Consider the following 139,169-nt stretch of genomic DNA (forward strand, 5'->3'; position numbering starts at 1 on the left):
ACTGCTTCTTTTGAAAAGACATGGGAACACGTCCTATAGATATCTAATTTAAGTGTCTCAAACACATTAGTGACTGTAAGGAGAGCCAGCATTTTCCATCACTGAATATTGTCTATTCTGACTCACGTTTTTGTTTTCCTGAGCTTATAAATTACATTCATCTCAAAACCTAAATTAAATATCCATATACACAAGCTAAGCATTGGTTCCAGCATACTGAGCTTTCATCACATCTAGTTTTCACTCCTCACCCTTTCCAATTAACCTGAACATAGGATTTATTGAGGATTCCAAATTTTATCTTTTTATCTCAAGAAATAATTCCCCCACCATGACCAGTGCACACAGAGGAAACAATATGCAGTGGAAAAACAGGAAAATGGAAATAATGTAAGATGAAGAGTATCAGCTATGGGGAATCAGGGCAAAAGAAGATGTTTTCTGTTAGAATTCAGGCTGCTTTTAATGAGGGTCTTGTGAAATAGCTCATTCAAAGATCAGCATGGACAAGGCTACTGCAGCTTTCAGCTACTTGCAGGGTGTTCAGAGGCACATTGTCTCTTTTCAACCTTTAGTAACAAAATTCAAGTGATCTAAAACTGATAGTCTAATTCTGCATTTAAATGTAATTGTAATTTTATTTTATTTGTTTTTATCTTTTCTAAAGCACTCTAAGAGGTCCTAAAGAAAGGTGTTACATAATTGTAAGTGCTGGAGTGATTGACAGAGTATTTTACAACTGGCACTTATTATTCCTTTTATTAAGAATAAAGTGGCTTTTAGACTAAAAACAATAGGGTGAAAAGGGGTCTTTTATGCACTCATTATAAGTAGAAAATTGGAAGGAAAAAGTTGTAATAAAAAACTAAATTATTTTGGCATGATATATGTTTCTTTCTTTATATGTTCAGTAGTATATACGTTGAAACCCCTGGACATACAATAGCCCTCTAGATGTGGAAAGGAAAATGGAAAGTGTAGTTTAAAATTGCCAAAGTGCTGCATGTAATAGCCATCTTTTCTTATTTTTGTTATGAGTAAAAAGAAGTCTTTATGCATCAAAAAGGAAAAACGTTATATTTTACCTTTGAATTTAAATCCAGAGAAAGTGACAGAGGACTTGAGGCAGATTGTCTATTATATGCCCTGTTCTAAGATGACAGGTGATTGTTCCCCAAGTTGCTGTAAGGTTTTCCCTTCTGTTTTACACAGAACATCCTCTTTTACCTTAAAATCAGTCTGTGCCAAATGCCTATGAACCTTTGGTCATTTTTGTAAATGGGATGCAGTTGCAGAGACAGTTTCAAGTTACCCAGGACAGCAGACCCTGGAATCTCCTGGATTAAACCTGCACTGGGTGGTGTTGCTTTAATTCTGGATTACACTGCATATTAATAAAAGCAATTTAATGCCCACTTTGAATCCCCATCTTGCAAAAGGCTTATTTACAGCTTTCTACTTTGTCCATAAGAAAGAGTTTCACTAGGGTTTTGTGGGTCTGGCTCAGGTGCAATTTCCCTGGTTAGCTCTTTCTGGAGTCACTGTCCCTACAGCACCAGAGGGTATTTCACACCCCAAGTCAGAGTCTTATAGTCCCTGGTTCTGGTGCAATTTGACCAATTCAAGAACTGCAAGGCCTTTCAAATCAAAAGAACCAAGTACGGATAAAGATGCTGGTGATAACGTAGTCCCTTCTCCTAAGCCATATGTATGCTGAGATATGAAGATTGAACTGTAATCAACTGGTGTCTTAGTATTTTGTGTGTGTGAAGTGAGTATACTCATCAAGCAGAGATGAAGGACCTTTGGTGTCTGATCAAGAGCATAAACCAACTTAAAATAACTTCCTGTTTTATCTTGGAAAATATATTTGTCATGACAAAGAAGTGTAGTGGTCAGCCAGACCTCAAACCTGTCCACCACCAGAGTTGTTTGGACACAGAGAGTTAAGTTTTACTGATGATCCCTATAATGCAGCATTAGGTAGGGCACCATGGCACAGGGTTCAGGTCTGGACTCTGCTTTCTCAGCAACTGATTGGTTTCATCCTCCATCAAAATCCAGGGACAAGGAGGGAAAGGCTGCTAACACATTAAGTGTAACAAACAGTCAAAACCTGAGATCAGTGCTTAGACGACTTGGCTTGACTTAAATTTGGTAAGCAGTTAAATGTACCCAAGGACCTAATTTTTAGTGACATAAGTATGATGATTCTTCCACCTCTCACATTGCTTGCGTCTTTTTAGAGCATAATGTTATAAGAATGTGGATTTTGTGACACATATATGCACCATGACCAAGCATTATTGTAATTTGGACTTGATGATCTAGGAAATCTTTTCCAACCTAATTCCAACCTGATATAAATAGCATATAATGTAAATAGTAAAATAATTCTCAAATCAAAATTTAGTTCTTGTTACCCATTAAGTTACTTTGATACAATAATACAAATATGGGGGTGGTAGAAGAAGATTTCAGTGTAAATTCTAGATCTTAAGGCACAGTGAAAAAGGTTTTTCCCCAAAATTTCTTTAAGAGAGTTTGGGTGTTTTTTTAATACTTTCAATAGGGAACATAAAGGAGAACTACATTATATCTGAAATATATTCTGTGTGAAGGAGAAAAAAAGAACGAGGAGAGCAATATTGAGAAAGAGCCAGAGAGAAGGAGAGAAACGGAGATAAGTGAGGAAGAAAGAGTGAAAGAATAAAGCATTGAAAAGAGAGAGAGACAGAAGGCAAACAGAAAATGAAAACAATAAGCAAAAGTTAAAAAGTCAGCCCAGTCCATCTTTCTGCCTACCAGGAGTGTCAGGAATCGTAATTTATAAGAAGAATGGATGACTATTGTGTATATAAGCCCTTTCACCTTGAAAGTGTAATATTTATATTTCTCACATTCAGGAATCTTAATTATTTGAACTTAAACACTTTAGAATTTCTTTTGACTGTATGAATCTAAGATGATTTCCATCCTCTGACAACAGAAAAACAGGCACAGTATATTCATTCAAAAGAATAAAAATAAAAACAGTCCTTTTGACCAAATATGTTGTTTAAATACTCCAAGGTGCTCTTGGACAAGTTGCATAGAGGAGAAATTACTCTCCAATAAATAGTACAGAAATAGGACAATAAATAGTACAGAAAGCAAATCATTTTCCACAAGGTTTTATAGTTCTTATTTTTTATGTCAAAATCTTCATTGTTCAGGAGCATCTCTAGCAACATAAATTTATTTGAATAAGGTGTTTTGTTGTAGCAGCATATACAAGATAGTCTATATTTAAAAGGCTGCAGATACCCCAGTAATATCTGATACATTCGTCTACTTCTATTTGTATATTGTGTGTATTTCCTAGGTGCTGACAGGCTAAGAGTCTGACACTGTCATTCTCTGAGATTTCGTATCACTTCTCACCAACATTCCAGTTACTTTTGACAACGTTTCATGGTTTAGTCTCAGGCACGTATCACAGAATGAGAAATGCACTGAAGGGATAAAAGACATTCCCTTGATGTAACGTGCCACAATAAATAAAAACAATTAATAGCAATTTCTAATCTGAAAAAAATACTATAAGGCAGTTCAGTTTTACTGCGACATAACTGAACCATTTAAATTGTAATAAAAATAATTGCAAATTCTAAACACTTTGCTAAAATTTGAACAAGTAAATTGACATTTGATTCTTGAAAGCCTTGGGATAAAATGTCTGATAAGATTCAGTAAAGAAACTTGATAACCACAGGGTTAGAAATGCAGTACTGCTGCTTTAAAAATTGAGAGGTAAGAATGGAAATAAATGTTGAGATTTTAGTGAAATTAGGCTATTTATTAGAGTTACTTCTAAGATCAGAACTAAAACCTGCACTGTTCATTAGAGCTGTGAATAATCTAGGGGAGGATATGAATGCTGACACTTATTGACCATCCCTGTAACCATCAATTTTACACAGCAAAATATGGCCTTTTTATTCTGGAAGTTGTATTTCTTCTCTTTCCTCCTCCACCAAGCCTTTCTTTGGTGGGCAGGGATTACCACCTTCCATCAGGAGCCACAACTGGGTTCATCCTTATTGAGGCCTCAGCACAATTCCATTGTGGAGCACTAATAGTTTGTATTAACTTATTAGCATTTGCAACTCAGTACCAAGCTGAAACATCTCTCAGTACTGGCAACAGTAATTATTTACAGTTTTGGCAAGAATATGATAGAACCAACTAATGAAAAACATACAGCAGGAAAATACTAGTGTACCATGCACAATTTAATGGTGAAATATATATTCCTTATAGAATTACTCTAGGAACTGTCAGGTCTGGGTTTTTTTGGTTTGTTTTTTTTTGGTTGTTTTTGTTTGTTTGTTTGTTTGTTTGTTTTTGTTTTTGTTTTTGTTTTTGTGGGTTTTTTTTTTTTTTTTTTTTTTTTTTTTTTTTTTTTTTTTTTTTTTTTTGTCAAAAGAGAAAACAGTTATAGGAGAAAAATATTACATTAAGGACATTTAAAAAGCCTTAGGCTGGGGGAGGAAATTTTCACAGAACAGATATTCCCTCCTAGATCGATCCTGTGAAGTACAGGGAAAGGGCACTAAAGTTTAAATATCTCAACAAATAGAAATTTTCATAGGTTTGAGTAGACCTACCATATTGAAGTTTCTGCATTCCAATCTATGGGGAATATGAGAATATCACCTTTGGAAACAGTAATATAAGAACTGTTTCTGTATTGCAGATGAGTGTGAACAGAAGCCAGTAATTCCTCCTATTTGCACATGTATCTTAACAACACATCTTCACACACTGCTATGATGCTATGCTAACCACTGCTTGAGGTCTTCCAAGTAATTCAGAAGAAAGGCTTCTAATGGATAAAATTGTCATTTTATATTAGCATTGTCATATATCAGAAAAGCTGTTCGTAGAAGTGATGATTTATGTCAGCACAGGATCCTAGGGGAAAAAAGAAGCTTGTCCAACTTTAGAAATTTCAAAATTCAGATAAATAAAATAAAAGGAATTATTAACAAATCTCATAATTTAATTTCTCCCTCTTGGTCCTGATCATGATTTCCAGCAGTTTCCTCTCAACAGGATTTCATAGGGAGTGTAGTTGACTTTGAGTTGCTCATGAAAGTGCACAGGATTGAAACTTTCTTTTTTTCCTTCATTGTGAAGTTTCATAGACAGGTTATTTCTGTATCTGAGCATTCTCAAACTGGGCTGTGCATCCACCAAAGAGCTTCACCTGTAAATGGACAGTGTGTCTTTCTTTTTGTATATTGTGCCAATCACTCCAAGTTTCAGTATTCTAAAGAATGTTGGTCAATAACGGGACTTGAAAAATAAGTATTTCATTTTGTTTTGTAGAAAATAGTAATTAGTAAAGATGTTTGAGAAAGGTTTAAACAATTTTGACTTAGGAAAAAAGTGTGAATGGGCATATTTGAAACGTATCTCATACTTTGGGACAGCATTGTAGTATGTGTGGTCAGTTAAAGCACAATGTTCGTATTTATATTCAGCAAATAAGAAACATAATTATGCCACTCTGCTGTATAAAAGTTTCAGCCTCTGTCACAAATAGCATATACTCAGTGGGGTAAAATAAGCACGGCTGTGAGCAAGTCTAAGTCTCACAGATAAAGAGATAAGGAAAAATGTGCTTACTTGTAAAACTGGTGCTTGTACTTACTATGAGCAAGGTGTGTGAGCCAGTGCAGTGATTATAGGTTTGAGCACAAGTATTTTTCTTTATACCTAAGTTGAAAGTACAGATAGTGTCAAGCTCTGGAAGTGTGCTCTTTCCAAGATTTTGTAATTGGGGAGCTTTTTTTAAATTTTCATTACTAGAACTACTTTTTTGAGTCTTTGACCCTAGGAGGGTAGGAAGGACATAAGAGCCCTTAGTCAAGTGCAATTGGTTCATAACTCTTTGTTTTCCAATTTTTCCTTCCTCTTCCTTGTTATGACTTTATAACAGAAAAGTGTTCCTCCTCTTTTAATTTTCCTGTTATACACAGCAAATAATTTTAAATAATTTTTCATTCCATTATGTAAATGAATTGGAATTTGAACAGTGATGCTAGAGGAACTTCCATCTAAATCAAGAGAATCAGAATTATTTTTATTTAAGAACAATTTTTACCTTTCAGATCCTTACCTTGAGTAATTTATACAGTGCTGGCCTCTATATCTTTGTAAAGGTTTAATTGCTCTTCAGGGGAGCTGTGTAGAGCAATTATACAAATGATACCAGATATCAATGATTTAACTATAAGGAAAGACTGAGAAAGCTGAGCATATTCTCAGTGGAAATGAAAAGACTTCATGTAACCCAACTGAAGTTTTAAAAATTATGAAGACTGATAAAATTGATCCAAGCAGGCTCTTTACACTTGCAAGACAGAAGTTAGAAGACATGGTCTAAAAATTAGAAAGTTGAGAACATGAAAAGAAATGCTAAGGCATAACTACTTTACACAGAAGGATTAGAAGTGTATGGAATAAATTACTATAAAGGGCCCCTGAAGCAAGAAGCATCATGGAATTCAAGAGGGAATGAGATGAATTTCTAAACAAAAGGAGCAGATAGAGGGGTGGCAGAGGAACTATTCAAATGAAAATAAGGGAGACAATAAGAAAGAAGTAGGGAGAGCATAAGACCCTTTTCCTCTTATTTCTCTGATTCTTATTGCTCATACTACTCTTTGGAAATTCATTTACTGTTACCTAAAATAATGCAGGAACCCTGTAGTACATGTCAGTCAGTCTTTTTTCAGAGATTATTTTAAACATTTTTACGTAATTAGGGGGTTCCTGGATTTTGGACCCTGTCACCTTTGATCATAACTTGAAAATGAACCAGTTACTGGCCATAGCCTCCTCAGTCACATTGGCCAATGATGTATCAAGGAACCACCTGTCAATGAGACACGGTTGTACAAACTCATCAGGACATCTTTCCCCTCCCAGAATTCCAGCTGGCAAGTGCAAGTTATTGAAATATCCAGCACTCTTCTCCTGGGATATTGGTCTGCTTAGGAGCTGGAGTTCTCAGAGCTGTGTTTTACTAATAGACACAGTGAATGCAGCAACAAGATTTTATCTAGTGAGAAGGCCAATTTATGAATTTCCAGTTTCCAATCATGGCTACACATTTCAGACCCCACATGATAATTCACTGTGTTTTCGGGAAGCAGCAGCAGAAATTTGAGGTTATTTTACAGATTCTGATTATATATGTTGTTTTAATTGTCCTGTGACTGTGTGAACCACTAAGAAATAGCAAAAAGCTCTGAAGCTGTACATACTCAGGAAGACATGATTCCATTGATTTACTTTCAGACAGGTGTATTCAGAATGACAGCTTTAATTACACAGGAATGAATGGCTGGAAAGCCCACATGCACCTCAGAAAGCTTCTTGGGTTTCATTGTTGACTGATACCTATGTCCACTTTTGAATCCTAATTATTTCTCAGCAATATTAAATATTTAAAACCTAATTATTGCTCAGTTACTCCATTCACTTCTAGTCTCCTCTACCTGTTTATAATTTTTACATATCATGCACGTTATCATGTCAGAAAATCCTAGCATGTGAACAATAGCACATTGAAATCCTAGAGTTTGCCTAATTAATTGCCTTATAGCTTTCAGAAATGCACCAAAAATGACAAAAAGCTTGGTATACATGGTAAATTGTAATAATATAATCTTTTTTGTTTTCTTGGAAAGTGGGGAATGTTTGAAAGGATTAGGCACTTTCAACTCACAGCCTGAATATTTTTTCTTGAAGAAAATGTACATTTTTTTCCCTCTGCATTTTAAACATTAATTTCCAAGGTATCAACGGCTAATTATTCAGCAGTTACTTTAATGTTTCAGATAGGGAATAAGTAGCCTTGGGGAGAACAGATCCTGCTTTTAAAGTCTAGCTATAGTAAAGGATTATTACTAGAAGATATCCTCTGCATATAGTCATTACTATTTCTTTCTCTGTTCAATGATGGAAAGCAGAGTGGTAAAATTAAATTTCATTAGAAAAAATAAAAACAACCAACCAAATCTAGATGTTGCCTAAAAGCCCTGTGACTGTAGTTGTGGTTCTGGAGTGCAGAAGGGTTTACTACCATCAGCTGCAGACCCCACCTCATGCTGGGTGCAGTGGAAAGGGAAATTCATTTGCTCTTTCCTGTGTCATGTTTCAGAGTCTTTCTTGACTCACCTTCTCTGGTCTTTGGTGCAATTATGAACTATTATCTGGACAGCTGCAGCAGCATAGCTTAGTGCCCTCAGGGAAGGCCTTGGAACACCGTCAGTCACACCCCAATGGCAAACTCTCTGGGGCCAGGAGTACCAGAGTGACTGCAAGTAAAGAAGAGAACTGAAATGATATTTCAAAGAAAAACTAACACTTTCACGTGCTTATATCACTGATTACAGCCTCCCACAAAAGCAAGCCAGGACCATACAGATGGTCCTTTGTAACATGTGCCTGTTACAAAACTGTTAAATGAGAAGTAACCCACATCTAAATTCTGTCCGACAACAATACTCTTGGATTGTTTCCATATGAGAAAAGGAATGTGCAATGACAGTGACAGCAGTCCTCACTAGGAAATGGAATCATTTTTCACAATCCTTGTAATGGACAACTTATATCTTTTCCTCTCCATTGCTCTGTCAGACAGAGAAAGTAGTGGGGACCATGACCCAGCTGCAGGTCCTTGGTAAAGCTGTGCCCCCTGATTCCATTTCCACTACACATCTTCTGGGTCTCCTCTGGGGTCACTGAATGTCACAGCCATAGAACATGCTGATTACCTGGGGAGTGCTTTCCTCATTTCAAAGCCCATGAAATAATGTGAATACTTCTCTGCAGCCTGGACAACTGGCAGGTTTTTAGTCCAGAACAGGTCACATATTTTCACACCTTCCTGTGTGGTATTAGAACAATCTTTGGAGATTACAAAGACATTTGGGCTGCATTGGAGGACTCTAGCATGGGGAAGAAACTAGTCATGTTGTAAAGTTTTTCATACTCCCTTTTTGGGGTAGCTTCTGACCTGTGCTTGTTCTAAGTGAGTATCTGGAGATGCTTGGGAAAGTGCTAGGTGGTCAAAGTCGAAAGTGTACAATGCCATGAGTGACTGCAGGCCACAATTTAAGTCTGTGAACTGGACCTACTACAGCAGGAACTACCATAAAACCAAGATTACTTAAATATTTGCCTGGAATACTTCTGTGTATTCCATTTTGATATATGGTTTCCAACTTATGTCAGCATTCATTATTGTGTCACCACAAACTTGCTTGAGGTATTTTGATTAAATATTTGTGAAAGAAATCAAGCATTATAAGTTTTACTAATCAAATATGTTGGTAAAATCATTTCTATATCTGGTTTATAGCAACTGTGTTCCTAACATTTAGCTTACTAATACAGCTATAGCCTCTGAGTTTGGGATGGGGGTTCCAACAGAAGAAAAATCTCTGTTCAGATGTCTTTCCAAATTTGGACAAGGGGACAAGTATTTTCAGGTCAGGGCTGAAGGCTGTTTTTCCCTTCTGCTAGACCTTATATTTTGATCATAGAACCATAGAATTATTTAGCTTGGACAAGACCTTTAAGACCAAGAAGTCCAACCATAAATCTAATATTGCCAAGTCCACCACTAAACTATGTCCCTAAATGCCACATCTACCTGGTGTTTAAATGCCCCTGGGGATGATGACTCTATCACTTCCCTGGGCAGCTTATTCCAATGCTTGGCAACTCTTTCTCTGAAGGTTTTTTTCCTAATATCCAACCTAAATCTCCCTGCTGCAACTTGAGGCAATCTTCTCTTGCCCTATCACTTATTACTTGGGAGAGGAGAACTGACCCCCAGCTTGCTCCAACTCCCTCTCAGGCAGTTGTAGAGAGAGGTCATCCTGTTATTCAGGTTAAACAACATCTTTCTAGTAGTCAGGTCCCCAAAACTTAACACGGAATTCCAGGTGCAGCCTCACTAGTACTGAATACAGAGTGACAATCATTTCCCTAGTCCTGCTGTCCACACAATTTCTGACATGATCTACAGTGCCACTGATCTTCTTCGCCACCTTGTCACACTCTGGCTCGTGTTCAGCTGGCTTGTGGTCAGCACCCCAGGTCCTTTTCCAACAGGCAGATTTCCACTTACTCATCTCCCAGCTTGTAGCACTGCATGTGATTGTTGTGACCCAAGTGCAGGACCCTGTACTTTGCCTTGAACCTCATGCACCTGACCTCAAACCATCAATCCAGTCATTCCAGTTCCCTCTGGAGAGCCTTCCTGCCCTTCAGAAGATCAGCATACCCATCAGCTTGGTGTCATTTACAAACTGATGGAGCATCCATTTGATCCCCATGTCCAGGTCATTAATGAAAATCCTAAACAGGACTGGCCCCAATATGGAGTCGTGGAGAACAGCACTGGTAACCAGCCATCAGCTGTACTTAACTGCATTCATCACCATTCTCTGCACATTTTAATACATATGTACCCTGAACTCATCTTGGGTTTCAGATTGTGGGGCTAGTAAAGACTCTCTTCGTTGGGGCAGATGTTGCAGAGGAATACAGGAGGGCAGCTGGATGTCTGTAACCCTCCTGTAATCCCCAGATAGTGGAAGCAGCCTGCAAGGGGTCACCAAAGGACAAACAAAACCAGCAGGAAGGATCTTAGACATGATGCCAGGAAACAGGGCAAGACTGTTCCCCTTGCTGCTCCTCAGTCCACAACTAGTTAGATTCATGGATCTAAAAGTTGAATAGAAATTTTGTTTTGCATTTTTTTTCCTATGTTTTCACATCCATTCCCCCTCCCATTATAACCACTTATTAAATAGTGTAACTGTCCAAATTACCATAATTTAACCAGCAGAGTACCTCTCTAGTCTGAGAATCGGCACATTGATACATGTTGGTCTCTTTCTCTTTAATTACCTGAGAAAGAGGAAAGTAATGATACTATAAACATAGAAGAAGCTGAATTTTTAGGAGTACTGGTTCTTCAATCTATTGTTAAGCAGCACATGCAAGTGTTTAGTGTATGCTGAGACTAATTTTCAATACGCAGTTTCCCTTGGGATATTTATATTCTTCCAATAAGCATAGAACTGTCCATCAAAAATAACTTTATATACCTGCACAGCACGCACACACACACACAAGCGTTGCCACAAACTTTTTGGGGTTTCTTCTCGAAAGACCTGCAAATATGAGTGACATTTTCTCTGCACAATGTCCTGTTAAAGTAGGTGGGTGCTCATTTCAAACAGGTAATTTTAACAGAAGTACTAATTTTTTCATTTTCTTTTTTTTCCCTGCCTTTCTCTATAGCTAAGTTAAAAATCTTTTCTGAGAGATAGAAGCTATTAATCTAAAAGGCAAAAAATCATTTCATAAGAGAGGCTTTAGAGTCCAGCCTATTTTGGTTTTCTTACTCAAATCATTTACTTCTAATTAGACAAGAGAACAAAAAAAAATTCCAAAGGGGAAAATACTTTTTTTTTCCCCACAAATTGCTTCCATTATTTCTGAACTCTGCTAAGCATTTTTAATAGATATGTGCCCTTAGCTCATCTTTTGCATGCTAACAATTTAATCTGAATACCAATATAGACACAAAATAAACGATTGTTTCCTGCCAGAGGTATCTGCAGAAGAAATCTTGGAGTAAAACATTGTCTTTGCAGCTCATTGTGTCTCTAATTAGACTGGAAGGAGGCAGAAGCTTGCTGGTGTCAGTCTGTGTTTAGCATGCCCTGGAGCTTCAAGCTCCTGTGGGTATCAAAGTGCACTAATTAAATGAGGGGTCCACAATACCGCACTAAACATCAGAGTGAGAGAAAGAGTCCAGTGTCCTCAGTGCCTTTGAGAATCCATGGCCCACGCTAATTACCCATTGTTGAATTGACTTCCCATTCTACAAGGAATGAATGGTGCCTCTCTCCCCCCCTTTCCCCGTCCTCCCCCTGCCTCCCCCACCCCCCGCCCTTAGATTTTACCATCTTTGCTTTGGCCGCCTAATTAATCTTATGGAAATCTCCCGAAGCCAGATTCCAGCAAGGTTGCCCCGATGTTTATAATTTGATTTGTGATGATAAAAGTGAAGACACCCGGTGATGGAACAGTGTCATTTCCAACACTCTTGAGAATCGAAGAGGCTATCAATCTTTCCCACGTGCATGGCAAACTGATATCCTAGAAAATTAACTTCAATTAATAACAGAAATCCCCAGACGCTCAGGGAAGTAGAGATGCTTTGAAAGAGAACCTTCAAAGATGTCTCTGGATTGTCTTTTATATGCAGACTCTTCTTTTTATATAGAAGAGATTCTCAATAAGGGAACGTGTGGTGAAGGGGGGAGTTCCCCCTCTCCCCTTTTAATCTGAGCAAGATGAGGTAACATTTTATATTTAGTTTAGGAAGAAGTTAACCAAAGGTCTGTAGGTTAAATCTGTTTTTATTTCCTCTCTGTAGATAGGATTGGATAGAATGGGTTATGCTACACACATCACTGAAGAAAAGAAATGTAAAATAAAAATGCTTTTAGCATTATGCTCCACCCCTTCCCCCCCACCCCCCCCAGAAAAAAAAAAAAGGCTGGAAAGTCAGGGGTTGGACTGCTTGTCATTGCCAGTTGTCTTTGCCTTGAAAGGTTTTGTGATCTAATGTGGAATGTTCTATCAGGAAAAAAAGACTTGTTAAGATTTTACATGTTCTAATAACTGCAATGACACAGATAGTAAAGACTCCTATAAAAGCCAGTCTCATTTCTGTGAAACTGTGCAACACATGAATTTTACTCTACAAATAACCTGTCATGTCTACATTTGTGACTGGATTTCTATATTGCTATTTTTTGGAATAGTTGATTAGACAACACAACTTCCATTTAATACTAGATAGAAAAAGATGGAACACTTCCCCACCTGTGATATCGAGAAACTCCTTGCTAAACAAACAAACAAACAAACAAACAAACTTTAAAACATCATCCAATAATAATTTGTGGTTTGGTTTGCAGCTTTTTGTGCATAGGTCATAGACAACAAATTAAAATTTCTGATTAATAATTACTTTGAGGTGATGCATAAGCAAAAGATACCCAGTATCTTACCTAAAGTTTATCATCCAAGTAATTTTCAAGGTACCTTGAAACAAAGCTAAGCTACAATCTTAGCTTAGCAGCAAGAATGGGTTAAGTTTATTGCATTTCAGGTTCTTGTTATAATCGCAGTCATGTGAACGAATTCATGTTGTGCCATTTCTTGCTCTCATTACAACCTTTGTTACGAGAATGAGGTATTAGGGTTTTAATGCCTCATATATTCTGTGAATTATGTTAGTGTGCTGTACTGCTTTGACCTTTTAAGTATTCTGTAATTTGATTGGCTGGTAATTCTAGTCCTTTTCCTGTTGACAGCCTCAATAACCTTTCAGACAAAAGTGGAATGGCAATCCAATCAAAATACAGAATATTTGAGAGTACAAAATATGTGGTATAAAGGATAGTTATAATTCTTTGGGAAAAGACAAAATTTTAATTCTCCTGGTGTTTAAAACTGGGAAATAAGTAGAAAACAGAACCTATAATGCACTCCAAGAATAAATCTTAGAATAACACATGAAAGTGATAGGAAGGGGGATTTTAAATTTACTTTGTGATAACTTTTGATATTTTCTTGGCTAACTCTACTTGATAGATACATTATAATTTTTATGATATTTTTAATATTGCCATAATAATTTCATAAGAAATTTTATTAAAGTTTTAGTTTATGTCTTCAATATTTAGATCTATTTTTTAATTTTTTTATCAAATTTTGAAATCACTAAATAAGTATACTCTAAGATGGAGTACCTGAACACCTTTTTAAAGTTAGTAGTGTTAAAACTGATCCATATATCTTATGCTTGGTGCACAAAGTACCATGAAAACATAAAAAGTAGATGTCTTTTATTATTTGGTACTATCATCTGCACATTCATATTTGATGATTGGAGAAGGTTACCTATTTGTCAGAAACTGCCATTTAGGTCTGGGGGTTTTTTGAATAATACATTTTGTGTAAAAATAGCCCTCAATGAAAAACATTACTAATTAGAATGAATACACAGTTACTACATTTCCACTGTATGAAAAAGAGAAAGCAAACTAATTTCACACAACCTAGTAAGTTTTAAATCAAAAAAAAAAAAAAAAACCAGGTCTTTGCTCCAAATGAATTCTTACTCTGAATGTCAAATTAATTTTTTCCTGAAATCCTTGTTTATAAAAAGAGACAGGGTTTTTTTTAATAATCTGTAATTACATTTTTCCTTTTCTTTTAACTTGAGGTTTTTGGGTGTTTTAATTTTTTGGTTTTGCATATTTTTTGGTTTAGTTTCTTTTTTTTTTTTTTTCTTTTTAGGGGTTTTTCGGTCAGTTAGTTAGTTGGTCAGTTGGTTGGTTGGTTGATTTTGGGGGGATTCTTTTTTGGTTTTTTTAACACACACGAACAGTAAAAAACCTTCAGGAAGGTTTCTGATTTAACGTCTTTCAAAATCTGCCAAACCCAACTTGATATAACTTGACGCTGACTTCCTGTAACTATAGCTATAGGTAGATAGAGTTTACTTTTTTTGTTGTTTTGCTATTTCAAGTACAGGGATTTTTTTTGATAAGCAGTTGCAGTTAGCTTTCAGTAGTTAGTTTTGTCCATCAAGGGTTAAAGTGGCATACAGTTTTAAAACCAGGAAATTTTTTTCTTTCACTATGAAGAAAATAATAGAATGGATTCTTCTCTTTTTCATGAGGCCATCTACCACACATATTTAAAGAAGGAAGGATCCTTTCACAATTTGCACATGAGTGAGATACAAATTTCCAGCCAGCTGAATTTTTATATTCTTCTACTTGGCAAAGAAGAACCTAGGTCAGCTCCAGGGACCACAGGTTAAAAATTTTAGGAACATTAAAGGGTATACCTTTGATTTCTACAGTGCACTTCTATGAAAAGAAAGACTTCAAATATATACCACTTTCAGCATATCTCCTTAGTATGATGTGGCAGATTTCACACAGCATAATATAAAGACAATCATCACACAAAATGACACATACACAAGTTGTTCAGTAAACTTTTGGCCCTAGTTTTGTGGCGTTGTTGAGAAGCCTCTGAATAATAAGCAGAAATGTCAGTAACAGAAAATATTATTAGTCTGTAAATTTTGGAATTTTAAAAGCCTGATCAATATTTTCTGCCATGCTAATGTGACTAAAAAGTGGCAGAGAAATTATATTCTCTCTACTACTGTGTGATGCAAACACAAGGTCCAAAGTACACCTGGGCCTAGAGTGAGCCTGAAAACCACCTGTAAACAACCAGGTGAAAAGTGTTTTGTGATTTCCAATTGAAGCTGCATTTACACAAGTGAAACTTTTTTTCTGCATAATTCTGTAAGTCTGTCTTGGGTTATGTAACCAAAAAAAAAGTGTATTCTGTTTCATCTGTTGAAACCAGTTGGGGAGATTTTTTTTTTCCTTTATCTCCAGTAACTCCAGGAGGGAGGGAGGTGGATGCCTTCTGATAATGGGCCAGCTGTTAAAACCAGGTGGGGCAGTGTTTGTTATCTCTTCCACCACTGTCCACCCTCCAGGGGGGATAGCTTCTGTTAATGGGCCATTAAGGCTCACCAGTGACATGACACATTACACCATCCCATTGTGAGATGCTCCACCCAGTGGGGAGGAGCCAAACATTCTTACCATGATAAAAACTGAGATGTAGGAACACCAGACATCCTCTTTTCCATTGGATTCTCAGAAAAAGACCGGATTCATCTCACTGCCACTACAGGATCATCTCCACTCCACAGAACAACATCTGTCACTCCAGGAGGACTTATTTGGACTGCTTCCAACACCCTGGCTGACAGGGTGTCAGGTTGTACCTCTGACTCTGTCAGGGTTTTCTAGGACTTTTGTTTGTTTGTTTGCTTTTTTGTACTACTGCATTTGTATTTTTTTTAAATATTCCTAGTAAACAACTCTTATTCCTATTCCCGTATTTTTGCCTGAAAGCTCCTAATTGCAAAACTGTAGTAATTTGGAGAGAAGAGTTTTTACATTCTCCATTCCAAGGGAAACTCCAGTTTTCCCTGACAGATACCTATCTTTCCAAACCAAGACAGAGTTTTTCTCTGAATTTTAACAGCAGGGTGGGATTCCTTGCCTCGAAGATACTGAATTGTGGTCTTCACAGAAAGATGATCTTGTGTGAGCTTGATAGATATCTGCTATTGCAGTCAATGGATTCAGGACAACCGTTCAGCTCCCCAATGAGGTTGAAGGGTGAGTAGAGTGTCTAATAGGCTTTACTGATTATTTTGGCCAGGAGCTCAACTCAGGTTCCAGCACATAGGTATCACAAACTGTTTCAGATGCTTAATTTGGGCCTGACATTGACAATGGTTTTATATTTACACCTAGGACCAGTTTTGTGAGAATGGAAGAGGTAATTGAGGTTCCATCAGTTTTTCTTATCATTGCTGCTTTTCTATAGTGATTACACTTTGACTTCCTTTCATTGATGAATTAGGCTGTTGTTTATCAGTATACAAACCTTCATACCGGGACAATTTATACTTATCTGAATATGTTTGTTATTACATAATTTAATACAGAGATTTTAAAGAGAATTCTATGAAGATGGATGTCAAATTATTTCCCTCAAAAAAGTATAAGACATGAATTTTTTTTGACAATACCAACATATTCTATGGCTCTAAAAACAATGACTATGTTTTTTAGTATTGATGGAATTGATTTTTTTTTCTAATCTAAAACATGAATTTTCATGTCCAAATGCAATGGTTTCACCATTTTGCCAGCAGCAGGTCACCTCCACTGGAATTAAGGCCATTTAATAAACGGAAAATTAAAGAAAAAGGAATAATGTGTTGTAGTAAAAAGCTTTATATTCAGCAAGATAACCACTGTACTGTATGTACTCCTTAAATTGCTTGTTCCTGTCCTCCAGAGGTCACCTGTAAGTAGTGTAGCAATAATATTCTAAACTTCATGCTTTATTCCCTTAATAACTACCAATTTACATATTTTTTTTGTGCCGGTATGTGATAATGCAAATCAATTCCATGTAATAGTGGGAACCTGGCAAGAAAGTCTCGACTGATCTTTCTTCTCAAAACTGAGAATTGAAAGAACTTAGAGTCAAGTCTAAAACTTCAGAAGTCAGTGAAGGCAGAAGACTAAGAATGGAGAACTTGACCAACAAAACCAGATGATTCAAGCCTATTTCCTTTGACAGAACTGTTTGCTTCATTCCTTTCTCATTTAAATTAGGAACCAATCCACTAGTGTAATTGAAGTTATACTAATAAAAACCACAACAACAAAACCCACCAAAAAACAAATTTGACCTTTCAATTAGCTTCAAATTGGACCCTAAATTACTATTTTGGGTCCAGTAATTTCTTGGTCCAGGGAAATGATCACCTGTCTTTTCACTGACCCATCTAAAGGATAAGTAATACCTCATATTACAGTTCAAGGAAAGAGGAAAGAAAACAAAACCAAAAACATTCTGCATTTATTAGGAATCAGGACCTCAGCTCTGATCTTAGTTTCAGATAATAATATGGAGGTCAGAGACTTTATACTCAAGATAGTTCAGATGAAAGATGGAAGTTCCTAAATATATAAACAATCTAACTAAGGGTAATTTAGTCCTGTGTACCCACTTGGTAACTACAAAAGTTCATACCACTGGTCTATTCATGCATCCTTACTCCCTTTGACTCACTTTCTGGAGGTCTGATTTGTTAAAGTGCATCATTCATAGCTGTGCTGAGGTGCACAAGTGGGTTCCACAACACAGTCAGGAAGATCTCCTTTTGTAAGCTTGCTGCTTTTCAGAGTATTTTTCCCATGTACAGAGAGCACCTTTGTATTTAAACCCACGATGTATCCAGAGAAGTTACCCAGCAGCTCCGTACTTAACATATTCTTCACTGCCTTTCAGCAGTGAGAGAAAGACCCGAGCCTCTGGGATTAGAAACACTTGCCCCAGCCTCTTCCACCACTCTCCCCCTAAGAATATCTGTGCACACAGGAACTACTCCATGAGGAACAGCTGTGATTCATTATGTTGTGGGACTATGGACAACTGAAAACCGATCAATATTTCTCATTTGTCCCTGCATTCACAATGCAAGAGGGAAAAAAAGTCTCATCAAAAGTTAACAGGTAAAATCCAGTAAAGGTGGATAAATTTCTCTTCCATCTACCCACACATAGCAGCACAGAAGTGCCATAATGTCAGAAGTCACACACCACTTTAAAAATAAAGAAGTACGTGAGTCATGACAGCTGTGACAGACATTTTCACTTGTACTGATGAAGAATTAAAAGGTTGAAAATGTGGGGGTTTGAGTGTTTAATTCATATCTTCTTTTCTTTTTTAAGAGAGTTTTTTCAAACTGTTTAATACTCTAGAAAATATATTGCCCAGAGAGTGTTCAAACTAGAGTACACAGCACCCACAGACAATTTACAAATAACTGCATTCTTGAGAGGACACATAAGAATATAACCAGAAGTAAAGTCTAGAGGAGGAGAAATAAACTGAATTTTATTAAAGAAAAAATCATTTTGGTTAGAACTTCTGATGCCAATCCTTGAAGTATCACTTTCAGGAGAAGTATTCCAAAATCAAAGATCACAAGAGCTACAAGTTCAGGTGTTTATAATGGTCTCCAGGCATACTCATTCCTGCTTATATCTTAATATCTATGATCCTTAAGCTTTAGTGCATGCAAATGCAATTCTTTTCAAAATCAGACAGTTCAGTGACCTTATTTTGATAGTTACTTTCATAGACTTCTATATTTGAAACAGCTTGATATTTTTTACTGCTTATCCAATTTCTGCTTCTCCATAGCAGTCCCAAATGAATCACGTTGATTTAGTTTTTCTTCTGTCAGGAAAAATCTCATGTGATTTCAGCTGTAAATGAGATCAGATCTGGCAAAAATCGGCTGGCAAGACCATTTTACCTGTTAGGATAAAAAAAAAAAAAAAAGGTAAATCCAGACCATAAAGTCATCTCTAAGGTTTGCTGGGTACTATAGAGAGACTATAGATAAATCATGCTGGGCCAGACATGTTTCATGTTACATTCAGAACAGCCAGATATTAAAGTTAAAACAGTCGGGTTAATCCTGTTTCAGGCTGGACTTTAGAAAGTGGTAAACTACAACTTTTATCTTCAGGCAATCTTTGATAAAACCTTTATTACATAAGCAAACAAAGCAGTCGAATCTTCCCAAAAGAGCTTTAGCCATACAAGCTGGCAGGAAGAACAATTATACATGTTTTATTCCTTTTCTTATGTAGAATACTAAAAAGTTACTCTTTTGTGGAAACTCTGAGGTTTTAATTGGGATAGAATAAAATACTTAAAAGAAACAGTTACTTTGTATTAAAATATTCTGGAGGTGCAAAAGGGCAAAAAGGATTCTTTTGCTATCAAAATCAGATTCACTGAAACAACTACTCTTTGGAATCTTTTTTCCATTGTACCATATTGTAAGTTCTACAGGTATACTGTAATATTTCAGAATGGAACTTGTGACCCATTTGGTTTTCAGGTATTACCTTCCCATATGAAATGAATACTTCCATTTCATATTCTCTTCATCTCATAATGAGCTACTTTGTGTTTTTCTGCTTTGTCTCTCACCTATGTGAACTCTTTTTACTGCATTTTACCAAGTTTTGTAGATCCTAGATTATTTTTCTGTCCTTACATTTATTTGCAACATATTTCAATTTTGTATAATTTTTAAATATGAAATCTTATTAATGTTGTTTAGAAGAATAAAAGAATTAAACAGAAATAAATAACCTCTGTCTGTAAATAAAGCTCCATGTCTATCAAATTACTCCATTCTACTGCTAATGCGATTTAAGAGCGATATCAAACCTCCTGCATTTTAATTCCAAAATGGAGGAGCTGACAGGTCCAGAAAAAGCAAAGCAAATTCAGTACCAGGAGAATAAGCAATGAACTCAGAATATCCACTATTACTATTTCTTCAATACATCTTGGCGAAATACAGTCATTCCCTACCCAAGCACCAACCCATAAAGATTTTTGCCTCCAGCCTAGCTAAGAAGAAAGAGCCATGAGGCTCTGAAGGACAAGGGGCCAGTTTCAGAGAGCTGGTTGTGCACAGACGCGGCAGTCGGCCCCCATCCATGTTCTAGACAAAGCAGCCCACAACAGAAGAAAGAATTAAACATGTGCCTGGTTTTGAGATTAGTTACATTAATAATACATTATCACACTAGCAATTGTTGGCAAATGCTTTTCAGAAAACAAGGTTATTACACATGGCTTTACAAAGAATTGAAAAGAGAAAAAAGTTTCCTTCTGAGACTGTAAATTGATTGCAAAATATTCAACCAGTAATCTGCCTTTATACATTATGGCTGTTTTACTTAACATACTGAGATAATAAATATCTTCAGCTCAACTGGATACAAACACGACTTTACCTTTGGAAACAAAAATTAACAAAGTATATGAAAACTATCCCACAGAAGCACAGTGGTGTTTGTACATCAATTTGACAGGTACCATAATTTCCCTATTTAGGGGTTCTGAATATCATACAGGAGTATACTGCTACAACACTATAAGAATTCTCACAGAAGTAATCTGAAAAAGAAAAGTTTTAACACAAAGCAAAGATGGTATCGGAAGATGGACACAGTCTGATGAATTTGAATGATGCTCCAAAACCTTGACCTTGACTTATTTCTGTTTAACACCTATGTATTATTACTAAACCAGTAACAAACAGGAAAGTTAACTCTGTAATAGATTCACTCTAAGCAGTGCTGTGTCATCAACACACATTTGTATGTGAGTGAGTAGAATCAAAACATATTTAGTTCTAATCTATGCCTTCCTTACTATTTTATGTCTAGGGAAAAGATGACAAGTGTGCACTACAGTCTTTGCAGATTCCTCTGTAATAGAAGCCATGACTGCAGAAGATGACACACATTTTATTAATCTTTTCTCAACACCTTCTTTTATAATGTATTCAGATTTTTGCTTTTCCATATTTAAATAGTAAAAAATGATTCGGGCAGTGAAGAAGGGCGGGGGGGGGGGGGGCGGTGGCTGCAAGCTTTTTATTCTTTCCACAGAGATTTTTCCTTCTCATTGTACTTGATGGTATGCCAAGAGAGAAACTCATATAAAGACACACGCTTCTGCATTTGCTTCTTCTGCAGTATCTCTCAGTACTTAGGGAATGTGCCTTTGACTAAAATAATCTTCATCCCCAGAATACTCACCACAGATAGCTATCAAAAGTTTTAGTCTGGTATATACATATATATATATATATATATATGCATCACATTTATTATTTCCAGAAATTTGTGCCTCATGTTAAGCCTCATGTCTGAACTTGCCACAGAGAGCACAGTAACTCCACAAGCTTTGTGATTCCATAAGAGCCCGGGAAAAGATGAGAGCTGCTCTCCATCAAAGATCTCTTGCAGCAGAAGGCAGCAGGCCATTTTTAAACAACACAGTTCCCTGTGAACACAACTGGTGATCTACTTTGGAAGCTGGCGTTCTCCATCCTAACACAAAATCCAAAGACAAAATTCCATCCTGATACTTACAGTCTCCTCCAGGAATGTGGAAAGTTATCTGAGAGATTCTGCTTTCCCCTTCAGAAATAAATGCCTCATTCTACAAGCAAAGGTCTGCAAGCCCTGAAAAATGAGGTCTTAAGGATCATGAGAGACCCTGTGAATTCATTCACAACAAGCATGTAAATGAAAGGGGGTTTTATAAATGAGGTGTGCATACTTTTTCAATTCAGCTGCATTAAATGAACCCATCATTTTACACAAGTACACATCCACAGCTGACTAATGTACACAAGCATACACAAACTTATCAACTACTTCAACACTGAGAAAAAAAGGATAACAGAAATTTAGGATTTTTACATCGTTTTAAAAAGCTAAAAGGGATCCTTGGAGACATATGAGCCACATGCACCTAGATAGACCAATAGACTTGTTGTCTTGTTACATAATATTCCTAATGCTTTCTTTTTTTCTTGCAGGACTGGGACAAAAGCACTGTTTAAAACAATACCAAACTTTGTTGAAAACAGAACATGATGGCAGTTGCAACTGTTAATGCCTCTGCATTTTTAAAATTCAGGTCTTATTGGCTCAGATTAAAAGTAACAGTTTGGGATTTTCCCATGGAAATTGTCTTTCTGAAATTGGCTAAACATTGCTAAGGATTGAAATATTTTTAAAAATCAATTTTTGAATGACTTGTGGAAATAAATTATGATTCCCTAACACATTTCTTTATAAAGTAGGCATATGGTAAAATAATATGATGAAAATGAAACCTGGCAAGATTAAGATTAAATTCTAAGAGACACAAAAAGTGAACAAACATGGAAATCAGCTTCTAGTGTTTCAATCACTTGTAGATTAAGAATGAAACAGATATTTGGAAGATTATTTACCAAGCATGCTCTTCTGTATGAACTTCCCTTAAAATCAAGTGTCTCTGTAGAGCACCTTCCAAACTCCTTAGCCATGGACATGAAGGGACTATCCTTTTAAGAGAGTGCAGTACTGCTCAAAGAGAAAAGAATGCAACATCTCTGAGTGAGGACTTGGTCATTGATAGTAATATTAATTTTTAGACCAACAATGCCAGAAGAGAATCTTCTAAATCTGTTCAAACTTGCCCAAGTAGCTCAAAAAGCAAAAGTGTTGTGAAATGTTCTTTTTCTTTCCCTCCTTCTCTCTCCCTCTTCACTCCCCTGCCTCTTCATATTCTTTTTCTGTTCCTTCCTTCCTTCCTTCCTTCTTTGCTTTGAATGTACAGAAAGATGCTGTGACCTTTAAATAAAATATGGCAGGACTCAAGGGAGAATTCTGGCTTCATTTTAAAAGGTACATTTACATCAGTCTGGTGCACTTTGCTCTGACACCACTTCAAGTCCTGAATGAGACAAGAGATGACCTTGAAATGTGGTTTAGAAATCTTTTTCTACATTTTCAAGAATCAGGAAAGACTAGAACACAAAGCTGATCACATATCCTATAGATATATGAAAAATATATTTATACTCTTATTTTTCCTACTGTAATTTTATTTTAGGACACTAAATTCAGAAAAAAACTCCCCTGGAGCATTCAAGTGTTGGTACAGCTTATGTGCACACTGTTACTGAGCCACAATGCTCCTCCCAGAAGAAAGATCATGCCAACTTTCTTGCAGATACTCTCCCGATTCTTGGACTGGTCAGAGAGAAAAATTAGGCTTTAGAGTCCTGTCATATCAGCAATAGGTTTGTAAGACTTTTCCTAAAATAATAATTTCTCTGCCATAACAACAAGCCACTACACAGACATATCCCAATAGATTAATGGAGATTTTTGGGCCACAAATCATAAGACTTGCATCATATCAGGTTCATCTAATGACTCACTATTTAGAAGTGGAACAGAGCAAGACTAATTGCCTTATAATATTTAACAGTTAATACAAATAATATTCTACTACATCAAAGGTGAATTCAGACAGTAGTTAAGTATACAAATGTCTTCTAATAAAGTGGTAATTTTTCTGTACTGTATAAATGCAATCATATTAAACTCAAATCAGTGAAATGCTAATTCACTTTTTAATGAGTCCCTTTCCTATTTCATATTTTTAAGCAACTTTCAACTGGTTTGGTTAAGCATAGTTAATAAGATGAAAAGAGTGGTTTTTAATTAACTCTGACAAAATATTCCATTGTATATATGTGAGTTTTTAAGGCAATGTAAAGTATTATTAGAATTCAGGTTTTATTCTATTTCATCTTCTTGTGAGCTCTGGAATTTGCATACAGCTATCTCAGGCTGTGGAGGAGAGGTATCTTATTCTCCTCTCCAAAATTTGTGTTTCTGAAGCAAGCTCTTAGCTTTCCTTTTGGCCATGACTGCATTGTTATTGGCCAGGGCATATTCTTCTTTCTAATCCATGAGGAAGCAAAATGACTGCAACTCTTAGGTCTGGTTATTCCACAAAACCTAAATGGGTCATTATGAACTTCTGCCATGACTCTCTCATTGTACAAAGGGGCAGAAGAAAATTTTTGAGGTCCCTTTAAGGCATATGTCCTAATTCATGCATACTCTGAACAAAAACTGATTTTCCCAAAGCTTAGGAAAAGTAACTTATACCCTTACATACCTCTGCCTGTTTGTTATCCGCAAGCTTGACTGAAAATTGACCAGAATCAGCTAAAATCTTGAAGCTGATTTCAGTGGAATGTGTGATTATATGACCATTATCAATCTAGGGATGAGAAAAATATGCTCATTAATTCCCATTCCATAAACACAAAGATTCCTTTTTTCATATACCATGCAGATCAGGCACCAGGAAATTATCTGCTCTTGATTTGCTCTGAACTCCGGTCCTGGTCCACTACAGGAATTGCATTGTGCAAGGGAGCAGTCGCTCACACTTTTTTGTTAGCAGGTTACTTCTTGTTGCCAACTATCAGAGGATTCTCTAGAGAGAATAAAGTTGGGGTATCAGAGAGACCTGACAGGGTGCAGAGTCCTCCTGTGTTTTCTCCAGCACAGCTGAGTTTAAGAACTATTCCAAACAAAATTTAATACTTTAGAGAGAAAACTTATTTTTCCACATTCCTGATTTTCCCGTGCCATTTGTGTATTAAGGTTTAGAATTACTGATTCAATTAAACTATAGGTCTTATTCATATTTTCGCTGCTGTTGGACCTGAATCTGAAGTCCTCCCTGGTCACCAGTTAAAGAGTTTTAATGATTTGGAGTTTGAATGAAGGTCATTATATCATATCCCACATTACATGCAGATAATAAAATTCCTTTCCTGCTTTGATTTTAGTTGAATACAATCTTTTAAGTGAAATACAATATCAGAGAGCCTTGCTTTGTCTAAATAGTAAACGTGATCTATTATTTGCCAATTTTATTGTCATTAATTGATTCTTTGCTACATAAACTCAACATTGTTTCATTTTCATGCTCTCAAGCAATTGATCAAAATATTTTGGAATATCTTCAAAACTTAGAATATTTCTCCTGCAAGATGAGAGTCAGGATTCATGGTTTCTTTACACAGCAACTTAACTTTGCAAGCCAGGAAACCTCAATATTTTCCCTGATTTTCAGCTTCCCTCCTTCCTTCAATCCTCATAAAACACTTGGTTTAAAAAACTTCTTCAGGCTTCAAAATATTAGTATTTACTTTTAGATTATCATCTAATTCTAAAAAGACAGATGTCTTGAACTACTTGAACACTGCTGGCATAATGTCACCACCATTTGTAGAGTCCCTAAAAATCTTCATGAGAAGCTCTTTGGAAGTGGCTCTTTCTCCTCCCACAGCCAGTTGGCCCCCAGCATCTGTCTCCCAGGAGGGCCCTGGCTGAGTGTTTGGGTGGCACTCTGGAGTCAGCAGGCAGGTGAGATCATGTGCTCCAGAGCATCTGCAAAGTATTTGTCAATCAGATATTCTGTTACCTAATACTTTTCACTAAACCTGAAGGATTGACAGCTGTGAACCTAAGCCTGCAACTTCTGTTATTCCACATCCACTAGATAGATGAATAATGATGCAAAGCTCCTTGTTTATTTGCTTATTCTGAAATCAGATCTTGTTTATTCTGTGCCCCTTTCTAGTCCTGATATATAACTAATTGTTGGCAGATGTGGCAAGTATCTAGGGCCAAGATATATTTGTTTGCACAGTCTGATTTTTGAGTCTCAACCAGTATCAGGCCATTGCAGCTGTTTTTTATCAAGACTCTGAGCACTGCAGACAGTCCACCTGGCAAAACATGATTTGGCCATATGACCTTCATATGAAAGCTTTAAATACAGGACTTCTGCACAAACAATATTTAAAATATCTGAAAAAAACCCTAATTAAATTAACAAATTCAAGTGAAATGCTAATCAGTGTTTGTGCATGTAAAAATTGCCCTGTGGTTCATAGACAATAGGGTGACAGACTTATTTCTAATTTTATTTTAAAATCTGAACCATTTAATAAGGGTGCTAATTGTCTGAGACAATCTTTCCTTTAGCAAGCTAGCTGCTGTCTACATTTAATCATCTTGCTTGAAACAAAACAGAAAACTAGCATTTGTCTAACACTTGGAAGCAAAGGAAAAAAAACCCAGCAGCAGAAAAATAAATCAGCATTAATCCAGTTTAGCTGGCTAATAGCAACACTTCTTTCTTTATTGATGAGGATCTCACTCCTTCCCTTTGCCCAGATGCCAAATTCCTCTTTGTGAATTGTTTTTATGACTTTCTTCAATTTTTAAAAACAAATAAAAGATTAACATCGGAGTAAGCTTGTTTACTTTTAGCCAGAAGCTCTCTGAGCCACAGTAGTATTCAAGTTTTCAACTTCTCATGTTTTTATATCTGTGGGTAAATGACTTGTTACATCCAACCAAAATATTTTAGGAAAGTAACATTGTGGAAGATTGTTTATTTGAAGTGGTAGTGAATAATCTGCAACTCTGTGTCTACGTGATTGTTTTCACTAATAAAATAGAAAACCTGTACTTATTTTTGTTCTGTATTTCTTTTGCCACTGTCAAAAACAATTCTGAGAGGAGGTACAGGCTGTTTAGGATTATGTCAGCTTGTAGAGTGGAAATCCTCCTATATGACTGAAAACTATTCCGTTTATTCTGATTTAAATAGCACCTATAATTTCACTTATCATTGCCAAATCTACAAATTAATTAAAATACCACAAGTGGGGGTTACAGAATCACAGGAGAAAATAATAATGTGGAATCAATAAAAGATTTTCCCTTTTATCTTGTACCTTAAACTCAGACAACAGTCAATATTTCTAAATTCATTCTAAGAAGTTTCCCCTTCCCTTCCCTTCCCTTCCCTTCCCTTCCCTTCCCTTCCCTTCCCTTCCCTTCCCTTCCCTTCCCTTCCCTTCCCTTCCCTTCCCTTCCCTTCCCTTCCCTTCCCTTCCCTTCCCTTCCCTTCCCTTCCCTTCCCTTCCCTTCCCTTCCCTTCCCTTCCCTCCCCTTCCCTTCCCTTCCCTGTTCAGAAGGGACAAATAATTGAATACTCATGCAAAAGTAAGAAAGCAAATCTTTTGCCACTGTATGCCATACATTTTACAACAACATAGTGCGAAAGAAATGTACAGAAATATCATAAGATCAGACAGAAAAATAATTAGAAACAGGCTAAGAATTTAGACTCTCGGTTCATTCCTTCTTCACTGAGTGTAGTACCTGCATTGTTTTCCTCAAGATTAGAGCACTACAAAAAAGATTTTATTACTTTAGACTCGAGTAACTTCCTAAAGATCCCAGGTGAATCTGGAGTTCCTCAGGGAATTATGATTATCAGAGATGAGCTATGTCCCCGTAGACTGGTACCTTTATTAGTGTCACAAAAGAAGGAAGAGTTACCATCTCCTGGTCTAGTAATACAGCGTAACCTGTGGGAGTTTGCCCCCTGAAACTCCCAGGGTGCAAGTGCAGACGATCAGAGCCCTTTGAGTTTCCTCAGGACTCTGCCCTGATGGCAACTTGATAGAGAGATGCAGCCTTGATCCAATTGTCCAGAAACAGAATTTAGCAATGCAAAAATAGCAAACAATAAGGTGTATACTGTATTTGTAGCGAACTGGAACACAGGAGTAACAAGGGGCAAAAGGCACAATGCCAGAGTCAGACAGGGGTATTTATACAACCCAGTGTGGGGAGGAGTTAAGGCGGGGTCTGAGGGAAGGGTCCAGTAGGGGAGAAGATAGGAATATTAAAATTCCTGCATCAAAAATCAACCTATGGTAACACAAAGAACTAGGAACTTTCTAGCAGCGATTTGCATACTTGAACTGAGGAGCATGTGAGTAAGCCTCCTGCTTACTATGCTTAGAATGGGGTTTCCCAAGGCATTAAGCCCGAGGATTTCCTCTTCCCCAGGGAAACCACTCCCTACAGCCACCTGTGTACCAGAAAGAACAACTAAGACAGACAAAAAGTCATAGTTCCAAAACAGTATGGAACTTGGGAGTTTCCATCAGATCCCTCTCCTGGTACATGAGCTCACTCCTCCATCCTCCCCCTTCAGTACAGAGCAAGCAGTGTGCTTTCCCCGTGGCTGCCCAGAGCCAGCTGGCAGCACGGGTGCCTCTGTCTGCAGACACGGAGGGTGTCTGTCTCCGCTGTGCCTCTAGGATGTCTGCAGCTCCTCTGCTTGCCAACGCATTTCCCCTGCCCCTGGGTTGCTCTGTGCTTCTGCAGAGCAGCTCTTCACAACGTACTTTGTCCTTCACATCCATTTCCCTTCCTTAAACTGCAGGAAAGGCCGTTGATATGTGGACTAAATCCTTCTTCTATTGCACATTTACAGCAGAAAAAGTAATCTGCCATGGTCTGCTAGTCCACCTCAGTGTTAAGCTCAGAGCAGGGGAAGAAAAGTCTGAAAAATGTGCTTGCAGGTAAGCATGCTTGTTATTATTATTCCAATATGTTACACTTTTTAAATTAGGTGTACTTTTTAAATACGAATACTTTACTTCTAACTTCACATGAGGTAAAGGGCCTGTGTTCTGGAGGACACAACTGGGATGTTTATGTGCGTAAGCTGTTCATCCCTGGCTGGTTTAGCATGTCTGCCTAGGAGTATTTATTATGATATGATACACCCGTCTGTTTGTAAACCACTGTGTATAAGCTTAATACCACAGCATGTATCTTCACATTTAATGGATATGCCCTCATGTATTCCAGCATGGCTTAGAGAATTTCCTCCTTCTCTGTGACTGAATAAAATGAACTTAGTTCACTCTTATGCTAGGAAAAAATAATACAAGACTTCAGTAATTAAGTGTGTGACCCACAGAATTCCTTGTTTTTTCATGCTTTGTCTATAGTCCATGAAAAATTGATGCTCTCAGGAAACATGCTTCTTTTTATCTACACGCAACACATTGATCTCCTTTCAGTTTGGAGTTAGCTTGTTCCTTCTACTATCATTCCAGAAGTAACAAATGATATTTTCATAGGCGGAGTTAGTAATCAATATACACAAGTAACTGTCATTGATCTGAGTACAACCCTTGATCTAGAAAATCACCAATTATAGCTGTTTAAAATTAGATTAGGATATTGCCAGGGCAATTTACCTAATCATGTTAAAACTAAGGTGAAATCATTTAATTAGATAGCATTTATAGAGGGAAATTTGGGCTTTTACCAACTTTAAAAAAGAGCTCTCTGAAGAGTATATATCTTGAATTTTACATATAAATGTCCAATTACTGTTGACAGGCGTAGAAACCAACATAGAATGAGGTCTAAATTTCTTATTAACATTTTTAATTTGTAGCTAATGAAAAAAAAATTACATGTAAATAGCAATATAATTTAGTATATTGCAAAATTCTATACTGAGAAGTTTGTGGTTTTGTTTTAAGGTTGAGGCCCCCCCACAGCATGCCTCATTCTGTGTGTTCCAGCTGCAGCCATCCTGCAAACATGTGAGTTCCTTAGACCTGCACAACTCAGGAAAACAGGACTAGAAAATATATATTTCATAACCCTATACAGCAATACAAGGTACGATAAATCACCTGCAAGTATTTAACCATATAATTCACACTCACTTTAAAGCCCCTTTGCCCTGCCAAAGATGTTTAAAGGGACTTTAATATAGCAGTGAGTCAAGCCCAGTGACCAGCTGTAGTTTGGTATTTCCAAGCTTTTATCAGTTTTCACCACAGCTTTCATGTTATTTTTAGAAACTGGCTGGAATCAGAACTCAAGACAGAAGTTGTCTGGGTTTGCAGTGATTGATTTTGGCTCCATTTTCATAATGACTGCAACTAAATAAATGCCACTGATTTTTCTCAGCCATCCTTTCTGTCTTTCTCATCTCCATCAGGCTGCACACATTCTGCAGCCGTGGACTTGGTTCCAGGAAGGTTAATAGTCTTCATTTCATTCACCATTTACAGGGGCCATTTTCTCCTGCTTAGCCAGTAAACGACTGCACGTTTGGATGACACCTCTGTGATCTGTATAGAGTTACACAGCTGAAACATCCACACACAGTATCCCTCACATGTCCTTCAGTACAAAAGAAGTATGATTTTAGATTTCAGGGATACCAGGGGACCACACAAATACATAGAACCTTGCAAGACAAAGAAGGATCTTTCTGCAAAGAGACAGGGAAGTTCAGGGGAATGACCAAGTAGTTTTGCAGACTTACCACAGGAAAGGAAATGTTTTCCTTTCTCAACATTGCAAAAAGAAAAATTCCTACACAAAGCCCAGCAACAGGGGCATATTGCCAGTTGGGGAATTTACAAATTCTCTCTTGAGTATTGTAGTAATTCATTACTAGGGAGAGGCCACTGTTGACCATGAGACAAGTAGTCTAAAAGTAAACCATAAGAAAGGGAAGAAAGAGGGTGTAAGAATCTAAGAACTGTCATTTCCATGAGGCTCTCTAAATATGAAAGAGATTGATATTGCTCAAAACAAACATTTGTTTTCACCTGAAAAACTAGAAATACTATTTCAGGTAAAAAAGGTCAAAATACTTCAGTCAAAAAGCTGATAATTTAGGCAAATATTTCCTTCTCATTTTTGAGATATATTTTTCCATTGGGGGTTGGGGTTTCTTTTTGTTTGCTTTGAAAGATATAAAGTAAAAGTAGCAGAAACTATTCTACATCTTCTATATCTTTCAACTATCTTTGATTGTCTAATAACAGATGCAACCTCTCCCATTTACTTTGCCTCTCTTACAGTCTTAAACTATTACAGACACTACAGTCCAACAGAGAAGGCTAAACTCAAGTTCTTTACTTAGGCAGAGGCATAAAAGCAAACTTGGCTGAACAAGGCCTACAAGTTTCAATGCCAAAGCATAGTATAGGAGATGAGAGGAGAACAAGATATACTTGGACTCCTTTTGGAAATGACAGGCACATCATGGAGATGATGCTCAATGTTTATACAGTGCAAAAAGTCTTCCTAGGAAAGAATACTTGAACATTAGTAATTTTACTAATGCTACCCCAGTAATTTTACTAATTTAGTCTCATCATATCTGAATGAATTAAACGTAACCACCAATTAATCCAAAACTCATGAGTTAACCTACCTCCAGAGATTTTCTGCAGCTTGTCAGACTTAATTGTTTAGGGACATTACTACCCAAACAGCCCAGTCTCTGAGGTGTTGACTTCTACTTTCTTCATTTCCAAGCTGTTGATAGGTGAGTTTGTTCTACTAAAAATCACCATCACATGTTTGACCTGCCTTTACTGCTAGTGAGTTTAATAACATTTCTTGTTTCGTGGCCACCAGTGCATTTCCATTAGCAGTGGGCAGGAGGTGTGAGTGGGCAGCTGGAAAAACGGCATCCTTCCATCCTTCCCTACAAGGTCTGGATCAGGCTGAGGCTGTCACATGAACCTGAAATATGTTCGTACTCCCAACAGCTAGTTATGTTAGCTGTGGTTTCACTGGTGTAAGTGGGATATTGAAAGAAATTTTAGAAGGCATTTTTAAGAAGAATGCTGGTCCTAAAAAAGGCCTTGGCCTCTGGCTCTGTGGGAGGGTATTAACATTAGCTATCAAGATCTCCAAAGTATTACTAAGTTGCAGCCTACTTAGGCAGAAGATCTAATCTCTGAGTTTCCTTGACCTTGTCATCTTTTACCTCAAGTGAAAGTCTGCATTCCATTTTAGAAATGTAAACACTATTAGTGCATATATGAAAGACCACCACTGCTCTACAATGGAAGATAAATCCAGAAGAAATGCCCAAGGCCTAGACTGAACTACCTGTATGCATCATTAGCAAACATGTTACCAGAAAGCAAAAATATTGTCTTTATTAGGTTATATGAAAACAAAGAATGGAGAGAGTTAAACTGAGAATACTGAAAAGTAAAAATTATTTGGAAAATTTAACCTAGATACTGCTTTCAGAAACCTCAGCTGCTCACTCCATATGCACAAGTTTTTATACACAGATGAATATGTGGATATTTAATCCCATGTTTGGTCTGCCCAACATTTAATGATATTCCATACTTCTTCATTGTCCACCAATATATTGCTACCAATGTGGGTGAGTATATACGTAAGTGCATCTGTCCAGCTGTCTTTGGTATAAATCTGATCACTGATCTAGATTTTCAACAGCTCTTGTTTCTTTACTCCTAAATCCATAACAGTATACAAATTCTGCTCTCAAGAAATCACCAACAATCAAACAAACAAAAAATAAGAATATTTCACCCCCCAAAGAATGGGAAAACCAGTAAACCAGTCTCAGTGGAGCTGCACCATAAAGAGACTGGGTCCTCACAGAGGCCACTCAGAAAGAGAAGTGTGCCTTAGCATCCTACACCTGGAAGGAGGTGTTTGAGGAGAAAAGCAAAAGTATCTCATCCCCCTTCACTTCTCTGCAGGCAGCAGTTCCATCAGTGCAGTGCTGATGTCAGCATTTCATTGCTGCTTTCTTCTCATCCACATGCCATTCCCATCTCCAGAGGTCTGGAGGGCTTGACAAGAGGTAGTGAAACAGGCCCTCGGCCAGAGAGCCTGCTGTGCTAGCCATGCCCTTCCCATCACAGTGAGGAGCCCTCACTGTGCACTGCAGCCCTTTTGCTGTGTGTGGCCTGGCGCTACTCAGCTCAGCTCAGCTCTGCTGGCCAGAAAGAGAGCAGTGACAGAAGTACCCCCGATTTTTTCAAGTGTAACAACTCTTCCTAAGGCCTCTTTAGTTCTTATTTTACTTATAGTCTTCTCCAGTTGCACTGCACTTGCAAAGCCCATTGAACTTGGAGTATGCTGCAAAGACTCACAGGCATTAAATTAAAGAATGGCTGCATTTGTGTTCCGTGCTCGCCACCATCGCCGCATGGTGCTGTTATCCCAGATCACAGTCTGCTCTGCCAGTTTGGCCAGGCATCTCCCCATTGGTTTATGGCACCAGTAGAGGATCCTTTTTTCAGTTTTGCTGGGAAACCCAGGGAATCATGAAGAATGCTCTAAATACTAAGTACACACACTAAATCACCTAGGGGGACCCACCCACTCCAGATGCTATATGTAGCGTCCAAACCTTGTACATTGCCACTTAATACATTTCTAAAGGTATCATTCTGCTGTTACCTCAGTCTCTGTAAGAACTCTTTAGGTTCAAGTAGCATTTGTATATTTAATTATGTCACATATCCTTGGTGCTTTTAGATTCAAAACTAGTTAGACAATATATTTCACCAGGGTATCTTTCCTCTAACATACAAAGCTCTGCTAATAAAACGCATCAGCTTGGGAACCTGGGAATGGAAAAATTGTTTTGGATTGAGTTTCTAGCTTTTTTCACTTGAGAAATGTTAGCAAAATACCAGGTTAAGGATGGATTTGAGGCACAGAAAAACTGACACGGTGACCATCCTAATTTATTTACTATTTTCAGCTCTGTTGTGGAGGAGTCAAAAATAACAGTGCTGCTGTGTAAATGCAAAGTGTTACAAGCCAGGTGAAGACAGATCATTTTTGTTTCCAAAAAGCTTAATTTCATAAGACATTTTGCTCTTCCAAGTATTCTGTGGTCACTGGCAAGAAACAAAAATGCTGCATCTCTTGCATATCATATTAATGAAGCCAAAAGCTTTGTGTGTAGGACAGTGTGCCCTGAAATAGTTTGAAAGTTTAGCCCTGATACCCCCTGGAGTCACTTGAATCTGGGGGAGGAAAGGCAGGGCACTCTCAAGTTTTCAAACCTGGATTTTTTCTGAAGTAGTGTTTAGAATGAACGGCTTACAGTAATGACTGTAGTACTGGGGGAGTTTTCACTGATAGAGGAATGTGTTTAAGACACTCTGACATAAAAATAAATCAGCTTTGATTTCAATTATTAAGTGCTAAAAGAGAGAAAAAGGGGTGGGCTTCCTGATTTTGAGGATAAATATGTACATAAAAGAAAAACGTCACCATGGAAACCAAGGTATTGCCATACTTTTTCGTACAGAAAAATGTTACAACAGAAACTTGTGTTCATTGCAAAAACAAACAGCTTGAAACTAAGTTGAAGGTACAATTACAGCATTGTCAACCTCGTCAGCTTGGGCTCCTTTGCAGTTCATTTTCTTTTATCCGTCTTCTTGTGTTCCCCATCTGGATTACAATTACAGTGTCATACTTCAACCTGCTGTTTAAGGTGAAAAGTTTAATATTTTTCCAGTTCAATAGAAGAAAAACTTTAATAAAGATGAAAGGAAGATAAGTATCCAAAAATGGTTCTCTTCACCTGTGTTCAATCATAATGACAAAAACTATTTAAATCAATTTCAAATATTAAACAAACAACAAAAAATTAAATTAGGGCACTAATCCTACAGGCACCATTCTTCATGGGTTTAAGCTTATAAATAACTTTACTGTTGTGACTAGTGTCTTTGAGACACCAGTGAGATGTCTATGTGACTTTATTAGCAAGCTCAGGACTTCAATGGATGAGAACAGAAAATACACAGAAGCTCAGAGATGCCATTTAATCATGTAATACATCAAGAAGGAGAAAATAGGAGGAAATGGGATATTAATCTAGGAAAAATGCATCCCCAAATGCTGTCAAAGACTATAACCTTCTGTTTGGTATATTTGCCCCACTGAAGACAGTCTCTTTGGTAAACAGAGATGATCGAGCATGTGCTAATTTGGAAACAGTGTAAATGCCTTTCAGCATGTCTCATTTGCCAAGACTATAAGTCAATTTGCCAAAACACTTTACCACAGCTGGGCAGCACAATGTTGCTAAATCTTACTTTCTTGGAGTCAAATCAAGAACCCATTACCCACAGGCAAGTAATGCTATTCTCCCAAGGAGTCCCTTTGGTTTTAATAGGACTCATTTTGTGAATGAATAATCACAGAGGAATGTGAGCAGGAGGTTAAAAATCTGGCTGTTGAATCTCCACTTTGCAAGCTAAGTGGACAGCCCAGGCAGGAGCGAGCTGTGGTTTGCCATGGCATTGTCCCTCATTCTATGAGCCCACATGCCATGGGGCTTTTCAAATACCTTTATGATAACTTAGCTGACTTCCTATTAGTAACTATTCTATTTCTTCTGTACAGCATAGGAGTTCTTTGAATTACTATGGGCTATTATTTAAATGCATATTTAAATTGCTGTAGACAGGAGATTTTTAACCCCAATAGACTACAACTGCTCCATTAAATCAGTTTTGGAATTTCATGTCTATTTGGCCGCTGCACATACAGAACAATCTGTGAGCAGTTACAAAATACATAATTTTTAAAATAAAGTTGTGGGTGTATCTGTGTGTAGATGACCAGCTGAAAAAATTACTAGTTATCTGGTATTTTTACAATAGCTTTTAAACTTCTCTGCATTTAAAAGTCCTGCAAAAATTAATTTTAATTGTTTTTGTTTGTTTCATAAACTAAAAAGGCATCTAATATAACACAGTTCACATATTTCATTTATGCAAGATCATAACAACTGAAACAATTTGCTTCCATTATTTTCTTTAGGTCAGCATTTGAACTTTAGATCCTATAGTTTCATCCCAAAGAAAATTCCAGCTTTGGACTTAGACAATACACCTAACCTTAATTCCATGAACTGAATTGTCCCATTGCAGTTAGCCTGTCTAACAAAACAGAGAAGGTCATAGTATTGAATTCATGTTTAACTGTACTATAAGAACAATGCTGAGCACTCAAGTTAAGCACATGTATACATTTTTTCCCAGTACTTGGGTCTAAGTCTTTTTTACAGGACTGGACTCCTAATGGTTTAATCATAAAAATCTGAAACAAGGAGTTATAAATGAGAAATATGACATAAATGTACCCAGAGTGGCACAAATGGCATCATCATAGTAATCACACTAGATATTTTCAGGGAGCAAAACAATATAAAATAATTCAAATCTTTCTACTGAGGAAAGAAAAAGAGTTAACTGAATAAAGTACTTCAGAGGATTGTAACCCACTTATGTTTTCATTTAAATACACATTAAGATTTTTCTAAAAAGGCCAAAGACAGTTTTTGTAACACCACATATGGATGTCAGCAGTGTATGCAAAATGGAGAGAGAACAGTTCATTCCCATTATGTTTAGTGCCATATTTTTCTAGGCAAGATCAGCTGTAATAGTGGTATTTCATTGTGATTTTGAACCATTAATTTTCTCAATAAAAAAGTGCTAGATTTTTAATAAATGGAAACCTCAGAATGCACGCATGTTCATGGTGAAGTGCCAAGCGTTATTTAAAGAAGGCTATTGTAAGTCTACTTTTATTGTTCTTCATAGACCACCAGGATCAGATAGTGTGTGGCCTACAGAGCAATTAGAGATTTACAAAGGATTCTCTGTTGCAACAGCATGATCAGAAACAAAAGAAAATCTGATTTGTAAACAGTGAATACTCAAGGCAGGAATCTTTGCTAAAGTTCTGTCTCTTTATAGTACATGAAAATACAGTGAGAATTATCATATGAAAATGAGAGTGGTTATTGAAAGTTTCTTCAGGTCACATAGCAGTGGAAATTGTATTCTTGATCATAGTATTTTGTGTAGTGATGAATGCCTGGTCCTTGTGCAGCAGACAACTGCAGGGAAGTTTCATCTCATTTCCTCACGCTTCTCTCCAAGCTCCAATACCAGAAAAACCAATCTGAAGCATGAATGCTGCTTTCCTCTGGTTGACCTGGATGGCTGTGCAGAGGAACACATGTTGCTTCTCCAAAGGCTGAACTAGGACATATCATTGACCCTGCCATCCCTAAAGGAGATGATATTGGCTCTCCCTCTTCAGCAGCTGATGCACAGCCTGAATATGCGGGATGGATGTCTCTTGTCCATTTTTATCTGCACAGCTTTACCAGTGACAGGCCTGCTCCATAGCCTGGCTGCAGCATTGCTACATCTCCTGGGAAAACAACCCCTACCTGAAACAAGGGCCATATGATTCTGGCAGCAAATTAAGCCTTTAACAGATTCTGAAGGCCATCAGAATCTCTGTAGACACACTTTGTCTCATGCATTGCTGCTAATAGCCCACTTAGTCCTTATCTTCATCCCCCAGCAATGCTAAAGACACAATCTTATGTCACTGGAGGTATTTCCCTATTAAGGGGTCCCATCACCAGCAACACAAGGGTCTCCAGGTAAATCCATATACCAATGCCTAATCAGGGACAGTGTTCAAGGTGACATCAGGCTGGACAGAGAGGAACATGGGCAGCTCATGCTTCCTATTACTCTCAGTTAAATAAAAGGATTTTAGTGTTTCTTGTAAACAAAGACTTGGGAATACAAACTAAAGTAACAGCAATTCAGATCAAACATCCAGTCTATAGAGCTGAGAATCTGCTCCAGTGTACATATTCTTTAAAGGCTAGACCTACCCACAGGTTAAAGGACTGTTGGGGTCAGAATATATATCATTAAGGCATTACAGTCTGATGAGTGGAATCAAGCTGAAAATACATGTGGCTTTTAACTATTTGTTTATATTCCTCTTAATTTAAGTGAAAGTAAAAACTTAATAGGTAGAATTATGGTTGGTATATACAGCTTCACTGACTCTTCTGATTTACATAACTGGGATAGTGTATTGTCAAGGAAAACATTTTGTGTTTGCTTTATTACTATAACTAATGTAATTTTTATAATACCAAAACAAATTCCTCTCCTCTCCTCTCCTCTCCTCTCCTCTCCTCTCCTCTCCTCTCCTCTCCTCTCCTCTCCTCTCCTCTCCTCTCCTCTCCTCTCCTCTCCTCTCCTCTCCTCTCCTCTCCTCTCCTCTCCTCTCCTCTCCTCTCCTCTCCTCTCCTCTCCTCTCCTCTCCTCTCCTCTCCTCTCCTCTCCTCTCCTCTCCTCTCCTCTCCTCTCCTCTCCTCTCCTCTCCTCTCCTCTCCTCTCCTCTCCTCTGTTAAAAATTTTCACAAACACAAAATGCAACTTGTAAATAATTTCTGTCTTGGCAAGCTCTCATGCACTAACGGTTTACATATTGTTCTGATTAAGCAAGCTAAACATGGTACTAAGTATGCAGACGTGTTTCAACTCATGATGACAGCTTGTGTATGATTTACAGCACTGGCTGCTAAAGGCAATTGTTCTGGTTCAATATTCCTATTTATTTATGCCAGCATTTTGCTGTAAACAAAGCCATTTATGTATCAGATGGCTACTGACAATGAGTTTTTTGAAAGCTCAGTGCCAAGAAATGTGCAGACATATATCCACAGTTTAAATAAGTATTCTGGCATTCTTTACACATTTTTCAATTGAATTGAAACTGAAGAGATGTTTCTATAGCAATTCAGCAGTTCATTTTGTCTGATTCTCTTTCCTTCTTAAATTTATCTTTAAATATAAACTTAATGCCAACCCAACAGGCTGATAATATCCCAAACATGAAAACAATACAAATGTGATGGGTGAGGAGTCTCCATATTACAATTCATACAGGGAAATAAACCATCTCCAAATGCTTCTTTTAAGTCAGAATTAATATCATAAGAATTTTGTTTTCCTTATACAGTGGATCTCAGCTGTAATATTATTCTCTTACTACCTCTTCAGACCTGTACATAAACGGACTGATAGTTGGTGTTAACACCCTTGTGAAGCAGAGTTACAAAGTTCAAAATCCTTCTAATCTGCTGCAAAATCCTAACTGTGTGACCAGAAGGCAATATTCTGCTTTGCAGAGGCAGAATGGCAGCTTCCACTAAGAATGAATGTCAATGACAAAATCTACTCTTTTTTAGTGCGAAAATTTGTAACAATTTCAGCTAATGGGAAGAAGGTGGACTCTGTCTCAAGCTCTCCATAGGTATTGGATTCTGGACCTTTGGTGGTTACACATGGCCTATTACATCTAGTATTTCCCAGGCAAAGAAGTTTCTAGACACATTTTCTCTTTTCTAGGCTGGTAGTTGTAGAGCTTAGCCCATATCTCAATAAGAAAGTCACTGAAGAATACCTGACCTGATCCTGCCAAACCAATGCCAAAAGAAGAAATTCCATACAGCAGTGAGTAGACCACCAGCTTGCATCTGAAAGCACCACGATTTCCTAAAGAACATTAAGCCTCTGGAACTGATTCCTGTGCATCAAAATACAAGTATGTTTTTCCCTACCCAGTACCATTCTCATCTGAGGATTTTAGTTTGCAAACATCTCTCTCCTTTTTTTTTTTTTGTTTTAGAAAATGCAGACATGTCTGCAGTCAACACATGTTCTCCACAGCAACTGGAGAGAAGGCCTACCTTCTACTGTGGATAAAGTAACTTAGTGTAGCTCACGAGGGTCTTCTCAGAAGCCCTCCTTGACCACTGACAGTTACAGTCTTTCCCAGAAATCTCCACCAAAGCCATTGTGGGGCCTAATATTCCAAGAAACATCCAACTGAAAAGCAGCATAGAAACCCTAGTGGGGACCAATATGTAGAGAAATATCTTCCCAAAAAAGGTAACGTAGGATAACAGTTTGGTCAGCACTGTTAACATTCTTTGCTGTTAAAGAACATCATCTATAAACCCACCATGCTGACCAGGTATATTTTGCCCTATGTGAATATAGAAAAAAACCTAAACCCCCAAAAAACCCTAAACCCAAAACATTGGAAATCACAGAATCAGGCTCATTCAAAGCTGTAGCTACTGCTGATAGCAGGTGAGGGGTCTGTAGAACAAGGACACTTCCAGAGCAAATACAATGCTTTCTTATTCTCTTAATTTATAGTAATAGCCAAGCCAGAGTCCAGGAAAAGATGAACTAAAAATATTAAGGTCATGAGTCTATTTAATGCAGCAGTTAACAGCAATGGATTTATGAGACAAAATAAGGGGCAATACTGTGGGTCATGAGCTGAAGAAAATGCTGCTCTCTCTGTGTCAGCATGGCAGCTGTGTCCAGCTCTGGCTGAAGACGTGGACGCCCTTCCCCATCATTTCTAGGCTGGGAGCTTGCCCCGACAGGAAAGCATTGGGCTCTCAGCCTCTGCCATCACTCTGCAGTCCCTGCTCCGAAACAGTAGTGGGTGTGCTCTGCCCCAGGAGATGGGCTGGAGCTGCACAGCCTATTGGGCAGACACTTGTACTTAATGTATTTCTTATCCCTGATGCATGCCAAAGGCAGGATAGCCCGGTGGACACACTGTGAATGGGGAAAACAGGATTCTGTGTGTGACCACTCGGTCTCTCTGGATTCATTCCCTCTCCCCTTCAGTACAAATGAATAATGAATCTGGTCTTTCTTTCCCCTTCTGTAAGCCCTAGCAGTAATGATAGCCCTCAGGCTACAATGATCCGTGTGGAACTACTGTAAATGATGGTGAAATTAACTGCATCAAATGTCTACCAGGATTTCAAAACAAAAATGACCTCCTCATGCAGAAGGAGAAGATGAAGAAGGTTTCTTAAAACCACTTCCCTCCTACGTAATGGAGGCACTAGGCTCAGAGAACTATGCAAACTTCTCAGTCTCACAGGATTTCCATTAGTCAGGGAAGGAGGGATTTACCTCTCCACACTGAGTCAAGATGCTCACTTCAGGAAAGCTCCAAGTTTAGTGATCATGCTCTTCTGCAAGGTAGTGATTTTACTCTCTGTGTTGTCTTCTCTGATTTCAAAAATATACTTCTTTTTTCACTTGAAATTTAAGCACACAAGTTGGCAGCTGCGTAATTCAGTTCCGTTCTGCAGTAATGAAGCAACAGTGTCCCACCAGGAGCCAGCAGCTTCAATAAAGTAGGTCACCAGCCTCACAATGTGTATCAGTCTACCAGAGCCTGGTCAGGGTGTCTGCCTCTGCAAAAGCTTTGCAGTAGGAGTATCACAGTGCAGGTTTTGGTCTTTTGGTCTATTAAAGATTTGAACACCACAAGTATACTAAGAATTATGAGTGCATGATTTTCTACTGCTTAGTACCTGCCCAGTTTTATGTGCTTAGACAAACAGAGTAACACAAGACAAAACTGGGCAGATAGTATTCTACATGCACTCTGGAAATTTGGGAACAGTGAGGGAGATGAAGCTGGAAATTGAAAATAAGGCCCTTTAAAATCTTTAAGAGAAAGATTTTTTTGTCACTGAACAAGCAATTGAGAATCATAAAAGGAATACTGAGAACCTCTTTGCTTTTTAAAATTCTGAGTGGGATCTCACACGACTGTAAATAAGTAGTAACTCCAGTGAGATTTCCAGCTGCACTACAGTGAAAGTAGCATAAGTGAAATCAGAATCCAGACCTACACTAACATTTTAACAATCCCAATAAGACATTGTGGGAGTATGTACTCTCACTGTAACTCTACTTATCATTTGTTAGTAGGAAATGGACCTCACCTTGAATTCTTCCAGCATAGCCTGAATGGTATGATTATGGCCCCATAACATTTTCTTACCTGTTTTCTTGCTCAGTTCACAGTACTTTTTGATACAGTATTCTGGCTTCTTTTTGTGTCCCAGTTTCAGCCAGGTTGAATCAACCTACTACTGGTAATTCAAATCCCTTTTTCTTTTCCCCACTGTTGCAGTGTTTCTTTCTCTGTTTAACAGGAATCACCTCCCTTATTCTGACTTCCTTCAGCATGTTACTGTCAGTGATTTGTTGCAGTCTGTTCTTCTTTACCTCCCACATTCTCCACCCTATGCTAAGAAGATTCTCTCCACCTGTCTTCCTCTATTGGCCTTGGAAATCAGAAAATTCTTTGTATCCCATGGATCTTTATATCCCCTTATAGCTGACATCAATTTGCTTTGCTGTGCTTTCTTCAAATATAATTTGCCTTTATCATGGGGATGGGGTTGTGTTTGCATTTTGTTCAGTTTGCTTCATGGCCTTTGCTTTCATTAACATAACATTATGTGAGTTGGATAGTGTTTTGCCTTATCTGTGTAGGAAGTGTAAGGAAAGCAACATCATACAAGCACTGAAAACAGTAAGAACATGGTAAACAAAGAAGTTTGATAGGGCTTTTTTCATAATAATTTTACAATTTAAAAAATTACTACTATAGTTAATATCCCACTTTTATTTAAAGAAAAATGTATGAGAAAGTGGAAGTAATTATACACAGAATTACTGCCAACTTATAAGGAAAAATATGCTTTTATTCCCTCCACACCCCCCCCCCCCAAAAAAAAAAAAAAAAAAAAATTACTGTAAAAGGGTTCACATTTGCAATTATGGAATGTAAGTTTATACCACATTCTAGGTGTCCTCATGGGAGTCTCAAGTTTCATGCTGCCTTTCTCTCAATAGTAAGGCCCGTTTTTACCAGGGCATATTGTCTTATCTGGTCAAACTATCAACCTTTCCAAAGCCAAGGTGAAAGCTCAAACACCTCTGCCAAAGTATATTCATTGTGTATTAAAATATCCAGGATGATTCATTCAGTCAACCCAACTTGTACTCATCCGCAGGAGAACAAGCTAAGGAGGCACTCTATCTTTCTCTAGCACACCGCTTAAAATGAGGCATTCCCATCGAAAAGGCAGAATTGTTCCTCTGAGTAAAACAATTACCGGGCTCGGGAGCCGCAAAGCTGGGACGGGAGCGACCTCTAGCGCCGGGAGCGCCGCGCCGGGCAGCGCCGGCTCCGGCTGTCCCGCACGGCCCCGCACGGCCCGCTGCGAACCGCACCGGACCGGACCGGACCGGACCGGACCGGACCGGACCGGACCGGACCGGACCGAACGGCGCGAATGCACCGCTCCGCCTCGCTGCGAGCAGAACCGAACCGGCCCGGCCCGGCCCGGCCCGCACTCCGCAGCCCCCGTGCAATCCCCGCCGTGCCCCAGCCGGAGCCGCGCCGCTCCGCGACCCGCCCCGCGCCTGCCGCAGCCGCGGAGCTCTCCCGTGCCGAGGGAAGGCTGCCGGGAAAGGGTTGCGGTCCTGTGCGGGAATGCCCACCGGCATCCCGCTGCTGCCACAGGGTAGAGGGACAAAAGTGCCTTTCTCTCCGTTCCAGGCCTTAATTTACCGCCTCGTGTAGCAGTGCACCGAGGGATGTGGCGTTAGAAATTAAAGTTGCTATAAATCCCGTGTGACTTTTTTAAATAGAAAATATTTCAAGTCAGAGAAAATTTGGGTTGTTTATTGCTCCTGTTTATTGGGACCTCTGACCCACTTCAGTGAGGAATTTGGAAAAATTCTTAGTGACGCAACTTAGGTTCTTACTAATAAGAATGTGCTGTCACACAATAATTCCATGTATTTATATCCTGTTCCTTTACTTGTTTATGGGAGGCATCTTGTTTATTTTTTTCAGTTTTTTTTTCATCTTAGCAGCCCAAATGACAACTATTTGTCTCAAGGCATTTGCAGCTATGGTTACTGTTGAAAGTCTCGTCTCACGAAGTCTTCTTTCTTTCTGGGTGTACTGATCCTGCTGCTGACATGTCTGTGAGCATGGCGTATCCATGGCACAGCTCAGCTGCCACCCACTGCAAAGAGTTGGCACAATTAGGCCCAAAGTGTGTGAAATCTACCAAAATGCTAATAATAATAATAATAATCAGAGCTATTTTTTGTTTTAATAAGCAGATTCAAAATAATGCAAGGGCAGAGACAGAGAGGGGACATGCACTGTGTATTAAGTGCAGGTTATCAAAAAGAAACTTGTCTCTGGATTATGTACAGTTTCACTTGACTGAAGCTTCATGGAAGATTAAGCTTCTTTTGTTCTCTGTGCTGTTTCACATAGATCATTGATGATGTGCAGAATAATTTTAACCACATATTAAACAGTGGTTAATCTAAGATAAGGAGATGAGCAAATATGAATAGTGAATAGTGTTTTTAGTGTTAATGCTAATTAGAGAAGGAGCAAGCAGTTAATCAGAAATTTAAACTCTTTGTGCAGGGCTCTCAAAAATACAGGTATAAAGAGAAGGCCTGTTTACTATCACAATGTTTACCAGCCAGTCTGCCATGAGGTACACATAATTTACAAAGGAATCAATCACTCCTCTCTGATTTATGGATAACAATTACACTGAAGGACTGATTTCTGGAACTGCTGCAGACATGGAAAATACCATGTGTATTTCTGTAATGCAGAAAGTGTTAAAATCCAGGACATTCTGTCAAAGAGTTTTGAGTATTAAGCTACTTGGGTAGCATTTTTAAGAGGAAAAGGAGGTGGAGCTGTGGAGTTCTGCAGCATATAAAAATAACACATTGTATTCTTCTTAATTTATGGTGTTTCCAAAATATTACACTTCAGATTTTTGCTGGCTTCACAGGAGACCTCTTCAGTGCCTTTTCTCTTGTAAAGATTTAATTGATCTCTTTTGAGGCTAGGAGAGATCTAACATTTTGCAGATCTATTTTTATTTTCAGCTTTTGCCTTAATCCCCTTCATATACCTTTAATTTCTTCATTTGAATTAATTAAGCTGTCCTCAGATACATGAAGATGATGAGATTTCTCGACCCCGTTCATCACAAAGGTTATTCACAGTTCTTTCAGGAATTTTACCAACAGTTCTCAGCAATTTGCCAAGATGACCCACTTCTTACTTGTGTGTGGGTATTTCAGCAAGCCCATGAATCAGACAACTGGCACCTTGGAATTTGCAATGAGAGCATTTATCTTTTCCAATAGATTCCATTTTAATAGCATAAAGTTTATTCATATAGCTTTGTTTTCTAGGTGACAATAGTACATCACTGAGTAAACAAGTACTTAGTGGTTTGAGTTAGCAAGGACACTAAAAAGGGAGTAAAACATTGTTTTTCTTTTTTTTTACTTTGTTTCTCTTTCCTTTTGGAAGACAAAAGACAAGTTAATGGTATAGTTCATATGCTGTATTATCTCCTCTCAACCACCTGTTTTTGTGTTCTGATCACATTTACTCTTACATGGTGTATCTTCAATTTTCTTTTTTAATCCTTCAAATGTTTATTGCATGAAAACAAGTCTTATCAATCAGTTCCTTGAATATATTGCTTATGGCACAAGAACTACAGAGTCTACTTTAGTGAATAACTTCATCATCATTGCCTCATCATCTCTGATCAGATAGGTGTTGGGGCTACTTTTCCTCTGTAGGTGGACTCCTCTCTAAATATTATTTAGACTATTGCTGGAGGTGGTCTACTGCAGAAATTTATTTGGCTCTGCAATCTTTGTGCATAAAATATGTGCTGATCTTTTAAACATGAAAAGATTCATTGCTAGTCCTGAAAAAATGTTTAAAAATTGAGGAAAGACCATATTGGGGATGAGCAGGAAGAAAATGGTTAATCGAGTGCAATTTATCAATCATTTCAACAAAGAGGCACATGGTTTCAATTTTCTAACTGAAATTGAATTATAGGTTTAGAACAGGTTGGCAGAGTAAAACTATTTCATATGTAGCTATCCAATACTCCCTCCCTTTCTTTTTAATCTCCAAGTACATGTGGCAAGTTCAGAGATTGTTTTCCGGAATTAAGGAATCCCAAACCAAAGCATTCATTCATTGTGGTATTTTTTCATACTTTTATTTTTCATTTTCTGACAATACAAACAGATAGAACTTTGTAAACTTAAAATATCAGAGAGTTACTTTTCTTACTTTTTGGGTACATTTTTCTTAAACGTGTATAAAGGTAAACACTCTATTCTTACCTCTCTCAAATCAGAGGAATATGGAAAGGAGTATACATTTTGGGTGTGTACCTCATCATTACTTGAATTATCAGGGATAACACTTAGAAAATATTTTTGTCCTTTTTATCACTATTAAAACTGCCAGACACAAATATTCCAGTGTAAACATGAAAGAATTCCTCAGTAATCATTAAATTTATGTTAGTGTTACTGTGCACCTAAAAATATCTTTAAACATCTGGGCAACATTTTGTGGCATTCACAACCCTCTGCTCCTCTGTCTCCCTGGTCTGTACATGCTTCACATGCCTGCACCTCAGCAGTGAGACATTTGCTTGCAAGGTGTATGTGGCTGTCTCTGAGGTTAATGCTGTTCACCTTCACTACAGCCCGTACAGGGTTCACTCAAGTGAACCTGGTTTTCCTTGCACCTGAGCCCACTAGTGGATTTCCTGCTAAGAACCCTGAAGAGTGACTACCAATGTCTGAAGTGTGGCTTCATCTCAGACTCCTGGAGCTATTTTAAAAACAAGGTTATGCCAACACACATGTAGTTTCCTTTCATGAACATGCACATCCCTGCCAAATTCATGGTGGTCCTCAGACACTGAGAGCACTTGTCAAAATCCATGTCGTTCTCCTCTTGGCATTGTTGGTTTAGCTATGGTTTGCAATAAATTGTGTGGGGAGGCAAGCTGGAAGGTCCCAGACAAGTGGAGAAAGGACATGCAGTGAGAATGAATAGTGACAGCTGAGAAAAGACCTCCCAGCTGGAGGAACACAATCATAAAATCACAGAAGCACTGGATAAGCTGAGTTGGAAGGGACCCACGATGATCGTCGAATCCAGGTCATGGCCCTGCACACAGCATCCCCCATACTCACACCACAAGCCATAAAAAGAAAAGATGGGGCAAAGGCATCTCTGCACAGGCTTTATTCCCTTACCTCCCTGACTCATAGTAACAGGTGGCATCACAGAGATAGTGTCTGAGCTTTCGCATACAAAATCAGATGTTTTTATGAAAATAAACAAAATAGAGCTGGGAGAAAAATAAGGTCATGGCTCACAAGCAATAGATTGAAAGCTGAAGAGTTATTTTTCAAACAGATTTCTTTATTAATGCCATTCCTTAATATCTATATGAATAAGCTTTTCTTCGTAAACTACAGAGTGACTGATTAATAATTTTCACTAATTCAGTATGGGAGCAAGAATCATTATATCTTGGCAAACAATTTTTGGCATGAAAGAAAAACTGCATGTGAGGAAAAATGTGAGAACAGACAATTGGCTCAAATATGTTTTGATAATCCATATAAAACTTGGAAATTACAAATACCACCATAGAAATCAGGAATGTGAACTAATTCCCAAATGAACAAAAGCTAGGAACACATTTGTGACCAATTAATCTATGTGATTTGTTCTAATATATATTATTTTTCTAGGTAGATTTAACAATATGAAAAGATGAACAAAATTACTTTAGTAATAACATACATCCTTAACCTGATGCATAACATTTCTTATTTACTTCATCTACTACTTCATTTACTCAATGAATTCTTCCAAGTTCCAAAAATTAATGCTTCCCATGGTTACAGTCTTTTAGACAAAGGATCTGAGAACAAAAGTGAGCCAGTACATTGGAACTAGGAGAGGAAATCAAAGGGTCATGAGTAGAAGCCATAATGGAGGTTGCTCTCCTACAGCTGGTTCCATGAGCTGTTGCTGTCACCCTAATGCTTTATCTGACTTGGGTTTGTCTCCTCCTAAATTTTCTTAGTATTAGAAAGTAATTTTTGCCTTAGGTAGAAGACTGCATTTCTAGGCAACAACAACTGTTATTTCTGTTGATTTCTGTAGACTGCTAGAATTATTGAAAATTCATGGATCTTTATACAGGTATATTTAATTTTTTTTCCTGTATTATAAAGCTTCCCCTGTAGTAACAGAAAACAAAATTATTCATAAATATAAATTATAGTGCATTTTAATGAAACTCAGAAACCTTAGTTATATATATACTTTCAAAACTTGAAGAGGGTATTCTCCCTAAAGGTGGAATGAGTATTTCTTTTTTAACAAAAATTTATTTCCAGCAGCACTTTCTAAATTTAAATACACTGTATAATAAATTTGAACTGTGATGTGTGTAAATGTAAATAGAATTTCATCTCATTAAAAATTATGTTTGGTTTATGAAAAGTCCTATTCATGAATGAGAAGATACAGACAAATGAAATGCTGAATTGGAAGCATGAGCAATTCAAAATCTGCCTTCCAGAGTGACCCACTGACACAAAGTTCTGTTCTGAGACCCTTAGAGGGAAATTTGCCACTTGTCATATTACAATCATCAGGATTCCTTATTTTCCAGCTTTTACTGAACATGTTGAAGATACTCATGAGCTGTTTTGGCAGATACTTACTGATGCAGTTTAAGTCTTCTGTTAGGGATAGTCTTTAGTCATTTTAGTACACTGAGAACTAATCTCCAAGTCTGTCAGTCCCATTTTGCATTACAAATCATTTGTAGTTTTATAACTGTCATTTCCAAGGACATCTGGAAAAGATGGATTTATGAAAGGTTATCGTGCATTCTAAGGAGGCCAGGAATTAGCATGACTTTGTAAAGGTTCTTGTAAATTGAGCAGCAGCCATCACTGGCAATAAGCTGTTTTCTGCTCCAGTCAAGTATCTTTATTTAAATATTAAGGAAGAGGTGTGACCTTTGGCCTTAAAGATGACTATGATACAGCAATAGCACAATCTATTAGCTGTCAATGAAGTATTATGGCCCTGGCTCTCTCAAGACACCTATTTGTGGACAGTGTTATAATAACCCTTCCATTAGGCATCCCCAAGGCAAATAACCTTGGCTTTAACAGAGTCAGTTTAAAATTCCTTAGAGTAACATTAAGAGAATATCTGGTTTGTGTCAGTTTAGGATCAACTACCAGTATTAGTCCCATTCTGTAAATTGTAAGTAGCTGTGGATTTATTAGAATTTTTTTATACATGCCCACAGGTAAATATTAAATACAAAGAATGTGAAAACTCATATTGCTTTCTACTTCCTACATGGAATATATATAGATTAATGGATATCTGACAGGTTAGAGCATTTTAAAACAGGAACCATTTTCTACTGTATACATTCAATTTCTTTTGTTGATGAAAATTACACAGTGCCACTAGAATTAAATTGCATTGGGAAAAAAAAGAAATAAAACAGTAAAAGCAATAAAAAGTAGTGTAGATAACATTCCTATGAGTTGATATGTTCCACTATATAAATTGTTAGGTACAATAGGATTAGAGTGCTGTCTAAAAAGCCAAGACATTTTCACATGGCATATCTTGTTTGCCTCTGCTGCATTTTGATCTCAAGGTGTAGGGATATTTAATACTCAAAGTTCAGACCAAGACAAAGCATTTTCAAACTTATGTGGGATGTTCATAACAAGTCTTTTCTTCATTTCTCCTTTGTCGTTTAGACAAAATGAATCTGATTATTCCCCTCCAATATCAGCTGAACGCCTTGAAAACTACAAGATTTTGCCTCCATATATAAAATCTGCTAAGCTTGTGTTTTCCACCTTGTGCAAAAGAACACCTCTAAAGTTGTCTTTCCACAGAGATAACAGTCAAGGTCAAACTCCATTTAAATATTTTGAAAACCTAGAAGTACGTGCGAATAGTAAAAATAACCCACTAAAAATCTTATCAACATTTCAAATATTTTGGCCAGTATCCTGGCTATAGTATTTCTTCTGACCTGCTTTAATATCTTATACAAATGGCTTTTGTTGTTGAAACACGAAAGCTGAATGTGCTTGCAGTTCTGAAATCAGAAGCTTGTCTGATTCTGTAAGTATATCTTCTGTAAAACTTCATTTTCTGTTGATTTTTAGCAGTGATATATAATTCCTTAGACAGGAATAAAAGCATTCATGTGGTGGGGAACCACATGAGCTGTCCCCCAGCAAGGTTCAGTGCCTCCACATCACCTTCCTGTCCCCAGAAGAGCTTTGATGGAGCCAAGACAGTAATGGATCCCCTCCAGCCACAACCCCCAGGAGTCCTCTGCTCAAGGAAGGTTTACACATTGCAGAAGAAGAAAGCACCTGAATTAAAATAACTCAGTGCTAAATTGGCCAGTTCCCTCTGCTAGTTTTGAAGAGTCCCCTCACCACCTGCAGTTCTTGACCTCCTTAGAGGGTTTTACAGGAGGAAGACGAATAAAGGGAAAAAAAATCTGTGGAGGCAATAGCCTACCATGCTGTGATCCATCTTCTAATGGGTGCATTGGGATTTATCCCCTTGCCTAACAAAGGCAGACAAGACAACTTGTACTTGTGCATGGGTCAAGACTGGAAATACTCAAAACTGTCAGTGCAGTTTCATGCTACAGCCAGGAATATTTGGCTCTTTTACAAGTGCCATCACTACTCTGGGCAGCATGGGCTTCACAACTAATATTTTCAGCCTGGGAGCTCTGCTTCCCCCCAACAGGTCGTGGCATGGTAGACAGTCCCTGCAAGACATAGAAGATCCTTAATCAGGCTGGACAATTCACAAATGTTCAGCGGCTATTTTGACCCTGACATTCTCAGAGTTAAAAGCTGTGGGTCCAAAAAGTACAGCGCAGTGAAAGATACACTCACCTTTCTTGTGACTCTGACAAGCTTATCACAAACCAGTGTTAGGGAGTTCCACGAAGCTACAAAGCAAACAGTTAAGGTGAGGATTACAGCAGTTGTTTTCAAGTGTTCAGTTCTCACATATTGCACACCATGAAGGCAATTTTCGCTCTCAATAAAGGGCACTTGACTTTTGGTTCATTCTCCCTTTAGCACTCCTCTTACACTGATATTGGATACAAAGCCATTTTCTTTCATAGGGCAATACATGGCAGAATCTAGGATGTAATTTAAGGGGCTCTATTGATATCATAAATTACAAGAAGTCTGCTGAAGCAGTTTATGAATGGCAGTAAAAACCTGAAACTGAACTACATCATTAGAATCATCCATTGCATACATGTATTATTATTTATAATACAGACCTAAGTATGCCTGCATTTTATAGACAAAGGAGATAATGCAGCCTTGCACTAAATGGGAACAGGGTTTCCACAGCCTTCCTGATAGCAGATGTCCTCTAATAATGGAATAGAAATGTGACGTTCATGAAGTTACTTCATAAAAGAGGAAAGAAACAAGTCTTGGAAAGTGTGATACAGCTACAGTGGTTTTTATAAGATCAGTTACTTGTGCTGCTCTCAGATTAACACCTTACCTCCACATCCCAGCAGACTGAATTTGAGGAGGACACTTAGGACCTTAATTATTGCTGTACACAAAATCTGTGTCCGTATTTCAGAGTATATACAGAAGTCTGATTTGGCTGTAAATCACATCACTGTCTCTGTTTCTACTTTTAAATTCTTTGGCTGCTGCTGGCATCTAGCAGAAACACTTTAAGCAAAGAAAGAAAGAAAATTAAAAAGCTACCATCTCACTGAAACAGTCTTGAGTAGTCTCGAATCACTTGCTCTCAGTTTGCTTAAGAACTTAGTTCTCCAAGACAAAGTGATTCATAGCCAGTATTCAGATTTCAGACATCACTTCAGGAAATGGGCTTTAAAGAAGAAAGTCAAAATAGGCGGATTTTTGCAAATATTTTAATGAGAAATTTACTTCGTTCTCTGTGTTACTTCACTATTCAAAACGGGGCATGAGGGTCATGGTTGCAGTAATAACCATATTTTTCTTAACTATCCAAAAAATAATTTTGATAGTGCAAGCATGAACCCTTATTTAGAAGAAAATCCTCAGTTAATGCAAAATCTGGTTACACCAGCAAGGTTATCAGCAAGCCATGTGCACCTTCTTGCAATAATAAGAGTGGCTGGAGACGACAAACATTCAGTTTGGGACTTCAGGGGTCTGAGGGAACCAAATATCTATTTATTACTGGATTACAATACCCTAATTACATCAAAATGTAATTAGCTCTTCTGAAACAACAAGGCTTAAAGGGCAAATATGTTTATTTTTTCCCATGCTTGGTAACTTGTAACATCAAGATATGTAAAAACCCATTCTGGCCTTTAAAATAATCACATAAATACTTGTCACCAGTAATGTATTGGCACTGTTTCAGAGCTTCCAGCCTGTTAAACCACTGACTGGTCCAGCAGGTTCACCTGGAGCTGCAGCTCGTCCCTGAGAAGCAGCAGGAACTGAGGCTGCTCACATTTTCACCAGACTCTTGGTGGGGAAGTGCAGTAAAAAGGGAGGGGAGAATTTATTTGTTATGTTTCAGAATTAGGCACGGTTTGAGGAGGGAGAGAATAATGTGAACAGTGGGCAAGAAGGGGTACTTAGCCTGCTGGAAGCTGCAAGTACCCTGAAATAAGCTCCCTTTTCCCTTGGGAAGGGACAGGTTCTGCCAGAGCCCAGCCTGGTACTCCTCTGCCTGCTTGTCAGGCTGATATTTGCCCTTCAGCAGAGACCTTCCTTTGGGTGTACCAAATCCCATTTGTGACATTTTGGGATCAAGAGTGCCCCTTCTTTCATTTTCCATGCTCCTTAACTTCACTTGTCTCATGTTTTGCTTTCACTTGCCCAAAGGATTATCTGCCCACTGCAAAAGAGCAAGTCAAATTTAATGTAATTTGGAGTGTAAATTTCCGAGTGGACACACTGCCCCTTGGGTGCTTATTGCAGGAGTCACTTCTCTGGTCCATGCTTAAAGCAGACCATGCTTACTTTACTTTGCAGTAAGACTAAATTGCTTTGTGTCAGTTTGGTTTTATTTTTTATAACAAGCCAGCTGTGTATATTAAGTGTTTTACAGTAAAAACCATTTTCCAGAGGAAATGATGGAATGATATTTCTACAATTAGTTTTGTTATTCCCTTTACCTTACAAGTCACTCTGTAGAAATACAATTTTATTTTTTTTTTGCTGGAGGTCCTTCTCCCTAATCATGACAGGAGGTGCACATGTCACAGAAAAATAATTAATATAAAAAATAGTATATTAGGAACTTCTAAGGTTGTCACATTATGTTTTAAAAAGAAACATTTCCTTTAAGTCAACCTACTCCTGGAACAGTATGTAAAATACTTTAGCTAAAAGGTTTTTGTCAAATTGGGAATCCTTGGGAATGGAAGACAGGTCTGTTACAAGTAAATACAATGTACAAACATATTTCTCGGTAAAATGCTTAAAAATAAAAACCAACCAAAACACCTGTTAACCACCATTAACAATAGTAATGTTCTCAACAGGTTTTTAGGAGGGATTGCTCTTGGTCTGAGATTTTGGCAGCCCTGTTGTTCAAATTTCCTTGGGCTCAGAAATCTGGGAGGTCTGCAGAAGAGCTCATGTTGCCAAATCCTGGCTTGCAATCATGTGCCAATACCAGATTGTGTAATGTCAGTATTATACTTACAGATTTTGAACCTGTTGGATGTCAGCAGGGTTAAAAAGTGACCCAGCTCTGGATCTGAGGCAGGATGATGAGGAGCCCTGTGCCCAGCCATCTGAAGACGAAATCCAGATGGAAAGTGACACCGGGAAAAGGTGTCCTTCCCTAGAGAGATGGGACCGTGGGGCTCACCACCAGAGGCTTGGTTCATTGGAATCTGCTGGCAGTGGGACTGGTTGCAGAATGGAGTGAATGCTGTCACTGCTGCCTCAGTTTCACAGAAACGTGGTCCTGAGACATCCCGGAGGTATCACTGTGGGGTGACACAGTCCACATAAATGTTACCTTCTAGAATTCCTGAAGCCTGAAAGTAAATTTCTCATCCAAGGGGTATGTTTTAAAAATTCAAAAGCACTTTGGGGAGCCACTACTTTTCGAATAGTTCCTTTTTGCAAGCAAAATATCCATCTAGGAATATTTATGCATTGATTCAAGAAAATTAATAGATATCGCTTGAATCATGGCCCTTCACAGAAAACAGTTTATTGCCTCCTTTCACGTAGAGGAAAGGTGCCAACAGTAATGTACCTGCTAATCACAGCAATCTGTGATGTGTAGCTTCCTTGACAACCTAACATTAAAAAAAAAATCCACAAAGTTTCAATAACTGAAAATTCACATCTTAAGTCTCACCTGGAAATCAAAGGGGAAAAGGTCTCAAGTCTAGGTCTAGGAGCACCTACAAGGACTGATAGGTTTTCCAAGGAGGCAAGATAATTAAGATAATTTGCCAGTGAAATCTTTTGAGATTCAACCCTGAAATATACTGCTGTAAAATAGAAAAGTAAATATAAGAGTCATGAAATTTTCTGAGGAAACTTCATGGCAGGTAAGGATGCCAGCATCTTAAAGTGCATGAATTAAATGTATGTATTAAACACCATCTTAGCACTTTGGTACATATGCTTAGATACATGGATCTTATTTGGGCAGGAAAATGCAGTTTGGGAAGACCAAGATTGTGTATCTCAGTGACATTTGAAAAAACTCACTGGTTATTTCTAGGATTTGAGGCATTTCCCCCTCTTATACAGTGTTGTCTTGAACTCATAAGCATATGAATCTCTTTGACTGTACTGCTGTTCAATCTGCCAGTTCATAACTCAGCTTCTTATTCCATTATAATGCTTGAATGATTCACATGCAATGTTTCCAATCCACTTTTCATATCTCGTGAAACTTTTTAACGAAATGTTAGCATTTGCAGGCACCAGATGTTTTGACATAAGGAGAAGCAATATGTAAATTTTAATCCATGCTAGGAACAATAGCCTGGAGGCACCTTCTTCTTATTACATGAATCATACACTTAACCACAATGTGGTGGATTATATCAAAATCATCACCACCCTGAATATAGAACACTTTTCTTGTGGTTGCCAATTAATGAAACTGATATATATTTAACTTGATGGGTACCAGTGATTTAACCAATAAGTCTTAGCATCCTTCACTGCTACAGTCTCCTTTATAATTAGACTTTTGATCTGATTATTACCACAATTTCATACATTTTCCTCTAATCTCCCATTGGCTGTCACCACAAATGATGCTGACATTAAATCTGTTTGTCTGTCAAACCTCACTACTTTTAATCAAGCAGTGTATCATATAGGGCTTGTGTAATCTCTGAAATTACTTCTGATTTTATTTTGATGCTGTTTATTTAATGATTAAGTGTCTGAGTCCTAAACAGGATAAGCATTGGCTTTCTACAATTCAAAGTGGGGGCTCTCAGTCTCTTCACAAAGGAGCTGAGTACCTTTTATGGTCAAATCCTAAGTACATAATAAATATGTAAAAAAGCAGAGCTTCTTTCTATAGATAATCACTGAACTTTAAATAATATTTATAAAAATATTCAAATTTAATACTGGTAGGGGTGTCTTAATGATTTGACACAATAAAGACACTGAAGAAATCTTTAGTACAAATGAAGTGCTTATCTGATGTATACAAACAATGTGCACTATTTTACATGAAATTATAAACTATTACAAAACTATAATGAAATTTGTATTACTACTCAACAACTTTTACATCATTTCATGCACAGAAAGCACCAAATATCTTCTAAAGAAGGCAGCACTTTTGATATTAAGAATTCAAAATTAAATCCGAATCCTTACTTACTTCCTTAAGTGAGTATCTTTTAGTGCCAAATGCTACCTAATTATCAGCTTTAAAAAATGTTTTACATCTTAAAATACAATATTCTGTTTATCCTAGATTGTCTGGGGAACATCTAGTACATTAAAAGGTTTTTATAGAGCTTCTTAGTGATTTAACTGATATCATCATGCCTGCTAGCAATTTTGCAACATTCTGAAAACACTTTCCATAAATCAAAGCCTTAGCAGCAGGAATAAGCAGATGGCAGGAGACCATATTAAAGAATGTATCAATTATTTTTATTAATGGGATGCTACTGGATCATGATGTATCCTAATGGACTAAATGTTTAGCAGTTGTGTTTTGTCTGTTAGGTATCTCAGATGTTCTTACTGGATGTTATTATATTACCTTTTGGTGGCATTTTTGAGGATCTGGACAGTGAAGTTTGACAAGGGACATATAAAAAGATGTTTTCATTTCAGTCCTTTAATTATATTCATACAATAAGCATAAAATTCCAGCAAGTATAAAATGTAATTGTAAAAAGATTGCATATATAGTGCGTAATAAAGTACATTCTGTCTGCATACAATGACTTAGAAAACAAGATACTATATGGTTAACAATGAAAAATAGCAATTATTATAAAAATATTCTACAGTCTCATAATAGCAATGTAAATGCCTTTACTTATCTAAGAGACTTAACATAATTTTAAATTACAATAATTTTACATCCTCCATTCATATATACAGTTCTATTAAATTCAGAAAGTATTATAATATCAATGTTCTTATTAAGATTAAGCAACTGAATTCTATTTAGTTATTTTATTGTACAAAGCAACTGAGTTCCTGTTTGTTAAAATTGTTTGCACTTACTGTAGCTTTTCACACTATCCATGCAATGCACAATGAAATAATTTAGTTTTCTTTTCTTAGTATAGCATCTATATTCATGTCATGAATTAAACAGGATGTTAATATTTCAACTCCCTTTACTTTTGTGTAATTATCAATCTGCTGGTTTGTGGATTCCATTGGAATACGTCCACCAGCTTTGAACAGCTGCTACTGAAGAAAAGCAATAACTCCTCATTTACTACATCTTGACAAAAAATAGCCAGTTCTACCCCCTGCCCTGCTTGAGGGCAAGGTCTGTAAGACTTCAAATTCTGTTCTAGGCCCAGAGCCACTGGCATATTATGCATTTCTTTCATGAGATTTCACTAAACAGATCTCTGCTGGAAATAGCTGAAAAAATGTATTTTGCTTGCACCACAACTCAGCCCAATAAAACTTGCGTGGACAGCAAAGAAATTCTGCCTGACAGAAAATGTCAGGATTTTTCCCTGTAGTTATGAAATCCCTTTCCCCTGCAGAAGCTGGTGGGACTGGGCTTAGCTCTGCCCTAGAAGTCCTCTCAGCTTCACAGCACCATTTCCAAGCCTGTGGTGGGAGAGAGAGTGTTTATTCCAGAAAGTCTGGGATGTGACCACGAGCACATGCTAAACACCTTCAGTAGCACCTATTAATCCCCAGAATGTCTTAGTCTGGTTTTGCATTCTGTACCACCATTTAATTTCAAGGGTTAACCTGTAATCCAGGCTGTAACTGTTAGCTGAAATACTAATTATGATGACTTCCTACTGGAAAAAAAGCAACCTTGGTGAAACACCACTGCCATAATAAACAACTAGAAAGATTGATGCATTAATTGTTTTGGGCAAGGGGTCTGGGAGTTTTGTGTGAAGGAAGACAGCTTGAATACATTTCATGATACATGCAATAAAGTGCCTTGCAAAAAGAGCATTGACTATCTTAAGTTTCTCATGCAAGAAAAGAGAGAAAAATTCTGGTTCTTTAGACTGAAGCAATTGTCAGAAGAATGAAAATCAACTTAAAAAATTTTAATGGATGCACTATAATGTTTTTTTAGAACAGTGCTTATAAAAGTGATGAAATTCAGGATGTTATTTAAAGTCAGTACAGTTCAGAAGTATGGTCTAACTCACATGTAAAAGTTCAATGGGAAAATCATGTAACACATTCATATTTAATTTCTTTTTCTCCATTATGAGCAATCCACACTGGTGTATTTAAAACTAATGTAGTAGAAACTGCAGTACAAGGACAAATGGCATTTGATATCAACCAAATAACCCTTCCTTTTGTCAGCTGAAATGGACAATACTCATACTACACTAGGCATAATATGGGCATAAAGGTTACTTTTAATTCATCATGTTTTGAATTCAGTTGTCAAAATTAGCAATTGCTTTTGACAAAACTATGACAAAGTGGTTCCTCTTTTAATTAATCCAATTAAAATGGTGGTCAGTCCTATATCCAGCTATCTTTGATTAAAAAACAGCCAACCAAAAAAAAACCCCAAAAAACAAAACAAACAAACAAATCAAACCCATCCCAAACAAAACACCGAACCAAAACAAAAGAAAATTACAGAACTCTGTCTGTTGTCTTTTCTTTTATCCATGTATGTGAGTGTATCAAAGCCTCTTCTAATGGTCAGGTCTGTGCTTACAGGTCACCTTACATACAAGTAGTTTGCACAAACTCATAGAAAGCCTTGAGATCCCTAAAATTATAAATATTCTTGTGAAATTGGACACACCATCATCTTTCATAGCCATCTGGTTGTGATTTATTATCCAGCTGCTAATTTTCCAATTATGAAACTATTGTAACACTACGGGATTGGTCAGGCATGTGCTGTGGCCTGGCAGGAACACAAAGCTCACAATGACTTTAGGAGGGCCCAGGTACCAATAACAAAAGAAGCAACAGTAAGAAACAATTGTTCTGGTTTTGGATAGTATAATTTTAAAATCTTAAAATGTCAAGGCAAAAAGTAATCCCCTTTAATCTCTTCTTACTATTTTCAAACCTGTGACACTTCTGGAGAGAGGCAGGCTCAGTGACAGCAAAATTAATACACTTTTGAAACATATTTTGAATCATTATGGAACTCCTGTTGTGGTTTCCACTGGGGTAGAGCTCATTTTCTTCACAATGGCAAGTATGAGGCTGTATTTTGGATTTGTGCTGGACAGAAATGTTTTTCTTGTTGCTGAGCAGGGCTTACACAGCCAAGGCCTTTCTGCTTTTCCTACTGACACACTGACAAGGACGTTGGGGGTGCCTGGGAGGAGACACAGCCATGATAGGTGACCCCAATTGACCAAGGGATATTCCACACCATACCAAATCATGCTGAGTGTATAAAGTGGGGGGAAGGAGGAGGAAGGGCTGGAGATTTTGGAGTGATGGCATTTGACTCCCTAAATCACCATTACAGTATGTGATGGGGCTCTGCTCTCCTGGAGACGGCGGAACAGCTGCCTCCCCATGGGAAGCAATGAATCAATACCTTGTTTTGCTTCACTTTTGTGCATGGCTTTTGCTTTCCCTATTAAACTGTCTTTATCTCAACCCACGAGTTTTCCCACTTTTACCCTTCTGATTCTCTCCCCAGTCACTCTGGCCAGGCAGTGACCAAGTGGCTGCATGAGGCTTGGTTGCTGCCTGAGGTTAAACCATAACAACTCCCTAATGTGATCTTTTGGCTTTGAGGAAGAGCTATGAAGAACCTGTTCCATTTTATTTTCCCCTCTTTTATTATTACAATTGGAATGATTGCACTTAATGTTCTTCAGGAACATACGTCACTCTCCAGAATTTCACTCTGTACAGCAGTGAGTTTTCTGAATGCCTCCTCTAGCAAGCTGGTTATGAGAGGTAGTGCATCACATCAGCATTTCTGAATATTCCCTTCAGTTTGAGAAATCTTCCTTTCCATGTTTTCTGCAGGGAGTGCAAAGCCAAATATGAAATTCAATTCTTGTTTTTTATAGTGTATGTAATGGGAATCTTGTCATTTCCCTCTGCTTCCAAATGGATGAAAAGCACATGTATGGATAGAGTCCCTTTGGAAGAACCTCATTGTGCTGTCAAAGGACACTGGAAGTGTCACCCAACAGCCCAGTGTTGGATCTGAATTCCAATTTCTTCCACATAAAAAAGGACACTGTTTGAATATTCTTGGAATAAGTAGCTGACATAGCACCGTCACAAGTAGTGCTTGTTTTAAATTGTTCTGACTGTAACATGGAGTGTCTGTGCTGTCTTGTATATCCACAGCCTTTCTGCTGCAATGCTGTGTCTTTTTCTGTCTGAGTTCATTTGAATCCCTGTCATTATGTTTCTATTTTTCTTCTGTTTTATTAAAGAATACTTAAAAGAGTGTTCTTTTTCTACAAATGAAATTAAAAAACACTAATGGCATTCCATGGAAAGCCTAATGGATTTTCTCCTTTTAAAGAGAAGCCCACACAGTTTAAACTTCATGTGTGAAAGCATTACCATCTGGCTTTTTTAGATTTTAAAGCCTACAACAACTCTACAATTCCTAGCTTAAATAGTTCTCTGTTGCTTCACATTTTGTAGAATTTTCAGTTATAAAAAAATAAAGAAATTAGCAAATGACTAAAACTCATATTTGTAGCAGAGAAGTGTAAGCAGATTGAAAAGAGTTTGAATACAGTTTTGCAACATGAGTATACCTTTTGGTATACCATGGGTATACCATTTTCATATGTATATGTTTTCATATAAAAAGTCATGAAATGATAGTAAAAATATTCCCAGTGAAAAAAGAGATATGCAAATGTAGGCTGGGATCAGAGGGTGAATTTGGGGCAGAGTGATAGGAGTTCATGTCCATCTTATTTTCTTGTGAAGTAAGGGCTGGTTGAAACCCTTGTCATGTAGTAATTGATTTTTACAGTGTCTCTCCTTATAGATATTTAAAATAAGAGCAAACACCACGGTAACGTTCAGCTCAGTCTTTTAACATGGTGGTTTAGAGAAGTATGGGACCCTTTCTGCTTTTATAAATCATCTCCATCATCTGTGCTAAAGCTGCTTCTCCTGCTGCTCTCTTTTGATGCAGCTGGAGATGTAGAGGACAAGAGTGGGTCTGTTCCAAAGGGTGACACTGTGTCATCCAATAAAATTTCCTCTAGTCGTTGTTCTTCTTTTAAAGCTGCGCTGAAGGACAAATCCGTGAAGTGCGAGAGTGGATCAGAAAAGCCTGTAGATCCATTGCAGACATCAGAATTTTGTCCATGTACCAGAGGCATTTGTTGAGAGTAGTCCACAGAGTTCTCCTCTGGATAAGACTGTTGCTTGATGACCTGTGCAGCCAAATCGACAGCACTGAGCGAAGACATGACTGGAAGGCCATGTGCACGTGCCTGAATCTCCAGTTCCTGATATTTCAAACAAAAATAATCAGACAACAATTTTAAAAGAGAAAACAATCTCTTCAGAACAATTGCAGAAAGTATATAAATCATGCATGAAAATTTATTTTACGTATTGCCCAGTTGTGAGATTAAATTTTAAAATATTAAATATTTTATCTCAGAAAATTTGCCACTCAAGTGTTTTTATACCCCTTTCTGTCATTAGGCAACTGTTCTACAGGAACAGAACAGGTAGGACAGACTCTCTAAAACCATTGCATACTGAAACAAATGAAGGTAGGAGAAAAATGCAACTTGATAATTCATTATAAAACTGTTATCCAGAGAAAAAGAAGATTCTTAGCTTGATAATGCTTATATTATACAGATATATGAATAAATCAACATATGTAAGATGATTGATTTTATATCTATCTACCTATCTAACCATCCCATTTCCATAGGTGTGTGTCTATATTAGAATTTTGCTTTTCAAGCCATGAGGGGCTCTATTCTGCCTCTTTGTGTCAAAAGCAGATATAACATAAGACACTCTTACCAGGAAGTGTAATGCATTAAATAGTTTGAAAGGGAAAATTAAAATACTGAAGGGAACTTTGTGTCTAGTATTGATTTTTTGGTGCAGGAATATACTTATTTCCTTATTTTTTGTATGTCTTTGTTTCTAACACATGCGTAATTAAACTGTTTGTACAAGTACTTCATTTATTTTCCACTAATTACTTTATATAAAGTACAATTATCAAAGGAATTTCCTGAAAATCTAAAAAATACTCCCCCCCAATATACAGAGAAATAAATAGTCAAAGTCAATTTATTTTTAATAAACATCATTTGAAGAAAAATTATATAGATTAACAAAATTTGATGGAGGATAAGTACTGAGAAAGCTTTGTAGTTCGTGGTAACACTTATACAAACCTGAATTCGGAGTAGAAGTCTTCTGTTAGCATGCTCTAATTTCTTCTGCCTGTGTTCTAATTCTCTGGCTCTCTGTTGTTCTTTTTGTAGCCACTTGATGTACTCTACTGATGCTTTTAAAATAGTTCCTTTGTTCCAGCGCATATCACTGCAGAATGTAGAGATAACCTTTTCACAATTGTGCATGTCAGCAGAATTCATAAGAACTTACAAAATCTTTTACATTAATATGAAATAATGATTTACATGACTATTATTCACTCTTAGATATTATTGCTTCTGAATGGAAATTTTAATAGAATAGTTAAGAAGCCCTTATATAGTAAAATTAATCCCAGAATGAAAATAAGTGTCAAAAGAAAGTAATAAAGTGACTTTTTGTGGGAGAGCTAAATGCAATATCATGATTCTACCATTACAGTTTTTATATATTTAGTGAAAATTGCTTTTATTATTAACTCTAAGATTTAAATCTATGTGCAGTATTTCTGCATTAATGAACTAGGAAATATACATTACTGAGGACTTAAGCCTAAATTTTTAAAGATCATTTTGAATATACTACTCCTTTTACCTGACTTACTAATGAGGTTGCTTTTATGCTTGTAGAGAAAAAAAAATGATCTGTGCTGAATGCCACTCCTCATTGATGACAGACCAGAAAAATCACACTTTCATAACCATAATGACTAGGGAATGGCAAAAATCATGTTCAAAAATCTTGAACAATATAAAAAACAAGTTAAAATCTACAGTTACATGCACACCCAAAGTCAAAATAAAAGCTTTGTAAAAAAATTAAATTAAACCTGCCCATCATTCAGGAAGTCATGGTTTGACTCCCAGCTTACATGCAGCCTTACTAGCAACAAGACATTTGTTCAAATGAAACTGTCCAAAGACTTTCATGTATCCATTTATCAAATTTTCATGCATTCCTTTAACTAAGGTCTTAGAACAAGAATTAATTTTGCTGAAAATGTTTAATTTCTAATAAATTTCAGTATTTTTTTAGACAGGATGGGCTCACTGCATTAATTATACAGATTTATGGGCTTTATCCGAAATATCTACTTCACTGCAAGATTGCTTAGGCTGAGCAGGTTGGCCAAGCTTCTGGACCCAAACACAACTGTGAGAAAGAAAAGCTGCTAAAACAAGTAAGAATCTGATGTTGGGAGTGACAAGCATTTTTTCAATACCTATTCCAAGCATATAAGATGTCATTTATGGAGCAAAAAAAATATAAATTATATGCCTGGCTATTATCACTTTCCCTTATTCATAGAATTGTAGAATCTCAGAATATGCTGAGTTGGAAAGCACCCACCAGGATTAGTGAGTCCAACTCCTGGCCTTCATGGGACACCTCAAGAATCCCACTATGGGCATGAGAGTATTGTCCAAACACTTCTTGAACTCTGCCAGCTTGGTGCTATGACAAGTTCCCCAGAGAACTTGTTTCCACTGCTCAGCTACCCACTGGGTGAAAACCTTTCCCTGATATCCAGCCTAAACCTCTCCTGACTCAGCCTCATCATTTCCTTGAGTCTCATCAGTGGTCATGAGAGTGGAGAGGTTGGTACTTGCCCCTCCATTTCCCCTCATGAGGCTAAGCACCCTTAGAGATTTCTGCAGTTATTTTGCTTCTGACAGTGCAAAAGCCAGGCAGGTACAGGATTTAGGATTTAGGCTACCCTGCTTTTCCTGATGCTTTACTAGGGATAAAACCTGGTGGAGCTGATAAATTTAAGACACTAAGAAGAATACATAAATTTTGGGGGGGATAAACATCACAGTGTTTAACTATACCATAGAATTCAGATAATTTGCTAGAGAATTGGGAGTAAATTTTTCTGATCTAAGAGTTCTCAAATTCAAATGTCAGTTCTCTCTGGACAGCACACAAACTCTAGTATCCTGGGACCTCCCTTCTCAGTGCTACAGGTCAGAAATGCACAGCTTTTGGGATTAGAAGGTGAGGAGGCCAGACAGAAAATAGTTGCTCTCTACAAAGCCAAAACATAATTGGGTATGTATTCTGATCTAGACAATGCCTATTCAAAAAAGCTGGAACAGAGGTGGGACTGGGAGCCAAGAGCAGAATACATCTCCCTCATGATAGCTGAATCATCTTTTGGCAGCTCCTCTTCCTTCTCCTTCCTGTCCCTCTACCTCTTGAGCAGGTGGGTGGACAGAATTTCTTGCCAGCATCTCACGGGCTCCCTCCTAGGAGAGGACTTTGTCCTCTCCAATGGCTTACCTATGTTCAAATTGTAAAGGTTAAGGAAGCTTTGAGTATCCATATTTTCTGGACAAATCACCATGTCGCAGTTCCACTTTCTTCACACCTCTTTGGAAAGTTAGGTAAAATACTGAGAGGTCCCTGTTTATGGCTAATTGCAGTGGAGTTTGAAAGGCAGTAAAGTGTCTGTCTGTTTATGCCAGCCCATTCATGAATAAAGAAGATAAACAAACTAAATAAAGTTATCAGGATGAGAACTTTTCAAACTGGGATTCTCCACTCCCAGCTCAGATATGAGCTATATATGCTATATGGAGAAAAACAATCTGCCTTGACAAGGAGGTTAGTCTCTAGTAAGTACTAAAAACAAAACTAGGACATGTTTGAACTGATGGTCTGAACCTAAACATACAGTACTATGAAATTAGAAACAAGTGCAAATCTGGAAATACGGAAATAATTGAAGAAATGTAACTGCAGCAGAAAATATATCACATATTAAGAAATTATTTCGTACTGTTTTCACAAGAAAAATTCATGTCAGTTATAAAATTTTATGAATTTAAAATCAGACAAAGTTATTTGTGGTTGATTTTTCTGATTGACAAATGAAAATGTCATATATTCATCACTGTATTTGGAATATTTTTTGATGAAATTCATTCCTGTTACACTTAATTGCTACACTTAATATCACCTTTTGATACGGCTTACCTTTAGTTCATGTTTCCTTGATAGTTTTAGTTTTTATTTCTACGATAATGATTTTTTATATATATAGTTTTAAATGAATCTTCACTGAAAGACTAATTCCTGGATTCAGAGAAATCTTCCAGAGAGATGAACCTGGTCAGCTTTTGCATGAGATACATGTGGATAGATATCTCTTGTGGTAATATTTACAGATCTGAGAGGTAAAACTGTAGTGGAGAGCTAGGATAAAAATGCAGTGGTTACTATTGCTGTTTAAGAGACTATTCTTTAACCTGTGTCCATGTGTGTGTGTCTGTGCATTTGTGCATATCCCACATGTGGCTTCTACATCCCTTCCCACATGTACATAAACTGATTGGTACAGTTATGTACCAATATGTATAGATACATATTCCTTATTAAATGAGGAATATTGAAGTTAAATCTTCCAAGGTCTGAAGGCAACACAGCAAAGGAACAGCTGGTGACCTTAGAAGTCAATGTGCATTTCACTTTGTGGCTCTCTTTGCCAGGATCTAACGAGAATGCTGGAGGTGTCTGTGCTGATTCTGCATCACAGGCAGTTCATTCCAGCCCAGAGCACCAGGCAGCAGTCACGGGACAGAGCTGCAGAGCAACAGGGGTCTGTGCAGAGGTGCAGGGCTGGAAGAGCAGCAATGCAGCTGGCCAGGATGGAGGCAAACTTGGGCTGGTAAAGGTGAGATTCCTGCCTACCACTAGTCTGAAATGCATCTAGCTCTACATATCAGGCAGGCAAGCTGGTTCGTCTATGATGGGAAGAAAAAACAACTCAGCATTTGAAAATGGATTAACTCAAAGCACAAGTGCATAAGAAGAAATCAGAAATTGTCTGATGAGTTATTTGGTTTCTGTTATTTCTCTGAAAACAATGAATTCTAAATAAAACTACCCAAAAAGTTATAAAAATGTCACTAGGAAATTGTAGGTTTTGCTCTTTAGAGATTTGTAGATTGCTCTTAGAGATAAAAACTGAAAAGGTCAAAAACCACATTTTTAGAACCTTTAAAAATTGAGAAATCACTAGCAATTGTTACTCATTTAATTGGAAGCTTCTGTATAAAAACAGACAAAATACTTGCATTCTTAACTGTTTTGATCCTAAAAACTTAGATATAGACCTACTGACCTTCAGATATACAGTAATTCTTTCCTTCATTTTGATCTTTCAGTTCTATTAATTTGCTATTTTTCTTTTTATTAGGCTTTTGTTTTTCTTAGTCTTGATTGTTATTAAAGGCATGCATGGCACCATCCTGTAAGTACTGAAATATTTGTGAAATCCTACATCTAAGGCAAGTCATTTGAGAGCAGTAAGATGTTTTGCCAGTCTGGTCATCAGAAATGGCCTTTGCAAAGGAAGATTGCTTCTTTGTTCCTGTGTGTCCACGTGGTAGAGTAATTTGAAGTTTCTAGCAAGCTATAGATGTGTTAGTGAGTTTAATAAAGAAAGGTCTACCAAAAATAACAAGATTTGTACTGAAAAGTAAAAATTAAAGTAAAAAACACATTATGTTTTATTAATCTGAATCTCGTCTCCTCCTAACTTTAACATCCGAATCTCTCTACAAAACTCAGATGCCCAGAACAAAAAATGTAACTCTCACCAAGTAGAGTTTCTCATTTTAGAGAAACAAAACATAGAAAAGAGACTGATCTTCAGCTCATTTCCATTAATTTAACTTTGTTAAAGTCAAAGGAGCTTCACTAATTTACAGAAGTTGAACTCCTGTAGGAAGGATGGGACCATCTGATCATCTAAGGTTATAACTAATTAATAAAAGCAGTGTTTGAGAGAGTGTGATAGTCACACAGTTTGCCAGACAGGCCAGCTACTAATAACAAATACATTTGCAAAGTTGAAACTGTGTTTGCAGAATATTTGTTTCCTGTTTCTGAGAAATTAGCTTTAAACTAAAGAAATTTGCTCAAAGTACTTGGAAGGACTTTGTACTTGTTTTGAGGACTTGCACAATTGCAAAGTGTATTATTCTGAAAGAGGCAGCAAGTTCCCACTTCATACCAGCATGAGTGTACACAAGCTTCTCTTTGCAAGAAATGTGTCTGTGCTGGCTGCTGGAGGTCTGTCCACAGACACCGCAGAGGTCAGGTACAGATGGATGAAGAGAGCAGAGAGGAGAGAGTGACAGCAACCCAAATCCTCTGCAGTGCTCTTAATATTCCAGTTCTGTAAAAATACTAGAATTCTCGAAGGAAGGGGCTTTTTCTTGTTTAGCTTTCTGGCAATTTAAGTCTGACTACCATTAAACTGTTCTTGTGTAGGCATTGCCAGGCTTCATCACAATAAGAAATCCTGTTAACCACCTAAAAGGTGGATTCTGAAAGGTTGAACATAAATGGAAAGGCAGGCATAATTAAAGGAGCAGGTTATGAGTTTTTCAGCAAAAAGAACTGAGTATTTCTGGCATTTTTAAAATTCTATTTTTGAATTATTCTGTAAAACTGATTTGCATTTCTGAATCATCTAGCACTTGGATATCTAAGCATTGAAAATTAAACAAAAGAGTCATAGTTCTTTGTAACTTATCTTCATTTTCTAATGCTGATGAAGTGAACTTAAAACACCCATTCATTTATGTAATGTAATCCACACTTTTCATCATTAAATTAGAAAAAAAAAAAAAAAAGTGAAAAGAATAGGGCTTTAATCCAGTCAAAAGAAAGTCCCTGCAGAAGCTCTGCAGGAGCCAAACAAGTTCACTACATAACCAACAAAACAAAAGTGAAATAAAAACCCCACACAGTCCTTCTAAGAAATATAAATCACAAAAGGTTTCCAAATGGCATAAAAAATGTCCTTTTCTGTTTCTGATTATGAATGTAATCTTTTTGAAGCAAGCCATCTGGGACAGGCATGCTAACCACAATGGCTTAGTTATAGAAGTATTTGCTCTTCAATGCAGAGGCTGATTTTTTTCACTGTCATTAGTCTAAGCATCAGTAAGCTTTCTCCTTTTACAGCTAAGTTTCCACTATAAGAAGAATCTTCTAAAATCAATATGAGGCAAAAATGATATGTGTGATAAAATGTTGCAGATAAAGTATTGTAAGCCATGATAAATCTCTTTCTTTCAAAGAGGGAGCAGACTGGGGATACAGTAAGGTGCTATGAAGTAAAAGCAAGAACTGAAAGAGAAAATAAGGATGCTGAGTTATGATTTGGCAAAACAAGACCATATCAAAAGGTAATAATAATTTTGATCTGCTCAGCCAAAAAAAAAAACCACATTCAAATTAATATATGTCCACCTAAAAATACAAATACAAAAAAAAAAGTGCTTCCACTTCTTTGAATTAATTTTTCCTTGCACTAAGTTACAGCAAAACTATGTCGCATCCTGTTTTTTCAAAAGCCCTGCATGTTTTGATGACTTTTTTTTCCCTTAGCACTAACTTAAAAGCTTTTCAGTAGGGCTGCTTTCCAAAGGAGTACTGATCATCAGCCTTTTGAAGACAGCAGTCTTCAGAATGTGAGATACTTAAGTCCACCTTGTGCTTTTGTAAACATAAACCTCTCTGGGTCTGGTCACACTGCTGAACTCAGTCGTGGATTTGCAAATAAAACAAATAAGGCAATGATTTCAGAATCTATACCTGAAACCTTTTCATCAGTCAACAACACCAAAAACTGAGGGTCAAGTCCATTATGCACTTACTGGAGCAAAACTGCAGGCCCAGGTAAATCATTTTAAGAACAGCTTAAATTATTACTCTAGGTATTAATGTTTTGATTGAGTTCACAAATTCAACCTGAATCCAGACCAAAACATTTAAGTGAAACACCTTTATAGGCAATCAGAAAGTGCAATTGGAATTTGTACCCCATGCCCGTCTCTAATTGCTGTATAACCAATTCCTATTTTTGCTTTATAGCTGCAAACCAACAGTGCCATCCACTGTTTTTCTGAGAAATCTTTCAATTACTTGCCCAAATGGTACTGAATAGTGAAAAATGCACAGGAAAATTAAAACACTTCTATCAGTTTCTGCTTGCAATGGATCACATGTCTAAAACTTTATTTAGGCACTGAAATTGCTTTTTATTTTAATTCAACTTTAACACCTAATTCCATATTAATAATAAAAAAATGCCCATTTATGCAGTCTTTGGTGGATGCTACAGAAGGAGCTGAGTTTGTGAATTCTCTAAAATGGATGCACTATGTTAACTTTCTCTCTGGTGGCTGCACTTCAAGGAAAGCCAACCTTCTACTTCTGTCTCACACAGCTTTGTATTGTTGCAGAAATCCTTAATGTAATCAAAAGTTTCTTAGTCCTAAGGTTAAAAAAGCTGAATATCAATAGATTGTTTCATTTGAAGTATCATGCACATCTGTATTGGTATGCAAATGATAAAGACAAAATCTGTTTAATCAATTTTATGCATGTCACGATCATGCTGGTGCATTGTCTTAAGTCTTCCCTGAGCGACAAGAGAAATCTAAGGCTAAAGTTCTGCATTAAAAACCACTTTGAACTGTTATTGTTAATCTTGCAGTGGGATTTTTTTACAAAGCAGCTTTTTCCTGTTGATGACAAATACAAGCTTTAAGGGAATGCACATACAGTTCAAGCAATATGCATTTTTTGTTTCTGTAAGTATATGCATTAGTAAAAAATGATATTATTATAGCAATTATAGCAATTATTACTTTCATCCTTGCATTTTAGGACTGGTGCTTTCCCTGCACTGAGTTGAGGACTTTTGAAAAATGCTCAGTCTACAGACTCTTAAATTGATTTTTTTTTTCTCTTAGTCAAAGGGCGGACAGTGACAACGTAAACTTTGTGTTATCCCACTAGAGGGCCATGGCAAGAGCTGAAAGCATCACTTCTTCCTTCTCCAGAAAAACCACGCAATTGTGCCTGGGGACAGAGAAATGGACTTTTTTTGTTTGTTTTGGTTTTGTTTGTTTGCTTGTTTTCCCTTGGAGTGGCAGTCTCTCTTAAACACCCTGAAATTGCTTTCATATTATTATCCTTTCAGATAAGTTTTTCAGATGCAATAGAATATTTTTCCAACAGAAAAATCTTGCAAAGGTTTGTTACTTCAACAGCCTGATCTGAGCCAGTGACCTGGTGTGGAAGATTTTGTATCCCATTACTCAATCCTATAGCCAGTACACAACTGTCTCTTTTTTCCTGTATTAATACTATAAACATTATTATTATAGGAAAGACAATTGAACTCACGGATCATTAGACTTGGGGATGAGTGTGCCAAGCTCCTTGATTCGGTAATTAATGTTATACCTTCTTCTTCTCTCAACTGTTAAAAAGAAACAGTTACTGTTTTTATGGTGAAATATTTTTGGAGAAATTCAACTTAAAACATTTTAGTCAGTTAAAAACATGTTAGTCAATGTACAGAGAAAATCTTTCAAATAGCAGTTCCAACATGAGCTCCTACCTGTCTCTGACTTACTCTCAGGACAAACTTAATCATTAGTACCATCTGTATCTTACCTTAACTATAGGGTTTTCCCCTATTTACAATTAGATTTCTAGAGAATTAAATAGTTGCATGTTGTCTGAATGTGAGCTAATATTTCTTTTTTCCTGCTGCTTATATATTCTTCCCCCACCATGCTCCTACAGAACAGAGGTTTCAGCTTAGTGGAGTTTTGCTGTGGACTTCAGCAGGGATACAAGATAATTCATCCTGAAATTTTGTATTGTGGCAAAAATCTTGTTATAGACAACAACGTAACAGCTTTACTATTATTTACCCTTATTTACCATGACCAGCATTTAAACCCACAGAAAGTACATAACTACAACGGTATCCCCTCACTGAAACAGAGCAAGATTATGCCCCAAAAACACTTCATCCCCTCTACATCTGTTTCCTTTGGTGATGGACAGCACAAAAAAATATTTATGATAATTTTTCAAACATAGAGAAAATGAAAAAACCCCATCATGGTTTAAACTATGAAATATATTTTCTGGATTTAAATTTATGCTTCTTCTAAGACAAGCTATGTAGGGTATCTTGGTTCATTTTGTAGTTTAGGTAGAAGGAAAAAAGAGAAAATAAAGCTCTTAAAAGGAGGACCCTCTCTGTGTGCTCTCAGTTCACTTTATCAGCACTGTACTGGTATCCAGGCTGGTGTGTGGGATCCTTCAGAAACTTCACATTTTTCCGGTGGATAGGTCCGGAGAACACCTCATTGCTTTGGGGAATTACGTGTATATAATTTTGACACAGAAAGTGTACCCAGTGAGAATGCAGCCCCATTAGGTACTGCTGGGTGTCAGAAACCAGCAGTCTCCACTGGTGTTGTGCTGTGCATCCTCCTGAGTGTGCTGCTTGGTGAGCCCCTGCATCGCGCTGGAACGAACGGGCTGGAGCTGGTAGGAGAGCCCAGGCACAAAAACACAGAGCCAATGAAAAATTTAAAAAATGCATCTCAGTTGTGTCAGCAAAATAATGGCATGGCAGACAAAATTGAAGAATGTGCTTTAACTGTATCATTTTATGGCATAAGATGATACAGGCTGTTGTTTAATTAACATTTACACTGTGGAAAACTCTGTAAAATGGTCATCAAAAAGTAGTCAACTAAGCATTAGCTATAAAACAAGGTAAAGAAAAAATTATCCTTTCAAGTGAACACATACAGAATTCTTTTTTCTTTATATTTTTGCATTTTTTCCTGAAAAGAAGCTTCCTGTGGTTGTGTCAATGGGTTGGAGGGGAGATTTTTAAGCTTGGAAACAGGTTGCAATGGAACTTCACTGATGTCCATCTGTAACCTTTCCAGAGATATCCTGAGTTATAAGTAATACTTCAAGCATCAAATTATAAATAAGCCAAATCAGAAAATTATTTTTCTAACTGCATGGACAGGATTATGATATAACATTCTTTGTTTGGAAACAAAAAATCCCAACATCAAAAAATATTAAGTAATGTTTCAAACCCTGTCTGTTGCATGAAGGCGTTCCATTTCTTGAATCTAACTCTCTTTTCATGGTTTCTTTCAATATACAGTCTTCCAAAAAGAAGGTTTTTTCCCAGTGTCTTTTTTACTCCTTGTTATTACAATGTACAAGAACATTTCTGTGAAATGTAGACCTTAATGCAATGCAAAAATTGAAAGTTTGTATAATTCCAATCAACTTTCAAAAACTGATTTTTCAGACCATCACTAAGAAATCTGATCCTCGTGAGAGTAAATTACACTGATAAAGCCTTTATATGCAATGCATTACTATGACCAAGCCTTTAGATAGTAGAGCTGTGTCCAGAGAGCCTTTGGGCTCTGTAGTATGCACCTGGAGCCAAGCCAGAACAGATGCTGCCTTTTTGCAGTGGTATCTTCATGGCCTTCAGTTTAGTTGCCAGTGGTAAGGAAAAGTCTTCAGACATTTCTTCTATGATCAGGAAGGACTGTGATAAGCCAAAGCAAACAATAGAGGCAATAGTAAGACCTGGCATCCCTAATGCATCTATGATGAGCCTCTGTTTCCCCTTGTAGCTCCAGATAACTCCTACCCACCTCCTTTCTTAGTCCAGCAAAACTCCCCATTTCTGCCCTAACAAGACAGACAGCACCTGCAAGGGCATTTCAGAGATTATGTGCTAACATATCTAAAAATCATTATAGTCTGTCTGTAATCCACAAAAAAAATTACAAACAGGTATAAAGATGCCTTCTGGAAATTTTAAGTGGCAGAAGATTGTCCACAGTGATTGCTAGCTCATTGTGCCAGTGGATGTTTACTTTCAGGTATGTAATTTCATGCAAGTAAAGCCATAAATCCCTCTTTGATTACTGGAACACCACAGAAACAAGATAGAAGTAAGAGAAAAAAGGTTTAAATAGTGACTATTGACTAATTACTAATTTAGGTTTAAATTCACAGAATCATAGAATATCTCAAGTTGGAAGAGATCCATAAGGATTACTGAATCCAACTCCCTTACTATTTCTGTTGTAAGAACTCGAAAGGACAACTTGAAAATTGTAACTGCTTTATTCAACACTTCCCAAAAAGAATCCTGTAGGCTTTTTGTTTCAAATTTTGCTTTAGAGGGAAAAATTATGTAAATTTTAGACAATCTTCTCCCAGTAATGAAACTGATGGTTTTTTCTATTCTATATAAACTAAAGTGGTTTTTATTTTTGTTGTTCTAATATTAAGACATTGAATTACGAATTTCAGTGTGTTCTAAAGCTGTTCCTGTAAAACCAACATGCCTACCATCTGTGCATACCTGTCCATATGGAATGCTGTCCATAAAGGAAGCAGAAGTGTATCCCAAATGACAGGGATTGTGGGGCTTGTGTGGCAGTCAGAACACTGGTGAGTATCACACAGTCCTGCACTGGTCTCCTTTGGTGACAAACAATTTCAATAAGTTTAAGAGTTTAGCAACCACTTAGAAGTTGTCTGATATCCTATGTAAAATTTTTTCCTTCCCTGTTACCCATAAATAGATACAGCCTCTTGCTTTGGTGCTTTAGTAAATAAGGTGTGAGGACTGGATTGTCATTGTTGGTTTTCTCATGATCTGCCTCCTTCCTTGTCTGCTTTGCACTGTATTTCTTCGAGAAAACATCAAGTAAAGTGTGCTACTGTGAAAAAATAATATCAGGAGATTATATGGAAAAAATTAATTGCAATATGCAAAGTATTTCGAAAGACAAAAGTCAGAGACAGAAATTAATTTCAAGAAAGAAAGCTTTATGGTTGGCTGTGTTTGCAGTCTGAGTTCAATTTGATTAGCCTGCTGAGATGCTGGTCTGGAAGAAGAGCAGAGATGTAGCTAATGTATCATGGTTTTGCATTCTTCATGCATTCCATTTAATGAGATGGAAGATGAATGTATACTTACTGAGATTGTGGTTATCCTTTTTTTGTCTCTCCTTTGCCATTGCTCTTGTATCTGCTTCTGACAGAAAGTAACATTTATTAAAATAGTCCTTAAGATGCAATTCCAGTACTTCTTTTATCTTTTGAAAATGGCGTCTTGTCACAAAGACCAGACTTCCAGTCTTTTTATGACATTTATATTTTAATATAAATAAATTTATTTTAATAATAAAAATATTAATATTTTTATTATTAAAACAGATCCTAGGCAAATCTATATTCCACAAGTACTAAATTTTGAGCAAGTCTGGCAGGTTGCATCATATTTTTTTATGGCTTTTTTTAAATTTAAAAATGTAGAAATGCTGTGGATGAATATTTTTCCCCAATTTCCTGTATTTTACATCAGGACAAAACTTACAGTACATTAAGGTGAATATGGATTTTCTCTATCCCATAATGCAAGAGTTAATCAGATTTGTAAGGTATTGAATAAACTCACTGTTTCCTCTGAGGGACATTAATAAATTGTACATGATTTTCAGCATTCTTTGGATTAATTAAATGTAACTTTTAAAGTTCTTAATCCACTAATATAGCTTTACCTTGAACAGCCTTATTGTAAAGTTTTAAAAGAACTATTTGTTCTACCCTGAAAAAAATGTAATGGATGATAATTTATTTATACTGTTGGTCAAGAGCCAACATGTGGAAGAATGTATTGTTTTCTAAAATATTAAGGCTTTTTAGAAGTATGAGGTTCATAAAACAGGGGGCAAACATGGTTTCTGAACTGCTAAAGAGAAGAACAGAAAGACAATATTTCTCCTTGATCTTTCTTCTTTTCCTTAAATGAAACCACAAACTGAAAATTCTCAAGAATTTAATTACAGGTATCTTTTTCATTGATAAGATCTATTCAACTTTTAAGACACACACCATCACTTATGCAGTTATATACTAAAATCTCGGAGTTCTTTTACCTGTGAGCTCCCTTTTTACTGGTAGATTAGCTGGGCAAGAAGCATTTGTGAGACCCATATTAGCTGGTGCCATTCCCTGGTCACTGTTATATATATCCAAAATGCTGCTAGATAGCTTGAGGGGTAGGGAAGGAAAAAAGGATAAGGAAAAAAAATTAAAATAAGTAAAAGACTTAAAAGATTTTTAAAAAACCCAATACATGCATGCAGGGAGCAAATATCTTTGGATATGAGTCTGGTTTTCTTTAGAAGGAGTGCATGTGCAGATATCTAAAGGGAAGGTTACACAGTATTGACTCAAATTGAAAGCAAAGGGTCGCTGTCTGCCATTTTTCTACAGGTACCATTTGTGTGGGCTTCAGATCTACAGTGATAGCAAGATATGAGGCACAGTGTCTGTTTTTCAATTGCTTCTACATTATATTTTCTAAATCCGGGGTTGCCATGACTGCACCTCAAGTATTTATTAGGTTGAAAGTCAGCTTTACCATGTTGATTTTGACCATGCTCCCCAGTAGGATTTTTTAACCACAACTCTACACTCTGAATTGATACTTCATACAGGGTCTGCTCTAGCAGTATAGAGACTCAGGGACCTAGGTATATGTAATAGCTAAAATTAGAGCGGACAGAACATCAGAGAATATGCTTTGAGGAAAGGAACTGAGCTGTTGTTGGGATAGACCAGATAATCTAATAGTTTTAACATGCATAGCCTATAATCGTGTATGCCAGTATCCTTATTCTCTTAAAAACATAACGTAATATTATTTAAATAAGCCCACAGAATGCACTCTAAGAAAAGTAAGGCTAAAATATGTGGACTTCAGGTAACTGCAAAATTACCTTTACTTGAATAACTTTACATATATGAAATAACTGTAAAATATGTAAAAGTTTACTGAAGAAATGTGTTGTTACAGATTTGCCTGGCACCTATGGATCCTGAAACAACCTGGAATTTTCCAGGCAGATCATCTAGACACTAGCCATAGGTCTGCTGGGAATCAGATTTTTCAGACCCTTGTAATGTCTCTTTTTGAGGAGACTGTGAGCTTCACCACAAGTTACTTTGAATGGAGACAGTTTTCCCAATTACTTGCTCAGTGTGAAGTTGTTCCATAGCAGTGCTTCCTATATTTTATGTTAGAACTGAAATTTTAAATTAGTTTTATTTTAAAATATTAATTTTATTACATTAACTAATCACTTTACTAGATCATCTGAGAATCTAGTTTGAATTAAATTTTCCCAGTTCTATTACATACAATGAAATGAAATAATCAGAATTCTTACTGAGCACATATAAATAACATGCTCATTTTTAAACTAGAGCTTTATTACTTAGGAAAACTGAAAATTCTTGAATACTATTAGAAATCACAACACCAAGTCAGTTTTGAAAATCTGCTTATACATTTGATCTCTCAGTGAAAATACTTTTCAAAAGAATGTTTGGAATTCAGATGAGTATTACTCAGAACAAGATATGTTTAATATGCAGGATTTGAATGCTAAGACCATTCTCACGTTAAGTACCTTTGTTTCATTCGAGGGGTAAACTGACAAGAATTACAGAACTCGCTGCAGTTTTACCTTTGCATTTTCTTTGTTCCAGTGATAGGATAACTAAATTACAAGAGTGAACCCGTATTAGCTGTAGTCATATTTAATTACTCCCTACATTAATGTAAATTAATTTGGTTTATTCAAATGGTATGAAAAAAGGATGACAAAAAATCGAGAGTCAATGTGACTCCTACATTCCTATACTTCCAGCTCCCAGTGGACTTTGGCAAGCATATTATATGATTTAGGCCCGTTTTTGTGAAATACTAGAAAATAGTAACCACTGAAAATAATATAATCTAATAAAAAATCTAACAAATGAGAAATACATATCTGTAATTCTTTACATATTTCACACTGCTGTGTACGTAAGTTAAATAGTTTGCTTGAAACTGCTGGCAATCTTCAATTTAGTAGATTATCAAAGCTGTTAGTGAAAAAAACAGGTCTGTACACCACAATTTGACAAAAATGTGAGATACTTAATTGATTACTTCTAACTTTCAAACAGAAATTCAAATTTATCCTTGAAAGAAAGTTAAATTTCTATAGTCTGTTCACAAAGGTGTGAATTTAAATGGCAATGTCCAAATCCAAGAGAAAAGTTTGTGAATGGCCAATTTACCTGGAAAGGAAAAAATATTACCAACACACTTCAAAGTTCAGAGTTGTGTAATGGTTCAAAAGAGCATGAGTAAATTCAACTTTAAACCACAGGCAGAGGTTTTAGCTGAATTTAATTACAAGTTGGTGAAGGCAATTCCGTAAAACTGCGGGAAAATCCCCTCCCTTGCCCAGATGTGATGCTGTGCCTGATGTCCCCAGGACACGGGTGGCCCTCCTGGCTGCCAGGGCACTGATGTCTCAGATCCAGCTTGCCACTGACCAGGACCCTCGGGGCCTTTTCTGGGGCTCTGCTTTCCAGCATCTCATTCCTCACTCTGTGCACATATCCAGGGTTAGCCCATCCCAGGTGCAGAATCCAAGACTCTGTTAGACTTCATTCAGTGACTGGCCAGCCTTCTAATTTGTCTCATTCTTTTTGCAGTGTCTCTGCCAAAATGTCCCATATCATCTTTGTTTCATGCAGATGCTCTCCAGCATTCTTCCCCTTGTCATTTCACAATTTTTATCATCCATTAGGAAAATAGAATCACGACTCCATATGGGGACAATGAAAATGAAGCCCAAACCCAAGTTACTCAACTACTGATGACTACAGTCCTATCATCTCACTAATTAGAAGGATTCATGTAACTTACTCCAGAAGGGATGGGCAGGGAAGAAGAGACAGCTCATTATTTTAGGGAGTGTTTTGATTGTCTAGAGCTTAATGATGGGGATGATAAGGTTGAATGTTTATGGGTAAGAAACAGAGGAAAGGCCAGCAAGGCAGTTTTCCTAGTTGGACTTTGTTGTAGACCACCCAACCAGGATGAAGAGGCAACTGAAATATTCTATAAGCAGCTGAGAGAACTCTTGCGGTTGCTGGGTCTTGTTCCCCAGGGGCACTTCAACTTACCAGATGTTGTCTGGAAGTACAACAGCCTAGAGGAAACAGTGCAGAATATCCCTGCAGTGTATGACAGCTAACTTCCTGACACAGCTGGTGAGCAAATCAACCAGGCCAGGTGACCAATGGATCTGATGTTCGTGAACAGAGAAGCACTTGTACAGTTGTGACAATTGGAGGCCACCTCGGGCACAGTGATCATGAAACAATAAAGTTTTTGAGTCCTGGGGATGTGAGGAGAGGGGTCAGCAAGACTTGGATTTTCAGAGGGCAGACTTTGGTCTGTTTAGGAGACTGGTTGAGAGACTCCCTTAGGAGGGAGGCAGTCCTGAAGGGAAAAGGAGTCCAGGAAGGCTGGACCATGAAGGAAATGCTAAAGGTGCAGGAGTAAGACATCTTCAAGTGTGAAAATTAGAGCCAGTGAAGAAGACTGGCCTGGCTGAACAGCCAGCTTTGGCTGGAACTGAGGGGAAAGAAATAGTGGAAGAAGAGGCAGGTGACTCAAGAGGACAGCAACAATGTTGTGAGGTTATGCAGGGAGGAAATTAGAAAGCCCAAAACCAAATTAGAACTTAATCTGGACACTGCTGTAAAAGACAATGAAAAATATTTCTATAAACAAATCAGCAATAAAAAGAGGGGTAAGGAGAATCTCCATGTTTGTATTGGATGTGGGAGAAAACACAGTGACAAAAGATGAGGAAAAAGCAGAAGTACTCAAGGCCTTCTTTGCCTCAGTCTGTAATAGTAGTGCTACTTGTTCCTTGGGTACCCAGCCACCTGAGCTGGGAGAGAGAGCAGGATGAAGACCTCACAGTCCAAGGGAAATGGTCGGTGACCTGCCATACCACTTAGACACACACAGGTTCATGAGGCCAGAAGGGAGGCACCTGGGGGCCCTGACTGAGCTGGCAGAAGAGCTCACTGAGCCATCCTGAGTCACCTACCAGAAGCCCTGACTGACTGAGGAGGTCGCAATTACTGAAACAAATGTGGTGCCCATCTACAAGGTGGGCCAGAGGGAGGATGGAGGAACTACAGGCCTTTCACCTTGACCCAGGTGACAGGAAATGTTATGGAAAGTTAGTGTCAATTGCATAATCAATGTCTCTTTCTTCTGTGAATTTAGTAGAAATCTCGATTATATTGCAATGGCCACTATGACAGATAAGTGGCTTTGTGGATATGGCCACCTTGACACATTGTCTTCATTCACAGTTAACACAAAAAATCTGCTAAGAATTAATGTGCAAGGAATAATTCTCAGTGTCAGGATTCAGGATCAGGAGAAGAAATGGAGAGTGATTAATGTGACCTGTTTTGGACACTTGAATGTGTCCAAATGAGCTGAATGATCTCTGTCTCTTATTCTTGACTCTGAAGAAAGTTTGGGGTGAATGCTGCAGGCCTCCCATGTGTACTTTCTCAGAAAACCTCACTGGGCTCCTAATGTGAAAATTTTCAAACAAACTCTTACTTTAAAAATCACATAAGAAAAATTTCCTTTAAAATTAATCATTTTTCTGATTACCAGAGACTTTTATAAAATACAGTCCAAAAATATGTCAAAGTATTTTGTTGAAACTCTCTACATGAATTTGCTCTGCATTGATATCAAGGACAGAAAATTCCAAGGAATTTCTTTACTAATGCTACTGAACACTGAGAGCAATTTTATAGTAGAAATTTGCTAATTTCATACAACATAAGGAAACATACTTTTTGTCTGACAAAACAGGAAGTTCTTCTAGAACTGTAGACATCTGTAAGCAACTAATTTTCAAATTAAAAAATAAAAAAATATAAAACAATATATTATAGAAATTGTGAGTCAAAATACATCTGTCTGTTTGGATGTGTACCAAAACTGCATCCATCGTAATGCAATTTATTTCTTATAGTGTCATTTAAGCAGGGAGACTTGTTGCAGTAATTAGATAGAGCTTCCAGCTTACATTAAAAGATAAATATATATAGGTATAGATAGATAGATAGATGATAGATAGATAGATAGATAGATAGATAGATAGATGTAGATGTGGATGTAGATGTAGATGTAGATGTAGATGTAGATGTAGATGTAGATATGCATATAGATATACATATAGATATAGATGATATAGATAGATATACATGTACATACATATACATGATATAGATTATATATAGATAGATATACACACATAATTTAACAAAAATTCAACACAATGTTACTAAAGGTACAAATCATTAAAAATGGCACAGTTATACAATATGTGTACAATGATGATCTTAAAATTCTATAGCACTGTGAAACCTGATGAATCCCAAAATGCTTTAAAAATCCAGCTGATTCCACCATATCAAAATCATGTGCTTGTTTTCAGTTTAGATGTGGAAGCACAGACATTTGGGTATGAAAATTTCTAGGTACTAGCAAATCATTTATCTTGCAGGTGTCATACTGGTTCATGCCTGTGTTGTTCTGAGAAGTCTTTATAAGTCACATAATTTCCAAACCTTGCTTTCAAGATAATTATATTTATGTATATGTATCTAGGAATTCAGCTGGAAGCGGCTCATAAGGAATGAGAACAGAAATATTAAAAACAGCAGAATATAATATGCCATCTTTCCCACTTCTGAAATACAGCCATTTTTGGACAAAAGATCAACAATGTTTAGCACAGCAAATGGTTAACTGGGAATAACCAGTCACAATGCAGTACAGGAAGAGAATAATACTATTTCTAATTAAAACTGCAAGGAGCATTAAAGAAAGTAGACTGTAATTAATGAAGTTAGCATTTGGCAAGGACACTGGGGTTAACATTCTTCCTTTTGTATAAAGTGTCATGGGATCTTCAATGCCTGTGTGCAAAGACTGGAACATGAGAATTTCCATTCATGGGGCTCAGTCCTGAAAGATACTCAACTTTGGAGCTTAGACCAATTATAAAAGCAAACTTCAGCTAGACTACCTGAGTGAATACACCTCACAGGCGCCTGTGATCCTGTGCTTGCTGGCAGAGTCCAAGGGAAGTACTAGGAGGTCTCATCGAGAGAAGATTTTTATGTTCAATACTTGGATATGAATTGTTGTGCAGGCAGGATTATATAGCAAATACCAAGTGTTTATTAACAGCATGGATGACTAGAAAAGGACAGCTGTGATCACAATTTGTACTCTCTAATACCAAGTTAGGGGGTTATGTAAAGGAAAACATCACTTGAAAGACATTGCCTTATGAAAGGAAATGATGAGGTATTCCAAATCTTATAGCATGATAGCTGTTGGTAAATATCATGTAATTTTAAGGAAGACTTAACCCAATAGCATTTCCATATCTTCCAAGAGAAGGATTCTGAATGCAGTAATCAAATGTATGAATACAGGTCGTCTTTGCCTATTCACCTGTAGTCCCTAAACAGGTCTAAGTCACAACAGTGTTCACTTGCATGAACACATATTATTTAAGTATTTTTCCATTTTGGCTAATATTTGCCTGATGTGTTTGCCTTACAGTAACATTCAAGTCTGTAAGGATCATGGTTGTATCTCAATCAGTGTTGCACAGCTAAAAAATAACAGTCCAACCCTTTTCCAAAGTCAGCTAGAATTTTCTTAATTTAAGAATTCTGCTGAAAATGGTAATTCCCAGTCTGGACTAGAAAGCATTTCCAGGACATTCCAGGACTAGAAACATTTCCAGCATTTCATTTAACATATCATTACATAATCTAGCTCATGAACCAATAATGCTCTAAAATCAATTAGGTTTCACATCCCCAGTGTTTTTATTTGGATTATGTTAAAAAAGTTGAATGATTGCAAATTCTTGTCAAAAAGCTTATCTTTTATTTCCATTTGTAGACAAATTTTATTTTGTTTTGTGTTCTTTTAATGCATATGTCATTGTTTACCATCCCCAGGTGACTACTGGGAGTGAACATAGCTTCCTTAAGACTTTGCCTTGCTAAACTGGACAGGCCATGATTCCTTAGAGAGACTTCCCATGCAATGATATGTCCTAACAAGAGCCTCTCTGTACCTTTCCTGCTTTGAATTAATTTTTCTGAAGGGTGGACACCTTTTTTGCCTACAGCACTCAAGAAGTTTTGTGCCCAGTAAATCCCACACTGGATATTTCCTCATGTCTTTTGGACATCAGTCTCATGATGGATATGAAGATCATATTTATCTCCTTTATGCAGTCTCATCATTTTGATGGCTTATAGTTATCCTCTGAGCAACTAATGTAACCAGACCTTTTTCTGTCATCTGCAGTTAATGAGTTCTCAGCTTACTGCAGACATTCCTGTTATTAGTATTTAAATGAATGACCTTCCACTCGGTACTATTACAGTCCTTCCATTTAGACCATTCTGTCATCACGGTCATATAATTCTTCCTCTATGATATCCTCATCCTTCTTTGTATTGGCAATACCTTTTACTTTTGCTACCTCAGTACATTTCATCAGAATAAATGTATTTTTTGTACAAAGTTTACTTAATGAAAATATTAAGTAAACTTAGACCAAGGATTGGTTATTGGTGCATTTCATTAATATCTTTTAATTTTAAATTTAAAAAAAATATTGTCTATTTAGCTTGCTCCTTAGCCTGTGAGGAATTCTGTTCAGTTACTTTCTAAGTAATCTGTACTGCATTTTACTAAAATGTGTTCATACACAAGGTTGTCAACGGCAAACCTTAGATATGCAGGACTAACTAAAAATGATCAATTCCAGTAGGAAACAGCTCTCCATACACCCAAAGGATGACACTACTCAAGGTTGATGGAGTGTTTGTATATCTTTAAAACTCAGACACCTGACAGGTTCTAGGCTAAACCCTAGGAGATAAAGAGCTCTTCATCAAAGGTATCTGGACTGTCCTGACGGGTCAAAACAGTTCATCAGCTAGGCTGCTTTCCCTTGAGGAGCCTGTAAACAAACAGGATAGACTGTCCTATTATCCAGCTATCATTTCTCCCAGGGGGGTCCTTCCTCACAGTCACACTCACAAGCCCAAGTGTGATTAAAAAGGTCAAGATGTCCCCAAAGACAGAGGTCAGGACCAGGCTGCTTCTACCACACGTCTTCATTCTGCCTGGATCAGAAGTGCTCATGAAAAGGGGAAAGTGGGAAGCAAGTTGCAGGAACAGTCCTGCTAGCAGAAGCTTCCTTTGCTACCCTTTTTTGCAGGGTTAGGAACTGCAAACAACCCACCAAGAGTGCCTGTTTCCTGCAGTAACAAGGTATGGCAGGTTTCCACAGCAGCTGCTGTGTGGTGGAGACCATTCTGAGGATCGCTGACCCTATCACACGAGGTCAGATTGCCTGTACTGCACCTGCAGACTCAGCAAACTGAACAGGGAACCACAACATTTGTGGCTTCACTTGTCACCAGAAGAGAGAGACGATGTGGCTGCCTAACCCAAAAGGCACTGTATGTGCAAGAGAAAATTTGTTTTGGTTCTTGGTAAAAATCGGCACTTGCCCAGACTGCATCCAAAACAAAAGATTAGTGCAATATTTTACAATTTCCCACCCCTGAATAAACCTCACCTAAATCATGTTTTCACAAGCATAATTGATAGCAACACTTCAGAGAACAGTTTTGTAAAATGAGGCTACTTCTCCTTCTTAGCCACAAAACATTTTGGCACACATCTTGCTTATTCATTTTAACTAAAAAAAAACCAAAAAAACCCCCAAAAAAACAAAAGGAATTTTGTTTGAACAAAAGGAATTTTGTTTGAACAAAAGGAAAAAAACAAAATAGGAATTTTGCAAAATGTTTACATTATTGTCCCTAATCCAAAATATTAAAATCTCAATATGGAATTGTGTCCACAGTTCATTTTACATATCTTGTATACGTTTGTGTTACTGGGGTACCAAAAATAATAACACAGTTCATTGCTTGTCATGCCTTTACAATTTATTCATGACAAGTAAACAAAAGTTTTTTTCAGTCTTTCAAGTTCACAGATTGCCATCAAAATGTGTACTGAATTTGGCCAAATAGTGAGTTGATCAATAAATGCATATTAACACATATTACCAAATACGTTTTCTAAATAACAATACCTGGTATAATGGGTGTTTGCAGGTTTTGGCAAGGGGAGAACTGAGGCAGTTCTTGTATCTTCAGTTAGTGTTTTAATAAATTGTGACTTTTCATCCTTTCAGATTTATGGCAGACAGGATGCATAATCTTGTCAATGCAAGTACTGTGCTTGAAAGACTAGGGTTCAGCTTTCTCTTTCAATTGCTGTGCTGCTTGAAGAAAGTTGTACATGTTATCCTTTTTATTTGCACTATCAATTGCCAAAGAAGTTGTAGGATACTGTTTTCAGAATCTAGAACCATTACATTTAACCATTTACAGTTAAATTTTCTTTTTGTAATTGCAATGAAAACACTTATATTTGAGTACATATTGTCTTCAGCACTAACGATTCAAAAAAGTTCCAGTTTCTCTTTTTATTATGTGAAGAGACTAGCAGAAAATACTGTCCTTCTCAGATTTGTTTTCATCTGAATAAATTGTGTCTCCTTCTATATTTATCTTTAACATGTTTCATAATTACACAATCCTCAACCAGGGACTTAATGTTCAGATACATTATATCAGATATTATATATTATGCATGAAAACTGGTTCATTTTTTATCTTCCAATAATGATTATCAAGATGGTTCATTATTCATCAGAGAAAAATGAATTCTCTTCATATTCCAGTCATAGTACATTTCTGCCCTGATCATATACATAGAAGTCCATTGTCTAGATAAATGTCTGATCAAATATGACCAAGCAAAGGAATTTTCTGGAGAATCAACCCTTTGCAAGATGTATATGCTTTTTCAATTACCACCATTTAATTGTATGTTTTAGCTCTTTTTGTCTTTTCTGGTCAAAATTAACAGACACAGTCCAGAAGTGATGTGATAATCTGATAATATCATCATACAACTTGCAGCTGGAAATTAAGTCATGAGAGTACTGCCCACTAAATCCCCGGGTTCTGAAAACCAAAGATGCCAATTAAATTACAGATCTGTTAGCTATTTTACTATTATTTCACAAGCAACACCAGCTAATGAACTAATTCCTGGTTCCACCTTACTTCAATTTTGTTGGATACAGCATATAAATACATATACCAAATCATTCAAATTCTTCTTCTAAAAACAATGACCAAATGTCAGCACAAAAAAAAGTGGGAAAATTGAGGCTGAGGGAGAAGTAAGAAACACATTTATTTATATCATATACTCTATATATTATATTCTTTATATTATGTCCTCTGAGATGTTATTTAACACCTGTCTCTGAATATGTTACAGTAAGGTTTCAGTGTTCTAGAGTGTTTACATGGGTGTACCATGCAAAATTTCATTTTGGTAGAAAATCCTTCCTGTAGTGCTTGGTTTCAGATAAATTCACAAATGCATATTTCTAGTGTAAATATAAATGTATATAAATATAAATTTAAATATTGTGTAAATAGTCAGCTACTCCATAAACTACTTTACACATATATTAAAGGTCACTGAAGGCCTAGACTGATGAAAAAGGAAGTGCTAAGATTATCAGTTGTACTTTCAGAAGTTTGTTTGTCAAAATGGACTTCAAGAAATTTTTGTTTTCCACAAGCTAGTTTAGTCTTGCAGTAAAAAGCTTGACTGTACCAGGAGAACAAAGTGGCCACTGTTGTTGTCTCCGAGCCTACAAGTCTTTTATTCAACTTATGTAAGTGCCACTGATGGAAATTCATGAAGTTTCCCTCCAGAAGGCATCATAACCTGTATGCTGCAGACAGCAGTGAGCTTAATATAATCTTCTTTATGGCCCGTCACATCCTAAGGACTTCCATTCTTGCATTGCTGTATACAGACAACAACACAAGACCCAGCACAGGCTTTGGGATAAAACAGGATCTTCTTGGTGGCCACAAACAGCAGGAATTTGCTAGCAGATCCTGATGCACAGGGGCTTGGAATTAATAAGGAATGAATATTGGGAGAATTAGAAAATTGTTTTAACTATCCTTTTCTGTTAAACAAAGTTTTAGGTCTGAGATAAAGACCACCACATTTGTAAAAGGTGCTTGCATACAAACAACTGTATATTTTTGAATAATACTTTCATTTCTGTCTATTTACCATTTGGAAAGAGAAAACCAAAGAGGAAAAATTAAATTTTCCCTTAGTTTCAGAGTTATGGAAACTTTGCTACAGTTGCATGAAGATTGAGTCTTTTGGCTCCCTGTAGCCAGAGAGTTCTACCCCCAAAATAGAGAAGGATTAGTAGACATTGGCCTGTTAGCGTGCCAGAGACAGAGCTGAACGTTTTGGTCATTTTACACAGCTTTTGAATGCTGCAGCTAGGCAAACATAGACCATAGTTCTCCAAAGTACTGCATGCTCTGTTCTATAAAGACCTTTTCTTCAGCATGAGGTAAATAGTGCAGGCAAGAAGGTTGTACACTGCCCGTTTCCACCTCAAACTTATAAATTGTGTGAAATACCAAAAGGAAACCTTCATCTGATATTCATATGACATTCAAAACAGCAGTGGCAGTGAAAACAAAAGATATTTCCAGCTGCAGGAAAGAGGTCTGAGGAGTTCTGGATTTATGCTTTTCATAGTTAGGTTTTTTTTGCAACTGAAACAACCAAAAGACACAATTTTCTACCTAACACTTTTATAGTATTTGAAGGAAGACAAAGAAAATATTTGCTCACCAGTTTTATTTTTGAGGCGTCTATTATTTCCTCAATAGCTACAGACTGTTCCTTCTCCTTCATTTTTCTTTTTTGTTAAACTTGTAAATGATACCAGAGAGTGCAAGACAGAAGTTTATATACTTAGGTGAACTTTGATTCTTCCTTGGACTTTAAGACTAATCTAGTGTAGAATGTGATTGACAAAGCATTTTCATTGATGTTATGCAGCCTTTTCAAGTTAGCCAACCTAAGCAAATGAGGTTGTTAATGTTTACTCTGGCCCCTTCTTTAAAATGGTTTTGAACTTTAGCAGATTTTATCAACTTATAAGAGTTGCCAAATTACATCAGTATTCACTAAATGAAAAATACTCATGATTATGCAGCAGGGGGCTGCCTAGATCAGCAGTGCTATATTCCCCTCTAATGGAAAGCTGGGTTTACCTCATGACTGAATAATTGCAGCACTTATTGAATAATATACTTTGGAGCATACCTACTTGAATTTCTTCCTGCTCTATGATTTCTGAGAATGGGACAGACAGCAGCTTTTGCAATCCATACAGACGCTCACCATCAATATTTAACAAATAATTAATACAACAACAAATTATTAATGTCATGATGAGAAACTGTCACCTCAAAGACCTTGTAATAGCAGTGAGATTTTGCAGACAGAGTGAACTATGCTTTTACTAAAAAATAGTGTCTCCCTAAAATCGAATGCAGAGTTAACAGATTTAATCCGAACTTTATACCAGCTGTAGTTAATAGAATCATAAAAATTAAAGAAGGAAAACATCTATCTGTCCTGTCCTGATCTAACTTCTACTCTGTACCTGTACAACACAAGATTTTTTCCAAATGCCAAAGAAGCAAACCAAATACTATGCAGCAACTGAGGATTTTCCCCACAAGATCTCTTCCTGCAAGAGTGGTAGAAGTGAAGCAATCCCCCTGACTTGACTCCCAAGCAGACTGGAAATAGACAGTAACTCTCAGGCTTGGTAAGACAGTGAACTATGGGTATATGAAATGAAGTTATGAAGGTGAGGCAGTGAAACCTCAGAAGATCCCTGAAGAGGTGACCCATCACAAGGCAACACCTTTACAGACTATTGCCACCCTGCCCAGCTGTTTCCCCAGCTCACATCTGGAACAACCCCTGGCTCCCAGCATGCCCAGTTGCTTTGGCTTTCTTTCTCTCATAGTGGTTTAATTCTTCTTTTCTCAACATTCTTGCTTCTAAGGCCATTCAAGGGGATAGTTAAAGAAAACATTTCTTAAATACTACAAATAAATCATAGTATCATAGAAGGTTAACGGGTTGGAATGGCCCTTAAAGACCATATAGTCCCAACCCTCCCTGCCATGGGCAGGGGCACCTCCCACCAAACCAAGTTGCTCAAGGCCTTAATTAGCCTGGCTTTGAAAACTGTCAGGGTTGGAGCATTCAAAACTTCTGGGCAATCTGTTCCAGTGTCTCACCCCTCTCACAGTGAAGAATTTCTCCCTACATCAACATGCAAACATTTTTTTCTTGGCTTTATTTAGTAATTGACATGGAAAAAAAGTCGATGAAAAGGTTTTCCGTGAAGAAGCTTTCAATTTTCTTCCAAGCAATCTGAAAAGAACTGCTCCATTTAGTTTAGTCATTCAGTATTGACTACTCCAGCAACATTGAACTGAACTGATTCAACATAGCAGCAGCTGGGCCTCTCCTGGTGACTTTTGAAATCCAATTTCATGGTAGTGCTCTGCCTGAAGTGTTGCTCTGTGGCTACTGCTTAGTTCTCATTGCCAGCCATCTAACTGCTAAAGAGCCTCTCTCCTCAGGCCTCTTCAAAAATAGTGCTGAAAGCTCACGTTTGCTTGTTACCAGAAAAAAAAATCAACTTAGAACCCTTGAAAATGATCACCAGATCGAAATATTTTTCTTGCTCATCCCAGCCAGATCTGTGCAAGAGAGGCCCATGCCATTGCAGAACATTAACTTCCTCTCACTTCATTCTCATTCCAAGTCAGTCAATCTCCTGATGCTTTCAACTTAAGTTTTAGTGGACTGCATGTCAAGTACAGAGCATTATCCCAGATGTACAATGATTATTTAGACTGCAACAGTTATTTCTGAAGGAAAGTACTGGTAAATTGCCAACTGTTTTCATACAGATCTCCATTGTCATTGCTAGATTACTGGTGAGTCCTAGAGCTGTACATGTATATTATCAAAACAAAACAACATTTAGTACAAAGAAGTGATTCATAAGATCACATGCTGTTAAATCACACCCTGAAAAGCACAGAGATCCTATTTTTTAGCTACTCTCTGTCCTCTCTTCACTTTGATTAATGCTGTCCTCATCTCCTTTAATACATTTCTTAGATTTCTCTCTTTGCTGATATTAAAAGCAATGTAGAACGGAGCTTTTTACTACCTGCCCGGAACTATTAATGATGGTGTATTATATCCTTTGTATTAACAGGCCTAACCATCTACACTTCCTGTGTTCTGAGCATTTGGAAGTACTAATATACTTCAAATTCACTACAGAATGTTAAATAGACTAAGGATTTTAAATAAGAATGAACTTGTGATAAAAATGAAAAGTATTTACTTTTCAAATGTCTGTCACCATATCTGACCTACAGGACAGTTGTTCACTTCTAAAATTCATATATTATTTGTTCCATTTTTGTAATGATTCTCATACAGTCAGGAACAAACCTGTTGCTCCTAATATGATACTCAGAGAAAAAATATTTCCTTATAATAAATAAATACTGTGCTGTCTGTTAATAAAAATTTCATAAAACTAAATTATTACAACAAGGAAAAATGACTTTAAATTGGTGACATCTTCAAATGTCTTTCTTTTATTAAATCTTACCTTCTCCATAATGAACAAACAGTTGTCTTTAAATGATAGTTCATAATAACAGCTATTATTTTATTTCAGTTATGCTTTATGAACAAAGTTATAATTTGGTTTACAAATTTTTTCAGAAGAATCAAGACCTTTTGCATGTAGGAAGCACCTACTGAACTTTTAAATAATTATTATAAAAAGTAGGTTTCTGCCATTAGGGTACTCTGAAGAGCAATAGAAACACAGCCAGAAAATTCTCTAGTTTGAGCAATTCTTAAATGACCACCCAAAACCAGACAGTTTCATGAAATTATAAATTTGGATCCAAACAAAATAAAATCCAGATAATCCACTCCTCAGAAGCTGTAATTATTTTAATGAGAGATGGAGGAATGTTCTTATTTTCACTTCTCTGATTCTACTAATACATAACTGTAATTCATTAATTCAGGGTCAGACAATGAGCCTTTGAGCAATTATTCACATGAGTGGTCTCACAGAATTCAATGTCTTCATTTAATGTGCCATAAAATGGTACATGGGTGCATTTAACTAAAGCAAATATTAGTTCACTGCAACACGCAACAGGTTGCACCATAAAAAGTGAAAAGATTACTCAGCCACTATACATTGAGAACACTGAAACAGGAAAATGTCATCATGAATTTGTTTTTTTTAAAAAAAGATTTCACTGAAAAAAGCACCTGAGCCTTTTACCACATTCTGAAAAGTCAGTCCATTTCAGAATTTCAGAGACTACTCTGCACAGTTTGTAAAACCAAGACAATTCCAAGTAAAGTCTAAGATGAAATTCTAGAAATATTTAGGCATTATTCTGGAGAATTTTAAAGAGAAAGCCAATGCAAAATCAGCCAGGTACAGAGGCAACTCAGTCTCTCCTGTAATCTCACTTACTCTATGCTTGTGTCAGCCACCACAGAAGGCACCTTGTGCAGATGTCAGAGCTACTATGCATCCTTGCTGAAGTACAGCACAAACCTGGCACATCTTCTCTGGGAAATTAGATGTCATCTCAACCTTGATCATGTCTCCTAGTCCAATGCTCTTGTAATGCATACATGTTTGTCTCAGATAAAGAAATTTCATTATATTTACTGTAATAATGAAAAGCTGGATGTAAAAAACCTATTTTTTCCCTGTGTCTCTATCTTTCTCTATTGCACAGCTTATGATGAAAATTTTATTGGCAGGTTTAGGATGTTTCCTGAAAGACGGCATAAAACCAAGTAGCATGAGCTAAATACCTGAGATCATCTCCATATACCTAATTCTTTTGTATATGTTTAAAGTACACAATGCTGAAAGAGAAGACAGCAGAAGCAGAGACACTGCTCAATCTCCTCACACAGATGCAGTTTGCATGCCTTGTTGAAGGCAGGCTTTATTTTGGCACAGTATTGAACAGAGAGATTTGGAAATGTGTGCTACCCCTGGCTTACCTAGCAGCCTGCAGCTTTCCTCAGCACAAATGAAAATCCAAATACTATTACTTGTCCCAGAAGCGCTTCAAGAGTCCCAAATCTTTGCAAGTACGATACCATCAAGGTCTAAAAGACATTGCAGATTTCCTTCCTCATCAAGAATAGGGTATTCAATAAATTTCAGAGACAAATGTCCTTCAAGGCTGAAGATAAAGGCTAATGAACCTGGAATTAGCCTAGATTAACATCACGCAGTTTTAAAAGGTTTTGAGGGAGTATGGCTTCACCCCAAACCCCAGAATTCATGCCTCTCATCACTATGCCATGCTATCATACCTGAAATTATCCTCCCCTGCTCACATTAAATTGAGCCAAAATATTAATTCACTCCCCAGGGACCATTTCTTTGCTGTGTTCTGTACTGAGATATGTGTAAATCAGTCCAGCTGCATAGCTCTCTAGTTGGCATGCAAGTACCAGGTGTTCATGGAAATATTAACTGGCATTAATGCTGGACTGTATACTGGGCAACATAGAGTAGAGGTCTTGTCTCCTAAGGTGGTTTTGGAGCCAGTGAAGTTCTGCAAGTGAGAAAAAGATGTTTCTTCAGAGGGAGATAAAGAGCAAGCACCTGACTGTTCTGACGTGAACTTGGTAGATTGTCAAAGCCTCTGAAAATCCTTCTGCCTTCTCTAGGGTGAATTTAGCCTTTATCGGTGTACAGTTTAAAGCCCTGAGGAAAAACAGTTCTGGATATAAATTAGGGTAGAGAGGACAGCATGCATCCTTCTGAAAAGTGCATTACAGTTACTGATATGTATTACTTTCATAGACAATAACACTCTATGTGTTGTTGTGGCCAGGAAAGCGCCATCCTTCCTCTTCAATTATGTAACATATATGGAAACATAAATAGCCTTTGTTAGTCCTCTCATATTTATTCACGAAAAGACATTCTAAAATTGAAGTTTGTTACAACAATACTTGTGAAGTCACATTCCTCTTATTTGTCCTTGAAATAATTAAACTAAATGCAACTTGTCTGTATGAAATTCCAGAACCAGAGCCAGGTTTCAGGATAAGACACTGGAGAAACCACTGTATCACAGAAACTATTACATGGGGAAATTTTCACTTTTTTCTAGTTGAGGTAGAAGAATATTTAAGCAAGGTTTTAAAAGGCCTTCTAGGGTCCAGAGACTTTTTATTCTTATTATTTTTAGCACTGCACATAAATTAGTAACTCCAGTGGGTTATGCACCAGATATTTGGCTGGGCTAGAACCCCAAATGCCATTCGGACCACATAAAACAACTGTGTCTGACCACACTGGTGTCCTTTTCTGTAATATTTACTGACAAAAAGACAATCAACTGAAGAGAAAGGAGAACAGCCCACTGATACGCTTCCTTAATCTCTGAACTGTGATGTGCTGGAATCACTCAAAGAAGTTTTCTAAAATAAAAAGCAAGATGAAGTTCAACAAAATACTTACAGTTCTTTGCATTAGTAAAGGAGTTTCAGAACAACCTATCCCTTCATCATTAAAATTTGATTCCATATTGATTATGTCTTCAATAACTTCTTCCATCTGATAAAATAATATTTTAAGACAAATCACTACAAATAATAATGGAAAAAAGTTTTTTTAAAAAAATACAGAGGAATGAATGTTGCATATCTATTATAGCAATAAAACTGAATTTCAGAAGTTTGTATCTTGAAATTCAAACAATTCAAACACTTCTATACAATATTAACATTTTTATTATTATTTTGTGAAAGCAGTTTTGGTTTAGCAAGACACATCTTTCTCTTAAACACCCCTGTTTTAACCCCTTATTGCAACACCATGATCAGATGACAGGAGTGCATTGTTAAGCTGTAACTGTGACCTGTCATCTCGATCAAATGTATATCATATCCACAGAGCATTGCTGCCTTGGTGCAGGGAGACTGAAAGGAGCCTGTGGTTCTGCAGCTGTATGAGTCACTCAAGATTTGGTGTTACCTGCTGCCATCTTCAGCAGGTAGAAGTTTTTTTGTTTAGCAGTACACTGGATGCTTTTCCAGAAAGAATTCTGTTCTCACTTTTGATCTAATCTGAGCCAAAAACTATTGAGGCAGATGGAATAGCTCAACAATTACTTGGGATAAAACAATGAATACTTTGAAGTCTTATAGATATATAGAGAGTTGGACAAAACACAACATGAGTTTTCAGTGATAATTATAGTCTGGTTCCATTCACAATATAATTTTGGGAGAGATCCCATGATAAGCAGGTCACTTTTACTCTACTATCTGCAGCTTTTGGGAGCTGAAGGAATTGTAGATAGTCTTGTGCAGCAAGAGTATCGAAATGATGCCTTAAGTTTTAGTTTTCATGTCTTTCAGATTCTGTGCTGCCTAGGGGTGCAGTTCTGAGCCTCATATTAAGTGTCAGTAAGCTCTCTTCACAGAGTAGGTAGACAAATCAAATCCTTTTCCAGATGGAGACAAAGGACAACCATTACAAGTTTTCAGGCCCAAAAGCATAAACAATGGTGGACTGAAGAGAGAAAACAAGAAGGATAGGACTTTAAAACCTGATGCTCTAATTGGATAGTTAACCCCAATATCCAAATTGACCAAAACTTATAAAAGTGTGAGACCTCATGACCAGTCTTCCATTTTGTGACCATTTTGGGTTCATTTAGGTAGTCCTGGCCAGCCTTTTGTCCTGCCCGAGGTGTATCCTTAAAGGCCTTTCAATAAATACCTAGTTTATTCTCTTGTCTCTGTTTAGTCTCTGTTCCAGGTCAGCCTTCCCAAGGCAGCAACACGGACATGGGACCTTTCAACAGAGTCTTTTAGGCCACATGGCTCAGCACAGCTCACACATTCATTACTCTCCCTCTCTAGAACCAGAGAAGTACTGTGCCAGGAGTTGTGCCCAGACCTATCTAGAAAAGCACCATCAGGGCCAAAAGGATACCAAGAAATGCTGGAAATTAAACAATATAAAGGAGTGCTGTTTACTGCGTCAACCTGGGTGTTGGCTCTATATTATTTACTAATATAACTATAGCCTACGCTCAGCCACAGGGCACACCCATCATCCCCCTGGGTGTGAGACAAGATTATCCAAATCCTTGCAAAGCTGCCAGGATCTTGCCAGTGCCAGCTGTCACCCTCCCAGTCTTCACCAGGCACCCTCTTGCTCACCAGAACAGAGAGTGGTCCAAGGGGAGGCTCCTGATAGACCCAAAATGCCTGAGAACAGTTCCACACACTGCACTTTGCCAGCATGGAGGTGGTCACATAAGTGTCCACAAAGGCCATCTAAAATAGCATTTTAAAGTAGCTCAAGTAATCCATAAACCTGCCTTAAAATGTAAGTTGTCAGTGCAGAAGGAATGGAGAGGCCCCAGATGACCTCTCCAGGAAGCTTTATGGGCTCCCTCATGCTTAGCTACATAACATCCAAATGCTCAAATGAGTCATGGTGTATTTGTAAGATTCTTCTGTTCTATTAAAGTCCAAGACATGATACAGCATCTCCATTTCTCATTTCTGTAGGAATTCCCCTTTTACCTAATAAACAGTCTCTTTGGAATCTGTTGAAGTATTAAAAGCCATAATGACCTACATCTCACACTGGCTAAGAATCTGATATCATATTATAGCTGCACCTCTATTAAAATCGATGGTGGCACTAAAGTTAGCATATCTTTGCCAATTTACTCAATATAACCCATATAAAAATATAGCAGCTAACTCAAAAAGGAATGAGTGATTTTTTTCAGTTATATATTGAATGCAATCAGTATTTAACTTTTTTTTTTATGCAGCTAGGTTAACACCTTTAGGCAGAAACAACTCCCACTTGAAAAAAAGGATGTTTTTCTTTGCAAAGTGTATATTCAGAAAATGTACAGCAACATGTGATGTGTATATATAAGGATGTAACAGTACATTCTATCTGGCAGCAATCTAAAAGCTTGATCCTACAGTAAGCTATTCACAGACACACAAGGGAATAACCCACATAATTCAAAAGGATAAGGAGAGCACGTGCCATAACAAAAGGCCCCTTGAAAGCTAAGAAAGGCATCTCCTGCCCACTTCTAGCACAAGGCGGGTCATGTACATGTAACGTTTCTGCAGGAGCAGCCAAAGCCCGGTTCCCCTTTCCTCACCCAGCTCCGCCCTACCGCATTTTCGTGCTGGTCCCCGAGGGCCAGCAGCTTGGTGACAGGGCTGTCCGGAGTGCCAGCGCCGCTCACGGGAGGCATGTGGCCGCTTCGGAGGATGGAGGGCACTCCCACAGGCTGGATGGAGTGAGAGTGGGACAGCGAGAGCGTCTGGCTGGACAGCTTGGTGTCGAGGGTCAGGTACTGCTTCACCTGGTGCCTCTGGCTCTGCTGTATGTGGTATCTAGACTGATTTTCCAAGTGTGTTTGTACCTAGGAAGGAATGGAAACAATTGCTGAAGTTTCAAGTTGCTTGTAGCAGTATTTACACATATGCTCACTGAAAAATACTTCAAAACAATAGATTCAGCTTTAATAACACTTGGATAGAATTATTAATAATTTTTTTTCAGTTTTACACACTTACACATTTTTATTTGTTTACCATTTCCCTTTACACAGCTGAACAAACAATCTGAATAATTATAAAGAAAAACAGAATTAGAAAAGATAACCATGATTCTGAGAAAAGACCAGAAATGTGCTACATATTTTTCTCAATTAAAAAGTGATCCCTCTTGAGATCACTGCAATCAAATCTACATGCATATACGTACTCTAAAATTAATATTGACTCCTTTGTACATGATAGAGTAAATAAATGCACAAAGAGAAATATCACCCAACCAACTTTCAATAATATCAACAGCAGCAGACATTTATTCACACCTCCAGACACCACCTCACCTTGTAATAAGTACAGTCACTTAACTGAGGCATTGCTGTACTTTTGCAATAGAGTCCAAGCCATAGCTCTGAACGACTGCTTATACCCACACACTGTGCAGACTTCTTGAAGGGTCACTTGAGGACAGATCACTTTTTAGTGGATTGGGCTTCATAAACCAAGTGGTCATGCCAAAATTGCTGATTGAGTAAGACTTTGGGCCATCCTTTGATTACAAAGATTAACAGTTGCTCCTTCAAACAGCTCCCATTTCAGATCAATGTCACATTCCTGCAATTTAACTACCAGAGGCACACTGCATACACAAACCTTTCTGTCATTTCAGCCCTGTGGCTCTCTCCTCTTCCTATGGCATGATTGGTCACAAATGTCCTGTAATAAATTTTTCTCAAGTGACCTCTGTGTAAGCATGATTAATATTTGTTAAATGATAGCCAGACTTGCTTTGAAGACTTTTCTCAAAAAAAATTTAGTCATTTAAGCAAATTTCCTTTTTATTCCCTTAAAATTCATGAGCATAGATAGATACCCATAAAAGCAGTTTACATTTGAAGAAGTTATATTTTTTGCAATAGTGTAGTACCTACTTTATTTTAATCATTGTAGTATAATTTTAATTATGTTTCTTTGAACTAATTTTTCATTCATATAAAAAAGACTAAGCCATGCAATAATGAATATGAGATTAATTATTTTGATGTAAGCCCTAAAGTTAATAAATAATATTCCATTACAATATTGATATAAAATCTTAAATACACTGTTGGGCTTTTCCCCTGGTTTATGTTAAGAAGGTATGCATAATATATAAGGTTGCAAAAATTACATGTGTATTTGGGATTTACTTACAGCATTATTTGTCTAAACTTAGAGGGGTTTTTTAACCATTATCAACTCTGGTGAAGAAAGGATGGTGTCAAGTTAGAAGTTCAGTGACATAAATGCAAAGTAAAAGACCTGAATGATCAGTTCCACATAAAATAATCTCACATGAAGTAAAATAACCAATATCAACATGCTGCTTAGAGATTAGCTGCTTAGAGACCTTGGTCATGTGCATGTTTTAGATCCACAAAACACAATCCTTCTCAAAAAAAATACAGGGGAAAAGAAGCATTTTCCAGAGTAGAAGAATTTTTATTTTTCTAAATAATCTTAGTATGGTATCGTCCAGCAGTGCTGGGAGACTGATTTTTCAGTTCAGAATCTTTTGAGGAATTCCCATAATCTGTGACAATATTTTACCAGAGCCTATGTGGAATTTTAGGATTCAGATGTTGATGCTGATGTACCTTTCACTGCGACAACAGTCTGAATATAGGGTCACCTTCTTTCTGTGGTTTCAGTGGGTCAATTAATATTTAATCCTTTGTTTAAAGCAGAAAAGTATGAAGGAAGACCCTGAAATGGCTTTCAGGATAGAGCATCCAATCATCTGGCACATTTTTGGACCTGAATTCTCATCTCTGACAAAAATTAAGCAGTGTGATTTGATAAAACATATCTTCTAGCTCTCAGGAGACCATTTTCTATTAAATGTTTCTCTGCCATCCTATTGTTTTGTGAGGTGGATGACCTTGCTTGTTGGTATACCTGATTTCTAGGAATCTCTAGCAAAAAACAGGCACTCAGTGACCACTTTATGATCCAGACCCCAACTCAGACAAACCTCAAACACAGCCCAGGACTTAGTGCTGTCCTACTGGTACATGTCTCTAGCCCATCTGCTCTAGTAATAGTGGCTCACCCGGCCCTTCCTGCCGAGTTCTCCTGAGATCACATGTGCAAAGTGGAACAAGGGGATGAATTTGTGCAGATGAAGTGCTGGTTCTCCTCCCAAACATTCTCTTGCAGCAGCTGTAGCCATGTATTTTAAATGCTAATTATCCCAGATCATTTGAAGAATGAAGGACAGCAGAAAATCTAGTAGTTAATAGATTATCCACTCCCTTCTAGGCACTGCTTTTGTTTAATATCTGGCTTTCCTAAACACAGTGAATTTAAAGTCTACTCAGAACCAGAAACTTCAAGCATGAAGGGAATCAAAAGCATCAAACACAAATGCAAATAACTCTACCAGTTCCACAAAGCTGAAACAGAAATGAAAACTTTGATATGGATTTTGTAATCCAGAAAAAGATCCCAGTGCACAGAAACTGACTGTACCTATTTCTATTTTATATCTCACTGGCAAGCCAGTTCTGGGAACAAGAACATAACAGCCTTTCAGAATTACAGATGCATATTCAGACTTCTTCAATTGCTCTTTCTAATTTGAGCACACATCATCATGTTGTAACACTGCAGTACAGTTGTGTAACATCTTTTCCTATATTCACAGTAAGTTTGCTTTCATTTATAACACGCTGAACAATGGCATAGCTAGACTTTCAGTAGTTTATTTACATAAACTGTTTTACTTCACAGTTTGCTGATGGAATTTTTCTTCTGCTAGTAAAAGAAGATATAGCACGTCAAAATTAAGAAAAAATACTTATTTAGGAGACCTTAAGAAGGAATGAACAATGCCACTGATATTCCATTAAGCAGCAGTGCTATATCTTTCTTGGTGTTTCACTGAGAGCAAGCAGGTGGCATCTGTATTCCCAGGCTGCTCAACTCAACATCATTCCCGAGAGAAATAATAGGAAAACTGAAAAGAGATTCAATTAATAAATTATTAAAAGATAGGAATATAATTAATGCTAGTCAACATAGTTCTGTGCAAAATAAGCCTTGTCAAACAAATCTACTTCTGCTCTTTGATGAGATTTTAAGTTAGGTTGCCAAAGGTAACGATGTAGGTATAATACACTTCAACTTTTGTGTGCCTTTTGACTTAGTATCACTCAATATTCTAATTAAAAATATAGCACTGCACAGTATCAATAAAGCGTGTTTTAACTGGATTAAGCCTTGGCCAACGAACACACAGAAGAGAGTGAGCAGCAAAGGCTTGGCAACAGAGAGAGGGGGGCTGTTCAGTCTTGTGTTACTCAATTTTACCATCAGTGATTTGGGACTAATGAAAAATAAACAGTAAAGCATAAATATTTTTAGACTAGTGTTCTTAGTCAGAGGAATACAAATCTGCACATACTGGAGGAAGAAATACAGGATGCAACAATGAAGTAAACACCTCAAGCAATGAGTCTGTAAAGAATTTGGGTCATGACAAGCCAGCAACTCAGCAGGAGTGTCCCACTCATGCTATAGGAAGAAGGGAAAAATGGCATAAAGAAGGTAGTGAATAGGAGCTGGATTTACTCTGCTTTTATTTATGGCTCAGGAGAGGTCAATGATGGAAGCCTAAAAATATTTCTACCCTGAATATTTTTGAAACACTGTTGAAAAATAGAAAGTATGTAGAAAATAACTATGGAAATAATTGAAGACTGAGAAAAGACTATTTCAATGAAAGCTAAAGAAGCTGTTATTTTCTTCTTGTCAGTTTGTGACAAAAACTGTGAAATTCATGGGACATGCTAAATGTGAAAGATAGAACAGAAAGCATGTTAAGAGCCACTAGCCACAAGCTAGAGTGAGACATAGCAGAAATTGTCTGCATGAAGAGTGAACTACTCAGAAGGAAGTGCTCTAACTACTGTTTTCTTCAAACACACATCAATGACTTTCTGGGAGAGATAGGGTATCCAAATCCAAGGTATACTTTTAGCAGACATATTCTTGGACTCAAAGCTGAGCATTAAGGTAATAACTGAATGCAATACAAAAGGCCATGACTTTAGAGGAATTAGAATGAGGGGTCTCATAACTCTTGCTGTGTTTAGATTTCATGGGCTTTTGGACCTGAGAGCTGGCCATTTTAATGGCAACCCTAGATGTAAATTCATTCTGAATTTAATAAATGCTTAAAACTGCTACAAAATAATATGCTCAAAGTATACTGGACCGAACTCAGCAGACTTCACTGAAGTTTGCCATTTATGCTGGATATTAATTTGTTTCAGTGTTTTTAATAGCTTTTGAAGAAATATTTTTCACCCTGATAGGATTGCATAATTTATCATCAATCCTGAACACAACACCTCTCTGCAAATGAGTGATGGGACTTCATGTTCTTTTCAGCCACTGTACTAGAAAATAAGCATTTAATTATCCACTCTTAATTATTAAAATGTTCCATAAGTGCCCAGAAATTCTAATTCCATTTTAAGATAAGAAATACAGTCACAACACAGACTATTTTTGCTCTGTATCTGAGGACTTTCGAAAGTATTTTAAGGGTTAGGAAAAAAAAACATTTTTAGTAATGAAATAATCCTTTTTAACATCTATTACAAATTAATATCAATTGTTTATTTCTCCTGCTCTCTCTATTAAACTTTTTGAGCAAAGACTATTTGTTAAATTATTTCATAATAAAATGAAAATTCAATTTAACTTAGGAATTATACACTTCTGTTCTATCCTAAAGACTATCACCAAATACTGTAGCTGTTCACTTTAATGTTTAGTTTATAAAAGCATGTGTGATTATGCCAATTAACTACTTAAGCTAAACACAGTAATTAATTCTTAAATGTGAATATTTTTCCTATAGGAACTTTGATCTGACTAGATGAGACCTTCCCATTAATATGCATGAAGAAAGAACACAAAAGGCATCTAGTCTGGAAACTTACAGCTGTGTTTAGTTGATGTCTCACAGTAGCTTTCAAGTTTAGAAAAAATTGTCATGTGACTCTAATGCACTATTTTTCATCTTATGTAACCTTTGACATCATATTCATCAGGAACTTGTGAATATTCTTTCAAGGGTGAAGAGACTGAAGAGGAAACATTTTAAAGTTCATTGACAAAGACCATCTCTTCAACAACGACCACTTCTTGTGTATTTTGGTATCTCACCATCTGAAAATAGCTGATAAATGTGGGGTAGAGTGGAAGTAATTGGAAAATCTCTGTCACACTTCCAAGTATTATGAAAAGCAAGAGGAATGTGGGAGCAAAACAATTGCAAAACAGACTTTTCAGAAATCAGTGCTGGGTAAGAAAACTTTCTTTGCACAGCATAGGCAGCAGAACAGTGCTTCTCTCAGGAGGAGAAAGGCAGCAGAGCTCTCAGGGCTGTGGCTAATAGAAGGCAGATCTTACAAGTAACCATTTCCTGACAAATCCCTATGCTGGCACTGGGATTTTGATAACATTTCCCCATTGTGGTATTCTCTAGCACTCACTGAACACTGATGGAGCTCAGTCCTTTCAGGTATTCCTCTGTGCTAACCTCCTTGTGCAATCAGAAATGAGTTGGGGGAAGCCAACTACCTGCACTGAGCAACTACAGAGACATTATCAAAGAGAGCACTTCCATTTGCACCCGTGTACCTGAGACACTCTTGGCTTCTTAATTGAACTCCTGCAGTTAAGATACACACAGCTCTGATGGCTCCTTATCCATCACCAGCTTGACTTCTGAAGAAAGGCTCCCTAAGGTCTTAAGGCCAGCTTGTCATGTTTTAAAATAACAATGAGTCTCGATGACTTTGTGGTCTTCACTGGTAGAAAAGAATCAAGTTTTTAACATTGCACTATAAAAACATCTTATAAAGTTAAGCAAAGCAAACTACAGGAAGTATTTTTATAAAACCATCCCTTTGATTTAACTTGGAATTTAAGCTGAAAATCTAAACTGTGAATAAAACCAACCACTACAGGTAATAGGCCACACAAGCATAACAATGGTTCACAATCAAATTAAGAAACCCCAGCTAATATCCTTACTTTGACTCTGCACAGTGACCCTGTCCCTGCTCTCACTGATTCATGAAATCTGTGAATATAATAAATCTTTACTGTTCCAGTTCCTCTTTATTGTTGCTGTTATTACAGGACAGTGAATATGACTATTGCATTCCAAGAATGTAAAGAAACTTTTTGTGTGGCTAGCTACATTTAAAGAGCTAGGTCCTGATGCCTTTATTTAACTACTTGTCTCTACCTCCAGGAGTTATTCAAATTAGGTCAGCTACTAAGTTGCTATTAAATGGAGAAGAGCGTACCACAAACAGATTCAAGGAAAATCAGTTTTAAATATACAAAGCACAATCATCTCCTTTTGAATTAAAAATGTCAGTGAATTTCCATCAGTGTGGGTTGTTCAGTCCTTTCAGGAGAAACAAAATAGTAACATTAAAAGTTCTGTATTTGACACCTCTAATGACTAGCACAGACCCATAGAAATTACAGTTATAGCAGCATGGAAAATCTGTAATCAGAATGATGATGTATTTTATTCAGCAGTTAGAGATTTTCTGGTGTCGTACATCTAAAAGAAATCTACTCCAAAATACAGGACTCGTATAACACAGGCTAATATACAATAAAGAAAATTCTTGCAGACACAAAAGCTTATATTTTAATTTCAGCATTTTTAACCATTTAACTTCAAAGAAAGCACTCAGAGAAGACAGAAGATGACTGCATTATGAACATCCGTAAAGTCTATTTTGTTATCCATCTGTAAAGTTTGTAAAATAGGTCTGACATCGGAGAAATAAAGTTGGCATGTGCACTACATTAATGTTTAACAATAATTTCAAAATTATTTGGTTTGTTCTTTGACTTCTAATTTTTTTTGTGTGGCAACTATAATTTTTTTCAATTTCATCTCACTTTAAAGGTTAAGAGAGCTCAGAAAGGAATCAGCCTTAAAAAGTTAGAAGAGGGATCATGAAGTAATAATTTTGTCATTGTTTGCTGTACACTTTCTCTGGCTCCCCAGGTGAGCAGACACTGTATCATTTGAGATTAAATGATGGCAGTAATATCCCTCTGGTTCAGTTACATCCAGCAACACAGTCCTTGAAGCTAGATTTAAAAGGTGTATTTTCCTGGTATGTAGAGATATGGACATCAAATATAATGTGGCAGAAAAGTACTGATGGTAAAACTGCAAGAGTAGAAAACAGCACTTTCACATTTGAATATGTATCTGAGGGAGGAGTGTGTCTTTTTGTTCCTGCTTCCTCATTCCTTTGGACTCCATTGCTTTGGCAGTGCGAGCTGAAGAAAATTTCAAAGCCTGAACACAGTAAACCTACTTCTAATGTGCTATTCATCCACAAAAAATAAAGTTTAAAAAGTTTAGTGATTTTGGATCACTAAGTTTGCCTGTTTCTAATATGAAAGATTCATAAATATATGCCAAGGCTACTAAATCAACATCCTCAAAAAAATAAAACAACCCTGTTGGTTGGAAGGCAGGGTCAGTTTGTTAAAAGTGGTAACAATTTCACCACCAGATGACAGCACTGCTTGTTACTACCCCTTTTTTGGGTTTCAGTCCTCCCTCATTTTGAAAACAAACTGTAAAGAAATATACACCCCCCAGCCCATGCACTGCAAGAACAGAGGAAATAAAGCCAGTGCCATAAGGTGATTTGGTGAGACAGTCGCATCAGGGGGGCTAATCTGTTGGACTAGGTATTTTATGCCTGTGAAGGGTTATAGCTTCTGTAAAGGCTCAGACAAAACTAGCTTCAGTCTGAGAAATGTGCTTGCTATTTCTCTTTCCTCAGTCTCAGAATGATAAAGAGGGCAAGGGGAGAAGCTTTCAAAGTAGGCATCTTAGGTTCAGCTTCACAATACGATTTTTGTGAAGTCAAGGCAGCAACATCATTTTGAGCCAGCTTAGGGTCTGGCCACAGAGTGTGCTTTCATACAAAGCACACAGATTGGGTTACCTGACAGCAGTAGGGGATGTTCCCATTAAAAAGGGAATGGCACTACAAGGATAGCTGTATGAGAAAAAAGTAAAAAAAAATAATATTTCGAATCAGCTGGTAAGAGCATTTTTTAAAAATTCGCCTGGCCTATTTTGTGTCCATATATGTTTTCTGGCTGTAAGTGGCAATGAGTCTGAGTGTGTTCATGCCCCAAGGACGCTGCTGACATGCTGTTCATGGGGTTAGAAAATATTACCTCTGTTACCTGAACATCAGCCAGAAATCTGTGTACTCTTTTGGAAATACACTTCCTCTTATGAGAGCAGCAGCAGTGGATTTACAACGCATTAAGCATGTGGCCCTTGAAATATTTTAATAACTTCAAAGAATTTGTGTTCACCACTATTCTTAAAAATAAGAACTAAATTAAGAGCCCAGCTGTAAGTGAAAAACACCTAATATTACCAGAAATTATCATGAATGTAAACGCTCGCTTCGTAATTTGTAATTGATTTTCAGGAATATTTTCAGAACTATAATTTTAGATGTTTGAGTCAGAAAACATGCATTTCAGACTAACACTGACAAGCATCTGCTGAAGATAATGCAAGTAAAAAATTTATTCAGGGAGCACTTACAGCATGGAAAGCTCCAAACACTTAAGTTTTGCTGTACTCTGCAGTTGACAGGAAAGCTCGCAAAAATAGCATAATTGGTACTTTCAGTACTGAACTGACAAAGCAGTCTTGCTTTTTGATGTGTATTAAACTAATCTTAGTTCACAATATGTTCCATTCAGCACTAACTCAATAAGTAAAAAAAAAAAAAAAAGATAAAATGTTAATACCATTTCTAATATGCAACAGATCAAAATTCAGCCCTTACATGCTGAAATCAGCCTAAAAAAAACCCCAAAACCTAGAACCAGAACTGCTGTAAAAACACCATAAATAGAAACAAAATTCAGCCTAGCAGAAACAAGCACATGTGCTTCAGTGTTAGAGTTGTACTTCATAGCATTTCCATCTCAATTTAAGTTCAACAAAGATTTTTGCACTCAGTACACACTGTAGAATAAGAGTTGGAGGCGTGATATTAGGCTAAACTCAAACTACTTAGCAGTTCCCAACTAATAGCCACTAAATAAAAACATTAATTAACAAAAGATGATTGATTTTACTGGGATTAATCCAGAGAAACTCCCACTTAGTTTAAATGAGAGTTCTGTGTGAATACGGAATTAAAGCTTACTACTGGTAAGCCATTATTAAGAGCATTATTTATAAGCTGTATTGTACAGAATAAGTCTTTCAAATTAAACAATCCTAATGTGGAAAGGAATGTACAACTTAAAAAGAAGTTGTTAGAGTTGCCTAGAAATTTTATTGTGATATCTATGTATTTGTGTGAAATATTTTTGGTTGAAAGAAAGAATATTTAATAATGACAGCTATTTTAAAGAGTCCTCTAGTATTTTGCCACAGAACATTCAACAGGAAAACAGTGTTTGCACTGCAACAAAATTGTGTGCTGTGAATGCTAATGTTAAGATCTAATAAGTGAGTTTATTAGTATTAACACATTTATTTAATTATCAAGTGAGTTAATTAGCATTTTGCAGCATAATCAGTAGGCCGTGTTACAGAGAGAAGGCAAATGCTAGTCTCTGTGGTCTGGCTTAAGAAGCTGGCAGATAAAACTGTGATTCCATCACAGGCACAAAATAAAGTCTGGATCAATTAGCCTGATTTTCATCAGAAAGTTAAAATACAGAAATATTGATTGGCCAGCATCCTCCCCTACCTGCCATGCCTCGACTTCTATCAGTTTTATCACCTCTACACAAGAGCATTGCCCCAGAGCCTGGGTACCCAAAACCAGAAGAGACTAGTACAAACCTGGCCATGAATAATGTATGGCCATGCATATCCAGTCAGTTTGAGGGCAAGAAAGGAGAAATGGTTCACAAGGGCATTTCCTTAACTCTGGCTGGAATTTCAGTTAAAGAAGAAGAAATGATATGCAACTTTTAAGGAAAGAAATTTCCTATCTGTGTCTTAAATGCGTTATTAAATGAAGAATATGTGCTAGAAGAAATAAATAGCATAACAGCATAGCTGTGTTAGCAGTTTCCTTCAATCTTTTTTGTCATTCTGTCATCACTGTTGCCATTCAAAATCCCACAAAGCCTAAATGCTTTGTGAAACAGAACTCTTCCTATTGTAGTCTTTCATTGTTGTAATCTGGAATGAGATAATTATCTTCAACATCAAACACTTGAGTAATTCTCAACCCAGTTCACAATCACAGTTTATTCAGCACTGCCTCAAAGTAGTTTAACAACACAATTCACTGAGATTTACTCAGGCTCATCACATGTTCATTAGCTGGATGCAGAGTTTATACCTAAATTAAATTTTGGTAATATTCATTTTTCTCACTTAAGTCCAGATTTTATTCTTCAGTTAGTGACCCTCAGGACCATCCCACTGAATTAACATATGGATAAGTGCTTGTCAGAGTGGGGAAGGCATCCTAACAGAAAACTAACACAAAGTACACCATAGGTAAACATGGCTTCAAACTATAGTGCTGGTCTCTGGGATTTTCTTTTCTTTTTACTCCTTCTTTGACCACACATGCATGAGTGCACAGCCCACAGTTGTTAGGATGATCCCTTTATTAGGCAAGAGTATCCCTCTCTAAAGATTACAAAATCCCACTACCTGAAGTGTAAAATTGATACCGTCCCTCCTCATAGCTGGATTTATAGCAAAAGAATTTAGATTGTCACATTAATCCATGAGTCTCCAGGCCAGCTAATTTAACCTACATTTTCAATTCTTGAAGCAAAATTTTCATGTAGACTACTAAAATTTCATATTCACTTCCAAAAATACATTTTAAATTATTGTAGATTTTCTCTCTTCAAAAACATTAATAGTGCAGTTCAGTGGAAATTTACATTTCACAAGGTAAATGAAAAGGTCTTTTTCAGTTATGTCAGCAAACCCCTTTTCACCTGTAAGGTCGCTGTAAACCTTGAACAAGAAACAAAGCAGAGTAGTATCAAGGAAGAACACTCAAGTCACCTGAGATTTGCAGATGGCATTAACCTCCTATTTACTGAAAAGCTTTGAGGCAATGTTCAGAGTAGCTAGAAGAGGAGGATATGCTGACTCAGGATGAGTAGCCATAAAACAAGAACTGGGTTTAATACAATTACGAAAGAGGAAAACACCAAGACCCATTAAAAATGGAAAATTTAGACCATCTAGATTAATGTAATGTATGGTAATGTAAGCAGAAAAAAAATAGGCCTTGATAAAAACTAATAATACAAAACAACAGAAAAAACATTAAGACCACTTTCTGCTTAGAAGGTATTTTGGATCTCCCTTTATTCCTAACCATAATACTTGAGGGCAAAAATAAAGCCCTTGAAAGGACAGTAAGTGGAATAAAACTAATGTCCTGGCTAATAATTTTAGCTGAGATAATTTTCTTCTCTCTATTTGGTAGAGTGCTGTGTTTTGGATTAAGTATGAGAATAAGGTTGATAATACACAGATGTTTTAGTTGTTGTTAATTAGTAGCTACTCAAAGTCAGGGACTTTTTGGTGTCTCATGCTCTACCAGTGAGGAGCTGCACAAGAAGCTGGGAGGGAGCATGGCCAGGAGAGCTGACATGAAATGGCCAAGAGAATATTCCACACCACAAAACACCATTCCCAGTATATAAACTGGGGATATTTACCTTCAGGAGAGAGCCAGTTGTGGCTCAGAGACAGCATCATTCAGCAGCTGGTGAGCAACTGTATTGTGCATCACTTGCCTTGGGTTTTATCTCCTTCTCTCCGTCTCCTTTCTATTACAATTATTAGAAGTAGTATTAGTATTGTTTTGTTGTTGTTGTTCTTTTTGTTGTTATTATCTTTTATTTGCCTCAGTTATTAAACTTTCTTTATGTCAACCCATGAGTTGTGTTTAATTTTCTTTTCTTTCCTTTCTGATTTTCCTGCCCTTCCCATCACTGGGTGACAGGGGAAGGGGAAGTGAGCAAGCAGCTGCATGGTATTTAGTTGCCTGCTGGGGTTAAACCACAGCAACTGTAAAGGAAAAGAAAGATTAGTCTGTCATCATAATGAAAACTAAACAGCCTTAACAGAATAAAAGGAAAACAGAAGAAGACTTCTGTGTATTTCCTGATGTTAGACATGAAACTCAAGACACCACAGGAGTATATCAGCCAAAAAGTTCTTTGCCAGCATGAGCTGGGAATCATACAAAAGACTACCAGCAAAACAAGAAACAGCCATACTCCCAGCAGGGGTTTTGATCATCTTAGGGATCCAAACAATATGTGGTTTTTTTGTTGCTAGGGTTTTCTTCAAGGTGGTAAATTTTGGACAGACAGAGGATGGGCAGGCAAATAATTTAAAGCTTTTATTGCTTCATTAGAGCAAATTTCAGCCTATCTCACAAACAAGAAAACAGTACCAGCAGCATGGTTTCACTGACAAGAGGATGAACACAGAAACTTATTTGAAACAGATTTTATATCAAAGTGTGAAAAGTGTGTGTCCACTGTGTAAAAACTGCTGTGGATTGGAGGAGAATAGTGTCTCATGGAAGAGAAGTCCTGGGCAGCAACTTCGTTTTTTTACTAACTATACTTCAAATACTGAGCAGCAGGGGACCTGGGAATATTTTTTTTTTTTGGCTGAGGACATATTAAGAGTCACAGAAAATTCCAGGTAATATTTTTAATATCAGTTCCTGTTGACAGATCTCGATTTCAGGATATGGGGTGTCCAGTAGTCCTAGGATTTAAACTAAAGAGAAGTATGTGTAGGAAGAGAGGTGAATGTGTGTGTGTTAATTTCCTAAACCTCCTTTTAAAGTCCACCATTTGGGAGGTCTGATATAAGGCACTCTGTGATTCCGTTCATGTGACAGATACAGAAAAAAGTCTGGACAGAGGCAAGACAAGTTAAAATGATTCCTGGTGCCCGTGGCTGCTGTACAGTAAAATTCCAAGTCATTTTAATGTAGGCTTCATAATGTGTGGAGGGTAAGCAAAAGAGAAAGGCTGGTAGGAAGAGAATTGGGGCAAGAAGTGTCCTGCAGAGCCACAGGAAAGAGAAGCCTACATATAATCCTTCACATATAGAGATTGTTTACATGATCAATGACACAAATTATGGATTCTGTTTTACAGCTGAACAGGAAAAACAGTCATTATTAAAATAGAGTATATAGAGTATTGCAGATGAGAAATTGTGGGGGGTTAGGGGTTCTCTACTAGTGATCAACATATGTTGGAGTCCTTGGGCCATGTCTCCTTCCTCCTATGTCTGAACTTTTTATATTTAACAACACAGAACACAGAAGGTGGACACAAAAGCAGTAAGTGATTTGTAGAAGGGTAAGAAATACATATATTGAATCAGTAATAGTTCTCAATTATTTCTTCCATTTTTCTGTTCCTCTAGCAATTTTTATAATTGCACAGGTTTTGATTCCACAAATAAGTAGGTGGTTTTTACCTAGTTATTTCCAGTTTCCAAATTTCCTTGTTAAGTAGCAGCTTACTTTATTTCCATCCATCTCATTGGAGGTTGGATGGTGAAAGTGTTTGTTTCAGTTTTATCATTGCTTATAAGTACAAGATGTCCTTATCCTTGCTAACACCTCTCCAGGCTCTGATCCTGCAACTACCTAGAGTTTTCCAATGTATCCTGTGAAGGGCTTTCACTGATTTCAAGGAAAATACGGACAATTTCTTGTAAGACTGGACCTTTACAGCAATTGTCCAGAGCATCCTGCATTAGTGAGCTATGAAAAAAGCCTTCAAGAAGTGTACCATGCTTCACTTTTGTGAAAAAGAAGTAATATTCTATCCTTATTTACATTGCTGAGCACTGATCATGGAACTTTGAATAGCAGAATGATATGTATGTCTCAGAAGAAGTAAGACAACTAACTGGCATTTCTTGGCTTAAGTTAACATTTTTTAATCACCAGACCATGAGGTGGCTCCACTACACTAGGTTCTTCTTGAATGCAGCAAAACAGTCATGCCATTCATCGGAAAATCAGTCTTTCCACAATACTTGCCAGTAATTTAAATTACAGTGGATTGGCACTCAAGAATGCTGTGTATTCCCTGCCCTTGCTACATTTTTCTTATACAGCCTTGAGCAAAACTTCAAATCTATTTTCCTTGAAAAATTTGAATAACAGTATCACTATTAGTATAACTTTTTCATCTTGGAAAATTCTGAGGGCAACAATTGTTCCAGTCCCCTTGGGACAATGTCACCACCTCTTCACTGGGATATTGAGTTGAAATAGTTCTTCTTCTACTACTACTATTACTACTACCACCACCACCACCACCAATAATAATAATACCTTGCTTATCTGCAGTAAAAATAAAACAAACAGATTAGGCAATTTAATTTTCAAAATACAATGTAAGACTTTGAGACTAAATATAAAAATTCAGTCTTTTTTCTTGCATAGTAAGCTATAAATCCCCGTTAAGAAATTGGTAGTATATAGACAGGAATAGACAAGCAAATACTTTCCTGCCATTGTAAGATTTACTCTTCCAGTTAGAAAATTAATTGTTATGTCATCACAAGAAAATTAACGGCACACAAGATTAATTTTTTTTAGCTAATGAAACATTACCATATCTTCTCTAAAATATTTACAATATTTCCATCCATAAGGGCTTCAAAATAGTATATAAAACTCCAGATATAGCTTCTCATTTTGTCCTTTTATTGATAGAACTTGGTGTTTCCTTAACTAGAAATGTCTTGTCTGCTCATGTTTATGCAAAACAGATTTTTTGGAAGAGATGAAAAAAAAAGGTACTGTAACATCAGAAGGAAACATCAAAGGACTAGTGGCAACATCTTAAGGCTTTTATCAAAGTAGTGAGGGAATGCATTAAAGCAACAATGTATGTAGCAAAAAAAATGATAGGTCTATCAAATTCAACAGTATGTCCGATGAATATAGACACATTTTTACATGAATTCTTTGTTTTAAAAGAAAGAGTTTATCAGTAGTTTTGCTTTCAAAACTATGAGAGAAAAAATATTTATATATGGGTCTTTAGGTTGTGTCATTTAATGCAGCTCAGTGGAGCCACAGGCAGCCAAGCCCACTTACACCTGATGACAAGTTACACTTTTTATATTTTTCAAAATCAGTATCTTCAACACAGAGACAAAATTTATTTGGGGCTTTTTATTCCTGTTCACCTTTGTACCTATGTGAGAGCTGTGTAACAAACTATTGGGACTTGGCCCAATGAAGAAGAAATGTAGATTGTTCTGGTAGCTCAGAACAAGTCTGTTATGAAACAGTGCAACTTATCCACAAAATACCTTTCTGTCAATTGTTTCCCAAAAGTGTTTCAAGGGTATCTAAGTAGTCTTCGCTTATTAGGGAAATGTTTTTCCTATTTTACCCTAAAACCTAAATTTAAAAGCTTTGTTCATACAAGCAGTGCCACCACGTGATAAATTCCACAACAAAATGATAGCCTCACCTTGACCCTACCCTCTATGCAGAGCACAGCTGCCCGTTGTGGTCAAATTCATGTATTTTGCAGCCTACAGTAGGAAACAAATACAGGTTGTGAATCTTCCTTGCAGTAGTAGTCACCTTCAAGTCCCAGATAAGCCCAGCACCCAACACCGCAGCTTTTGTTCCCAGTAAATCCATCAAATGCTCCTAATATTTCACTAATGCCACCATTACTATGCAAAAATGCTTAGTGCATTGATGGATAATAAACATTCACAGGTTTTACAGCTAAAATAACTGAGAGTTCCTACACAGCTAGTTCAGATACAGTTAAGATTAAAGCGTAGTTCTATGTGCGTGAGTGTGTATAGACACATACATACATATGTATGTACCTGTGAATGAATGTATTTTAAAAGCCTAATCTTGAGTCACAGTGTCAAGAATTAAGGCGTAAACCTGCCCTTCACAGCAGCAATAGCAGCAAGACCATATACAGGGAGGCATTAGAACAAATAATTTCTTTAATAAGATACTGGTCCATTTAGTTTACATCCATACAAAAAGATATTCTATGTCTAGTTCAGGCAAAGTATTCCTGCTGGATCATCATCACTGCAGTTATTTTTTGTAAGATCCTTGAACCCTGGTCAAGAAGAACCAGGAATAGCTAACAAATGTTCAGCATTATGAAACTCCCTCTCATGGGAGGGGGAGCCCCCACTGATGTGCCATTAATGTGGTGCTCTGTGTTGGGTGCTGTAGGGATGCTAAGCAGCTGATTTCTATTCATTTATGGCTCTTACAACATATTCTATGGATCTCTAGGCTGAAGGTTCACAAGCAGATGCTAGTCCACATGGATGTGAAAAGCAGTCGATTAAAATTAACATAGGGACTTGGAAATCACAAACCTCAGCTGCTGGAGTTTTACTGCAAAGTATTGAATTACAAAAAACAATCTGATTATTCATCTTCACTGTGTCATTTTTACTTGCTTTTAATAATGGGCTCATCTTTTACATTATAGGATGTGAAAGAGTTAGGGTGTATTTGAGGCTGGCAGCAGTGCCTGCATAGACACCAGAAGGTTTTTCTGGGGTAAGAGGCTAAAATTCAGGAATTAGTTATTATTCTTGAAAACGTAACTGAAGTTCGCGGGAAAATCAGGATATTTGCTGATATGCATCAGATATCCAGACTAATGAATGCTCACAACAACAGGGATTTATGGACCTTCCTTTCTCATACTTCTGTGAGCCAAATACAAGATGATTTGTTTTGCACATCATAACTCATCCTAAGTTCTCTACCTGCTTATATTACTTCAAAATATCAGCAGGCAAAATCTGTCCATTAGAGCTTATTATTGTTTATGTATTGCCTTATAGCAGCACAAAGCAGTAGTGGAGCACATGAAAGGAGTGAAATGTGGTTCCAACCCATCACACCACTCATACCTACTTACAGACATCTGGGCACCCCAGGACCTGCCACCTCCTTGATCCATACAGCTCCACCCCTGAGTAGCCATGGTACTCCTAAAATCCTGTGATATTTCAGAAGCTTTTCACACTATACATTTTGCAAACTTGGGAGAGAATTTCAGGCTCCAGCGCAGGTTGCTAAGGAGGCATAATCAGCCAATAGTTAAAACCACCATGTGGTGGTAATATGTGTCAGATTTTCAACTTTTTAGAATACACTGGAATGTTTCACTCCTATAGTGAAATTCTGATTTTGGAATAAATTCTGAAACTTGTTTCTGTAATGCTGGTAAAAATCCAATATATAAAAACATCTCTGTTAAAACTGAGGAGCTCAAAAGGGATGAGAAATTTAACAAACACTTTCTGTCTTCTGGAGTGCTTAACTGGGGCCTTAGACATTTATGACAGATGTAATAATAAATACAACTCTGAACTAACAAGAGAACAGAAGCAATGTGAGAATACACATTCCATGCCTATTAATTGCCTTGCTGTATGGTCCTCTGCGCTTGTGAGAAGTCATGTTTTAGAAACATTCATGGAGATATCCAACAGAGAACATGATGTTCTTTTCAGTAGGCTTACTCGTAGACTGGCAACAGCTAATGAAATAATGTCAACTTTTTACGAATATTCAGAGCTCTTTTGTTAATAAAAAAAGAAGGCAGTATAACAGCCAGCCATTATGTAGCCTGGCACCAACTGTTCAACTTCCCTAACAGAAAAAAATAATTGTGTGTAAATTGTTTTGCTCATGAAAGTGAGACAGATGTAGGAAGAGTCAGACAGACACCACAACACTTGTATCCCACGTCAGGCTCCACCTGGAACACCAGTTGCTCAATTGCCAGGGCTGACTTCTGCACTCCACACAACCTTCTGCACCTCTGCACAGTAGGGTTGCATGGATAATGGTTAACACAAGTAGACAATTTTCCAAAACTACAGCATGTTTTTAGACCGCGGCTTTCAACGTAGGAATGTTGAAACAATAGTACTCAATAAGGTTGAGGCTAAAAAAACTAATATTGTCCATTTGTGGGCTAGTTTAGGTTCAAAATGTTATGTGAAGTTTTACTCTCCCAGAACAAGTATATAAACAAGTTTGCAGTTTCTAAATGTATCTAAGAGGTATTATCATACAAAGAACACAAGGATTCCTATTTAAGTGTGTCTTCCTCTGTTCTAGAAAAAAGAGTGGATAAGCTGCTGTTTGGGAAAAAAAGCTGTCTCTGGCTGTTCTACTTTCCCTGCAAAGAGTGATTTTCATTTTTAGATGAGGGAATTCTGAATTTACATACTTAAATGGATGTAGTTGTCATACGTCTGATCAGGCAGTGCCTAACTTGCAGACATCTGTTACTCCTTTCCCTCACCATCCTCCCTTCCAAATGAGAGCTCTGTCCCTGAGCACAAAGACAGACAGACATTTAGAGCATTCAAATATTTAATTTAAATTTTTTGTTCTAACTGAAAGTTAGTAGTGGTAAAATAGGAAGTTCTAAATAAGAGTTCTCTGAACTCATTTTACTTTAATGTTCCATAATATTCAGTTATGAATATTCTTCACTTGCACAAATCCTGCACATCTATAGGCATATTAAGTGAAGCTCAAAAAACTTGAATAACAATATTTAAATTACATTCTTAATTTCCTTGATGCTTTTCTTGTGCTTACTGTTTGACAAAAATGATCAAAGCAACAGTGGTGCACCTGGACTTTCAGTAGCTGCTAAATATGTCTATATTTGTAGCTAACTGAATTTCATTTAATAAATTGGTTGACATTCTACGGGTATGAAATCATGACTGTCCTCACTGACACACAGGGGGTTTTGGCAGTTTCTGGCACAGTTTGCTCACATGGAAATGTAACATAGCTTAAAATAAAAAATTAATTTAAATGGTATGAATTCAAAAATAACAATGTGGAGAAAAATAATGAGCCAATGGAATTAACTTGAAAGATCTTTAAATATAAAGTCCTTTGAAAATAAAAACTGATAGAAAAATCTTTGTGCATAACAAGTAGCTTAAACAATATTCAAACAAACAGAAAATAAATTGTTTCAATTATTTTCTGACATAAGTAATTATGGTAATTCCAAAAATTGAATTTATAAGAATAAAGTTTTATCATTATGCATGAAGTTACATTAATAAATATAACAGGAACTCTACAGTTTGACTTTAACCCTGGAGAAAGGCTTTTTATCATTTAAATATGATTTGAAGGAGGGGGAGGTTCTCCTGAATGTTTCTGTGTTCTATTTCATCTTTCATTTAACCCTTTGAGCATTTTGCAGAATCAACAGGATTCATGTGCTTCGAAGAAAAGGATAATTTTGATTAATTCAGTTTGGTTGAAAAATAGTGTTTTAACGTGCTATCATGTTAGTAACTATCAAAATAAGATGAATTCTTGTTGGTGTTTATAATTGCTTGGACATCTTTTGTCAAAGGCTTCACTGTAAAGCAGGAGAAGCTGCAGACCTGATCAAGCATCTGTAGGCACTAAGGTAACACACACATTCCCTTCACCTGTTGGAGGACAGGCTCTCTCAGAATTATTTACTCCTCGGAGGAGAAAGACAGTGTTTTGGTTCCATCTTTTTTTGGGACTTGTTTTCAGAAGAAATAACTTTTCTTTCCAGCTGTTGAACAGTTCCTGGGTACCCTGAGCAGCAACCAGATCACCCACTCTGGGGGGGAGCAGAAAGCACCCCAGAGACATTAGACAGGCGTGTTGCCTGCAGTTCCCCAAAGAGAACAGGGAACTCTCACTGTGTACCAGCTTCACTCACCTCAAGACATTACTATTTGAGAGAGTCTTAAGCAGCCAGATACCAGCAGCAGGAATATTGTCACCCCAAAGGTCCTGCAGCATTTCTGGAAACAGAATTTTAAAAGTTCCCACACTGCAGTGGAAAGGTTTTGTTTTGTCATCACTGAATATATTAATGTTGTTGAGCTACAGATGCTGTCAATTATATGGTTCTGGAGTTATCTTATATGGGTAAGGTAAGTTACCATCCTTATTTTGTACGCTGGTTACACTGAGATCATGACTTATTATAACTCATTTCATTAAATACTGAGATATAGCAACTGAGTATCTGAACCTCTTAACGTTTCTATGGTATCATAATTTATACAACAAAAATTGAGCTGCCTCTACTGAAGTTCTGCCAGAAAGACAGAATAGTATTAGAAACTAAAACTGAACAGAGTCCATCCTTAGTTTGAGTTAACAGTGGACTCTATGAAAAAGTAGCCTGCGTCATGCTGTTATTGCTCAAAGTCATTATACTTCACTTTCCTATTTTTAGTCTTTTTTTTTTAAATAGACACCAAGCCCAGAGACTGAAGACTTGGGAACATTGAGATGAAAAAGAAGATTGACTTCTTTTATTAGAAGATTCACTTTAGAACAGGGAGGGAACATGTGCTTGATTCACAGGTTAAATTTTGTGTAAGTAAACATCTGGACTACAGATGTTTTAAAATTTTATCAATATCTTTGGTTTTTATTTCATTCACCACATCATTCCTAGTTTTCATCTTTTAAGTCTGCCATCTCATTCATGTTCCTGTCTGGCAGTGAGCTGCCTGGTTTTCAAACTATTCTCGTGTTATTTCTGCATTTCCTCCTTTTTTTCGCCCAGTGTGAAACACATCCCACATTGAATACTGTCAGTATAGTCCACCAACAGCTTGTATTTACATTTGCATGCCCTTTATGATGCTGCTGAAGAAATTGCATTTCTGAAAAAAACAACAGAATTTATAAAGGAATATTTTGTGGTTCTCAGACATATTGATTACATTTAGGGAATTTGTGAAGAGAAAGGGAAGTTATGAAAAGAAAAAGTGGAAAGTGATATCAAAGGTATTTCCACATGTTCAATCCATAAACTATATGGTAGATATTCTAGAATATATATAGATATTAGTTCTATGGTAGAATTTCCACTTACAGCACCGTCATGATCAGTTTATATAATAATCAGAAAAAAACACATTTTTCTGTTTATTTGGCCATTTTCAAATCTGTACAACTGAGAGCATATGTAGTAAAATCTGTTGCTGAACTGGTTCCCAGTGGAATTGTGTTTGGCTCATTGCTTCCCTTAAACAGTCGTTTGTAAAACACACGGAATGTTTTGGTTTGGTTTTTGGGTTTGTTTTTTTATTGGGTTTTTGTTGGGTTTTTTGTTTATTTGTTTTGGGTTTTTCTGGTTTTTTTGGTGGGGTTTTTTTTTGTGGCTTTTTTTGGTTGGTTGTTTGGGGGTTTTTGTTTGTTTTTGGGGTTTTTGGGGGTTTTTTTGGTTTTGGGTTTTTTGGGTTTTGTTGTTGTTGGGGTTTTTTTTGGTTGGTTGGTTTTTGTTTTTTTGGTTTTTTTGTTTTGTGGGTTTGTTTTGGGTGCTTTTTTGGGTTTTTTTTTGGTTTTTGTTTTGTTTTGTGGGTTTTGTTTTGTTTTGTTTTGGTTTGGTTTTGTTTGGTTTTTGTTTTTTGGTTTTTTTGTTAAGGCCTGATTATCTTGCAAAATGTCCTGCACTTCCTTTTCCAGAATAAGCTGAAAAGTCTGACAAGTCTCATCTCATGCTTTTTTCTCCCCTTCACTATCCCAAACTTTCAGCTATTGCTCAAGACTGACTTAACAAGGAAGTTCAGAGGAGTATGACAAAATCAATAACACACACCCAATTACAATGAATCCAAGATATATGATGAAGAACTTTATCTTAGGACAGTGAGGTTGTATCCACAAGCAGTGACTGAAGGACTGGATTTTTCTGGCGGATGAAGTGCCTCTAACACAGCTTGTGTAGCCATTTAGACTTAATAAATCTATAAGTAAAGTTTTCTCTGAGTTTGGTTGGACTTACTTTAATTGAACAGAATTACTCTTCATTTCAAAGTCACAATTCATTTAACACCAAAAAAAGGGAAAATTATTTTGCACTATAATATATCACCCCATCCCCTAAAGACTTTGTAGCACATCCAGCCATTGCAGGGAGTTTTGAAGAGGGGATCCCACTTAAGGAAAGGCCAACAGCTGGATTGAACACCCTCTGAAGAAGCAAGGCTTTGAAACATTGTGTGAAATGGAGGAAAACAATAAGGACTTCCTACAAGATGTCTAGCCTGAGACTTGAGAAGCAGCTTCCCCTATCCTAATTTATTTTTTCCTGAAATAAACATCAAACCAACAGGTTTTGAACACACCTATATAGTCTCTGCCAAGATGAAAAGTTAATAGATCCCAACGGGTATGGCTGCTAGATCAGCAAGGTTATTTTGTGCTTTACTCTGCTGGGCTTTGCAAGTGCTCCTTTACTGAACCGTGGTATAATTATCACTTGCAGAAAAGAGTCTGTTCCCAGCCTTGTGCTGACAACAGCCTGCAGCCCCGTGCTTCCACAGCTCAGCAGAATCTGCCCCATTGGAACAAGGGCAGATGTAATATTGACCAGCCCTGCTTACCTATCATCTAGATGGGCAACGTACTGGTACAGTTCCAGGAAGCCTCCCAACCTAAAAGAGTGACTGGGAAACAAATCCTGGTCCCCTGCTCATTTGCTCCTCACTTACTGCTTCAAGAAAGCCTCACAGCACAACCCTCCTCTGCCTTTTTGCTGAAGGATCCTCAGAGTGTTCCTGTAGCTTTTGGTGCAGGGAAAAGAGCTGCCTGGGGAAGCTCACTATCTCGTGTACTGGCAAGGCAGCTCTAGCAAAGTGAAGCAGCACTGAGTGGCAGATTGAACAAGACATACCACAACAACACACAGCTCAAGGAAAACTTTACCTTCTACCAACCTGGTTTAGAAACTTCTGATTTGCACCTTTGTTTTCCTAAATACATTACATTTACGGTTATGTACACCCTCACACCTGCATTCACCCAATGTGACCAGTTACCCTGGAGAGAATATGGAAGTGTGTCTCTATTAAACAAGAGTTATTCCTCACAACTCCTGGTCACATTTGTCATCTCCCGCTCAGCAGAGGTGTTGGGTGTTTCTGACTTTGGGGAACACATAGCACGTCACAATGAAGAGAAAATAATGGCTTCAGATATAACATTGTCCCCTTTTTTTAATTTCATGTTGTTGTTGTTGTTGTTATGGTTCTTTCATACAAATTCATGTCAGTTCCAGAATGCAAGTTTTGGATTTTAAAATAAATTAGGGAGTTGTGTCCTGGTTATGTCTAAAATAGGTGAATTGTTCTGTTTAGATCTTGCTTCTCCATGACAGCTGGCTCAGCCCACATGTCAATCTTTTAGAATGACACAGATAAGATGAGCTAACTAGAAGCAGCTTTATTATATTATTGGAGATAAATAACTGTGGAATTTTTAAGTTAAACTTGATTTAAAATAGGGCATGTAAATTAGTACTCAGTCCTGTCAGTTGCCACATTTAGTGCCACAATACCTTTATGTATAGCTCTCCAAAAGTCAGTTGCTCTGCTCAGCATTTCAGGGAGCATACTGAATTTGATGTGAAAGTACACATTTAGGATATTCTTGAGAGAACTACAAAAGTGACTAAAAAATGCCAGTTTCCACTGATCTTATGGTAGACCATGCTCTTAAATCAGTCTCAGGCTTTGAAAATTCATTTACGTTTTGGACATCTAAATTTGAGAGATTTGTCCATGGCGGTGGAGGCAAAAAGAGCAAGTGTCATTAAATTCTTTTGATACCAAATGGTAGTTATAGGTTAGAGGGACAGGGGGGCATTATTAGGTGTGGGTTTTTTAGATCAATGGGTTTTGTTTTCCTTTCCTTGGTGACAAATTGCCTATTTTTAAAATCAAGTTTTTATGGGGGAGAGTTTAGTTGTGAATTAATATAGCTGTCTATACATCCATAAACATGGACTTAACACCTGTACATACAATCATTAAAGTCACTATAGTTCTAAAAATTATTTAATAATTAAATATAAAATGGATCAGTGAGAGCAGTAAACTGCACAATGAAAAAGTGTGCTGTCATGCGAATATTATTTGAATAGAGGCTTGCTCTGAATTAATCAGCAAAACTTCTACTGAATTCCATAGAAGCTCTGTGCAAATAAGCAGTTAAAATCATGTACTCTTTTCTGTAGTACAACAAGTTTCGTTTTAGAGAACAGTGAATTCAAATTTTCTTGTCTCCTCAGAAAGCAGTTTATTAAGTTTAAGGTCTAACTTAAACCTGTTAGCTGTAGTGCAACACTGGCTATAGAAGCACAATAGTTTAATTGTAATGTGGTGCAAATACAGAAGGCATAGAAATATCTTTTTAACCAACAAGTTCTGCCACAAAAAGACTTCAGCTTCAATGGCAGTTCAGACACAAGCATTAAAATTGATTGTTAATGACTACACAGTTGAGCCCTGTTGTGCAGTTGCTGCTCTCACACACACTCGCTCGATAGGCGGGTGCTGCCTGACAGGCTTGGAGGGATTCTTGGGCTCTCCCCAGAGTTTCCACCACCACTGAGAGGTCCTGCACACTCTCCTGCAGTCCCTGAACCCAGGTTAGTTCCTGCCAGCAGGTTTTCCCCAACACCAGCCAGTAGAATAATCTCCAGAAGCGAGTAGTTGCCTCTCCCTGTACTCACCCCAGCTCCTCACCACAGCAGGGCTGGCAGGCATGGCCATACAGCTGGAGGTCAGGAATGCCAAGAGAAGCAAGCACAGGGGTTTCACAGCTGCTGCTTCCCTTCCCGTGAAGGGTGGGGACAAAGTTTGCTTCTTAAGGAACTGCTAGAAATTTACTTCTGTATTTGACTTTCAAAGGCTGTTATGGACAGGGCAAAGTTTGCGTAACATCACCTTCTCACAAACAAAGAAGTTTCTTTGAAGTGAGGTGGAAGTTTTAGGTATTACTTAAAGAGTTTAAAATTCTCAAAAATATATGAGAAAACCTGCCCCAGAAGCTATAGCATAAAAATATTCATAATATATACATATCTAGACAAAATTAATACAAGATGAGATAACAATTTCATCACAACAGGGAGACTCAAGAAAAGTACTTGAATATGGATCAAGGCTTTCTGTATTTAAGAGGGAAACTCAGGTCTATATGGTGTTGAAGATATGTTTACCTCAGATTGAGATTAAGAAAATCTGTGATCAGGATAGGTTCATGTAATGCAATTAATTCCTCAAAATTAGGAATAACTAGAAATCATGTTAAGATCACTAAGCTTTTTTTTGCTTTTTTTTTTTTTTTTTTTTTTTTTTTTTTTTTTTTTTAATTCTTACAATAGTAGTTATATACTAGAGCCTTAAGGGAGGCACTTTTGCCTCTTTAAAACCTAGTTTTAATACTGTTATAAGTGCTATGGGCACTTGCATATATAATATTTAAATCTTCACATTCAAACACTTTCAAATAGGGGTGTTGCATCCACAAGTCCTGTTTGGGGAACATGCATTTTTTCTCACACTGTATTATTCTCTGTGTAATATTGAATGATTCACCTAACCCTTCATGAGAGGCAAGTATCAAAGGACACCAGTAATGACAAATAAGCTACAATTAGCATGGCATTTTCCTGGTTTAATTGTTCTTGAGTTACTTGAAAGTTCTACAAAAATAGTTTGAAAGTTCTCAAAACAAATTTTATTGGATTGCACAAACCCAAATGCAAGGAGGCTGAGGTTCAAATAGCAGTTCACAATTTTTAGCAATACTGGGAGAAGTTAATAATGCTTCTGATACCACCAAGCAAGGAAAATATCCAATATACCAAAAGTTGTTCAGAGACAAAAACTTGACACAGATAAAACACTTGGACACTGAAGCTGAGCTTCTTTCTTAAGTACTGAAGATGTTATTGCTATCCTCACAGCATTGTAAATCTTAAAAAAGAGATAATAGAACATGCACTTGCTTTCCCCTGAGCTCCACTCTTGACAGGGACAGCCTAGCTCCCCACAAGGCACTTGAAAATCTTAGATGAATTCAAAGGTCTACAAACAAGACAACATTCACAGAAGGGTTTTTTTGTTATATTTTTTTTTTTTTTAATGAGAAAACTTATTTGAACCTCCAGCTAGAAAAAAAATCTGGCAAGTGATATAAAAACCATCATGAAAGAGTCCAGGAGGCAAAGGGCACAAAAAATTGAAGGCCTGGTCCTAGAGGAGAGGGCAGAGATGGGCTGGTCATATTCTTCTTGGCTGGGCAAGACACGTTTGCAGATATGATATTTAAACCATTCTCCTCAATTGTTCCCTGTTTCTCTCTTCCACCTCAATAATTTCCTCAATAATTTCCTCAATAAGAAGTGGCTGATCAGGATTTTTTTTTTCAGCATCCTTGTGTCCTTCCACATCCTGCCATCCTTTTCCCTGAGATCCAGACATGATTTCTTATTCTTTTCTATAAGCAACACATTTTGCAAGGAGGTACAAACGTTATTGATTACAGAGGTCAGCTCCCTTCCAAAGCTATGAACATTTCCTTTAATCATTGTTAGAGACATAGTTAAATTTAAATGACATTATCATAATGTTTTCCTGCTATATAAACCTTTTACCCAGTAATCCCAGAGGGCTTTGTCATGGTGAATATTGTTACTTTTGGAAGACTTGGTAATAAATTTGCTATATGAAAGTTTAGGAATAAAGCTTAGAAACTGAGTCTAGTTACTGTCATCCTATGCTTTTCCCTTTATGGTACCTAAAAAATTGAGAAAATAATACTATTTTCTCTCCTAGACCAATTCAGCCCATATTTTGCTAATAGTTCCTTTAAGGCACTGTGCAGTGGATATCAGGCCAAACTAAACCATACCAAGTTAAGATTAAAAAATTACAGCAAAGGTAAATTTGTATTTTGCAAAGTTTACAGCTTCTGAGATTTTCAAGCACATAATATCAGCCAAATGAAGACCCTGCTTCAGAAAGTATCCGGATCCTAGTCAAAGACACCTAAGGTTGCACTGAAATGCCTTTTCTTTCAGGGAACAGTGATTTGAACGGAAGCTCAGCCCTTCCCTGACCGCAGGCCAGCGTGAATCCAGCCCCTGGGTCCCTTCCTATGGGAACAGTAGGCAGAGAGACCCTTTTCAAAGGAGGTCAGCCTTTGAAACACGAACTGACCTTCAGCAACCAAGACTCCCTTCTCTTTTGCAGGCTTTGTGCTCTCTCTATTAGAAAGAAATGCAATGAGTTGTATTTTAATTCTCATCTGCTAAACGTCCTTAAAAGTCTGGAGTTGTTCCTGTTCTCACTAAAAGACAGGAACTCAGCATGTTTGAGAGACACAACTGTCCCTCAGCTCCTCTTCCTCTGCATTTCCCACTTACAGTTAGTTCTCCTACCAAACCAAATCCATTTTTAGTGCACAAGAGTAATTTTGATGGTCAGAAATAGAATATATAAGCTCCCTGAGTGTTTCAGGGAAACTTTCTGTGGCCCAAAAGGATCCAGGCTGCTGCACATGAAGCTTTCTGCCATTTCTCTGGGATGCAGCTACTTGCAGGAGAGGAAGAGCAGGGAATAGGCTTCTGCTGTTGTCACTTCCATCACAGAGAAGAAAAGCAAACGGTACCTGATGGAAAGTTTGCCCTTGAGGGTGTCAAGGTCCCACAGTCTGGTCCAGGATCCAGACTTGTATCCAGCTGCTACACTCAAAACTCCAACACTAAATAAAGATAATCTTTCTTTCCTAGTCACATTAAGGGGACCTGTTTAGCTAAGACCCACATCATAAACACATTGTGATATCCAAAGTGAGGATAGCACTTTTCCTTGCAAGAACATCTCCTTTTTTATGGAGGCTGATAGGTGAAAAAATGTAAAAGTTTTACATTTCATTTAAAATTGAGCGACGGAGTTTTCTAAATCAATATTGGTGCCCTCAAATCTCAGACAAAAAAAATCTGTCAAAGAGAATGACTGTACTCATCATTCTTGCCATCAAAGTTATTTTGATCAAGTCTGTGTGTATTTTTAATAACGATTTTTCTTCTCTTCCAAAGTCTTGTTATTCACTTGAAGACAGAATTATACAAAAAGAGGAGCAACTTTCTGAAAAAGTGTGAGAACCTCTGAGACAAGATCAATCAGTATTTTGTCAACTCAGGATCTTGAAATATATGTGACAGGGGGCACTTGGAGCATGGCTCTTCACAATACAAGTAGTTTTTAAATATTTATTTTAACAACACATAACAGTGGCAAGACAAAAAAATCACAGTTTACTCTTTCTTTGCCATCCTTAAAAGTTATTGTTGTGAAGATATATATATTCATGGCATTCATGTCCTAGTGTGAACAGATGGAAAAGACTTCCTCAGTGCTATGAAAAGCCTCAGAAAGAACTACATTTTGAACTCAACAATTCTGAAATACTCTCAAAGAGTTCCATATATCATCTAAGTCATGCTGAGATTTTCACAAGAAACCTCTGCCAAAACCACTTGGAGTCACAAAGAGCAGAGAGCAAACATTCTGACTAACATCTTTGTCACACTAGGCTTGGAGCACCGTTCCAAGTGCTAAGCAGTATTTTAAAACAAACATTTAAAATATTTAAAATTCTAAGAATTGTTGCTTAGAATTTATCAAAAGATAACTATCAGATTTATAAGACACATCAATAAAGCCTTTCCAAAACTGCAGTACTTTTGCCTATAGCACAAGCAAACCTATTGAAAAGGCACATGTTCTAATGTTCTAATTTCTGCCTAACAGAAAACAACAAAGAACTACACACAGATCAGTGACATCATTATTTCAAACAGTCTGACTGCACTTAAAGGGCTGAGACTGCCAGTCATGCATCACATAGTTGCATTTATAGCAGCATTTCTACATCGGTAATTCATATATGTATTTGAATATTTAACACATAATTGCTATTCTCTGAAATATGACTAAAATGAAAATGAAATACCACAAGGTGTATCAGAAACTTTTTCTCCAAATTTATTATTACTCAATATTCTCCTGTATGATTTCACAATCATAAAACATAGTCCTCTTGAAATGAAATTCTGCATAAAATTCACTCAAGTTTTCAGATCAACAGTGGTATAATGGAGATCAGAATCTGATCTGTAAGACTTAGACAGAAAATAGTTACACCAGCAGCTACCTCCTCACAGACTGTCAAAGGAAATGGGAAGTTTTTATATTGCTGTGTATGAGAATAAAGAGCACAGTTTGCTATTTAAAACATTTACACCACTTTGTGTACTCTCTATGAACCTATACTCAGAATAACAACATTAACCAAGAAGAGAAATAATTTTACACCCATTTGTGCTTATAAGCAAGCTTATAAATTTAAACCATTTCTCACATTTCTCAAATACTAAACCAAAAGGGTAGATTTTAGCTATAGTGCCATACAGATTTTAACCATAAAGGCAATTGTATTTACTACAATGGTTAGAAAATAACAATATTTACTAAGAGAAATGACCAAGGAAAAATGACAGCAGAGATAAAACACACATCATTCACTCTTTGAAGACGACTGCTCTAATATCCTGATATCTAATATCTAATATTCTTCTTCTGTTCTTTATCAAAAGCCATTTAAATTAATTAAGTACCTCCTCAACAGTTATACCAAGATTTTACAACAGCATTTACACTAGAAACAAACAGAACAGTGGAGATCCCATTTCTGATTTCAGGAAAAGAAAAAACAACCTCAAACCCTCAAGTAAAATTTTGCAGATCAGAAAGATACTTTTGTGGATTCAAAATAAGAAATTTTCCCTTTACTGCAATGCCACCAAAACAGGGAGGGAAAACTGTCTCTAAACTGTCTCCATCAGTATGCAAATAATGTCATGTACATGTGACACATGATGTCAGGAATTCTATTTCATTTCTTACAGCTGAAGGAACAGAATATAGGTGCTGCTCCTACCGTAGTGTTTGAAGCAGAGTTATACATACCTGCCCATACCAGCTGTATTCCAGCATTGTAACCTCAGGGAACACCAAGTCTTAGAAAACTCAGAGCAAATTCGTGAATACCAACGGTTTCATGTAAGACAAAGCCTGTGACTATGCTGCTACTTTCCCTTCCAAGGGAGTGTGCTACACTCTACAACTTTTGCTTAGCCACCAGCACTGCTACAATCATAGCTTTGTTGAAGTGTTGTGCTCTTGCAGCTAAAACCTGTTGATAATGAACCTGAACCCATTATTTTGAGTCAATGAATTGAAAGAAATAGGGCAAAGAATGAAAGCCACAGGGCCAATTACCAGCATTCTTTGATGTATTACTTGCTAGCACCCACCAAATCACTTTGTGTCTTTGTCTTGATCCCCTCTGTTATTCATTAATTATTCTGGAAGGGTTAGAGTTCAGATAGCTAATTGCACAGACAGTCTTACTTGGTGGGGATTCTCCCTACACTGACACTTTCCCCAGCTGTGCCCAGCCACCTTGCATTATGCCAATTAATCCAATTCTTGGCATTTTTGTACAGTCCTCCGGGTTCTTTTAAAGCTTTGCCTAAAATGTTTTTCTCAGGCTTGTAAACAGAGACTGCAGAAGGTTTGTGAACTGGACAGATAATGTTTACAAGTGTCTTGTTCATTCTTTGTGGAGGTCACTGGCCCTAATGACCCGGTTTTCCTCCCCATATCCCTATCTCTTTATTTACAAGCATGGTGTCTAGTACTCTTTTTTGCACTTGTAGAAATAAGAATTATTTTGCAACATCTAATTTTCATTTTCACTTTTTCCTGCCCTTACCCACTCTTCGGTTTTGTCAGAAGTGATCTTTGTTCAATTGAGAGGTAGATATGACTTTACATATTGAGACAATTTCTAGGAGAATATTCTTCTAGGTAACAAAAATAACAAAATACCTCATTTCTTTGTTGAGCTTGGTGCTAGGAATGTACAAAATTTTGTAAAAAAGAAGGAATGAATTTAAATAATGAGAATACAAAAAGGGGAAATAAAAGCTTCTGTTCTGTGAGGTCAAAGCTCAGGCTCCTGTTCAAAAACTCAGAACCGTCGATAGGCTTCGAATTCCAGGAAACGCAACTTAGGACTCTCTGTTTTCACCCAAAATGAGAATGATTATGTTTCCTTGGTTTGGCCACTCTACTATATGTTTGCTTTTCTCCTACCACAGACACCCACATTCTTGTTCCTACAACCCTAGGAAATTAGTAACTTGGGACTATACTTTGGGGGCACAAATGAGAAGGGACAGAGTTAGGACCAAGCCTATTCACAATTAGACATACCTTATTTTTTAGGTAGTTACACTGCAGGCAATTTTAGGTCCTCATAGACACTTCCAGTGTCTGGGAACTGTGTAATCAATGGCTTTACCTGAAAACTTGGAATGTAAAGAACAGAGGTAAAACTAGGTCCTCAGAGAGTGCTGTGAGATGAAGTATGCACGGGCAAGAAGTCCTTTAAGAAAGTCATCACTGAAATAACCAGGAAACAGCAGCCACAGAGAACACCCTCTAACTATTCTAAATTATTATTGGCATTGCCTATGTAATTATCCAACTATGCAATTATTCTTTTTCAGAGACACCAGTTAGCTAAAAAAATTGTACTGGAAACCTAAAAGAGCATACTAAAAATTTATCCCAGGAATGTCATTCTCAAATTACCCTGAACAGATAATACAATGAGTTAAATGTGAATGCTGAAGTCCAAGGTAGGGAGGAAAAATAAGGTTTTACAATAAGTCTGTTTTTAAAAAATTAGCAGTGTTTTAGCACTTCAGGTGATCTGACTGCTAGTCTCCATTTGCAGGTAAGAGAAATCCAATATCCTTCAAGCAACCAGGTCAAAAGAACAGTTCAATAATTATGAGAGTCTTACATTAGAATCTGTAAAACACCCAGGAGCATAGGTTAGTTGAGGAAGATTAAAGAAAGAAAGTTTGTTTATAGATTTCATTTTTCTGCCACAAGAATCTAAATAAGTTTAAGATGGTGCCTCTTTCCCTGTACAAAGTCCAAAGAGAAAGTTATTAATCACAATTCTATGTGACAAGCTAGACTTTGCGTATGTATTCAGAACCACTCAAGCTCCATCTTCAGGTGAGCAATGTGCAAAATATTTCTGTCTAAACAAAATACAATCTCTGACCACGCTCCGTAGACTGACCTGTTGACTGATCTAATGCAAAACTCATCATCCATTAATTCAGACTTATTAAGTGTTCTGCTTAAACTTGGTTTTGATTAGCATCTCTTTTAGCATCAAAACTAAAACCAGAGAGGTCTGTGAAGTAATTTATTTTTCATAGTTGTGTCCATGCAGAAAATATGGAACTTTCACACTCCATAACTTGACTTTTTCTTCATTAAGCATAGCCTGAACATAAGGTTTTTTCTCATTAATATGTAATTCAGGTAAAGCGGGTATAAGTTCATTTCTCTTCAAAGAACTGTAATTTTTAACATCTGAAAATTAAGATAGTTTATACAAATAGAAGAATCCTACCTAACTCTAAAGCAGAAGAGTACTTTACATCACTGGTGCAGAGCTGAGTTTGTGATACTACAGTCAAAAATTCATCAGACTAAAACATTCCCAAATAATTATTCCTTAAAAGAGAGATTTATGCTAGACCCATAAACCTCCAAAATTGTTTTTGTAAAATCCAGCCTCCAAATTCTGTCTCTTGATAATGCTGAGTATGAGTGGGGAGCCACTATATATTGTGTTACCAGGAGCTGTGCTGAGGAGCATTGTTCACCAGGCAGAGGAGGGTAGGGAGGCTTCTGGTGCTCTGGGATCTTATCCCCGAATTCTGCTCACAGAAGACCAGGCACATTCCAGCATGTGGCTGCTCTCTCCCAGCAGTTTCACCTCTCTCACTTCAAAAACGTATCTGGCACGATTACTTACAATGCTGTTAAATTGAGGCAATATTTCCAGGGACATCTGACCACACAAGCTGACACCTCACTCTGCTGGAACCCATCACAGCACTTAAAGCAGAGATGGAATAAGACATTCTGGACAAGACAGTGGAGAATTTGCAGTTTCAGTGCACTAGATAATTTCTATATGCCAGTTTTCTAAATTTCTAATTATTGCTTTCCTACAAGGGAAGAAGTCAGTTAAATTTACTTGGTACAGAGTTCTAATTTCCCAGGTAGATTTCACTATTAAGGAATATTTCAGGACCTTCCAGAACCCCCAACCCCACTTACTGAAGTGATCCCCAGAGTCAAGAATGGGTCTTTATTTCAGAGAACTGAGAACTTCTTGTTTCAGATATAGCTCCAACTATTTTTAATGTCAAAAAGTAAAATATCAGCAGCAGTATTTAAACAAACATACATCTTCAATATCTCCATTGAATGATTACTGCTATCCTTTCCACTTTTTTCTATACTGCTGTATTTGACATTGAAACTTTTAAAGTTTAAGATGTGCTTTCTGTCAATAAAGTCTTTTAAAGCTGTAAGGCCCTTAAGGAAGTGGTTTGCTCTGTCTGTAAAATGTTTTGCACACTGGGGCACTGATCTGGTGGAACAAACCAGAATCATCCAATAACTTTTGACTATAACCTGTTTCAGTCACAGTAGAGGCTTCTGAAAATGCTCTGTTGTTGAGATCAATATCAGTTCCTTACAACTTCTACAGGAGCAGCCCAGTGCAAAGGTCTGTCAGGAGTCCCATATCATGTGTGGTAGCTAAGTTTGGAGGTCCTCTAGATTCCTTTCACTATGTCCAAACCCGTATGAAATGTGAATTATTTTCTCCCTGAGCAATCAGGAGGAACAGGAACTAATATTACAGCTTACAGATTAATAAATTCTACATTAGAACACTAATAAAATGCCATCAAGAACCACAACATAAGCTGAGCTTGCACTAGATATGGAATACAGCAGGGAACAGAAATAGGAGTTGATTGTCTACAAGAACAATTGATTTGAGCTTGAAAAAGAACACAAACAGAAACAAAACTGCTTAGAGAAGAAGTAGCTACTCTCAACTATATTCTTAACTGTGTGTAAAATATGTTGCCCTGGCAAACTTAAACCAGAGCACCTGAACCCTGTAAGAACTGAACATTTCAAGCTAGAAAACTCCTGTTTTTCCAAAGTGGAAACAAGTTAGATCTTTTGTCAGTAATGAGATAAATAAAATACATAAAGGGTTTTATCAAATTACTTAATTTCATTTTAAATGCTTCAGTCCAAGGCCAGCTGTGTGTTAAATACAGCAAGATTGATTCTGAAATTAGTCACATTCATTAATTCGTCTTTCTACTTTCAGTAACACAATTCAGAAATTGAGCTTCTTCCCTGGGAATTGCATCTTATTTTAGATCCTCTCTCTTTTCTAGTAAGCAGGATATCTTTTTTGAACAATAGAAAAAAACTGTTGTTCTCATTTTAAATTATTGGTATTGATTAGCAGCTTTGCCTGAATAATAAGTACAGGAATGACGATAATCCTCCTCCTCCTCCTCCTCATCATCATCATCATCATCTTCTATATTATACATTTTCCATGAACTTTTCTGCACTGAACAGGACTTCACTGAAGTAGATAAGGGATCTCAAGTGTTCAGATGAAAAGGGTATCTATTTTCAGATGTGGAACATTGTAAGCTTAGCAAAAAAAAATACAAAACCTTGTTCAAAATTCAACACACCTGTCAAAAGCATTGATTTGTTACACTACCTTAAAAATCTGTGGCACAAAAATAGATACAGAGGATCAGCCTCAGAATGAGGGTGATCTGAAGAGGTATGATAAATAATATATTGCAGTAGTATCTCTTATCATGATAATTTTAAATATACACAGTATAATTTGAATGTTCCAAATGAACAAGCTCTTCCATGGGTATTGACACCAATAAACTGATGTTTCCTGTAGATTACTGTTACATTTCCCTTAAAGCTTTCTCTCCCCAGACTCCAAGTGACCCAGTTTTGGACTGTTTTTCATGATCACTGCACCGCACCGTGCAAGAGCTGATCACATCTCCTGCCAGGGAGGGGAGCTTTCAGCACACAGCTCCTGAGCCCACATAAACCCAAGCATCCCCGCTCATCTGCTGCCCTTGCTCGTTACTCTGCAGGCTCATCAAGAGCTATCTTTTCCCTTTGTACAGTTCATGCTTTTTCCCTGCCTGTGGATTTCCATGACAACTCAAGGCAGTTCTATTGAAACTGGACTGCAGGATCAAGAACATTGAGATGGAAGGAAAGGAAAGGAAGGTCTATGAGGAGCAAACAGATGGCAACTGACATCAAAACATGCCACAATTCTTTAGGAAGATATGCTAAAAATGATCGAATATTGGTGCCCTGGGAAAGTGATGGATGTCACTTTGAAACACAACTTCCTGAAACACTGCTTCACTCTGAGGCATATTCAAAAAATTTTTATTTGTTGAATATGGAATGACCTAAGGAAGCACTCACCCTAGAGGAGATAAGAAGAAAACCTGGATTTATCCAGTATACCTCCTTATTAAAACAAAAATGAAATTCAGTTATTGAATCTGAGTTTGCAGGAATTTTAGGGAGTTTTACCCAAAATCCAAAATTTTCAACTGATTTTAGAGAAGTTACAACATCACAATACTGTCCTTTGAATCCCAGAAAAACTACAAGACCTCACATCTACAATGATGTGAAGATGAGACAATACAGAAGGAATAATGCTCTTGCTCTTTTGGTAAACATGATTTTTAAAACTTTTTGTATTTTCTCATAAAATGAAGGAGTCTTGTGAAACAACTGTCCAATTTTAATATTGACTGAAAGGTAAAAACCAGATATGATAGGGAATATAACTTCATTGGATTTGATATGTAGCAAATAGCACATATCGAAGATAGAAAGGATTTAGGAAAGGGCATGTGCAGGAGAAAAATTCTGATGCAGTAAAACTGATACTAAAAATACTGGAGGGAAAAAAAATATAAAACCTTTTGAAAATCAGACCTGAATCAGTCTACACTGAAGTGGATTTCAAGCAGGTGTACGGAAGCTCCAATCTTTCTTTTAAGTTTATGAAGTCTTAGGATTTTCTCAAATTATACCATCTGTGTTTTTTATGACCTAGTTTCTGACTAATAGCTAGTAATTGAAACTGCAGTGACTTGCATACTGAAAGACATTGAATTAAAAATGTATATTGCATTTGTTGAAGTCTTGAGGAGCACCATTTAGTATTTCACCTGGGCATATTCCCTTTTCAGTGAATATTTCAGAAATACTTCCTCAAAGAACTAACACACATTATGAACTTAAGAGCCACGAAGTAATCCAATGAACTGAATCACTGCATACTGCCAGCATTGGCAGCAAGGAACCTGCATAAAAAATACACTTATATTTGGAGGAACAACATGAAGCTTTTATGAAAATCCACATTCATCTTCCAACTGTGAAAAAAGTAACTGTAGAAAAAGTAATTGGTAGTGTACTTCAGATTAAGTAGATGAATATTGTTGACACTTTGGAGAGTTTGGGTATTATTGATGAAAAGCAGAAATAATATATTCACCTGTTTGCTATATAATTTGGCACTCACTAATTAACTGAAATCATGGAGACTGCATTTCCTAGTCATAAAGGCAATTTTTTGGGAATATCAGCTTTATGTGACTCATCTAAGCACCTGATCTAGGCACCTCTTATCCAAGAGCTTAGTTTTTAATGTTTTAGTTTTTAATGTTTGTCTTCTAAAACTTCTATAGATCCATGAGGATCTATAGAAACTGGACATTAACATATGAACTGAGAGAAAGAACTCTTTCCAGCCTGGTCAGAGACACCCTTGGATTTGAATAGCTAGCCGGGAAACAAAGGGAAATATAGGGAAATATTGCCGAGGGCAGAATAAAGTGTATAAAAACCAAGCCCCGAACCGGGCAAATTTGTGAACCGAAGGGGAGGCAGCAGACTGCCAGGTTCTGTGTCTCACAGTTCACCCTTGGCATTTTCCTGGGAAAAAGACTGTCAGGTCTCTCCGCTGTTGGTGGGTTTATCAAAATTCTGTAATTCGAACTTTTGTTAATAAACCAAATTATTTTAATTGGAATATTGTATTGGCATTTATAACAGAAGACATGACATTACCAATTCACCTTGTCCTACTTCTACCAGTGGTCAGTGTAAGATGAGCACAATGTCAGGCAGGTCATAAAGTTGTCTATATCACTATCCTAAAAGACGCTTTGGCATCTCACAACCATTTGTAGAGCAGAATTCGCTGTAATCCTGCTGCGAAAGAATGAAATGCACATTACTGACTTGAAGGGGAGAAAAGACTTCATGGTTCACTTGACTATAGGAGAAGTGGACTCTGTCTCTAGAGGAAGATCATCTGGGTTGCAAGAATAGCTCAGTGGTTACCTCTTACACAAAGGCATTAAAGACTCAGGTGCAATTTCCTTCCTGAACTTGAGTCCCTGGATAATTTTGAGCATTCATCACAAGCCACATTCATCTCTGAAAGATAGTTTTCTAGTCTACATTATGAAAAGTCTGTCTTTTGGACAATAGCAAGAGAAAGAATCTCCAGAAAGTGAATCACTTTCAGATACCCCTGGGAGACTTCATATAAAAGCAGGAATTTTTAAATTTTTTTTTTTTCATTCCTCTGGACATGCTTCTCTCTTATGGTTCATCACAGAAGGAGACTTGGGCAACTAACTTAAATTAGATGCCTATTATTTACATGACTAAAAAGCTGGATCCACGTCAGCATTTATGGTAGCTAAACCTTATACTATTAGGAAATGAATTTGTGTTTCTGCATCTTAAATTTTTTACCTGCAACCTGTGGCCCCTTCCTCACTATCAGACTGTCGGGGGGAAACATTACAATTTATATGATATTATCAAAATGTCAGTGGAGGCCAGAAAATTGCTTAACATAAATACATATAAATGGATCCTGGAGTCAATAACCCCCAATCCCCAAAAGGTATGAACTGAATGCTTGTAGGTATGAACTGAATGCTTGTATTTAAATCTTGTTGGCATTTTTACTAACTGAAAAAAAAATCTAGAGAGAGAAGTAATCTTGGAGTTTGAATGAACTAGATGATCCTTCAACTACTATGTTTGAAATATATTTTAACTATCTCTATTATCACTTAAGCCACAAAATCCACATTTTCAGTAGTACAAAGTGGATGACATGGTTTAGTTGTATTCATTTCCATTGAATTTCTCAAGGCAAAATTCTCACTAAGTCAGTTGGAGGTTGTAGTAGCAACATTTATTCATTCTCTATGTGTTAGACACCCTAGCTTATCTCAAGACCCAATGCAATCTATTTTTTAATTATTCACACCCTTTATTCTGTAACTATAGTCTACCTATTTCAATATTAAAAAGGCAGGACACAGTTCAATTATTAATGGTCCAGATATGAACAAAAAGTTGAGTTTGTTCTTAAGAAATGTATCTGTGATTTGTAACAGCATTAATGAAAGTTATAAGATTATATTTATCATGTGGTTCCTATCCAGTATTAGTTTCAAAATCTTTTGCCAGCAAAAAAAAAAAAATATAGAGGAAAAAAAAAAATCTTTTGTTTGCTTTAGAAAGCAATTGAGTTTTCCTCTGCATAAGGAATTGACTGCAACTATAGTTGTGGCAATGCACCTCACAAAGTTACCAGGCCTTCATGGAGCCACTTTTGGTCTGAACTTGCAAAGACTTTGAATGGAACAAACTCTGAAGTAGATTAATACAAAATACTAATGGAAAAAATTGTAAATAAATAATCAAAGCTTTGATTATCTGTACATTTGTCTGAAATTACAGTACACAAAGCAAGTGTTTAGAATCAAATATCTCACTTTGGAAGCAGGTTTGCTACCATTGCTAGTTATACATTATGGTCAATTTACCAGTTTAGACTATCATCAACTTTTATATGATGGAAAATATTTTCAGTAGAAAAAATAATCCATTGTTATCAAAATTTGTCATCTCTAATGTAAAGTGAGTGTGTAAATGCAGTATATCAAGCTGTGTCCACTTTACTCTGCTGTTTTCAGTGTTGTTCTCCCTAATTTTTCATCTCTTTTTTGCTTTCCATGTTTTGATCTCTTTGCTTGTTTACTCTGATTTCCAACTCTACCTCTTGTTTTTCTTCCTCTCAAGCACCTTTCTTTTCCCATAAAGATACAAGATACAGTTCTGAAATGATTCCTGCATTCTGGTCTCCATCCAGTTTGATCTCAAATGGTTGATTACAGCAGTCCCAAGGGTGTAATAGTGAACATGCTCTATGGGTATGAGTAAAGACAGAGCCTGTAATACCCAATGCATAAAAATAGAAAAAAAAAAAAAGCCTGGAGAAATTATTCATTAACTGGTGTTCCAAATACTGTTTTGTCAGGGTAGAAATTATTTCCAAAGCCACTAAGTCCATAGCCATTTTTCTTTTAATTTCTTAGAAAACCTTCGCCACCTGTGTCTTTGAACAAATATACAAATAAATGTACTTGATTAGGGATCTGATATCAAAGGGATCCTCTTTGTTCTGGATGATCTTTGTCCTTATTTTCCATCATAAGCAATTAATCCACCATTGTGTGACTCTCTTATGAGATGTTCTGATTTAAAAGCACAGTCCTTTAAAAAGTACTCAAATTCAAAACATCATCTAAAACTATAGTTATCTGCTAAAGGCTAAGATTTGGAAAAAAAAAGTTCCTGGGTTAGAATCTTGTATGCTGTATTAGCCTTGAGCAAAATTTTACAGTGCAGGTACTTAACCTACAAGGAAAATTTCATAATGGGAATACTGAGAAACCTGTGGCTATAACCAGTATTACTCGGCCCCAATATAATATTTCATTTACATTTCTTACAAAGCAATTTTTGTCAATCTTGCTGCATGAATGAAAAATCTCATCCCATAGTCTCCAATTCACTACCCTCATGAACTCATAAAAAGGTCTTTTAACCACTGCTGTGATTTTCAAGTGGAAATAATAAAATGGCAAGAGTTAAATATTAATATTCAGTTCTTGCACTGTGCCTTTCTTTGATACCAATTACAACTTGAACTTCACCTAACTCAAAAAGACTGCAGACTTCTCTCAATTAGCAGTAATAGGATTAATACATAGCTTTGGAATTGAAGATTTAAATAGCAAAAAAAAGAAAAAAAAACTTGGCAAATGTACACTACATGCACCAAATTAATCTCAAAATAAATATGCAGCCTTGGGTGAAATAAGTGGAATGTGGAATGCTAGAGATGTGAGGGTTATTGTGGTTTCTCTTGACAACCTCTGCAGGTAGCATTGCTTTGAAAACTATTGTGGCTGTAGAATAACAGTACCTTCTCCTCCTCATGTTTATGGACACTAAAATGTTGCTGGCATTCACAACAGGTATTCTTCTTTGTAGAGCACCAAAACCATTTCTGTTTATTACACTTTTCTCCATGACCAATTTCTATGGTTCTCAGCTTTGTAAATTTTAAGCAATCTCACATATTCAAATTATTGTATTCAAACAGCTGTCTCCAGAGAAAGGATAAAATACTAGGTGAAAAGTGTTAGGTGGACAAAAGTGTTTCTCTACTACAGAAGTGAACAGCAGGCAACTGAATTTATGGAAGATAATTCTTGTGTTTCTTTAGTCATGTTGAATTCTTTGTGGTTTACTTTGTATTTGCATTTGATGGGCAATGATTTACTTCATTCTCCCTGAATTTTGAGTAACTAACTACCTCTACATTGTATGATATAATGGCCCAAACTGAAGATGACTCTGTTTTAAGGTGTATATTTGACTTCTGAGAAAAAATTGTAATATCCTAGAAATTCCGTCAAATCAAAAAATGCTGACAACAATTATAAAGAGCTGTTTATATTCTTTTCTCAGAGGAAAATATGAGATATTTAATCATGTTTTACTGATCAAAGTTCATACAACAGAACATTTGAAATGTAACTAAACCAATACAGAACCAGCTGTGAGTCAGGACAGATGAAGTGACAAGTTTAGTTTTTTATTTCCTTCCAACTGGTGGAGAAATCAAGACCAAGGTTGACCACAGGTTTCTGTTTGACAATAACCATGTGCTTCATTTCTGGAAAATGCACTTCAGGAAATACCAGAGAATAACTAAAGGCTTCCTTTCAAAATAGTACAGGAAGATGCTACAGAGATTTGAAAGGAGCATCTGTTGTTGCATATTTCAAAAGTCTGGCCCTAAAATAATGACTGATTAAAAAAAAAAAAAAAAAAAAAAAAAAAAAAAAAAAAAAAAAAAAAAAAAAAGGAAGAGTAGTATTTTCCTAGGTAAAGTTGATCACCAAGGCGGTTTGCTTTATATTTGAGTTCACTAAAAAAAATATTTTCCTGGGATATGGCAGCAATCATTATGAGGAAATACTGTGTTGTCAAGATCACAACAGAGATCAACAAGTGTTTGGAGGAAGGCTGATGATAAAAGGAGCAGAAACACCATGATAGGAAAAGTGTGAGATCTCTTAAATCCTATTGGTATCAGCCTCTCTTGTTTTGCTGGACTTGCAGGTAATCACAGATAAATCACAACATCTTGATACTACTGAATCATATTTCAGTTTGATTTCAAGTACCTGTATAGGTTGTCTGGAGCTTCCATTAATTTGAATATGTTTGTCTCTCACTCTAGCAAAAGAAGTTAAACCAAAAGCAATTGACCTATACATTCTAAGGATTCAATCTTTTATTTGTAGCTCAAACTTTTAATGTCCTACCTCTGAAAAAAAATACTACTTTCCCAAGTTTTGAAGTGCTGGCCTCCACAAGTTCTAGACCTTTGCTCAGAAAGAAATAATGTATGGAAGCAAATTCAATTATAATATAGTTATTAATTAACTGAATCTTGTTTGGTACTGCTCAGAAAATAGACAGGATCATCTGCCTCATGGTAAAAAACATGGTGAACTTCGGGAGATGGCTGGAAATAGTCTTGAGAGAATGTTTGAGATGCATTGCTGCTGTTGCAGGGCTAGTAAATGGCAGCTGAGATAAGCAAAATTCTCCCTCTACACAGATGGATCACAACTGAGGTCTCCAGCATAGCCAAAATAAAAATCTCACTAAATACTTCGTAGAATTTGATTTAATGTTTCCCTAATCTCTCCTTTATAAAGCAGAGAATCACCTAATAACCTTTTCTGATCTGTCCAGCTACAGAAATGGCCAACACAGGAAAAATATTGAGTTGGAGTTGGTCTGGATAGAACTGAAACGAATAAATCACACTTTGGTGAGGGGCAGAGAAGGATGGGATGAACGTGCAGGCTCTAGCCATTTAGAGATGGTTGTCATTCTTTATGAAGATTAAGGACCTGTAGCTTTGCATTCCTATATTAATCCAAAGGCCAGCCCTTGTACAAGCTGCCAGAGTATAGACTTCCAGACTTTTGATGGGAGCCTTGAGCAAAACAAACTCCCATTTCTACACTGTATTTTTCTGCCTTTACTCTGTTAATATGACATGGCAGATATGCAAAACTGACTTAAAATTCCTCTAGAAAACATTTGAGGGGAAAAAAAATAATAAATAATAATAATGAAAAAAAAAGCACGGCTGAAAAGGATTCTGTCGTGTGGCCAGTGGCCAGTTTACCTGTATATTGAAAGAGTATATCTATATGAATCATTTTCAAACTAAGAAAACTTTTAAGGTAAAAGGTAAGAGTCACACACACACAATTTGTTTAAGATCTACACAAGTTTCAGAGCAAATGAAGTAAGACTCACAGAATAGTGCATGATGGTTGTTTTTTTAATTTTAAATATCTTCATATTGTTGAAAAGAAAATAATCCTGATTTTTCTGGGGAGGCATGGGAACCATAAACATTACAGGGAATTTTAGCCTAGCATCCAGTGATTTACATATTTGTTTATAAAATTCAGATTTGGTTTGAAGTCACAAGTAGATCAACCATTGTTAAAATTATAACCTTTTCCCTGTTATGTCCAGGTCTGATCTATGCCATCCGATTCTCACTTCTATGACTAATATAAAATTCAGAAACAATTTCCAGTTAAAAAGGAAACTATTTCTGCCATGTCTTCCTCCCTTATTTTTAACTCAGTGACAATTCTGATATCCAAAGTGGCAACTAATTGCCTTGACAATTAAATGGTATTGCCACAGCACAGCCTTTATGCATTTGTCCTAATAAATGTCAGATGAAGCTCAACTGCTCACTTCAGCAGATGCTAATTTAAGCTGAATACTACCAGCTATTCAGAGAGAGAATTTTTGCTTTAAATAAGATAAATCTCAGAAATTAGGCATGGGATTCCCTTTTATAAAAAAGGTCATTGGTTATTCATTAAATCTGAATTACTGGTTTAACAAACACTTGTATAAGAATCATTAATATTATCTGTTATGTAATTACTAATGCAGTGTATAATACTTAATATCTCAACAGTCAGGTCTCTCCAAAATTCAATTACTGTAGCCCTTGTCATAGAGACTAGCACTACTCTTTCAAAGCTCCTTTTTTCCCTAGTGACCCTTCAGCCTGACTACTTCTTCCTGGGCTACCATTTGTCAGCTGAGGAATAGTATGACTGTTAAGTCGAGTGTAGATTTATAGTGGAATCCTAACTCCCATCATGGTCCTCATCTTTCCACTGAAGTCAGGAGGAAGCTGGGAATCCTATTATGCTTTTAATCCTGGGCCAGCATTTCAAAAAATGCTGATCTTCTTTGCAAGTTTGTGGAGCTTCTCTTTGCTGCAGGTGACAAGAAACTGAGTCTCCCTTCATTAACACTGGAAAAGCTTGAACACCCTCAAGGTAGAGACAGCATTGTTCTCTACTTTACAATTGTAGTCTTTGTTAATTCTGCTTGGGACCTGTTCATATTCTTCTATTAAAAAAAAAAAAAAGCTTATCTCTGGCAAACGGGTTCCTCCCCTATTTGCACCATCCATTTTGAAATATGCATTGAGCAGCACAGGGTTGTCAAAAGAAAAGTTTTAC

At 37.0% G+C, this 139,169-nt stretch overlaps 1 protein-coding gene across 3 annotated transcripts; it reads right to left on the reverse strand.

The window, feature by feature from the left end:
- Positions 1-55,859: 55,859 nt before the first annotated feature.
- On the reverse strand, positions 55,860-121,584 carry TFEC (transcription factor EC). Of its 3 annotated transcripts, none has more exons than XM_063396707.1 (8): positions 119,820-121,584; positions 94,748-94,999; positions 92,047-92,142; positions 74,440-74,554; positions 73,479-73,532; positions 69,827-69,902; positions 61,636-61,783; positions 55,860-60,717 (listed from the first exon to the last, which is right to left on the reverse strand). In XM_063396707.1, the coding sequence occupies exons 2-8, from the start codon at positions 94,826-94,828 to the stop codon at positions 60,337-60,339; spliced, it is 951 nt and encodes a 316-aa protein (XP_063252777.1). In that variant the 5' UTR covers positions 94,829-94,999; positions 119,820-121,584; the 3' UTR covers positions 55,860-60,336. The 3 variants fall into 3 exon arrangements, with proteins under 3 accessions (XP_063252777.1, XP_063252776.1, XP_063252778.1); XM_063396706.1 differs by having other exon boundaries at positions 73,479-73,535; XM_063396708.1 differs by lacking the exon at positions 92,047-92,142 and having other exon boundaries at positions 73,479-73,535.
- Between the last annotated feature and the right edge of the window lie 17,585 nt (positions 121,585-139,169).

The sequence above is a fragment of the Prinia subflava genome, chromosome 4, assembly GCF_021018805.1.
Source record: "Prinia subflava isolate CZ2003 ecotype Zambia chromosome 4, Cam_Psub_1.2, whole genome shotgun sequence".
NCBI classification, from domain to species: Eukaryota; Metazoa; Chordata; class Aves; order Passeriformes; family Cisticolidae; genus Prinia; species Prinia subflava.

Bases quoted from the DNA above. Each gene is read 5' to 3' on its own strand.
- TFEC (XM_063396706.1), bottom strand. From the start codon at position 94,828: ATGCCTCCCGTGAGCGGCGCTGGCACTCCGGACAGCCCTGTCACCAAG. The intron at 74,555-92,046 runs GTAAGTATTTTG...CTACCCCTCAAG, and splicing joins CTTTACTAATGCAAAGAACT to CTATCTAGCAGCATTTTGGA. The intron at 69,903-73,478 runs GTAAGTATACAT...TCTTTTTAACAG, and splicing joins AAAGGATAACCACAATCTCA to TTGAGAGAAGAAGAAGGTAT.